General features: G+C 46.5%; 4 protein-coding genes and 1 pseudogene across 5 annotated transcripts; 3 read left to right on the top strand and 2 right to left on the bottom strand.

Annotated features, from left to right (window-relative positions):
• Nucleotides 1-2,071: 2,071 nt before the first annotated feature.
• LOC126528184 (ribonuclease 3-like) lies at nucleotides 2,072-23,459 on the bottom strand. Its single transcript, XM_050176060.3, has 6 exons — nucleotides 23,243-23,459; nucleotides 11,076-11,169; nucleotides 9,835-9,910; nucleotides 7,665-7,790; nucleotides 6,335-6,642; nucleotides 2,072-3,059 (listed from the first exon to the last, which is right to left on the bottom strand). Exons 2-6 carry the CDS (start codon nucleotides 11,148-11,150, stop codon nucleotides 2,880-2,882), a joined length of 765 nt encoding a protein of 254 aa, XP_050032017.1. The 5' UTR covers nucleotides 11,151-11,169; nucleotides 23,243-23,459; the 3' UTR covers nucleotides 2,072-2,879.
• On the top strand, nucleotides 22,356-22,534 carry LOC126528665 (U2 spliceosomal RNA; annotated as a pseudogene).
• An 11,204-nt stretch (nucleotides 23,460-34,663) lies between the features above and the next one.
• Nucleotides 34,664-41,526, top strand: LOC126528179 (T-cell immunomodulatory protein). Its single transcript, XM_050176057.3, has 3 exons — nucleotides 34,664-36,300; nucleotides 37,010-37,267; nucleotides 40,068-41,526. The coding sequence occupies exons 1-3, from the start codon at nucleotides 34,888-34,890 to the stop codon at nucleotides 40,206-40,208; spliced, it is 1,812 nt and encodes a 603-aa protein (XP_050032014.1). The 5' UTR covers nucleotides 34,664-34,887; the 3' UTR covers nucleotides 40,209-41,526.
• Nucleotides 41,527-41,631: 105 nt separating this feature from the next.
• bug (thioredoxin domain-containing protein bug) lies at nucleotides 41,632-43,033 on the bottom strand. Its single transcript, XM_050176059.3, has one exon. The coding sequence runs from the start codon at nucleotides 43,001-43,003 to the stop codon at nucleotides 42,143-42,145; it is 861 nt and encodes a 286-aa protein (XP_050032016.1). The 5' UTR covers nucleotides 43,004-43,033; the 3' UTR covers nucleotides 41,632-42,142.
• An 870-nt stretch (nucleotides 43,034-43,903) lies between these two features.
• On the top strand, nucleotides 43,904-103,962 carry Atg17 (autophagy-related 17). 2 transcript variants are annotated; one of them, XM_050176051.3, is made up of 28 exons: nucleotides 43,904-45,038; nucleotides 45,310-45,410; nucleotides 46,059-46,267; nucleotides 52,832-52,917; nucleotides 53,884-53,999; nucleotides 55,949-56,035; nucleotides 56,355-56,469; nucleotides 57,009-57,065; nucleotides 58,161-58,331; nucleotides 58,828-59,012; nucleotides 61,670-61,856; nucleotides 64,764-64,904; nucleotides 68,107-68,388; nucleotides 70,176-70,367; nucleotides 73,597-73,698; nucleotides 75,954-76,163; nucleotides 77,764-77,988; nucleotides 80,232-80,432; nucleotides 82,262-82,402; nucleotides 85,978-86,165; nucleotides 87,787-87,883; nucleotides 89,733-89,833; nucleotides 91,273-91,330; nucleotides 91,713-91,760; nucleotides 96,340-96,407; nucleotides 96,700-96,827; nucleotides 98,235-98,305; nucleotides 99,044-103,962. In XM_050176051.3, exons 2-28 carry the CDS (start codon nucleotides 45,343-45,345, stop codon nucleotides 99,278-99,280), a joined length of 3,771 nt encoding a protein of 1,256 aa, XP_050032008.1. In that variant the 5' UTR covers nucleotides 43,904-45,038; nucleotides 45,310-45,342; the 3' UTR covers nucleotides 99,281-103,962. The 2 variants fall into 2 exon arrangements, with proteins under 2 accessions (XP_050032008.1, XP_050032009.1); XM_050176052.3 differs by lacking the exon at nucleotides 73,597-73,698 and having other exon boundaries at nucleotides 43,905-45,038.
• Nucleotides 103,963-144,179: the final 40,217 nt, after the last annotated feature.

The following is a 144,179-nucleotide window of genomic DNA, read 5'->3' on the forward strand; positions in this document are numbered from 1 at the left end:
CATTACATGACCTGCCCAGCTCCATTATTTCTCTTGATGCCAATTAGAATATCGTCTATACCCTTTTGCTCTCTGATCCAAACCGCTCTCTTTCTGTCTCTTAACGCTATGCCTAGCAATCTTCGTTCCATCGCTCTTTGCGCGGTCCTACTTTTTTTTTTACATATTCCATACTTTTTTTTAACAGATTCCACGCAAACTTTATGTTCCAGTTTGCATTCCATTCGAAGGTCGTTTTTAACGAAATTCTTGTGTAATTTGGTTCGAAAATGTCCCTGTTTGAACGCCCCTTTGTAACAAGGATCCCCGAGTTCAAGCACCAAGTCGCGCGGCACGCTGCTCACGTTTTCGCTCACTGATCGCTTAAAACACGACAAGACGTCAATTTAGATAAGAAAGCAAACACAAGTGTGCGAACAGGCGTCTCTCTTTCGAGCCCAGCAGGGGCAAATTAGGTTCCATCCCGCGCGCTTGCCCCTCAACCTCACCACACGGAACGAGATTTACCCAGGACACACACACACACACACACACACACACACACACACACACACACACACACACACACACACACACACACACACACACACACACAGACGCACAAAGGATGATACAGGTTCAATGCCCCTTTCTTTGTGTGGTCTCGAGGGCACCCCTTCCAAAGCGTTTCGACGAGGATACGTGTTGTCGCCAACCCAAAACTTCTTCGTGACGTTTGGGAGCCAGCTCAGCTGCATCTTCAGGAGCGACGACCGACAGACTCCTTTTAACAGGTGTTAAGTGGGGGGGGTTGAGTTGCTAGCGGTGAGGGTGGCAAGTTTTTGTTACATGTTCTTTTGATGCCCATGACAGGTCGAAAGGGTGGTGGGTAGGCGGCAGCTGCGGCGGTCTCTTTTGCTTCTTGACGGGGACTGCAGTCCATTTAGGGGATTGTTTCGTTTCGGTTTCAAGGACCGAAACTGGTAGGCGTGCAAGAAAGAGTCGTCCTAGGTTTCGAGAAAAGTTCGTTTACCGTGAGAGAGAGGAAAGGCAGACGTTTGACCGGTTGACGACCCTGCAGAGTCTTCAATCCGTTCACCACGTGCGGGGCCCTCGGCTACGTTTACGTGAATCGGACAGTATCGTGTCGCATCAGTGTTTAGATGTGGCGCATCCGCCCCTCGCTTACAAATGCGAAACACATTTCAGGCGATTTGCATTCCGACAGCGATTGGTGGGGAGCACAGGGCGGCAGTCGTCTCTCCCTGAAAAGCAACACGCCAGCACGTAACATGCACCGCGCGAGACGACTTGGCCCTCTCTCCTGTCGCATCAATGCGATTCGCCATCCTACTGCTTCACCGCCGCTTACACGAATGCGATGCGCTAGAAAAGCGATGCAGTGCCCCGCTGCATCGCATTAATGTAAAACACAGAAGATTGTAACAGAAAGCTAGTGGAAACTTTCATGGTGTTGTGCGCCACCAAGTGACCTAGAAGTAGCACTTTTGTTTTATTAACTTTGTCCAGTGATATATTCGTACCTGTGAGATATTCGTGCCTGCTGCTATTCTCCAAATTCATACAGACGCGCTCGAAAAAAAAATGTTTTTTTTTTTTGTCTTTTAAATGGGATTTTACATGCATAGGAAAAGAGATAAGAAGAAGGCAGGGAGGTTAACCAGAATCATGTCCGGTTGGCTACTCTACACCGGGGGAAAGGGAAAGGGGGAAAACAAAGATAACAGGGAGAGACTCCGGAAGTTTGGACCACCTGGGGTTCTTTAACGCGCACCTAAATCTAAAAGTGCACGGGTGTTTTCGTACTTCGCCGCCCCCCCCCCCCCCTCGAGATGCCGCCGCCATGAGTGGGATTCGATCCCGCGGCGGGTGACAAGAAAAAAAGTTTCAAAAAAAGAAATTGCAGTGATCCACCTTTTACCGTTCTTGTTACAGGGTAAATGCGCTGGTAGCGACCTATTAGCCGCCATGGAAGCATTCTTGTACAATAGCTCATATCTTACCTTTATTTTAGAGGATATTCATATCTATCACAAAAGAGAATAAATGCAAGGCGACACTTCTGACTTAAAAAAAAAGGAGAACGCGAATGTCAGTTTTATTTTGTATCTGATACAAACGCAAGAAAGTCTTGAACGTGACATGCACACGCGCCAGACGGATGCATCACAGCTGAAATAGCTCCACCTTCGGTTAGCAGATCAAGCTCGTAGCCCACATTACGAGTAACAACGCCTGGTACTCTTTCACGTACAACCAGTGCTTAAAAAGTTAAAAATGCATATGTGAGAAGAACTTCAAGCACACACAACAGAATTCAAATGCAAGGAATACGGGTCGCTCCGGCGTCGCGTTAATACTTCAAGTTGCCGGAGTGTACTGGGACGAGGCCGTGCGTATTCCTAGCCAATCATTTTCGAAAGCAGTGATTTCTCTCCTCAAAATCAAAAGGCAAATGCAGACCGGAAGATCGAGTTGCGATGGAGCCCCGAAAGAACGTGCAGAAGGCGTCGACTAACGGTGGACCACATACACTGCATCAGCTACATCTGCCTGCTTTCCTTTTCACTACCTGTGGTCCCCCGGAAGCTGACTCGCTCAATGTGTTCCGATCTCCTTCAGGGTCAGTAAATCCAAAACTTCAAGGGTAATCAATAGCTGCAGCACTATTGAAATTAACCCCGCAGGGGTACTGCTACGATCGACCGGGAACGCGGGCCTGTATAGCACACCCCTTGGCCTTCTGTACACATAATCCGTCGACGACACGGCGTGCAGTGTGAGAGCGCCTGAAGAGGTAGCAAAAATGTGAGCGTGGCCTTCGAGATCCATTGGATCTCGGATGCCATGTTACAGGGAAAGACGATGACTAGGGCGCCTCAGTCTCCGAGCTCCATGTCGACCACTTCGTCGAGGAACGGCTTGAGCATGGGCAGGAACACGCGCTCGACGGCGCGCAAATCGTAGCCGCTGTCCACGTACACGGCACCGGCCACGGACTGGAAGAAGTTCTGGATGAAGCAGCGTCGCTTCTCCACGCTACTCAGCTGCTTCAGGGTCTGCGGGGGGAGGGCCCGGGGCGTGTGCACAGGAGAGACACATACGAGGAAGCGTTACCGCAGTGAACGTTTCATCCATTCGTGCGTTCATTCAATCGTACCACCTATTATTGCATGTAATTGGTAGCACAAATCAGTAACCATGCACACGTAAGCGAAGGTCAACTAAGGCCGGCAAACGTAGAACAAACTGAGCTGCGAGGTTCAAGGTGCGGGACCTTCACAGTTGGGGGCACGAGCGATGCCGCAGTGGAGGACTTCAGATTAATCGTCCCCGACCTGCTCGGGTTCCTCCCACGTGCACCCAATACGCGAGAGTCTCTCTCTGCATTCAGTTCCCACGGGAATCGGACCACCGAGGATGGGAAGCGATCCCTTGACCACGTGCCCTGCTGTGCAACGTCATCGACAACAGCAGCATAAACGGATATAAAGGAAAATAATATATAAACGGAAAAAAGGATATAAAGAAAGGGGAAAAAATAATAATAATAATAATAATAATAAAATAGGAAGGGGAGAAAAAGGCTAGGTGGCGCCAGCCGCCGCCCGTTACAAAGGGTATAGCCACCATCCATCCATCCATCCATCCATCCGCATAATGTCATTAGAGTGTTTTAAGATACGAGGACGCAAACGGCTTCCGCAGGCGAGCTGGTTAATGGGCCCAAGCGAGATCGCTTCTTGAGCGCAGAAATCTCTTTCGTTCTATTATCTAAGGCTCTCAATTAACCCTTTCAGGTGCCAATTCATTCCCTTCGTCGAAAATTGAGTTTCACCATATTTTTTGCATCGACAGGATGACGAAAAGAGTGTAAGAATATTTCTATTTTCAATTGAGCTTTGTCAAGTTTGCAGAATACGGACTCCCACGCGAGAATTACCCACAGGAACGTCAGATGCAAGATTAGCTATTTCCTGTCTAGCACGCACGGAAAGAACCGATCCCGCAACCTGACAAAATATGCCTGACGTAGAACATTGTCAACAACGAAAGAAGTGAACTCACTACATGAAAACATACTGACGCGGAGAATAGATACTCAACCGTCTACATTCCAATTTGTTTGAGTCGGACACCTTACACTCTTACACAAATTTACCCCCTTTAGGTCGTATCTTGTCACACAACGATAATTGTCACATATTTTGCCCGCATTTCCTTTCATTAACGCTGCGAGCCCGGTACTTCCAAGTCAAGAACGGCATGCGCGTTATCAGTATGACATGGCATTCTCGACAGGAAAGCAGCGAGCGCAGCGTTTTCAAGAAAGGAAACGCAGCAAGACAGACGACGATTAATGTTGTGTGGTTAATATACACCTCAAAGGGTGTACATACATTTGTTTAAGAGCGTACACATATCGTTCAAACTTGCAGAACAGGCGGTGTCAGAAGTGCTTAAAGATGTATACCACTAAATTACGTTCATCAATGCTGTTGATTTCGGTGTGCTATCTTAGTGTACACGATTGTGCACACAAGCCTAAATAAGTGAAGGTTCACAAAAGTGGACAAAAGTTCATAAAAAGTTCATTGGACAGCAGTGAGCATCTTCCAACGATGGAAAAGCGTAAATTTGTCTCTTTAAGAGCTGCGGCTTCAAAACTTGACCAGAGGGCCAGATTGGCGTTCAGTGACGATGTGGATGGGCCACACGACAAAGAATTAAATAAATATTAGCGAAAATAAACTCCTAAACGCTAATAACAGTACTGGGCGTAGACTAAAACATTATTCTAGTTACTCGACGTACTTTCTTCAGCTAAATTTTCATTTTAATTTGCTGCGTTGGCCTTCTAGCATAGTTGAGAAAATAAGCGAAATATATTTTTTAAGATTAGAATTTCGCTTTTACGACGAGGTCGATATCGATTTTAAAGAATATAAAACATCCCTGGAGGAAGCTTTGAGGGCTTTTTCTGCGCCAGAACGGACTAAAAAATAAAAAAGAATGGAAATCCGTTTTGTCAAGATGTTTTGCCGCAAACTTCAAGAAAGGAATGCTAGGCCTTAATTTTCCTTCACTATATAGTAAAAACCCTGTAGTAAAAAACGGGGTTCTGAAAGAACACCTTACTTGCCTTAAATATCCATGTTTAAGGGGAAAGTAAAAATACGCTGAATTAATCTAGACTAGTGAAGTTGAATACTTTAAAAAAAATTCCAATTTCCTTAATTTCTCCGAAATAATGCAAGCCAAACCTAAATTCGTTTTTTATTTGCGCACTGAAACACTATAACGTCGGTACGTCACCTTGGCGTCACGGATTTCAAAGTACTTTTTCGTATTTCAGCAGCTGCACCGCCGTAAACGTTCTCGAAACCGTCGGTGTTTCAACTTCTTTCGAATAAAATGTACGGCATCTTAAAAGAGGGGAAAAAAATTAGCGATGACCCCGTAGACATCCTGTCACGGTGAGCTCATGTGGGAACTGAATAAATTAAATTATGCGGTTCTACGGTGCCGCAACCACGATCCAGTTACGAGGCACGTCGTAGTTGGGGGACTACACGGATTTAATTTAGGTCGCCCGGGTATCTTTAACATGCACCTAACTCTAATATACACGACCTTTCTTTGCATTTCGCCCTCGTCGAAATACGGCCGGGAGCGAATCCGCCTCCTCAAGCTTCGGTAGCGCAACGCCATATTATAACCATGCACCGTGGCAAGCTATACCGCGGAGGGGTTATCTGTCAGTAAAATCCACGTGTTCGATATAAAGAAAATTTTGGAGGACGCTTAAGCTTCGCCTTTAACAGTGGAGCGCGAGAGCGTTCAAAGACCCCTTACTGCTTTTCATGCTTCTCGGCAACTGCAGCTTATGTAACCGTAACGTTTACCGGAAAACGCTGGTTGCGAACGCGATGAACGAAGGCGGGCTTTCTGGTAGTAGAAATCTTGCGTGGGTCGATATCCCGTTATTGTTTCGCACTTCTAATATTTCAGTCTGAAAAGAGCTAACACAAAGGGCATGCGCTAGCTGTCGGTGTTTTTCTCCCCACTACATTTGTTTGTGGGCTGTCGTTCTCAGAATTCGGAGGAATAACTTTGTAAAGAATGAAAGACAAGGTATGAGCAACTTTGGTGGTAGATAAGTGGTTGGGTATGCGTGGTTCGGAATTTTGGTTCGAAATTCTTTTTCCCGAAGCGACGTCCAACGCCGATGCGAGACGCCGACGCCGGATTTTTGTGGCACAGGCTCCTTAACGCTTTCGCGTTAATAATTCGTTTCACCCGGGTTCGGCTGTTATCAGGCGGTTAACCTCACCTGAACGTCTTTCACGTTCTTGATGTACTCGTTGAGGTGCTCCCAGTCCCGGCGGTCGTCGATGAACACGGCCTCGTGGAAACCGTTGCGCACCGCGAGCAACGCGTACACCTCCTGGCACTCCACCAGGGCGCGCCTCTGCGCCAGCTGTTCCTTGGCCTTGACGGCGCAGTGCTCGAGCAGGTACTGTGAGATGATGAACTTGAGCACGTAGTCGCCCACGTAGTCGAGCGGGTCGCAGAACGTCTTGTTGTTGGGACGCTTGCTCTGCTTGTACGTGCGGTGCAGCAGCGCCCGGAGCAACGTGCCTGCGGCGGAGGGGAGGAAGAAGAGCGACGTCACGGTGGCAAGAGGTATAACTCGGCCCGAAAACTTTTGCGTTCACATCGCATCACCGCGTCACTTTATTTTCCTCGAAAACCCCTTTTGGGGATGCTACACGAAGGGTGGGTGTTTACAAAATGCAGGCGTTTACAGCGGTCGAAAACGTCGTCGGGCATGTTGTGGCTAAGGGTTAACGAGGGTTCTTAGTACTTCTCGTTGGGCTAGTTGGTGAAACATGGACGAATGCAACCACCCGAGAGAAGTGGCCGAAAGGAGGATGGCCACGGTGGTAGCTTCATTTTTAAAGCCCGGCACGCGTAATTCGGGGAGGGTGTGGGCTCGGTCCCCATCTGTGGCATGCTAGCACTTCGTCCACTTTCCTTTCCCTTTCACTGCTTAATTCTACATTTAAATTAAACATAACTATTGATTTCCCCTTTGACCTCTCTAGCCTCACAGTATCGTTGTGACTAAAGGAAAATCGAGCGCCACCTCCTTACTCTCCTCGATCATAACTGTTCGACGAGAGGAGCAAATTGATGCACGCACGCAAAGACATTCTCTGTCCTTTGTGAAAACGTATCGATTCGCGCTCCTCTTCTGACGGAAGGAAGGCACTGCGACTGCGTGAGTGATGAAACTTCACAAAGAATTCAGCACTGTCACGCGTAGTCGCTCAGCTCAACCTCTGGCATTCCTCCCAATAAGTGTTACGTGGCATAAATCGCGCCACACACACACACACACACACACACACACACACACACACACACATGCACACACGCACGCGCGCGCGCGCTGTAAAAGTGTCATATATTGGGAGCGCGAAAGCGGGCACGGGACTCTTAAAAGAGGAGGACCACGTGGGACCACCGGTGTCCTGCATGGTTCTCTTTCTCTTCTCGTGTCACTTGTGCAGTAACGTACCCTGCATCACATATTAGGCGCTTTTAGCGGAGCGTTACCGTATACCGGCTGCTATACGACTGCGCATGCTCAACTCAACTCTTCGTCTTGAACTCGTAGCCTCCGAGCCTTTCCTTGACGAACTTGTCCGGGTACTCCATCTGCAGCTTCAGCACCAGCTCGGTCTTCAGCACGAAGTGCGGGTGGGTCGCCCCTTCGGTCGAACCTGACCAGAGAGAGGGAGAGAGTAGTGCAGAGTGCTGCTCAGAGAAAAGCATTAAGCACAGCCCAAAACAGCGATGGAACGAAGATTGCTAGGCATAACGTTAAGAGACAGAAAGAGGGCGGTTTGCATCAGAGAGCAAACGGGTATAGACGATATTCTAATTGTCATCAAGAAAAAAAAAATGGCGCTGAGGAGGTCATGTAATGCGCCGGCTAGATAGCTGTTGGAGCATTAGGGTTACAGAATGGGTACCAAGAGAAGGGAAACGCCGTCGAGGTCGGCAGAAGACTACGTGGAGCGATGAAATGAGGAACTTCGCGGGCGCTAGTTGGAATCGGTTGGCGCAGGACAGGGGTAATTGGAGATCGCAGGGAGAGGCCTTCGTCCTGCAGTGGACATATAACAGGCTGATGATGATGATGAAAACAGCGGTAATTTGTCCGATGCGGGTCGCTTGACGAAAACGGCGGCAAAGTCAAAGGTGCAACGATGACTATAAGGTCGACAAGGGCGACTACACGGTGATGATGACTAATAAGGACAACCATACAAAGGTGACGATAACGATGACAGCAAAGACGAAGATGACAATGCTGCAACGAGGGCGATACCAGACACGCCGCACAACTCTTGTACACGGAATTGAATCCCAAAGGAAAAGTATTTTTTTCTTCTTCTGGTGACCTGTGTCTGTTATGAGGATACACATAATGACGATACCATTGCGAGACGCGAAGAAAGTTGGCTACATGCAGCCACCGTAAGTTGGCTAAGGAGCCAGATCCTTTCCCAAGTACACGGGAACACCGATACCTCTTTGATTGGCATCCACCGGAGCAATTTTGATGACCTTTGTTGCTATCGAAAGAAATGAAAAAAATCTGGAAACTGTCGGAGACGGATTTTTCATTCAGGCCACCAGTTTGTCTGACAATACTTTAGGAAAATCGACCAACTTACAAAAAAAAAAAATGAGGTGTACTGTTTAGAAGCGTAAGAACAATGTCCCATTTATGCCGACTGCAGGTATTGGGGCATCTAAAGCGAACAAAATTGTAGTTAAATTTATTTTTTGATCATTTGTGTAGTTTCTTGTAGTTTTTGTAAGAAAAGTTGACGTCCTAAATCAAAATTCCGCTTCTCGCAATCGGGAGAAGTTCGCGTTTTTTTCTGTCAGATCTAACAAATTTATTTTGATCCGGTTCAACGGTCGTCTAACACAGGACCAGACTCTGCGTTTCACACATGTGTACTTAATAGGATACTCGGAGTTAAAGCTAAAATAAAGCTTTCTCTTAATATCGCCCGTAAAGAAACGATCCATGTGCCTCAACAACGAAGGGTTGATGATGATTCATTGACATTCCCTTTGAAGCGCGGCGGTGCCAAACAGTCGCCTAGCTTGCTTGATTTAATCAGGTATATTATATACTCCTTTCATTCTCGTATTTTTATGCGTATCGCCTTATTCTTTTTTCTCTACCTCAAACCTTCTCTATCTACCTTCTATACCGCTACTTATGCCTGTAACGGATACGGTCGTATCAATCTCTTCCCTGCTTTTTGTCTCCCCAACAACAGTCTAAACGTCTCTTGCTCATCTCGAATGCCCATCCGTTGTTGCTGTTTAAGGAACGACAAGTTTAGATAAGGACACCTTTTCCGTTTCAAGGAAGAAGTTTCCAGGAGGATGGATGCTTGATGTGACTTGATGTGACCAACAATGGCGGAACAAGAAATGTCGCTCCGCAACCGACGTTCCGACAATAGTCGCTGCCCTGACGGAAGACATGGTCCCCCTTATCGAAACATTGGCTACAGCTACATATTGGTTGCTGCTACGTATTCGGGCGCTTCTCAGACATCGGCTTTTAAGCAAATAAGCATGGTGATGGTATACACGCTACCAATTTGAAGCGTTCACGGACACTTTGCAAGCTTCGAGCAGACACGTTCGGAGTCGTAGTATACCGCATTTTATTGGATTTAAGCATCCCCCATTGCATTTCTTTACCTTTCTTAGTTGATCCTCACTCAAACTTACCGTTCTCAGACCGCCTACTCGCGGCTGATGAGCCAGTCGCTGCCTTCGGCGCTTCTTTCAAAGGAGCACTTGTAACCTGCGCGAAAAAAAAAAAAGAGGAAGGGGGACATCTATGAAGCATTATCTTTTCAACAGTTCAATTCGCGTGCTGCTAGCATTTCCCATGCTGTCATCCGTTATTAGTTACAATATGTGTTATTCACAACTGGCCTTCACCTTGTCCCCCAGTGCTGCATATATTTGGACTACACTACGACCATGTGTCTCAGTCCAAATGTTCGATACCGTCGCACTTGTGCGTGCACAATTTTAATGCGAAGACTTATTGAAACCGATACTCTTCGCTTGTCGGGAGGGTTAGTGCGATTTAACTTAGAACAATTAATTAGAGCCAGTGAGCGCACCTCTCTTCCGCTTCACAAAGCAATAAATCAGGACATAGAACCTGTACATATAACGTCGGCTTATAGCTATCTCTAAAGCACACAGAAGAGCGCGTGGAATTCAACTGCTTTGAGTTGCCAAAATTTCTTGCACTTGTGTCCCCCCCATCTCCCCCCCCCCTCATGGCGCATCCTCCCCAATTGGGCATGCGCCACTGTTACACAAAGGGTATAGAATGCTTAATTATATTTAGACATGTGTTCTCTGCGCGTACACCTTGTCACCATTCATATATCGCCTTATCACTCCCGACATCGCAGCGTCCACACCTCACGCTCTTGACGTTCGCATTTCAGCATATAGGCTGTGAACGGCGTACTGCATAAGCACAGCAAACTGGAATAGCAAAGCAATGCCCTCTTTCCTGTAAAGGAAGGCTAATATCTTGGATCAAAATCTGAAGAGGATGTGTGCAATTTATCACCCCCCCTCTGCACACAAACAAACACACACAGACACTGCTGCTCGGTGTAAGAAGCACAGGTTAAGAAACATGCGAGACATTATTTCTGTGAACGTGAAATGTATAAATGTGTTTTCCCCATAAACCTACTATGATACAAGATAAACGAAGAAATGGCGTCTAGTAAGACACTTGTTGTTTTCGTCGTCGAGCGCGGTCGTAATCGGCCGACAGTTCTGATCATAATGCGTCAAACTAGCTCAGAGGCTTGTATAACCTGTACTTGACAGAATTTAAAAAAAAAAAAAAGGGTGAGAGCTAAGTCCATGTGGACGGAGACCTGAGAGAGAGCGGCTTTGAAGGCAGATCTGTATCAAGAGCAAACAGGGCTCACCTTTTTGGTGGAGTCGTGTCCTTCCAATTCGTCTAGGATGTCCGCCATGTCGACAAATCCGTCGGCGTTCTCCATCGTGAGGAAAGTGTCTCGTCTAAGGAAAAAACATAGCACACGAATAAAAAAAAAGCTTCGAAAGCTGGGCAGACCTGCAGATCATGGCGCCATGTGCATTGGTTGGACTAAAGCGCGTCTAACCCTCAGTGAACGGGGTACAACAAAAATATGAATGTCGGTTAAGTAATAACACCGACAGCATTAATGAAAAGATAGGCCGGGAGGGAGGGGGAGGGCTGTCAGAATGATTTACAACAATCATCAAGCGTGGTCGTGAACGAGGTGAAGTTGTGAAGCGAGATCCGTAGGTGCTTAGCGAGTGCTTTAGCTATGTTCTAAAAGAAGTCTTTTAAAAAGTTTCAAGAGTTTTCATGAGCGGTTCAACGCGCTTCCCGTAATCAGGTCAGGCCTCCTAACGACGCACAATATATTAGGGAGCCATCGAAATCAGGGACCCAAAAGTCACACGAGAAGCTATTGGCCAAACGTGCCCAAAATAACGTGAAATGAGCACAAAAAGATCTCAAGCGAACTTTTTGGTAGCGCGCAAGCGGCAGTGCTGCTTAATTCAGCGCGCGAATAATGCACTCCAGCTACAGGCTCCATTCATCCGCAGCACAAAGCATACGCCTGGGGCATCGACGTACCGAGGCTCCTTTCTTCCTCGTGCTGTTGGGATATTGTTAGGGCTGCCGGCTGCATCGTTATTTCCGTACACTGCTCGATTCTCGTATCGCTCTCTCCTGCTCGCCGAGACGACCGACGTCTGCAACGCGATGACGTCACTGCTCGCGGACACACGGCTTTGGAAGCAGGGTGAACGAAACAGGCGCGACTGTATACACACCGGGGCGAGCGGTGTCTCCGCACCACCGGCCGAAAGCCGAGAACCACAACGTAACTGAATGCTACAGGAAATCGCGGAGAAGGAACGCACGTGCCACTCGAGAGCACCTGCGCGGTACGGCGAAAGCGGTCACAGCTTGGAGCTGTAACAGAAACCTGAAAGTGTTGTACTTTTTTGGGGGCGGCGCGGCTGTGCACTACCTCCGGGATCGGCGCACGCGAGAGGCCGCGTTTCTACCCGAAACCTCGCTTTCGTGTATAGCGTTCGCCGCCAGCGTTTCCCGGTAAACATTACGGTCACATAAGCTGCAGTTGCCCTCGAAGCGTGAGAAGCAGTCAGGGATCATTGAGTACTATCGCGTTCCACTCTTAAAAGGTGAAGCTTAAGCGTCCTCCAGTTTATTTTACTGCTGCTTAAGCCGGGTTCGGTTTCGGTACTGGGGAAGTGGAAGAGTCATGACGTACGTTGGCTAGCTCCATTCTCGCAGTAGGCGTTGTCAAAAACAAGGAGTCCACGGCGTGTTTCCGGCTCTGCGGTTGCTTCCGGGGCATGTAGTCAGCAAAAGCCTGGCCTTAGAGATTGGCTTTTGTTAATCGGTAGGGGCCGTCGCTGGAGGTGGATTTCGACGCCATATATATATGCTGCTGCTGGCACAGGCGACAGCTGCCAGTAACGCGGGTAGCATGCTTTGGTATTTTTTTTCTCTTTATGAGCAATGTCATCATACCTAGCTTTTATAACTTACGCGCTCAATGCTGTCAGCCGGCATGTCTTGAGGAGGGAGGAAAGGGGGGGGGGGGTTGGATCCGTCAAATATCACAGGTCGTCGATGATGAGGCCGTTGATGATGACGGAGGCCGTTGATGATGATAAGGATTTTATTTGTATCGGGGAGAGCACTGCCAGTGCGATAACAGGCTCTGAACTTTTGATGATTTATGTCTCACTATAATATGCTTCAGAAAGATGCAACTCAAGAACATACAGTAAAGCTAAGCTGGCGCAAACACGCGAATATAGCTAATTAGACAGCAGCACCCGCCATATTTCGTCCCCACGATGAGATTGCAACACACAACACAGTACTCGAGACCCACGATAGTGGCCTTTCAAAGCTATAAAGACGTTCTGTCATGAAGTGTAGATACGGTAATCACATAAATTTATTAGTGTTTGTTAAATGGCTATAAAATTAGAACATACACCACTGGTTATGTCGAACGCGTAGCAAACATTATGACATAAGAGAAGAAAACCTCGAGAGATAAATAAACCACGCCACACTAACCTACGTTATTAATATAAAAAGTTTATGTATTTGTCAAGGTTTCCAGGAAAATTCGTATGGCCACGTAATATACTTGCACGTGCTTTCGCCTCTAACTTCATCAGCGACCACAACGTCATCTTCAGCAATTAACTTAGTTGTGACGTCACTGCGCGATACGCAAAGTCACGCCTCAGTGAAGCGCTAGAAAACTTCGAGCATATTTGGTGTTCTGTACGGAAGGAATCGTATGGTTACAACCCGGAAGGTATACTCAGAATTTATTTTCTAAAATTCTGTGGCCGTAAACAGCCTCTGAAGACGTTTAGAGAGAGAGAGAGAGAGGCCGCATGCAACGCACGTATACATTACTCTATCTATAATAATGCACCACAGAGGTCGCTGAAAGGACTGACAAATTTCTATGTAGATAATGCCCAAAAAGAAAAAAAAATGCCATTGTACCTCGGGGAAAAGGATTGTAACAGAAATAAAATGAAATGAAACCGGTTCAGCTTTATTCGGACATAAACGTTAGAGCCGAAAAAATAAAATGCCAGGATTCAATCCATGGTTTAACACCTATAAATAGGTACGCCGAATTTCCTGAGAGCAAACGTTCGGCGAAAAAAAAAAAATGACATTACAGTTGGCGCTACAAAAAAAAAAAAAAAAAGAACAGCATAGAAAACGCGAAAATGATTTGTTTGGATAAATACCGGCCGACGTACGCAGAATCTTGCCGTTCCCAAAAAGAAAAAAAAAATAATAAACAAGAAAAAGAAAGAAAACGCTGAGCACTGCCAATGTACTGACGAGTAAGCCACGACAATCATGCTTTGAGTCGCGTTCCTGTTTCCGTGACGCTGTCAACTGATTGTCTGCGCGTAGCACCGTTGCCCGTGAACGACAGACGACGAGGCACGAAATGAATGAAATTAATTTTTACGCCAATTCACGCCGCGATATGTTTTCACTAATAAACGCCATTCTGTAGACGGACTGGGGACGTATTCTGGGACGAGCACTTTCGGCGATCACTGTCGCCTCGGACACCAGGCGCAAGCTGATTGGCTGCTTGAGCACTACGTCACGCGAATCGAGCACTGCGTCACGCGAAGGCAATAGTATCGCCGAAAGTGATCGACCGCGCATGCGTCCCCTGATGTCAATCCGTGCCGATTTTTCACTCCGTCAGATTCCCAAGGGAGTAAAGTCGCGTCTCCGTTTCTCTTCTTAAAAAAAAAAAAGGAAATCCAAGGTGGTGAAGTAAACATTGCGAGCTGTGTAGTTTTACAATGCAGTGTAGCCAACAAAACTCCTAGCTCGTTCTTGTTTAGCTTACGTCGCTTAGCACATAGTTTCGGTTTCGGATCAGAGTGGGGCGATTGCGTCCGCGAATAGCCTCAGCGACCTCGGCTGTGAGTCAGATCGCCAGCTGGCAGCGGCGAGCGACCCCGGAAAACGAAACCACGGCAGTGCGAGTCAGAGACCTTGAGCTGAAAGAGCAACGCAAAACTTTGCGCAACCGGTCGTCGCTGACAGGCGCTCGCCCTGCTTATACCACCCTCCGCAAAAATTAAAAAAAAGAACAGTCAGACGGCCTTGCATCGCGCGCATGCCGTTCGAAAACGAAACTATGAAGCACTCGCAGCACAGTTTTTTTTTTTAAATTATGAAGCCCTCTGTGCAGATGAAACCAACCGTACGTTGCTAGCAAGCTCCTGAAGAAGCCTCCAGTATTCTTGCATTTTCTAATTAACGAAGTGAGTAGAATTCACTAATTGACAAACTTTTTTAATTATTAGATTCACGGCTGCAATGTCAATACAGTTTCTGTAGAGCACATTTGAAAACATCACTTTCAATTCTTTGCGATGCGTTAAAGCTTTGCGCATGCTTTCTTTCTTTCTTTTTGCAATTCCATGATGCAAAGAAAGCCCGCGATCTCTTATATACGCGATTCAAAAAAATTACGCAAGATCTATCGCGTCGCATAGGCCACTGGTCATCTGTCCTACGCATTACATGACTTACCCAACTCCGTATTTTCCTCCTTATTTTAGAGTATCAGCTACACCCGGTTTTTATGTATATAACTTCAAGGTGAAGGTATCTATAGTACATGATATAAACGACATGGGGTGATGGCGTCGTTAATTCTTTAACTGGATATGCACCAGGATATGTGTGGAGAGACATGCGTGCATGACATGACATGGAATGGCATGCCCATTCATGCCTTGTCAATGTCATCTCATGCAATTCATGGCATTCATGTCATGTCAGAAGTTTGCAGGGACAACATGGCCACAATTAGTACATGAGCGGGGTAGTTAGAGAAGTATGGGAGAGGCCTTTGCCCTGCAGTGGGCGTAACCAAGCTGATGATGATGTCATGACATGCATGCCATTCATGTCAGGTCATGCACGCAGGTCGTCATTCATATCCAGATATATACCGAGTTAAACGAACGACCCCGACATCATCATGTCATTGATGCCAAGACACGCATGTCATTCATGTCATGACATTTAAGTCATCTCGTCCATGTCAGGTCATGCATACAATTAATTCATATTCTGACGTATATTGAGTTAAAGCAATGACCACGACGGCATCGTGTCATTCATACCATTTATGTCCCGATGTTGGATCATGCCATGACAAATATGTCATGTCGTTGATGGCATGAAATGCCATTCACGTTATGTCATTCACCATGCCTAATCTGATATATGTACAGTCGAAGAAGCGACCGCGACAGTACCACAAATTCTACCATATTGTCAAATTCTGCAATGGCGGCATTCAATTGGCAGCTGGCAATATGAAAAATTCGACAATATGGCGGCATTTGGCAACGCCCAGAATTGTAGCCCCCCGTCACTCATCTTTTGCGAACACGCCGAATGTGACGCTAGAGTGACGTCACGCCTCGCATATGCAAAAAAAAAAACGAACCCCCCCCCCCCCCCCCCGGAACATTGCCTCAGCCATAAAGGAAGGAAACAAACAAGGAGAGTCACGCATTTAGCCTCGGCAAGCGCTCCATTCTCCTCACCCCTTTCCTCGCAGTATTGGTTGCAACATGTGATCTCCGAGACTCGTCGCATTGGCCTGGAACGTTTGGTTCCCGGCAGCATTCAGTCGATGCGCACTTCATCGGCTGCGTTGCCGCGGCTCTACCTGCCGAGCGGGAGCACTAAAACCTACCGCGCGCTCTGACGCGACGACCATGTGCTGCGCCACTACCGTTTTTGGCTTCAGTCGTGTTGCGCGATGCTGTCTCCCAACTTTTTTTTCTCTTTCCTCCACGGCCTCGTCTTACTCACCCGTGGGACTGGACTCGCAAATGAAGTCGGCTAACGCTGACTAACGCTGACTCACCGAAAACGAAACTATGGCAGTCAATGACCGAACATGCGCTTTTTTTCGCCGTCGCACTGGTCGCACGGCGATTGAAATCACCGTTCGGAGCTCTCACTCAACCCACCCCATTTCCTGAGACGCAGACGCGCCAGCTAGATGCTTCAGTGAGTACGCTGAACCCCGACGGATGCCCGACGTGTCAGCCGACGCGTATCGGTATAGGAAACTGCGAGCCGACGCTCCGAAAGCTAATAAACGCTCAGCTGCTGCCTTGTCCTCTGTGTTGTTCCGACAAACGGTGCAGCTTGACGCAGTAAAAGCAGCTCTTTTTCACGTAGTCGCCGGAGTTAAAGTACGGTGTTTATCCGTAGCGAGTTAGTGCAGGCGCTTCGTCGATGTTCAAGCCATTTTTTTAAAGCAAATACCTTTCTTTGCCTCTTTGTTCTGTTTTAGTGATTGGTCGGTGTGCGTTGGGCGCATTCGGCAAGCAAAACGTTGGTTCGTTCGGTTACAATGACAATCGTCGACGCAGTTTCTGCACAATATATTTTTTTTTCGTCCCCGTGTTGCAGTGCTGAAAGCTACTATGAACCTTGCGTAACTATTTCGTTGGCAGAAGAATGAACACCGCGAAACTATAAACAACAGGGGAAACACACAGGGCAACTCCATCGCGTTTGTCCCCTTTTCGCCGTCGTCTAAATTCGCGCTGTTAATCACTTCGCCCATGTGAACCGGGTAGCCCAGCAACACGCAGCGTGTTGTTAGACTATATTGAGCTGCTTCAGTGCCTTCGCAGTCTGCTCAACCTTTGGTCCTAGTTACCCGCATCGTATCACCATAATGAATAGAGAAGAAGGAAACGCTTTTCCGTGTGCTTTTATCCTCGTATTCGCCTAAGTTCGCGCTTTTTATTCCTTCGAACGAACAAGCCGATAAACACTAACAAACAAATGCCTTCAAAGTTTCATTGACAGCACAAGTACAGCAGAGAGGACAACAGAGAACAGAGCGTTTACTTCCAACAGTTTATTTTCTTTTTGGAAAGCATCGCTTTATATAGAGTCACACAGAAGCACAACAGTCATGCGCAGAACGCAGCGATAGAGAGAAAGAAAGCCACACAGAAAAATTCAACGTAGTGATAGCTCGCAGTCTCTTGTCTCCTTGTCAGTGAGAGCGACAGAGGGGGTACTGACGCAGCCATCCTTTAAGCATAATTTTTTTTTCCGCTTCGATTATCTCGCGCGTGACACGATCTCCGTATTTTGCGATGATACTACACTCTGTGAACCTTGGGCTGCATCCACACCTGCTGCAGTGGGCAGAAAGCCATCCCTGCTTTGCGAGGTCTACATTGTACGTGTGTCTTTTAGCCTTTCGTTAACGCATCGGCCTGTCTGTCCGATGCAATAAGTACCACAGCTAGGACAGGGGAATCTGATGCTGGGGCGGACATTTTACACAGGTTGCCTAATTTTTCACCTTTTCACTGAATATAACCCATCTGTTTTTCTGGTTATCGGATTGTAACAAAACGTGCAGCATTTTAAAGTTCAAGTGTAGGAAATCGTCCCCCACCGTCTCTTATAAACAAGCATGTGAAGGAAAATTACCACACCTTCGCCGTAGGAGTGAAGCTATGAATGCGATAACAGTGCACTACAGTACCGTATAGACTCATTTTGACGATGCGCGCGTGCGGCGTCAGCGCACCAAACGCGATTGCTTCTTGGTACAAACTTTTTTTGTCTCAATGTTTTGGGCTGCCAAGTTGGAGGTTGGACACGGGTTTATACGGTACTACACGAAATAAGGATCGTAGCTTTCGGGGCAGTATGAATCGCAGTAAGCATAAGCACGTGACGAAACCCGTATGAACGGGGAGAACTCGATGACCACGATCGACGAGCCGAGAGAATGCTGGCGCTGCTGAGAAACGCGTGACGCGGTGCCACCACGTGCTTGTCCGAAAGCTTACGCGTTCCCACGTTCCACGTTGCCACTCCGCTCATCGTTGAGTGTGTGCCGTGCATCGGAAACATAGCAGGTCACATGACCAACGATCTCGGAGTACCTGCGATCCATCTATAGGGTTACCACTAGGCGCTCATCGAGACACCAAAGATTTATGGAGCGGGAAGGTGCAAGAATTGAAAGTTCAAACTGACAAGTGGGGCGGATGTGATTTCTCAATAGTCGCACGCGCGGCCATTTGCAGGATCTCCTTGATGTGCAAGCTATAGTATCTGCTGCAAGTCCTGAGCTGTTCCCGATTCAGTTTTAAGAAATTTCGTAAGAGTATTCGCCCTGTTTCTTCGGCAGTCCGAATATGAAAGTACATATTCATATTTATTGAATAGTACATTATTGAAAAGTACATTTATTGACATATAAATGTCAAGCACTCTTCGTCTTTGAGTTTCTTCAAGAAAACATTATTCACTTTTCTACTAGTAGCCAAAATAATCCACATATCTAGCTGTTCACTTCACTCCTGCTCATTTCCTTGCCGTTTTTTTTTTTCTTTTTCTTTAGTTTTTCATTTATAGCCTTCATAAGTATTTTGGTTTGTTCTGTTGCGAATGCCTTAAACTACTGTTTTAATTGTACGACTAGCTATTGACTTTATATTACTTTACAGTTTGTACATATACTTTGTATAATCTTCCTCATAGTGACTACTGTATTGCTGTTTTATGCCTTGTATTTCCTTTAATGTATATATTTTCTGACAGGAGGTCCCCTTTCAGCCACATGCTCTGGGACCTCCTTCTGTATACTTGTGTAAACATGTATGACTCCTCCTTATTAAAGAAATAAATAAACTGAAAAAAAAGCGGAAGCAACCTGTTTCGCAAGTTAGGTCAGGGAAGCCTGCCGCTACCGAACTTGTTAACTTGTTAACAACTTAAAGCGACTGGTTTCTACATTTTCGTTCCTGCGAGGCGCAACGAACCCTTTCTTGCGAGCAATTATTCAATTCCGATTGAGCAATGCCTTATCTTACTTTGTTGTCTCGATGAGAGAATACGGGTGCTACGCAGCGAATAAACTTTTACCTGAAGTGGCAATGCCAGTATGTTTTATCAACCACAATTTTTCCATCGATTATATTAGTCTGCTGAGACATATAAGCGGATAAGCTCGGATTTATTAGACGTGATGTTCCCAGAACAACTGTATCGGTTAATTTACTGTGAAGGGAAAGGTGAACTAAAACGTCTGAAACGAATGATGCTAGCAGAGGTAGTGAAAACTTTACTTTTTAAACTACTTGCTAATACCTTTCCGGTCAAAGCTTGACCAGAAGAAAAAGTGGAATATTTACCGTGAGGAACTAACTGTTTACTCTGCAAAAAACCAGAATCTATAGAACACGTATTTGTGGATTGTTGGTGGGCGGTCTTCCATTGGGATATTAATGCAAAGGACTGTTGCCAAGCAACTGACGAAAACGCCGTTAGTCACTGCAAATAGCCAAGTGGACGCACAGAAGTTTCAAACGGTCAACTGTAACGGATGTGCGTACTAGCCTGACATGATCACATCAATCGAGAACGTGACTGAAATCGCAAACCGCCGTTCTAGGTATAAAGCTAACGATGTTACAGGACAAAATAACCTAGCGGCCATTGTTCTTTAAGTTGTTATCGTTTAGTGAAAACAAAAAAAGCAGACAGAAAGTAAATTTTCTTCACTAAGCCTTTTCACTTCGATGTGTTCGTTAGTTTTTCTGCTCCAACAAATTCTCAATGAGAAAGCATGTCGCTAAGCGTTTGCTGTCTCTTAAATTCCTCTAGAGTGACCGTATCACTGCGAACATAGCCATAGCGGCTACTTATCTTTCGGCTAAGACGTATGTAAATACACGAGTGCAGATACGATCCTCTGCGACTAGGGGTCAGCGTTTATTATCGTGGTGGTCCAGTGTGCCTGCATATTTAACAATACCGTCGGGTACAACAGGTTGATAACGCGGAACCTCCGGCAACAATACAATTACGGTCGGGTACTTGATTTATTTTATTTGTCCGAAGCGCGAGCTGAGTTCGCGCATGCGTATACGAACGACGAATACGTCCGAGAAATTTGAGACTGACGTCAATCCACGAGGTCACTTATGTAGCGATTTTGGTTCATATCCAATACGCTATTGGATCACTGTGATCTCCATTTATGTAACATGAGATGGACACGCAGTAACATTTCAGAAGTGGAAGCGTTTAGGCTGCATTTGCCCGCATACCGGTCTGACTCGCGCTGATGCAAAAGAAGGCTGTATTATTTTCAAAATGTTCAAAGTCAAAACTCGCACAACCTCCGACGCCTCTTTCACGATACGGACCCGGGGCTTCTTCGGTGTTGTCTCGAGCGCTCGCAATTAAGCGCATCGCTTGCTGCCTTCTTTAACACATCTAACGCGAGGAGTAAACGAAGAGGCCTCGGATGCTTTTGGACTTATAAGGCCGGTACCGCGGTAAGTCCTTTTTGCTCTCTCGTTGCAGTCTGCTTCCTACGCTTGACACGCTTTGAAGGGTAACTCGAGCAGCTCCGAAATATCGTCGCACCTGTGCCGCATCTGCAGGACGTGTTCGACCGGGTTCTGCTGGCTAGCTACAACGGCCGCCGTGCCGAGCAGTCCACGTCTTGGTGGGAAAAGCAGTATAAAAGTGCTTTTCGCTGACGTGATCCACTGGTTGAAGTTATGGCCTTCCTCCGCAGTTTTTAGCTTCTCGTACCTATTGGTATTCTTGCTGGGGGAATATCTTGGCATTCCATTGCGATGTGCTGAGTAGTTTGCGGAATTTCGCTGCAGCAGACGACACATGCCTTAATCCCGTTGCGAATATCTGCTGCGGTGCGTTTTTTTGTCCTCGGGCAGGCAACACGAACCTCAAATAGCAAGGCGCTGCCCTTTGTGTTATCGTACAGATTTTCTCTCCGAATTTCTTTCATGCCGTATACTCGCAAATCGCCACGGTCTCTCTTTGTTTGCGTCCTTTGCATGCAATTTATCGTCTATATTTCTCTCACTTTCATTTCGATGACTTCTGGTCGTCTATTTGTACCTTCATTTACCCTGTAGTTTGTTGTCAGCCTTCTTGACTTCTGCTTCCATTCCGTGTCCATCCATGGGTCTGAGCTGCAGATATTTGTGCAGTTAGGCCGTCCATTTTATTTCATCCACGTTCCCGAGTCTTTCTTCACAACTAATTTTACGCTGCGCTGCTCTGACTTCAAAAGAGGCCCAACCAAGGTCACTCTGCACTGCCTGATTTGTGGTTTTACTGTGGGCCCCCAACGCCAATCGCCCCTGCCAACCTTTGGTAAATCTCTATGCCCGACAAGATCTGTGATGTTAAGCAAATAATTGAATTTGCGAACGTTAACTTGCTCCGAAACGAGCAGAAAAACTTGCACCGACTCCGCCATTGGAATTCAACATTAGACTTAAGGGTCGCATGAAGATGCGTGATAGTGATACGAATGGCAAACTTTATAAAAAGAACAAAAAGAATGCAAGGACAACATTTCGAGTAAACAGTCCACTAATGTTACACATGTCCACTTTCCGTCGCCGTGCCATCTAAAGGAATTCACGAGAACGAAACAAAAACTATACACGCGTGACGTTTCGACGGGACTGCCGCCACGGGAAAGTGACAGGAAAGTAGATACGCATGCGCTTGGAACGCCTACAAAGAAAGGGTGGTGCGAGCGTAGACATTGTAGATACATCCGACTCGGGTCAAAGTGTATCTGTTCTGATCAGCTTAGTACTTGATACGGATCCCATTTCGACCCAAGATGTCAAACTTATTTTTGCAAGCTGCCGGAGTGCTTGGAGCCTGCTTCACCTCCGCCGCGGGTTGGCCCGGTATCGTACTATCTTCGGGATTGGCCCACAATATTTGCACACGCACGCGAAAGAAGCACGGAAGCATAGCCATGAACAGCTTCGCTGTAAAATCCTGTAGGCGCCACTTTTCAAGTTTTACACAATTTTAAATGAAGTAAAATAACTATTGCGTAATACATGGCACCAAATATCACATCCACGTCATATTATACAACCCGCGATCAACTTCCCGCCTCACATTGTTGTAAACGATAATGGCGGAAGAACTGATTTAGCAACAGCAGGAAACGGACGCGTTCGAACGTTGTCTGCGCAGCAGGCTTTTTGAAGCATAGATAAGGCCACTGGTTTGAGGCACCCCTTCCTTCGGCTTCCTCGCTCCGTCCGTTAATTCCCTTCTCTCGACCGGACTGTACGGCGGGAAAAGCGGATGTCATAAAAGCTAACGTAATTTGGAGTCTTCGATGTTTGTCTGAGCCACTCGATTTAGAAAGCGAACGGGCATTAGAGACCAAGCTGGACGAAACACGCGACCGGCGCGAATACGACTCAATGCCAACTTGTTGCTATCGCGCAAAACCCGGCTTCTTTAACTTGTCCGGCATCCGTCGCACGCGCACAGATAACGCACGCTGAACGCGGAGCGCTCACAGAGTGCCCAACGCTCTCGCGCGACAGCGAGCAACACAAAACAAAGGCTGGGACACTGGCGGGAGCCGCAAGCAAAAAAACCCGATAGAAAGCGTGAGACAATACTCACCTGCGGTTTGAGACAGCGAGGCTTATGACGGCCTATGACGTGTATAGGGATCGGGTGACAAAATCTGCAGCGGGTCCCCGACTGTGTTGCTGTTGTCACGGCTGCTGCCGGCGCTAGCTGTGCAGACGACGCCGTGAAAGCGATTGAGCCGCTGCTGGGGCTGCGGTACGCTGCCGCTGCCGCCGGCTCGACAGCCCCAAGCGACCTCTACAACTCGCGCACGAAGGAGGAGAGAACGCAGGGCTGATGAGAGAGGCGAGAGCTTGCGAGGAGGATTTGGCGGCGGCTTCCGCAGGAGATATTCAATAGCTGGGACAGACGAGGCAAGCGGGTTTGGGAGGAGGATATTGCTACGCTTGCGCGAGAGAGCCAGTGCTCGTTTAAACACGTTACTTTTTTCACGGCGTCCGGTTGTGTGTGTGTCGCGGAATCAAAAAATTGAGAAATAGTGTACATTAAGGGGCGCTAGGAGAGCGTGTCTAGACGAGCCCCTCGCCGGCGTTGGCCGGTTGCCCTCTCACGCTCTATCTCTCTTCCACTCTCGGTCATTTTACATTCTTGATGCTTACGGCCACCGCCAGCTGCTTCGTTATCTTTTGTCACACACGCTTTCGGGACTAGGCTTCCCAGTTGCTTTCTTTATGCTTTCAGAGCTTCGCTCGTGGCTTTATAAGAGAGTTTTATATCAGGGGACGAAATTGCGGATTCCGAAACTAAGAATGCCAAACTCTGCTTGTGTATTGATGGCACCCAGGCGACTCTCGTATGCGAGCGGAAAGCAAGCCTCTTGCGTCCGCCGATCCATAACTTTCGAATATATACCTCAAGTGTTGTTGGAAAAATTTTTAAGTAGGCCTAACTGCGTGGAATGTGGATACGCATTGAATTGTAGCTCAGCTGCCGATGGTTTGCATTGTTAGTATATGTGAACAGCACCACCGGATGGAGAAAAACGGTCCACAAGAAAGCGTAGAGAGGTCAGAATGTTTATCGATGTGAGAGCTCGTTGGCATTTCCTGCGTTGGTGTCTGCAGCCTTTTGGAAAGGTTGTTTAAAGCGACACGAAAGAGAAAATTGATTTCTTCTGTATCAGTAAATTGGCCTTTTATAATATCTAAAACACCACTCTTACCACGATAAGACGTTCGGTAAGCTAGAAAAAGTGCATTAACAAAAGACGGGTGGCGACGCCTCCATGAAGTTCCCACGCTCCCTCGCTGTGACGTCACTGATTTTGAGAGTATCTTCTAGGGTCTAGTAAATACTATAGCGGTAAAGATAGACTACACTCTTCTAAAGGAGCCACAGATTGAACATGGCGGGCTTGGGAAACCTTTGCTGTGCTAACGCGGCCTAAATACAAAGAAAAAGAAATACTTTGAAATTTGTGAAGTCACAGTGACTTACCAGCGTTGGATTCTCGGCGCAAAATTCAAGACCTGAAATTTTGACAACGGGGCTCTAGGGTGACAATATCTGGAGTTCCAATACGTCAAGGCCGTTGCCACGCATCCTTTCCAGTGCAACGAGTCTCTTGTCTCACAAACAAGAAAGACACACTCCCCGGCAGAAAACACTTTCCCGCACCGTTGGGGCATCTGGCCCGTTTGCGGAATGTCTCGGCATGGTGAGGTTCAGCGGCGAGGGGTTGACTGCAAAGCCATGGCACTGCTTCTGCGACCCGACCGGCGGAAGCCCTGGCTCACGGTCTACTCGCTTGCGCGCTCTTCGTAAACCGCGGCTCCCCCACCCCCGATGGCTATAACTCTCCGCCGCCGTCTTGGTGTCGAACCACGACTCTCTTCGGGCCACCCCGCGTGACCCTTACATGTAGCCACCCGCAAAAACAACGCTGAACTCCACTGCTTTAGTGTCCCTTTAAGGGAAAGGTTTAGCTCGGGGGTCCCTATCTAAACACATGCAAATGGACAAATCGTTTTTCTCGGCAGCCACTGCACTAAATTTGGTGAAGTTTGTTGTATATAAAAGAAAGCGGTGAAACCTACTTTAGAATTTAGGATGTCAATCTATTAATAAAAATTGTCGAAAATGACAAATTTTCAGAAAACGAAACTATCGAGTTTACAATTCTAACTCAGCAATGAGAACTTGTATCACAATTCGGTAGAACTCCATGTAATAGCACTTCTCAAATGGACAAAACTGATGTGTTATATACCCTCCTTATGCGAGTATGATTGTTGCAACGCCCTTGTAAACATTGTAACAAATTCATGTAAGCTGTAAATTTATGTATCGAGTTTGTCCCTTTAGATGCTATAACGGATGTAATTTTTAGAACGGCAGTATCTGTTGTTGATGCACAAAGAAAAAATATTAAAAAAAAAAAACCATTGGGCTTCTACTTTTCTTACTTACAATTCTTTTAAATTCTTGTAAAAAATCTGGGGCCTTAAATGAAAATTCCGCTCCCGACAGTCACTAAAATTTATCTTTTGCTCTAAAATGCAACAGATGGGATTAAAATCGGCCCATGGGTTATCTCATAATGCATTTCTGCGTTTTACATGTACTCGAATCGGCGACATCGGAGTTGGGCTCGAGATAAAGCCTCGTATTGGGTGGTTATGTAAACTTATGCAGTGCCAGAGAAGAATTTAGGGAATGAGTTCACTTGGGCATACCGTACAGATGCATTTGTGTGTGTTCTCAGATTTTTTTTTATTTTTTTATTGTCGATGTACCACATAGTGCGATTCGGCCTGTTCAGGTATATTCCTGAAGAATCAGACCTCACTCGCCCGACAAATCGCAATGTTCACTTACATGGTTTACAAACTTCCTGTAATATTGTTTTTTATTGCTTCACTTTACGGCACATATTGAAATTGCCAAATTGAGCCCGATCGGAAGCGAAGTCATATCTGCGTAGCAAAAATGTCGAGAAAGCACCAGTTTTTAGCTTTTCGTTTCAACTTTGTCACAAATTAACATAGGCGCTGCAGTTAAGTTTTCCCAATAGCCCTCACCACCTATTACAGGAGTGTGTTAATTGCAAGTGAATGCATTTTTTTAGCAAATAGAAGGAGCAGATATCTCAGAAATGGTTCTAGTCCAGAAACTCCTGCTCAGTGGATTTGACAAGTGGCTTCGTTGCATTTTAGCATATAGTGGGAGCAGATATCTCAAAAGTGGTTCTACTCTGTAAATTCCTGTTCATTAAGTCTTGACACGTATCATTTATGCATTTTAGCGTACAGTGGTTCTAGTCCAGAAATTCCTGCTTAATAAGTTCGACATGGAACGTCAATGCATTTTAGGAGTTAATGGGAGCAGATATCTGAAAAGTGGTTCTAGTTTAGACTTTCCTGTCTCCATAGATTTGACATTTAACGTGAATGCATTTCAGCAGATAGTGGGAGCAAATATCTCAGAAATGGTCCTAGTCTAGAAATGTCTACTGAATGCATTTGGCATGTAACGTCGATGCACTTTAGCGGATTGTGGGAGTAGATATCTAAGAAATGGTTGTAGTCTAGTTCTGTCTACTGAGATTTGGCATGTAAAGTCAATGCACTTTAGCGGATTGTGGGAGCAGATATCTCAGAAATGGTTCTAGTCTAGAACCGTCTACTGAATGGATTTGTCATGTAACGTCGATGCATTTTAGCAGCTAGATAGTGGGAGACATCTCGGAAATGGTTCTAGTCTGGAAATGTCTACTGAATGGATTTGGCACGTAGCCTCAATGCATTTTAGCGAATAGTGGGAGAAGATATCTCAAGTGGTTTTAGTCTGGCAATTTCTGCTCAGTAGATTTGACTTCATTACTACTCAGCTTCCTTTATCTTTGCAACATCTGCCCTAATGTGAAAGATTAATATGGTTACTTTTTACTCCAGCTTTCTAAGTTGCTCCTTGGATATTGTGATTTATCACGCGAGTAATATTCCCGTCTTCCACTAATCCAACTTCTAGCGGTGAAACAGCGCTCTCAGCGAGATTACTATTTAGAAATATGGTTTCAACAAAAAAATCGTGAACGCATTTTAGCGTTTCCGTGCATTATGAGACGTGTCCAGCGCATGTTTACTGTGGCTAGACAGATGACCAAGGCGAATCCTACTGTGATGTTTCAATCGAGAAATACACTTGGGTGGCTCTGTGAGGCAAGCACTAATTGCTGCATCATGTATAATACAGCATGCGGTTATAGGTTGTTTTGTGGATGACACTAGAGATTTGTTTTCTCGCGAGAACAAATTTGGCGGAAAAATTTACTGTATGCACGAACTACAACTTTTATTACCACTATTATTAGAGCAGAATAGATAAGAAAGCCAAAATGCATGCAGTTCTTGCGATGATGATAGCGTGAGGCCTGCCACGTTCCAGGGGCTAATAACAACAGAGGCAACAAATAACTCTCGGAAGAATAGGAATAAGATTAACTTTCGGATTGCGTCAGACTGCTAAAGACTATGGAAAGCAAAAATTAGCATAACACGAAGGTCCACAAATAATCCAGTTGAAACATTGAAAGTGTCAACAAGTCAATCAAGGATGACGTAATTAAATTTTAATGGAGCTTGTACTAGCTGTAGCTGTGAGAAATATGCTCCATATCATCAAGCAATGTGGCAAGTTCTTTCAATGGTTGTCATATTTTTTGTAAATGTTCTGCAATTGAAATCTTCTTTAATGGCAAAAAATATACCCGTAACTGCATGGTGTATAATTTATGATACGCGACAAATTTTACTCATAAATTTGCAACCTAGCGTTGCTTTAGAAATGTTAACTTGATTTAGGCATTTCTGACCTCAACAAAGGCTCGTCTAACTTTTTCACAACAAAATAAATATTCAAGCGGCAAGGGGGATAACATCGAACAAATGCAGGAGGATAAGCATGTAGTTTGCAAATCTTCCAAGAAAGAAAGAAAACAGCTCGCATTGCAAATTCCATTGGTCATTTGGGACACGTTCTTTTCTGCTCCAAGGATGTGAGTGGACGGTTGTTTGGAGGGTCAAAGTGTGCATATATATGGGAGGCTATGGTTTTGCATACACGCAACATCTCGTGGTTCATCAGTATATTTGGCAAAATTTAGTTTGAACTTAATTGTAAGATGTTGGATGTTAAGTATATATAACGTTCAAACGGGCAATCCATATAGCGGGGAGAAGATACACGCGCACACATCCTCACTTACTCTCTCTCTCTCACCCACTCACTCACGCTCGCACACACACGTGATATATAATCAAGATACATCTTACGTAAACAAGCACGCATCACTTGTTCGTTTGTTCTCCATTTTTTTTTTCGGTCCTCTTCCCTCTCCCTCAGTGTAGGTTTATCATTTTCACCTCACATAACGAATGCGTATGGTAGCAAACCATGTACGACCTGGCCTTTCAGTTTCTCTCTCTCTCTCACTTTTACTGTTTGAAGAACGCCCAAAAGTAAGGTCGAGTTCCCGCAACTAATCAAACGACGCTCTATTGTTTCAGACTTATCACAAGGAGGACAGCTAACGAACAAGACACACAGGTCCCAGGTAAGAAGGGCTCCGGGATGCAACTTGGGAAGCGTGCAAGATGGACTTTCTTGTTTTCTTTTTGTCGCACTCGCGCAAGCGCATTATTACCAGGCGAACAACAGAATATGAAACGGTACAACGAGACGACGGAGCCAGAAGAGATATGTTTTTACAGAGAAGGCTGTAAAACATGGTACCTACAAGCGCTCAGAAGTGTTACATGCCTGTTTTTATGGTTTTCTGAAAGAAAAAAGAAAGCTAACCGCTCATGAAGTTTATACCTTTAGGAAATGTGGGCTATGTTAGGGGCAATATACGAAAGGTATACAAAGTTTTGCCACTTCCAGGGGGGACCAAGAACGGCAGGGATTTCATATTTAGAGGAAACAGGAACCACTCTACGGGTGACGTGTACCGAAAGTTTGAGGGGTATGATTTAACCCGTGCCCTGGATGAGCTGAGTTGGCACACGTGTTTCTGATAAAAACGGCCAAGGACGAGTTTAGCTCGTCGACAGTACTTCATATTTTCTAGCAATGAGCCATCCACGAGCTGAGACTGTAGCGTATTTTGCAAGGTCACCGGGCGAGACACATGTCTTTGCAGATGCCGAAGCGTGGTGGGCGTGCGCGTATATACCGTTCGAACTTTCTTCTCAACATCAGTCCTTTTTCTTCCCCTCACACTTCCCCGGTGCAGAGTATAGTTGGTCAGCGAAAGCTGTGGGTATAGTTTCAGGCCAATCCCTCTGCCTTTCTGTAAATAATTTATATTTTCTCCTATGACACTGAATACGGAGAAAACCGAGCCTTAAACCAACGACTAATCACGAAATTCGGGCGACACTGCTCAGAGCGTAGGCTACATTTATTTGCGGAAGTGTTCGTGTTAATGGGTGAGAACAGTTCCTCGCAAGAAAGTTGCAACATATATGGACACCATCTGCGATGGTGCGCATAAAAACTTCTGTTAAGCCAACAATTCTGAGGATTTACTTAGGAGCGACACTGTGGAGAGCTCCTGATGAGTTTCGATCACCTGGAATCATTTCACATGCGCCATATAAACTGCAATGCACGATCGTTTTTTTTTTTTTTTAATTCCGCCTTTATCAGAATGCGGGCGCCGCTACCGAATCGAACCCTCGAGCTTGTGCTCAGCATCAGGATGACATAGCCATTGAACCACCGTGCCAAGATTATGTAAACAGTGTATGTGCCGACTGTATGTTTCTATTTCTTTTTTTTTTTCGGCTCATTTAGTCTAACATATGGAGATCGGAGGGAATCGGTATATTCCATTCTCGCGCATATGGTCAAAATGGAAGCTCTCTCTCTCTCTCTCTCTCTCTCTCTCTCTGTACATGGAGGAAGTATACGACTGGCAGGGTCAATTAGAGTGGCAGAATAATTCGTAAATTGCTTTTTTTCTTTGCGCCGTGCTGGGAAACTCGGTTGTGCCGTTGTGCTATAGGGCTTAATTATCATTGTCACTGTCTCGCGAAGCACGAGGGCCAAAATGTGAATTAAAGAAACAAAAAGAGCGCCGCGGAGTTCACTCCAGCTGTGGGAGAAGCGACTTATCTCTTTCCAGCAGTCCCTCGGAACTTTGCTCATTTGACCACCGCCGTTAAGCGTCCCGCGCACCTGCGTTTGTGTACACGTACAGAAGACTATATATAGACTGCGAAGGACAACGAAGCTCGTACACGTCCTCACTCCTGTTTTTCTTTTTGTTTCTTTTGCGAAATATGCTGGCTCTCCGATCCGGGCGTTAATCCGAAGTCCACTTAATCACACGCTATTTGAAACACTGCAGAACCACAGCCGCAGTCTTGTCATTAGAGAGTTTTAGGTTAGGGGTAGCAAGCGGTTTGCGTATACGCAAGAACTAAGGGCCACGGTACTGCGCATGCGCAGACCCCTACGTCTGAGTCTGCAGCATGCACAGTACAATCGCCTGTAGTTCTTACGTACACAAGCAGCTTGCGTCCCCTAATCTAACACTCTCTATTAGAGAGCTTTAGGTTAGGGGGCACAAGCCGCACCCATGCGTTGGGGGAACGCAAACCGCCGAGCGTATACGAAAGAAGCCAAAGCGATCACAACAGAGCGCGAAGGGACCATAGCCAGTCTTGCGTCCTCTAGCCTAAACCTCTCTGTTGAACACGAGGTCGCGGGTTCGTCTGCGTTTTCTCGCACTAGATCGTTGCTCGCAGCGATGCGCGAATTTTCCACCCGCGCGCGCTAGTCGCCAGTTGTGGCCCACTTCTGAGCGTCTCATGACGTATATATACACACGATGACGTTTCAGTAGCCATTCATGGCCGCTTAGTCAGTAGAACTCCAAGCATGGCCATTCGGCGGTGTCAAGCTGAAGCACGCTGAACCCAAACAACGCAAAACATCCCGTGGATGTCCCGGAGAGATCCGAACGTCCTCGCTTTTTATGGGACCCACTGAGGACGTCCACAGCAACATGCCCACGAAGAATTTTAAACACATCTACTGCGGCACTTATCGTGAACCTAACTTGACATATATCCGGGCAACATCCTTGGCAAGACATTCTCGGGACACTGCTTTCAGGTGTGTTTATATGGGAGCTTCATGCTTGAGTATAACCAAAAACGAAATACGAATGTTACACTGCAAAAAAATAAGCTAAATAAAATTAATGTTTATTTATAGACTATTTTGTTTTAAATATTATTAGTATTATTACTATTATTATTATGTTAGTATTATTGGTCGTGGCGTCCAATGTGCACCTTTCACCGACGGTTCTCTTGAAGTAACAGAAGCAGATCTCGATGGCCATGCTATTAAGAGCATAGGTGGTGCTGCACCTGAGTTAGTTCGTTTTGATTCCGAACTACTTTTTAATAATGGTTGCAAGAATCAAAGAAAAAACGTTTATTAGATTTCAGTGCACATGAAAGCGCGCACAAATACCAAAACGGAGCCCTGCAATATGGGTTCTCGTATCCAAGCTGTGCACGCATATTATATTAGCTATGCATATTACATCAAACCAAGTTGTAAATAGTGAATTGTCCTCTAATTACAGTCAAACAGTAGTGTCTTGGAACACGTCCTGACACCATCTTAAAAAAACTTGGAGGACGCTTAAGCATTACGGGCGAAACGCGATAGCAAAGATCCCCAAGTGCTTCTCACGCTTCCCGGCACCTGCAGCTTATGTAACTGTAATGTTTGTAACTTATGTAGCTTATGTAACTGTAATAGGAAACGCTGCCAGCGATCGCTATGCACGAAGGCGAGCTTTCTGGTAGAAACGCGGCCTCTTGCGTCGGCTGATCCCGGAGGTAGTGCACAAAAAAAAACATAATTTCACGCTTTCTGCTGTTGTTTCGCGCTTTTAATATTTAAGTCTGAGAAAATTTAACAAAAGGTATGCGCTGTCGGTGTTTTGTTTCGTGACGTGTTTGTTGGTTGTAACTTTTGGAATGCCGGGGAATAACTTTATCAAGAATGCAAGACAAGGTTGAGCAAATTTAGTGATAGAATGGTGTGGCAATATAACTCGCACATACTGCATGTCATAAATATATACGAAAATTTTCGCTCACGGACAACTCCGCCGACGCCGTATTTTCTGCCACACAGGGTACTTAACGCTATCGCGTTAAAATGGTCCTTCAATTATCTACCTGTCGTGTTCTCAGTATCAATTTAAGACGGATAAATGGACTTGATCAGGAGCCTTTTAGGATTAGGGCAGGACATTCTCAGGATGTTCGAGTGCGCTGATGCCGACATCCCGGATGTCCTTGCGTTGTCTGGGAAGTTCGTAAAACAATAACTGCATTGTGAAGACGTGGCGTCAGTTGTATGCAAATCAGATGAAAACGTTTGGTGATCATACGTCCGTACTTCATTAGCAATCTTGTGCAGCCCATTGGTGCGCAGCTACTGGGATGGAGCGCCTTTTACACATCTGCCGCTGTGCCGTGTATGCCCAGTTAAACTTGTGGCAGAAAAATGATGTTTACCGCCTCTTAAAGCAAATTTATTGATACAGCATTATGACATTATACTGGGTTGCATTTTTCTGCTTTCCGTGTGAGTTGAGAACGCGAGATTTTTTTTTTAAGTGATACCGACCTTCTTCTAGGGCCTTTCTTCTCCTTCGTACCATTCCATGTAGAGTAGCATGTAGGCGGAAATACGCTGGATAAACACTCTGAATTATTAATAAAGAGCTTTCTCTCTCTCCCTCTCAAGTGACGTACAGAGGCCCTCGTACACTAATCCTGAGTCAGAAAACAATATTGGAGGATGCTTAAGCTTCGGTTTTAAGAGTGGAACGCGATAGCATTTAACGATCTCTGACTGCTTCTCACGCTTCCTGGCAACTGGAGCATGTGTAACAGTGAGATTTACTGGGAAACGCTGCCCGCGAACGCTGAGCACGAAGGCGAGCTTTCCGGTAGAAACGCGGCCTCTTGCGCGAGCCGCGATGCGGTGGAAGCGAGCGCCATCTGGAGGTATTGCAAGGAACCGAGCGTGCTGCTCCGTGACCCCCAAGATCCTCGGGTGCCGGCGCGCGCGAATGGCAGACGCCTTGGCCGCTCTATGAATGATAGAAACGCTGGAAAAGGGGCTTATTTGAGTTTTCGCGTAACAGAATTACGTTTTCTCGTATATTCAAATTACATTCCGAGCGCTATCACGTCTGGGTTATGTGCAAGTCGTACTTTACGATTTTTATGCGTATTTTAGCTCAAGGAATACAATTAGTTCAGTAACTTCCTTGCGCCACATGGAGGGCCTGGCCATGGGTGGTACGAATATATCTCTTTGCCGTAATGACGTCCGGCGCTGAACGCCGACCCCACCGGATTTTCTGCACCAACATAATATATGTTGGTGCGTGGTGACTCGGACGTTACTTACGTTGAAAACGTGCTGTGTTTCGTTTCTTACATGTTATCGTCCCGGTGGAATTGTGCCGTGATTATGACTCAGTGTTCGTATCGTCTCTTGTCGAAATAAACTTTTTCAAATACACAGATCAACTAGCCCAACAGAAGTATATTCTAGTACATTGGGCCCTTCTTTCTGTGTGTTTTCTCCCTCTTCACTCCCCGAGGTTTAGCGCTCGTCCGCGTCTGTGGTGTCTTCTTTATGCGTATGTGCATTTATTGCGCTGTATTTGGAATTTGCAAGACGTTCAATATATGTGCTTATGCCTAGCGTGAATACATGGTGTCTGCGTTGTCTTGTGGCGTCCAAGCAGTCAAAGTTTACGCCTTATAAGGTGGCGCCCTCTGGAGTTGAAATGCGGTCTAAAATGTTATGCTTTTGCTGGTTGAAGACACCAGACGCGATTTTAGGTGCCGAAAACACGTCATATAGACGTCTTGTTTTCGGACGCCACTTACTTACAATAAGCTTCCAGCCCACTGTCATTTCTGTTTCTTTTTTTCTGTACTTTTCTGAATAGGTGTCCAAATCAACGTCCCAAACCCTCTGAAGTTAAAATGCAGATCTTAGAGGCTATGCTTTTCTGGTTGAATGCAAGCTCCAGAATCACGTAGGTTTTTGAACACTACCTATAGACGTGTTTCTGGCTCCTGCAAGTGCTTCCGCCGCACACAACCAGCCAATACATAGCCTGTAAGATCTGCGTTTTTAATTTAGAGGACGTTACATTCATAGAGGTAGCATAACCAATGGTTACATTAGTGTGTTGTGGTCATATCCACGTCTCACTATAGACTTAAAATACGGATTTTAAAGGCAATGTTATTGCTGTTTGAATGTGGCGAAAGCAATTTGGAAAGCCGGAAATACCTCGTAGACCTCAAGTTTTGAACACCACCTATTTTACAAAGGCTGGTGGCGCCATCTATGATAAACTTTTCATAGTATTCTGAAGTGTTGACTCTAGGATGCATCGGAAACGGAAACGGGATACGCTGTATTGGTTCCGTGGGTTCCGCGTTAGCTTGCGCGATTTTTGGTAAATATGGTAATTTAATTCTAGTAAGTTATATTCGCCGCGACAATACGACAAAAGACTGCTACCAGTGCTCACGCCACAGCTCGCGTCGCCGTTTCTCATCCCTGTCTGCAGAAATTATGTCGCTCGAAGCGATCGACGCAGAGCTACAATGGTGATGGAAGTCGTGACAGCCGCCAGCGCGATCGCCGTCCTGCTCTCGGCCGTGTTTCTCAAAGAAGCTTCGAGCTTCCGCGACATCACGGCTGAAGTATTCGGCAGCGCCCAACCGAGCGTTCTCGGCGCCTTCGGCGACTTCAACTCGGACAAGCTCACCGATCTCTTCCTCACGTCGAACGATTCCCACAAGCTGGAGATATGGGCCGCCACGGGCGTGAAGCCGTCGTTCGAGAAGTCCGAGGTGCAGTGCACCGTTCCGGGCGTCATCACGGGCATCATGCCGGGCGACTTCGACGGTGATTCCATCATGGACGTGCTGGTAACGTCCAAGGACAGCGGCGACAAGTCCGACGCCCTCGACGTTCGAATCTTCTGGGGTCGCTTGCGAATGGGCGTGGACTGCGAGAACAGCACGCACGTAGCGGGCGTAGGCTGGCAGCCGCTGCTGTTGGACTACAACGGTGACCGGATCGTCGACCTACTGTCCGCGCGAGTGGAAGACCCCAACACGAGGACCGTGTGGATGTTCGGTCCGAGCAGGATTCCGGCGACCGTGGCGCTCGGTGTGGGTGCGAGCGCGCTCTCGAAGCCGCACTCGAATTCCTTCGTGGACCTGAATGACGACATGACCGCCGATCTTATGCTGACCTCCGAGTCCTCCATGGAGGTCTGGTACTGGGTCGGCAACAGTTCGTTCAGCGGTCCGAACAGGCGCGACTACCCGCCTGACGCCGCAGTGAAAGGTCAGTCCCTCTTTGTCGACGTCGACGCAGACGGCGACATGGAGCACGTAATGCCCGTCTGCCTCGGAAGCTCAGACTGTAAGCACTCGGCGATAATGGTGCTCAATGGTAGTAGCCACTGGGTCACCTGGTTCGAGTCATTTCAAGACGCCGCCAACTACACTTGGAAATTCCATGTTGATGAGGGCCAACCGTCCGATGTCGCGATTCCAGTCGCCTTACGTACAGGGGACGTTGACATGGACGGTTACCCCGACTTCTTGGCGATATTGGAAGGCAAGCCGCCGGGCCAGAAGAAGATAGTCACCCGGGTCACACTCCTGCTCAACGTCCGCTGCTCGCACTGCCCGTTCGGGCGAAACTTGGTCCCTTACTGGAATTACGGAGCCCTGGCGAACTTTGACTCCGCCAAGCTGGCAGCGTTCTTCGACATCGACGAAGACGGGCACATGGACATCCTGCTGACTAACGGAACCAGCCAGAATGGCTTTCACACGTACGCGCTTCGCAACCAGTTTAGCGACGATGCGTGCTTCATCAAGGTTTTGGCGGTGAGCGGCCTCTGCTACACCGACTGCCCACAGGGTCACCTGGCCTACGGCACGAATCAACCGGGCCCCCTGGTGCGGTACCGGATCATAACGTCCAGTGGCCACCCGCAGGTGTGTACCTTTTCCGTTGGCCGGAATGCCAACTTGTGCGATGTGATGTATGTTTGGCAAAGAAAGTGTGCTCACATTGTTTGAAGTGTAAATTTGTACAAAACATTTGTTGTCTGAATTATCACCGCTCCTGGCACAATGTGAAATGTGTGCCAAGTTCTCAGGAGTAATTTATTATTTAGTATTAACAATAGGTACAACATGCATCAGAAATGTTATGAAGCAGATCAGCGATGCTTGTAGGAGAGTGCGCTGCTCCCACAGGATAAAAAGGGATTCAACGAATCGAGGCTTACGCTGGCACTGACATAGTTAACTTGCTGCGACTGTGTTTTTTTTTAAAAGAGAAGAGGGATCAACCCAGACAGCCACTTACAGTAACTATGCTTGATATTTATGCTGTTTCACTGGCCATTTGCATGCAGTAAAGTTTTTCATGTTAAACAGCTACATGGAGAAAGAAGTGACACAGAAGTGTAAAAAAAGATATTCAGATGAGAAGAGAGATGAGGGCCTGCTATGAATTGTGATCATTCTTATTGTCCCTTTTTATTTCTTTGCATTGTTTTGTACCACTGAGTTCATGTGGTGGCACATTCATGTAAATGCCAGAATATTTACCGATATCTCCAGTGTTTTAGCATAGTTGTGTTCTGGTTTTTAACTTGTATATCTATCTGCCTTTCTTTTTCCTTCTTGCATGCTGTAGGAAAGTTGCAGCAGCCAGCTATATCAGTCTGCACACTACGCGCTGCAGCTGCCTTATTCGGTGTTTGGCCTTGGCCAGTCGCCGAACTTTGTGGACGTTCTGACTGTCGCCTTAGCTAACAACGAGAGCACCGAGCATCCCAGCGTGCACCACCAGTGGACCCAAATCATCCCAAACTCGCAGATGGTGGTCATCCCATATCCGGCAAATGACCCGTCACGCTGGGTCAACAAGCTTTTCGTCACTCCGGGACGACAGGTACAGTTTCCTGGGATGAGTGCACATTCCTTCCAGCTTTCCCCCTCCCATCTCCCGAATTTGAAATGGCATGTCAGAAGTGTGGAGAAATGTCGATAAGATGTGGCTTTACCATTGCTATGAAGAATTGGAGAAACTCTTCAGGCAGATTACAGTGAAGTTAAGATGTAGATTGCACTGCACCTGAGCGGTGGTGCCATCTGTGACCACTACTGTTTCGTTGTAGTGGCGACAGATGGTGCCACCACTATATTACACTATATTACACACTATATTACATTGATAGTGTGTGTGAATGCATGTGTGACTGTGCTTATGTGTGCATGTACCTGATATGTGTTGCCTACCAAGGCCAGGGCACTGCTACTTTTTCGCGGCGATGCCCACCCGTTACAAAGGGGGAGGTCACCAAATCCAATTCGATCCCATCCAATCTGCATATTTTTTTTAGCGGTATTGCTGCAGACGTGGCATTAAAATGGACCCACTGTGAAATGCTATATCTGTGCAAAATTTCAGCACGAACAGGCAAGTGGTTTAGTTCAAGGAGTCATTTATACTTGGCACTCCTATTTAAGTAACACTTCGTAAAATGCTGGAGAAGATTAAAGTTTGGGTACTATGTATGCTTAATGTTGCTGATCATAATTTCGAGTTTGCTAAACTATAGATTTTCCCACAAAAATTGCTATAGGGAAATCTGGCATTAATGTCTGGTAGTTGCAATTATGGTGGTTCATTCAACATGGGTATGATGGTTAGTATATGGATATGGCTAAACTCCATCCTTCTAGCTTCAGACGACCTTGCATTTTTGAAAATTTTTCATTTTCAACAAAATATCTTTTGAATGCAACAGTCCACTGTGACTATTCATGTGTGCAGAGACTTGTTACGTTCAAGTCTCTAACGAAACAAGATTGCATGGAGATCTAGAAAAATTAACCTTAACAAATAATGCAGCAAGAATGTCTGCAGCCACAGAGATGAAAATAATTTCATGTGCTACCATTCATTCTCATAGTAACTGAACATTCAAAGCACTAGAGTTTTAGCATCATGAGCACATCATGAAATCAATCGTGAGCACATCAGAGGAGATTGCAGTCATAATGGGATACGTTGGCCAAGACAATGCAGAAGATATAGATGATTATGCAGGACATAAGCTTAAGCTTTGAAAACATTTTTGAAGAGTACTGACTCAAAAATGTTGTGTCCCACTTTCTTATGCCGTTATAGGTAGCTGTAGGCTCCGTAATTGTGATACAGAGCAGCGATTTCATAATTAATTACACCACCATTTATGTGAGCAGATCCATAAGCACATGTAGTGCAGCACTGCTTCGGACGTGTAGGAGACTGTTCACACCATCGAAAGGTGGAGGGAGTAGTTACATTGCGTCGTACACAACTTGATAGCGTGCCTGTCAGCCCGTTGTGGTGGTTGAAGACCATACAATGACCATCCCGCTGAAAGCTGCCAGTAATGGCCTTCCAATTGTGCGCTTCTCTAGAGGGGATCTCGCTCTCTCTCCTCTTGTCCTGTCGAGTGCCGAGTAGACTTGGCTTTATGCAGTGTGCGTTTACACACATCAGTGGTGTCTGGTACCACGAGATTGCCGCATCATGCTTTGGCGACACGAACAGCTTCTCTTTTCATGTCTAAAGCAGTGCTGCAGTTCTCATGCCTGTTTAACTGGTTGCGTTAAATGGTAACGTAATTAATTATTTCTTGCATTCTCGAGGAATTGAGCTGCCATAGCGTAGTTATCGGGTGAACAGCTTTCCGATAAAGAAAAAAAAGCAAGATAGTTCTTTTCTGTCAGTGCTCTTCCTCTGCAATGGTGCATTTGATTATTTACTTGTGTACCTGAAAGGGACGCTAAACGAAAAAATTCAGTCTAGCTAGGTCAACAGATAGTTTGTCTAGAAGTCTATCATTGTTTTCTGTGTGCTAATACAGGAGATTTCCGTTAATTCGACTCCGGTTAATGTGATCCATTATTGTGATCCATTAACAGTAATGTTAATGTGATATGGTGACCCCAATAGCGACCCATTTGGTGCCAGTGTCTGACTTGGTGGAGTCGTTGAGCACATGTCATATCTTGTCGAAAATGCCTACTTTCGGCCTGGCCTTATAAGGTTTTCAAGCAATATCCATAGCTCACAATGTTTTATAACGGTATTTACCCTATTCTATCGCGCGCCTCATTCTTTTTCTAAAAACATAATTGGGCCAAGAATTGACAGCGGGGTGTAGTCGGACACAAAACCACTCTTGCAACGTTTGCATGCTTTGCCGCATAACACAAATGTACGGCGGCGAAGCTAACTGCAGGGGTTCGGCCACCATTGTGCAATAATGTTATTGTTAAAGAATCGGGTGCGCGTTAGATTTCTAATTTGTTTAGGAGCTTTAATGTCATTTATGCGTTAGTTTACTGCTTTGGACACGTCGAAAATGGGCGCGCGTTTCATTCGAGGGCATGCTAGAATTGCACAAATACTGCCAATTTTTATTGGCAGTGTGCTTTGGCGTTGTTTCTTCATCTTGTTTACTTCAACCCGCCGGATAATTCGATAGATTCAGTCGGTCCCGTTAGGGTCGAATTAACGGAAGTCGACTGTGTATAACTGTATAGAAAGTTGCCAATAAAGGTCCCATTGCTGCTTCTCAAAAGCCTTGTCTTTCAGTCTAGCTTGACCTAATATTTTCTTTAACTGTCCCTTTAAGTTTGCCCTCACCAGCATTAAATTGTCTGTGTACTAAAATCTGTGGTCATGCATATTTCAGGTGTTGCTGACATTTGTTGCCCTGGCTGGAACATGTGTCTTCATTGTGCTGATCATCGGGGCCTTGCACTGGCTGGAGAAACGAGAGGACCGCCGTATGAAGCTCCAAGAGGCGCAACAATTCCACTTTGATGCCATGTAGTGCGATCTTTATGACATGTTGTCACGCCAAGTGTTCTCATTGTAAATGAACCTGTGGTGCACCGTGTTCAGCAATAAGACTGCCTTATCTGGCCGCCATTCCGTGCAGCAGCGAAGAAGCGTTTGTGATGTAGCTTTGAAGACAGTTTGGTGAATGCTACAGGGCTCAATAGGGCGGGGCCTGTAAACCTTGGAAGTCCTGTGCTTCGCTGGGATAATTGGTGTGTGCCTTCCAATAGGAAGCCCGATTCTTCGCGCTTCATGAAGCAGTTGAACTTTAGCAGAGGGATAGTGTGGACTCTGCCTTTTCAGGGATAATTATGAAGTCTATTTGCGTCATTGCGCTTGAGTGCTGGTAAACATCAGGTACTTCAGCAATTCACAGGTCTTGTTCATGGCTGTTAGCCTACTTTTTGTGTCACCATGATTGTAGGACTACTGGCACTTGGTCTCCATAAGTTTTCACAGAATTGAAGCCTTGCTACGATTTTTCTTCCAATTACACTTTCTAATGAGAGTTAGATGTTTTATGCACTGGGGTTTTGAGATGTCCAGAATTTTGTTGTCACCTTGTGAAGTTGATATGAAGCACCGAGTAAAGAATGTGTGCAATTGAGTGAGAATTATTTTAAGCACCCTGGTGACCAAGCAAAGTGTATTGTTTTTCTTATGTCTTTTCACTGGCATTCACTTTAAACAAGTCTTTGCATGCTTGATGCCTTATTATCTTCAAGCAATTATTGTTTTTTGGAATCACTACATATTTGCTAGGAACATCTTAGCATGTGTGAAGCCCAGAAGAGGCCTGTCATCCCAGTGCTCTCATGCTCAGCGTATTTGCTTTTTCGTCTCTTAACTGTGTTTTGTTTACAAGGACATTGATTGGGTGCAGAGCAAACCCTTTGAATAATGTGCATCTGTATGTAACATGAATATGGTAGGAACCTATTTCAATACAACTGTTAAAAGCAGGTGATTATGTGCCTTCATAGGCAGTGCTTAAATGCAATGCAAGTTTTGAGACTTACTTTTATATTTATGCAGCACTTTCATATTTATTGCATTAGAGACTTGTGTTACTTCATTCCTAGTCGAACTGTTATCAGAAACTTGCTGTTGGATAAATTTATCGGAACAGCTAATGGCGATCTGTTTTCTTGCTTTGTTGGTTATAAAAGCATTTGTTTGCCCCCCTAAAGTGTTTTCTTTTATTGCATAGAGACTTTCATTTTATTGAACAGAACAGCAAAGCGTATAAACATATAGTCAATTATTTCATCACTAGAGATAACAATAAAGCCTGGTTCGGTACTGTGGAAGGTGTCAAGCAAAATGCATACATACAGGCACAGTGCTGCTGCATTTATCTAGGTCTGTAACCAAAACACCTCATACTTAGCACACAACTGTTTCTGAAGACTTCATATGGTACATCACAGTCCATGGTTTATTTACACATCACACAATGCGCCAACTCTCGCCACACATTTCAGCGGCATCCTCGACAAACGGCCACCTGTGAGCCAATGCGCTAATGATAAGCATTTTCACGTAGGCCTAAATCTTGTCATCGGCAAGATCAGGTACAAATATGCACCGTTTCCTTTACAAATGCACTTTACGGGCAACCATCTTCTAACCGCATAATGGTCAACCAGCACAGAGTTCTATGGTTGGTCTGTACAGCTCGACCTGTAGCATCACCACGTATGGCGTGTCATGGCTGGCAAAATCAGCTTTGCAAGTAAATGGGTGTGGGCTTCCTGTGACAGCAGACGTGCAAGAAAACGGTGCAAATCTTGCCCGTTTCTGAGATCCTCGTCTGACACAAGCTACGTTGATGTCGCACGGGGCAGAAACTTTACGAGTTACTATCTGACCAAAACAATCTTGCAAAACTTTGGCTGCGGGCGCACTTCTTACAACGTCGCATTCTCAGTCTTGATGCTGGTGTTGCGCTTCCCGCCAAGCGTTCTGGACACTGGCCACCATTCTCTTGCAGAGGCTCGACCGCAGAAAGGCGCCCACGGCACAGACGATGGTGAACAGCCACGCCGAAACGAGCACCCAGTCTGTGTATTCTAGCGGTTTATCAGCCAGCGGACCATTGTAGTCTGGGTCTAGCGGCCGACTGGCTTGCATTCCCGTGTGCCTGGTAACGAACGCCATCAAACCTTGCATAGTCACGAACGTGTCGTTAAACTTGGCCACGGCGCGGCCGTTGTGGAAGAGAAGTATACTGGGGACGGCGACGAGGCCGTAGCGCATGTTTATGTGGCTCGACTTGACGACGTCCACGGCGTAGAACTCGAGATCGGGAAAGCCGGCGGGCAGAGCGTTGACGTAGGGCGCAGCGCTGGCGCAAAAATTGCAGTAGGGCGAGTAGAACGTGACGACAATGCAACGGCCGCTGGTCGAGTTCGTCTTGTTTGGCGCAGGCGAGAGCTCCTGAAGAAGGGCCGTGCCGTTGATCAGCTGCAACGCGTTGAATTCGTCGCTTTCGTTCCTCGACGCGTTACTGGGAAGGCATCGGATCGGATTGGACGTCGACGACGCGTTGCGGGCGCCAGCCGTTTCCGTGGAGTTGTTGGTGTCGTCGGCAGTGCTGTTCGTTTCCGCGTCCCCTTCGGCGGCGTCGACAGGTAGTACACTCTGGGCACCTGGGACTTCTGGTTCATTGACGACCGTGTCTTCGGTGTTTTCACGAGACGTTACGACAATTTCATCAACCTGCTCGCCTTGGCAAGAAAATAACGAAACGACGAACACGCAGCACAAAAACGACACAGGAGCCATGTTGCTGATGCCAGTGCCGATTGCACTGTTGCCGTGATATCGTAACGAAAGTGTACTTGTAGAATAATCGTAACGCGACAACAGAAGCATAAAGTGGACACATGTTGTGACAATGTTAATTTTCTGGATAATTGCTTGTTATCGTTACAAGATATTCATTTATAATTTTAATTACGGGCGTCTAATAGAAATATCGCGGAAACTGACATTTTATCGCGTGTATTTTTTATCGTATCCATGGAACACTCTTTAAAATAGAGTGTGCATCCTTTGAAGCTTATCTTGTCCTACAACTACAATCGTCATCTGCCTTGCTTGCGTTTGCGTTTCCTTTCTTGAAAAGTCGGCGCTTGATACTTTCCTGTCGAGAATGTTAAGACACGCTGATAACGAGCAAGCCGTTCGAGACTTATGATGACTTTATATGGAAAAGAAATGCGGGCAAGACCAACGTTTATAGATACTTGGCAAGACCGATGACGATTATCATTGTGGGACACGATTAGCCCCAAAGGGTGTTTTAAGAGTGAAGCATGTATAGAGTTTCATGCCTCCTGGCTTCTTCCGACACCGAGCACGGTGGATGCTGGTTCGACTCCCGACCGGCATGGTTAAGAGACAATACGCGATTTCCACTGCGAGCAACCCATATATGTACTACACTCTTAAAAAAGCTTACACCATTTGGCCTATCTTTCCCACAACGATAATCGTCATCTATCTGAATGGCATAAGTACCCGCGGTACTTCCTAGGTCACGAATGACATGTGTAACATATGTGCCTTATCAGCATGACATAGCATTCTCGACGGGAAAGTAGCGAGCGCAGAGTTTTCAAGAAAGGAAACGCAAGCTAGGCAGATGATGATCACCGTTGTTGAACAAGATAAGCGCCAGGGGTGCAAATGTTCTTTTTTAGAGTGATATAGCCAATATAGCTTTGAAGCGTGTACAGCTTAGCAATTCAACTGATCTACCAAGCGGCGGTTAATTGTTAATTTTATTATGAATGGCGATCGGTCATTAACCCTCCTCTGTATAAATAAGAACGCATAATAGCAGAATTAAGTTAGTGTCGTGGTACTTGATAACACATTGGAGTTAGGTTAGCTGGAGCGACTATGATTACGTCTTCAAAAGAAGCGCCAGGACCAATTTCTTTCAATAACGGAAAACCAAAGGGAAAACTACGAAGTTCAGAGCAATTCAGAGACGCTGCTTCGGTAGCCGCTTGGGCCTAAAGAAGCGGTGAGCCTAAAGAATCGCCCTTCGCAGAACCGATGCCGCTTACCTAGTGTCGTAAGAAAAAAAAAAAAAAAAGGCAAAAAGTATGGCGCAGCGCACGTGCAAAGAGAGCGCGCGTAGCGCTCTGACCTTGAGTCGCGAGACCCATGAAACTCCGATGTCGAAACACCGTCGCTGTTTCTAAGCGAGCGAACTGCGCGGTTTCTTTCCGTTTTGCTATGCGTTTAGTGAATAAAAAATGACGAAAAGAGACTTGGTCTAACTCGCCAAGATAACGTTATCGTCCACGTTACATGATAAGCTACCGATCCATCGTTGGACTTTCGAAATGCTCTTTTATTTCGCGCTACGATCGCCCTCTTCACTACTTGCGTTGCTGCTGCTGCAGTTGGCAGCGTTTCCCAGATGGGACCGTCGAGAGTTGGCAACACTAACAATAACATGGCGGTCAGCTGTTGGAAGTCGAAGAGCAGTGGGTGATTGGAGTAGCGAAAAAACCCGTCCGCGTATCCGCCTAGAAATTGCCGATAAACTTATCCCACTGCGCTAGATGTTGTTCGAAGGACGTGACCGTCCGATACGTCGGGATTCGCATGCTACCGGAGCGTCTGCGACTGACAGTCTACGACGAAGCTTGTGCCTGGTGCGAGCATGATACTACGGATACCGTGCTTTGTCGATACGGCGCTTCGGGTGATCTCCTCTCAATTGGCTCCCGCGAAAAGGTTTTTCGCACTCTACGCACCCGACTCCAACGGAGCGGTCATCTACCTGCGACATTTTTCTTAGGTAACGTCGTACTCTGTTTTACCGTGAGCAGTTGCGCCTTCGCGTTTTTTCCGTGCAGCTTTGTAGGGCAAACCTCGAACCCCGCCGCGTTTTCTCCAGAAATGCTAAAAACCTACTCCGACTTGGAACCGTCGTAAGTGTGTAGGGAGTCTGTTGCCATTCGAGTACTCGCGTGCTTTCGGGCGCGATAAATGTTCCAAGACGTGCGCGCCAGATGAAGCGTTGAAGGCTGTTCGGTAACACCTGCCCCCTTCATCCGCGGCGTTTGCAGGTCACTGTGCAGTCTATCGACGAGACAGGCAAGATGTTGTACGTGTTCCTCGTCGATACAGGCAAGATGGTGACCTTTGATATGAACCACGCCGTCGAAAGGTGAGTGTACCAGTTTGCATGAGTCAAGGCACATTTGGTTTGCGCGTAACCATAGCAACACAGTGAAATCCTTTGTTCCACGCCTGACAGCGTACGCGAACATGTTATCGCGTGCAGCGTTTGTTTGTGCATGCCCAAGACATGCTTAGCTTGGGAGGCGTTCTTCTTGGGAGGCGCCCATCAATGTTGTTCTCTGTCCGCGCTGTCCGTTGCCTTTTCCTCAATAAACGCTTTCTTCAGGCCTCGGCGCGTCTCAACAGCGTCGATTGAACGTGCGCGCCGCGTTTCAAAACAACGTGTCACCGGCAAATGCATGCTAAACCCGCGTGATTTCCCTGACTGGTCGTTGTTGCAGTCAAAAAGCCGTTTATTAACCTTGGGTGTGAGCATAATCGCTTTTCTTACAAGACCCTACTGTTCTTAGTTCTTGTTCATCTCTCGCCAAACATATTTTTTTTCATTAATCGTCCATGTTGATGGTTTAGCTTTAACTTCGCACATCTGTACACACTACAAGCCTGTTGTGTCCACTGGAGCAGTCAGTAGTACTTTGCTCACTTAATGCTTGTGACTGGTAAAGGCTCGGCAAATGTGGCAGATTTGCTGCACTGTTCTGCTTTCACGACGTCGAACTGTGCGTTTTTGCAGTGTGGAACATCTCAAAGCAGTGATTTCTCAACGGTTCAATGTGCCGCCTGAAAAACAAGTGCTGCTTATCAGTGGAGGCGAAAGCCTGCAGCCAGCAGCTTCTGTGGGCAGCTATAGTGCAGGCACGGACACCAGCCCGATCTTCTTCTTCAATAAGGTTTCCATTGAATCGGACTCTCTTGTCAGGTCCAGCGAAATGGTTTCATCAGGTAAGCATTTTTAAAGCGAAGCTTTTTTTGCCTCTTCCTTTGACTTTCCCACTGCTGCTGCTGCTGTGGGCTGCTGTGACTGCTGCTGTTGTGCACACCACATCGGGGAGGTGGTTCAGAGTGGATGACAGACATGAGTAAGAGAGGAAAAAGATGGGAGGAACTCGTTTTCACCCCACCTCATTAACAGCTGTAGTTATCCGTGACTCCCCTCAGAAGCATTTCAGAAACTTCCCTTTCTACTAATCTGCGAGGCCAGAGGGGACGCAGATAGAACTGGAGGGAGGAGGAGGAGAGGGAGAAGAGGCAGCTTCCACATAAGAGAGGTGACGTGAGAAGGCAAGGAAACCAAGGCAAGGTGCAGTACGTTGCTGCTATTACTGAAAAATAAATGCCATGCAAATATGTCACGCGGGCAACCTATGCAGGGCGTGTAGAAGCAGAGCCGCATTAATTAAAGCGCACTGCAGGGTCCAGGGGACAATACCAAAGCAGTCGACCGTCAAATCAACACTTCTATGCCCGCCGCATTAGCTTTGCAGCTATGGCATTGCTGCAGGTCGTGGATTTGATCCCACTTGCAGCAGCCGCATTTCGACAGGGGCAAAATAGAAAATGCACGTGCACTTAGATTTTGGGACACATTAAAGAACATCACGGTGTCAAAATTAATCCGGAGTCCGCCACTGCGGCGCACCTCATAATTCGAGTGTGGTTTTGGCACCTACAGCCCCATAATCCCATTCAAGTTTAATACTTCTGCCACAATGCGATGTGCCACGTGAGAAAATGACAACGCTCAACCCTCTCAGAGGTTATAAAATATGGCACACAACAATGCCTCAAGAAAACACCTCTCCCTGTGTGTTCTGTGTACTATTCAGACAGACAGCAGTGGTGCATGCAAGGTAATGTTTAACATCAACTCACCCACCGTGGTTGCTCAGTGGCTATGGTGTTAGGCTGCTGAACACGAGGTCGCAGGATCGAATCCCGGCCACGGCGGCCACATTTCGATGGGGGCAAAATGCGAAAACACCCGTGTACTTAGATTTAGGTGCACGTTAAAGAACCCCAGGTGGTCGAAATTTCCGGAGTCCTCCATTACGGCGTGCCTCATAATCAGAAAGTGGTTTTGGCATGTAAAACCCCATAATTTTTTTTAACATCAACTTGCCACTCTCGTGTTGCCTAAGCGTTGAAGAAATTAAGCCTTGGTCATAAACATCACTGCTAATTATCATCAATCAAAGCATCCAACACGGAAAGCTTCGCTTACATCAATTCTCACAGTGCATGGGATCTGCATACTTTTTCTCTCCTTGGAAAAAGTAGACTAGAAAAGACATTAAATGAGTACCTCTTCACAGGGTGCACTCTGTTGATTGCATTTCTCATTCACAAGTTGATTATAGGCCCTATGCGCCACCACCCTACCACATGGGTTTGCTTGCTCAAACTGGTTTGTGCCTTATAAGTGTGCTAAAATATCTGCGTGCTTGTCAATGTTGGGCAGAAGTTTTCTAATGTGTTGTTGCCTGTTTCTGACAGATGGCTGGGCAACAAGTTCCATATTTTATTAACTTCCTTTTTCTTTGCAATTTTGTACGTTAAAGGAAGCCAGGATGGTGGTTATGATGTTGAAGGATATAAATGGTGTCAGTCGCATCCTTTACTAGATTTACTTGATAATTTGTTTTCCCATTTGAGCAGTGGTTCCGGTAGCACAAGGGTGCCATGAAGAAATGGTTCTCAAAGCCAACCCTATGTCCGCCATGCTTAAATAAAGTTTTTCTTCTAAAGGAACATTTTGCTTCAAGCTACAGTTTTATTTCTTCAATGGAGATTTGCCTGAAGAGTATCACGCAGGGCGTTAACGTGAACCTGACAGAAGTGTGTTGAGCTTGCTTGGTAGTTGGAGTCAGCCTGTCGAGTTCGTGTAAACGCTAGCTGGTCGGGCTGAGGTAGCCTGACTGCAGGGGTAGGTTACCCAGCCTGACCCGTTCGCAGCTTGCATTTGAATGCGGACTTGTAGGGCCAGCCAATGCCGGGACTTGAGTGTGACCACTGATAAGCCGAAGTTTTATGCGCTAGCAGTGGCATTGGTGTGGAAACAAGGCAAAGAGAAGCACTGTGTAGTGCAACCTTGTAACGATAAGAGGCATGAAATAGAGCTATTTGCAGACAGCTATGGGAACCAGAAACCCTCTTTGAACCCGCCGTGGTTGCTCAGTGGCTGTGGTGTTTGGCTGCTGAGCACGAGGTTGCGGAATCGAATCCCGGCCACGGCGGCCACATTTTGATGGGGGCGAAATGCGACAACACCCGTGTATTTAGATTTAGGTGCATGTTAAAGAACCTCAGGTGGTCGAAATTTCCGGAGTCCTTCACTACGGTGTGCCTCATAATCAAAGTGGTTTTGGCACGTAAAACCCCATAATTTAAGCCTTCTTCGAATGCGTTTGTGTCTCAGCTCGACGCTGCATGCTGCTGTTGTCCAGACCCGTCAGAAGCAAGTACCTGTAAATGGGGTCATGTCAGGTTGGGTTCATGTAAATATAGCCATGCACACACATTTTAAGCAGCTAGATATCATCAGCCTCTTGTGCCTTGCCACTACCGTGATGTTAGCAGATACAGCAGCAATCCTGGAGAAAACGGCACATGGTGTAATTTACAAGTGCATACCTGCAATTTTCCCAAATTTTATGTGAAGTTTATGAATTTGGGCTCATTCTACAATTTTATTAATGGTGTCATTTTATGTGAAAAGTAAAATTCTTTTTGCAAAACAGTTTTAAAGGGCCCCTCACCAGGTCTGGCCATTGTGAGCTGACAAGCGCAGAGCATACATTGCGATATAATGATCGTATCTGCAAATTACATCGCTACGCGCTGCAGAAAGACCTGAAATTTCAAACTGAATGCAGTTGTTCCTTCTCCTTGCGGCCGCTGCACTCCAAGCCGGAGGGTGTCGTACACTAAAGCCCCTCCATACACGTCTCCGCCGACCAGGTTAAGTACCGCCAACCTGCCCTCCTCCTCCACGCTCCTCTCCCACTCACTCCCTTAGCTTCCGGCGTCAAACGGAACTTACGTAGCTGCAGCTTCCTCTTCCCAGTGGAAGTGACAGTTTGTTTTTTAGCGTTGTTTACTTTCGCGCCGCTGGAGAGGCTTTAATTGCACGAGCTGCGGTTGAAACTGTGAATGCGATTCCATCCAAGAACCACCGCCTACTGTAACCAGCGATCTGCCCGTGTTCGCTGCTTCGCGTCAACCTGCGGCGGGTTGTGGCACGAGCGACAACGTACAGTGGAATGTAGTGCCTAGGCACTTGGAGACCACTGCAGTTTTTCGTGCATTTGGACAACAGCGACCGCGAACTCAGCGGATTACAACAGCTTGTCCCCTTCGGATTCTTCTTATGATGACTGCCACAGCTCTGCTAAGCACGCGCGGGTGTCTCACCATCGTCTAACAGCAGCCAAAGCGGAAAATCCCGCAGCGCAACTCCAGGAAGCGGAAACGCCGGAACCGGAAATTTTTAAACCGGAAATGCCGGAACTGGATTTGGTGTGAGGGGAAAAGGTGGCGCACAACAAAGGTTGTCGCTACTTAAGAAAGTGGCGGTGGCGCGTAGATGCAGGGGCTTTATCGTACACATGCTAGTGCGCCTACATACATGTGCTTGCACTGTGACGTCGCTCGCGGTGACACGTGACCTAGAGAATTATTTAAGGCAACATCTGTTATTTCTGTAATATGTTGCTTGAATAGACGAGAGAAATATTAAAACGCACAAACCGAATATCTGCATGTTCTTGTTTTACTTCGCACCGTAGCAAGAGAGATCTACTTCCATTTCGTCTGCTTGTGTCCACATCGTGCAGTCGCGTGTGCAGACACCGAAACTGTCATTTTCTGCCATGTTCCAGCGCGGGATCATGCTCTGTGATCCGCTTGTGTCTGCCTCAGTATTTGTGTAGCACTGACTTATACCGCTGGTCAGGTGTCCTCGTGCACAGCACGCAAAATTGTGCGTTGCGCTTAACGAGACAATCGCAACAGCTTGTGCACGATACCATCAGTGGAAGTGTGCCGTGCCGCAAAAAAGAGAGGAGAAAAAAACGAAGGCGCGGCTTGTGATATATGCGTCGCGCGATCCTCGAGGTCCAGTATGGGAGAATGCGGGGAAGGGATTTTGCTTGCGGAGGCCGATGGGGAAGTGGAGAGAGTGTTTCGCTTGGCAGTGGAGCTCGCCGCCTGAAATCGTAGTTTCACGGCACTGAAATATTTCTATCTCTGCTATTAATGAACTGATTTGAAAAATTTATGCGGCAGAACGCTCCATAGAGGGCATGTAACAACTTTCAGCATATAACCAAAATTTGCTATGGGACCTGGTGAGGGGCCTTTTGAAGACATTAAATAATGTGACGAGACAGAATTGCAAAAAAAAAAGATCATGCAATAAAGAAATTGTGATGGTACTTGCACCACCTTCTTGTGACAGCGAAGGATGCCATGTACCATAGAAGTACAGTGAAACCTCGTTAAACCGTAGTTGGCCGGAGCTCTGAAAAAGTACGTACTAAACGGTAGCACTGTTCAACCTAATAGCACGAGATCGCCCACTTACCTGTCGAAAACGGCACTCGGAGAGAGTGCGATGAAAGGGGAAAGAAACATGCAATATTTATTCACTTTGCGCGACAAAAATGTTATTTTCGTTTGATGCCGCGGCGGCCTAGCACGACGACGACAGCGGCCTCAAACTTACTGAAGCTGCGTGCCAGCTTTTCAGCCAGCCCCTTCTTCTCGGCAAACACTTGCATGGCAGATTCTTCGTTGGCGTCGCATATTCTCCGTGCACGTGCGCAGTACTGCAGAAGTCCCGGCGGCGCCTTTTTCATTTTTCAAAGTTTGGAATAGAGTTACACTATTGCGCCCCTGTTCTCGTCGCAATGATTGCATTCACGAGGCTGACTTAACGCGCAGCTTATGCCACTGTTAGGTGTGAATCACCCGTGCTGTCGCTTTCCATGTCGTCCTCATCAATGTCGCAGTCGACACTTCGGCAACAACACAGGCAACGATGGCGAAAAGTCCAACCTCGTAGCCGACATGTCTTCGCGGTCGCAGCAGCGCTGCCGAGCAACTTTTTCGCATTCCAAATGCCACACACTGTAGTCAACAGCAGATCCCTGTTGCGTGCCAACGCCAACTTCTTCGTATCACGTTCGATAGCATGGACAATGTCTAATTTTTCTTCTATGCTGAGCACCCGGCGTCTTTTTTATCCGAGCTTCGGAATGACGCGAGTCCTCTTTGCACGACGGCATAACGCTCTTTAGCACGGCGTCGAAATTATGTTGATGTGGCTTCATGCGCAAGCGCACAGGGCGCTTGGAGGCCGTTGTTCCGATCTCTGAGGCTTGTTCTGCCGGGCCGCCCGATGGAGACAGCGCACCGCCGTGTGTGCGCGATGAAAAGTTGAAGTGCTACGTTTTAACCGATCCGTATGCAATAAGCTGGTACGGTTTATGCGGATACAAAACTCATTATGTTCAATGGCCGCTGAGTCGGTGATTTGACTTTACTACTTTTAAAACGAAACTACTTTTTAAGCGGGTACAGTTTAACGAGGTTTTACTGTACTTGCTTCGAATTTCGAGTTTGATACTTTCAAGTTTATCCGCTCTAGCTCCTCAAGCACGCAAGATCTGCAGCAGCAAAGTCGCTGAAAAGGTTGCTGTGATCTAAGGAGAGTGTTTGGCTTGTCAGTGACGACTGTTCTAAGCTTGTTGCTACTTAGGTGCTGTAGCTTAAGTTACATAATTGCTAATATGTGTGTATGTGTGCTACGAAAGGTTAATGTTTAGGACATAATCTTTAAAATGCGTGCTTTCTCTCTATCTGTGAAATTTTTACTAATTTCAAAGTTCACAGATTGACAGGTATGCAAATGTTTACCGCAGTCCGTGCGCGTAGATGACACTGGTAGAGAGGAGCAAAAGGAGAGAGGCCTTGGAACCAGGCTCTTGGCTTATGAGGCAGGCTTAGGGAAGGTTTAAGTAGGGAGGTTGAGGGAAGTATTGATGTACAGTAAAGGTTGTAGTAATGTCAGTTTATTAACCTGCAGTATAGTGGTAGGTACCTGCTCCGTGTGGTAAGGAATGCTGCCAAGTTGCACTCCGTGTGCTGTGAACAAAAGTGACAGAGTGGAATAGCCAGGTGTATAGCCAGGTGTGTTTATATATAGGGTAGTTCTTGAAATGTGATTTGGTTAAACTTGCTGCTGATAAGAATAGTGACACAAAGGGCTGTGTCACTTGTGCTCATTGACAGGCATGCAGGGAAAGCTAACATTTTATCTAGTATCAGGCTGCACTAGATAGCACTAAGGCAGAAAAGTGCAGCCAGTTGATGCAATCACGAGTGAATGCACTTGCTCAAGCTATGGCCTGTAACCTTCTGTACGCATTTACATGAAGGCGCTCGCAGATTTCGTTTGGTCGTACGTGGCGTAATCATTGGTGGCATTCCTTGTGCTCTTTTTTCCAGACCAGGACATGTCACTTGAGCTGGAAGCAGTGGTTGACATGCCGCCTTCATTCAACACCGTGGTTACAAGGACACAGCTTGCTCAGGTGACATGGCGCTGCCACTTACAGCACCCATGCTTATCCATATTTTGGCACGGATGTTTTCGCTTTACTTTGTTGTATCGTTTTTATGTTTTATAGCATGAGTTCCTTATCACCTGCGCACATCGGTGTGATTGGTGTGTCCTTGAAACTGTGCTGTTGTCATGTCTGAGGTTGTTTTCTAACTCTAGGCTTCCAGCTCGTGCACATTCCTTCACAAACGTTTACTTGACTATGCGCAGGTCATTAGGAAGTTTCTGCGTCATGCACACAGCACCGCCTTTATAAACAGGAACACATGAGTGCGTGGCCTGTGTTCCCTATTGGTTTCTTATGGCGCTGCTAGCAGGCAACTAAAGGGGCCCTCAAACACTTTTCTAGCGACCGTGTTTCGGGTTACATAGATTGACGGTTGGAGAGATAAATGCAACGAGAATGGCAGTGTAGGGGTGTGCAGCAAGAACACGAAAACACGACCAACCAAATTTTTTTTTTTACTTCTTTAGAATTGTGAAATGTTGTATCCGTGCTCGTTATATAGAGTTTTGACTGTACTAATGATATAACATCTAGGAACATGCAGTTCATAGTGGAATGCATTATGCAACCGCGCAAACGACGACAAGGAAGCACACAGGATAAGTGCTTGTCCTGTGTTTCCTTCTTCGTCCGTTGTTGTTTGCGCAGTTACACAATGCATTCCATTATCGACCACCAACTAGTCCGCCTCTCCCTGTTAAATAAATGCAGTTCATAGGCATGCAGTACATAGGCAACTTAGGGAGAACGATCGTCAAACTGCTATTCACATTGAATCCCTCATTAGTACTGATTGCACTTCACGTGCTTCGGTTTTATGTCAGAGTACTGCAAGAAATTTTTTTTTATTTTAGAGGCATGTTTGGAAAAGTATGGCTAGATTTATCTTAGTGCCGCAACATGCTTTTTTTTTTTTTTTTTGCCCCGCAGGAATTTTGTGAACGTGCTCGGATGGAAGTGAGAACCTCCGAACTTCTTGTCCACGAACAGCACCTGCAGCAGCAGGGCTGGGCTGCTGTGGTTGCCAACCTTGAAGACATGACGGCGTGAGTCAAGTCTTGGAGCTTGCTACAAATTAAACTTCTATTTAACAAAGTCAGCAGAGTCGGTATTTGACGTAGTAGTTCTGCAGAAACCCGCAAGGTGGAGTGAAGTAATGAATAAAGGGAAAATCAGACATCCACCCGTTCATAGCAATTGCTACAAAGGAAACCCATACGGGTTCCTCGAAAGAGAAGCCTCATAGTTGAAGAAAAATTCGTCCTGGTCCGGGACTCAAACCCGGGACCACCGCCATTCCGGGGCAGCCGCTCTACCATCTGAGCTAACCAGGCGGCTAGCAGATGCCAGGGCGAAGCTGAATTTGTCGACAACACGAAGCAAACCTTGCGGGTTTCCGCAGAACTACTACGTCAAACACTTGCCTTTGCTTCGTGTTGTCGACAAATTCGACTTCGCCCTGGCATCTGCTAGCCGCCTGGTTAGCTCATATGGTAGAGCGGCTGCCCCGGAAAGGCGGTGGTCCCGGGTTTGAGTCCCGGATCAGGACGAATTTTTCTTCAACTGTGAGGCTTTTCTTTCGAGGAACCCGTATGGGTTTCCTTTGCAGCAATTGCTACGAACGAGTGGATGTGTGATTTTCCCTTTATTCAGTCGGTATTTCACTACATCGAAGTTTCGTTATGTTGAAATTAGACCTTCTATGCCAGTAAGTACAGTCGCTGATGCATTTTGCTTGCTTTCAAGAGTCCACAAGATTTCCTGGATGATCAAGCAATTGGAAAAAGCAAATTTGAATTGAAAAATAAAAGTCATTTTGTTAAATTTGAGAGCTAGTCGCAAAAGATTCGGTTTCATGCTGTCTCGACGATGTCTTCACATTGGTGGTACAAAGCGAGGCCTATGATGCTTTCGCGGCAACTCCGCCCCCGCGGCTGATAGTGTTGCCTGCAGTGGAACAACGCTATCGCAAAGAAGCTCGGGCAAAGATGAGCGAATGCGTCCTCTTCCTCTCGCTTTAGCGCGTCTCCAAAACATTGAGCATGTGGAATCCGCAGCACTAAACACGCGGTAGGACGGAGCACACAAAGCCACGGCCATCTCGGTTCACCCAGCATTTGCACCCGCGGCAGATTACCTCCAGAATAGAGGGTGCACAGTCTGCGTATGCACTGAACCGCGCTGACAGCCGTGCACAGCCAACCCCCCCGAGCTAAAGGAAGAGACACGCGTGCCAACTTGCCCTTCTCTCCCCCCCCCCCACCCCCACTTTCCCAGCATGTGCTTGATCACCTTGCGACACACTAAAGAAAGGCGCTAGACGCGTGCGCTCGGGAAGAGTAGCTGCCCGTTGGTCTCGGGTGAAATGCCGGTGGCACTCGGTTTCCTATTGTGGCACCAGGAAATCTCTTTCCAGGTTTTCACGCATTCACAGCTGTCGCCACCAACCCTACTGCGATAAACATCTTCATCTATCTGTTTCGCAGTGTGTAGGGCATAGTGTCATTGGAAGCAATCTGCACGCTTTTCGTAGGCGATAACCCAAATGTGCCACCGTTCCCTGCTGTAAGCGGTGAAAAGTGTCATGTTTTGCTCTGGTGCCACTGTATTTCGGCATCGCCTGCCAGCTTGATTTGGTTTCCCGTTGCCGTCTTAAAACATTATTCAATAGGAAAGTGACTATGTGCATCTCGGGTCACTGGCGAAATTTGGTAACAACATTAAAGAAATTTCAGGTACAGTAAAATGCACCTTGCTCCAAATGGGACCCTGAAAACAGTGATAACCTGATGAAATATAGTCACCTGGACCAAATAGTCCTGCCTGGACCAAAGCATGACAGAAACAGAATGAACACATTATGCAAAGCTTCCACCATGGGCAAATGGTTCTTGTTTGGTAGACATTGTCTTAAAAATTTGCATTTGCATTGATTTTAGTTGAAGCAGTAATGTCAAGGATGTTTTCTTTTTTTTCTCACTACTTTGTTCTTCAGGAGTCTGAGGAACAATGCAGGAGTCATTGAACAGGAGTTGACAGAGTTCCTTCGAAGTCACCAGCAGCACGCGGAGCTGCTTGAGAGGTAATTCTCATTTTTTTATCATTTTTTTTTGTTTGGCGAATCCTCCATTGAAACAAGTCATACTTTCAGGGTTATCGCTGACCCTTAGAAACCCTTCAAAACTCCTGGGCATTGAAATGTTCTCTTTCAGTACCTTGGAAACCCTAAAATTTCGTTAGAGCTTAAAAATACTTTCTAAAATAATGTGCAGCAAACCATAAAAAATTGACCCTACCCCTCAATTAAACACAAGTAGAACACAATGCAAACAAGGGAGATTAATATTGAGTGCAGAAAGTTATCTATATTCACATTGCTGTTTGGTTTCTCTTCTGTGCAGTTTGGACGAAGATATTGTACTCCTGGGAAAGATTCCTGTTCTTCCGGCACTGCTGTCTTCCGTGCATCCGGATGAACAGAAGGGCATGATGTTGCTAGACTGGATCAACTCCACGGTGAGGAAATTTGGTCTTGGGAGTAAGCAGTGGCCGTTGGCAGACGTGGCGTCACACCTAATTTCTCACTGCGTGACCTCCTGACTTCTTGACATTGGCATAACTTGAAAGGACTAAAGGGCAACAGAGAAGACAGGAGGCAGGGGCACTGCTCACTCCAGCTTGTAAGTCATGGCAGCATTGCGTGACGGCGTCATATTTTGAAGCGCTGTTACAGCTCTTTCCAAACTAGACGTGCAGAACATGTGTAATGCCAAAGTGCGCCAACAGAAGTTTAAACACTGGCAGCCATTTTGTTTTTGATACATGACTGCTGACAGTTGTGCGCTCTCCACAAATGCTGTTTAAGCTGCCATAGCTGGTATTTGTGCTACCACACACGCACAACACACACACACGCACAGCACACACACGCACAGCACACACACGCACAGCACACACACGCACAACACACACACGCACAACACACGCACAACACACGCACAAGCACGCACACGCACGCACGCACAAACTTTTGCTCTTTCATTTCGTTGTTACAGGACAGCAAAAGCAGTCTGAAGGATATGGCCGACCAGTGCAAGGCATGCCTGAAGCAGGTGGGTGTTATATCAGAATACAATATGTTAGCAAGCATGTTAACTTGTAGAATGTGCTTGGTGCAGCCTTTTCTAAGGCGTGAGAGAGAGATTTCTTTTTGGTTGGTTCTGTTTGCTTTTGCTAATATTAACCATTCGGTTGCTGGTTTTTTTTTTCATAGTTCAAGAAAATCAGTTTAAATAATACATCAGCAGGCTTTAAGTTCAAATGGTATTTATTGGTGAGATGTTTGTGATCTCAATTATTATATCTGAAATCTAAGCAAAAGTTTAACTTCTGCTAATTATATGTTTGAATGAAAATAATTACTGTTCCTCGGGCAACATGACCTCTTTGCAGCTGTCATTGTCAGTATCGAAGTCCACTGAAGCAGAATTGAAAAGGAAGTTTTTCAACATTTTTTTACACCATTGAGAAAAAAACTTATCTTTTTTGTTGCTGATCTGCTGTGTCAGAAAGCGATAGATGGGAGCAACGAGAGATGTGTTGACGGTTATTATGGCACTAGCAGGACATGTGGCCATGTGCTTCGAGCATGTTGAGATCAATATGTTTATGTATGGACGGCAAATCTTTCACATTGGCCACATGCTTTTCGTCACCAGCGCCAGGAATGGAGATTTGAAACTACGAATACAATCAGTCAAGCAAAAATTATGCAGCTCTGTTTCGTGCAGGATCGGAGTAGGTGAGCGGGGAGGCCTTGACGGGCAGCAGGGGTGACCATGCAAGGAAGCAGACTAAGCAGGCTGCCTCAATGTAGTTCTGTAATTGTGGGTCAGCGCACATTTCAGCACCGCCTTCGGGCTGATCCAAAAGCCTGTGGCCACACCTTCCAACTCGCCTTCATATTAGGTTCAAGCCTGGCCTGGACCAGTAGGCTTTTGCGCTGGATGGCGTGGCTGTATACAAAGCCTGACTTTCCAGTCTGACAGTGATGTTGTGCAGTGAAGTTGTGCGCCACAGCAGATGTTTACTTCGAGTGACAGTACACGAGCCATGGCTATTTGCACCACACATAGTACCACACTATCTATTGCTGCAGCTACTTCACTTGTTGGGCTGAAACTGGAAAAATTTTTATGTGCATGCAGCTTGTTGCGGAAGGCCTGGAGAAATGCCGCACGGAGGTGCAGAAGGTGATGGAGATGGTGAGCAACCCGCGCATGCTGGAAATTCGCGGTGTCGAGGAGTGGCTGTACAACCTCGACGAGCTCATGGCCAGAGCGCGCAAGCTCGAGCAGGACCAACAGGAGCACCTGCAGGTTGGTGAAGTTTCACTCTTCTCCCCTAAGGGAGCGTACAAAGAAGCTTGTTCTAGTCCTTTCCCCCCCTCTTACATCCTTTCCCTCCACTGGAGGGAGGGGACGCCTGTAATGGGCCTAGCGCTGCATCTACTTCTTAATGCATATAAAACTCCGCTTTAAAGGGCGCATATGATGAGCTGACAGTGGCTGAATCAGCGTGGTGGTCTCGCAACCCGGAGGTCGGTGGTTTGAATCCACAGCCCAACAAGCAATTTTTGTTTTCGTGCTGCTTGACTTTTTTCATATGGAAACACCGCCACCGCCACGAGTGAGGCAATATAAGCCTCACTTGAAAAGTAGCTCTTTAAGGACAAATAGGGGGAGGGGTTCATTATGCAAATGGCTATGGTATTTGAAATAACCCGTTTTGCTCTCATCAGATTTTGTTTAACCTGTGTGCTAAACTTTGCAATACTTTTTGTCCACCCCCCCCCCCCCCCCCCCCACTGCACAGTCCTTTGTGCAAAACCAGTCGAGCTTCTCCCGCCTCAAGGATCCCAGCGTCCTGCCTGACTTGAGTGAGAGCCACGTGAAGCAGCTCAAAATTATGCTGCAAAACCATGAGGGTCTGCGCGACATTCGGCGCCGCTGCGTCTCGGCGAAAGATCACCTCTCGAAAAACCTCAAGGAACGGCTGCGGTAAGGGCTTGAACCTTCCTTTTCTTCGTGTGCTTGAAGGGAAAACTGAGGCACTAAACTTGCCTCGCTCAAGAGTAAATGGCAATTAAATGAAGAATGCAAACAAGGAGGACGTAATCACTGACTTGATTTTTCGGACAGGGGCAGAGCAAATACATTATACGGATTTATGGAAAATGTGCAGGTATTATAGGGCAGTTCGAAAAAATGAAAATGAAGTATTTGGATTGGATATTAAGATCAGGCTCATTCTTTTTTTCTGCCACACCTTCACTAGAGTAAATTCACGTAATAAAGTTTGTCTATTTTGTGCTTTTTTGAAATAATGAAATTTTGTGTTGGTCAAGGCTCTGGGTACGGGGTACGTCTTGCGCTTGCGGCCTTGATCCCGCGATCCTGTCAGTCTAGGCTGTATTGTGCAAATTCACTGGGTGCTTTGTACCCAGGTGAGCTTAAGCCATTCTATCCAGTAAGTGGACACAAAACTATAAAACTTCTAACGTTTGTGGTGCTTGTCGGATGATGGCCCACAGACCCAAGCTTCCTTTCATATATACAGACCCGCCGTGGTTGCTCAGTGGCTAGGTGTTAGGCTGCTGAGCACGAGGTCACGGGATCGAATCCCGGCCACGGCGGCCGCATTTCGATGGGGGTGAAATGCGAAAACACCCGTGTACTTGGATTTAGGTGCACGTTAAAGAACCCCAGGTGGTCGAAATTTCTGTAGTCCCCCACTACGGCGTGCCTCATAATCAAAAAGTGGTTTTGACACGTAAAACCTCATAATATATATATATATATTTTTTCATATATACAGCAGTCAGTCTAATGCATGCACGCCCAGTTTCCAAATTTGTTTATGGGCACATCCTGCCCACCGGTCGTAACCACAGCTGCTTCATCAAGTGTCAGCAACTGAAATGGCTGTTTTGTGCCGCGTTGACGAAATGCAGCACTGTATAGCACTTGGAAAGACAAGGAATTGCCTCAACAACGAAAATGGGGCACTGGCTTGCACTGGCTTACACGGGCGACACCTTAAGATTGCAGCCATTTAGTTTGCGGCTGCCATGTTTGTGACATCGGACACATGGATCAGTCCGAAAAATTAAGTGACGTGCACTGTGCTGTCCAAAGTTTCAGTCGCCATTGTACATTGGTTCTATGGAGTAAGTATAAGTTGAACTTTGAGGAAGTTCAACTTATAGAGCAGGTCCAAAAAATTGGTTGGCGATTGTTTAGGTACCTCAGCACACGTCTGTTGTTTATTTTTGTTGTCTTTGTTTACACGCTTGTTTGGAAGTCTAGAATTAGGTTGTATCAACTTACCCAAAGCCACACACTGTATCACAGACAGTGCAAGCCAAGTGGTACTTGTGGAACATTTAGCCACCGTGGACCTCTTAAAGTGCACGCAAGCCATTCAGGAACCTCTCTTGAGAACATTTCTGTTGAACCGAAAGGCCACATGTCAAAAGAGGTTTCAAAACCAGTCGGAACACCTGTAAAGAGGCACTAAAAGCAACATTAAATCAGTTTGGACTGTTGAACTACGCCTTCGGAAATCTACTTGCATATATCTTGTGGAAAGGGTTGATTACTAGTGCAGGTAGAAGATATGCAAGCTCCCCTTTCTTTTAATTTTGTGGTGAAACTTTTGTGCCGTGTGTCAGTGGGACATCGGCATGGATTTCAAGTTTTCTTGTACTTGGGTTGTCTTTGCACAGAAATAGTTCTTAAAACTTGGCGGGTTGAGTTTTCGGTCCCAGGGGGTGCATCATGTCCTTCTTTTATCAATAAACGATTAACCCGTCCCGAGCACGCACTATCAAAATTGAAATTGTCTCAGAAGCTAGTGGCTTAGAGTTGGCTTACAGTCGAGGAATGAGGGCCAAGAGAATGGAAGCACAGTTAAAGACTGCAGAGAACTAAGTGGTGTGATGCACAAGATGGGTTCAGCTAGTTGGCCCAAGACGGAGGTAAATGGAGAACACTGAGAGAGACATTTATCTTGCATTGGACATAAACAGGCTGATGAGGGTGAACTTGGCTTTGTTTAGTGTCCCTATTTTGAGTCTCTCTAATGCCACATTTATATGTGTACATGTACGTGAAATGTGGGTTCCGTGAAAAAGTGTAATGCTAGCCCAACTTTATCTTGCAGCCATTAGAACAGTACGACACCTTCTTTGTCATTTACACTAGTACACATAACACACTTGAAATCCAGGGTGCGTACCCAGGCTCAAGAACTATTCCTCTTTTTCTTGGATCTCGCATTGTCTGACTGTTCACCGAAAGGTCACAGGGTAGACATTAGAAAAAGGAGAGAGGGGGTGGTGCTTTCCTGAAGATTTTGTGATTAAGCTATATCGCATGGTATGTTGAAGCTCCTTGCTCTTGCATGCTGGAATATTTGCACAATCAATGTGTTACTGCCGTATTCAGAAATTCACCCTAACTTCAAGCCCATCCTTGACTTGGTTGAAATAACACCTGGCATGAATGCGCCGAAGGAAAAATGCAATGAGCATCTCGGACACGCTTACAACAGGTGTTATTTAGGTCAAGTCTGTCTGTCATGAACTTCAAGTTAAGGTGCATTTCTGAATGCAGGGGTTGAGCCTCCCTTCATGGAACCATTTCCTCTGATGCAGGTGGATAATTTACGTAGAGAAGGTCATCTCAGAGGCGCAGCTGCGCTTCATGTTTACCACGCTGGCCACCAGGCAGCTGCGCAGGCAGCTCGAGATTTGCCGCCAGATCCACATGGCGCCACACACTTACCTTCGTGCTGTCACCGAGGTCATCCGACGGCGTCACTTCTCCCACAACTTCTTGCAGGTGGGCAGGTCTTGGCCTTCCTTTGGAGCGTGTCCTCACATCAGCTGGGTTAATCTTTAGCTTATCCCTACTCGTCACAAAACAATATGAATTAAGAACAGGACATTCTTTCCTGTCTCTTACTTTATATTGTCTTGCGTCCTCTTGCACCACAATTGTTTAGCTAGCCGGTTCCTGGCTTTGATGGCTGGGGGGAGTCAGTACAAAGCACAAAAAAGAAACGAGACATTGCAAGCCTTGTAAATGGAGTTTCAGCATTGTCTGCATGGTTACAAGAGCAGTGGCTGTCAAAAAAATATGACTTTGACACCAAAACTAGTGGTGAAGAGCTATAGCTGTAGGAGGAGGAGCTATGGTTTACATAGAGCATGCAAACAAGCTCACATACAACTTCCATCATTGTTTGTGGGTGTAGTGGTATTGCTCTGGAGTTGAGACGTCATCGCTTCACTGTGCCTCTCCCGAAAGCATTGTACAAACGGACCAGATGCCCCAACGAGCGTGGGAGTGTTCCTTCAAAAACTGTATCTCGTGAGGGGCTGGGAAAGGCGGGCCCTCTGCGTAGCGAGGTTTTAGCTGTGCGACCTGTGCGAACAGTGCTGCCCTGGAGCCCTGTTTTATGTACTGTAAAAACCCGCGTATGATACGAACCTGCATATAGTACGAGGTGAAATTTTCGAGACGCGAAATGGAAAAAACCACTTTTACCCCCATATAATAAGAGTTAGAAAAACTCGAGGAAGACGTTTATTTAAATTGCACTCCGCACTTCAATCATTGTCTTCCTCAGCTGCACTCTCTTCGAATAGTTCTTTGTCGGACATCTCTTCCCAGAGGTACTCATCCTCTGTGCCATCGAGTGCGTTCGAGATGCTGCACTTCTTGAATGCACGACGCACAAGGTCCTTTAGTATGCTGGCCATGTGTCCACAGTCCACTTGCATAGCGTGGCTGGCGAAGCCCGTTTCAGCCGCCCGGTCGGCATCGCTGCAGGCTCACCTGAGCGCATCCAATCTGCGTAACACCGCTTGACTGCGTCCTTGAACTGCTTGTTCGCGCAAACATCTAAAGGCTGCATCTGGGACGTCATCCCACCCGGGATAACGAGTTCACTGCCGGATTCACGCAACAGCCTCTTCACTGAGTTGGCCAAATGGCAACGAAATGCGTCCAGTGGCACTATAATGTAAAACTATTCCAAACTTTTCTTTTCCAATTCTGCAATCAGCCCTCCGCGATTGGTGAAAAACTTTTTTGAACCAGCCCCACTTTACCTGTCTGTCATGCGACGTCACGAAAACCGCGATAGCTCCCCACCTGATATGACGTGTACACACTGATTATGCATGATTTGACCGAACAAAAGAAAAAGTTATTTCTGATTCGACGCCTTTTTACCATTAACCCTCGGCTATTGGTCAGAAGTTTTCAGGCTGCACTGACTTCACCTGCCTGTTATGTGACGTCACAAAACCGCAAAAACTCACCGTGTCAAAGTGACGTGTACGCGTTAAAGATGCATTAATATGCTGAACAAAACTGGATTTTTTTCTGAAAGGAAAAGCCCGTTTTTCTGAAAAGCCCATGGCGAAAGGAATAAAAGATGACTGCCACCGATCGCTCAGGCACTGGCTACTTGCACCTGCCGGAGAGCATGGGTTTATTTTCATGTAATAAAACTTTTTGTGTGGCCGTGTAACGTTTTCGAACACTTTCGGCATGCTTACGACCTCGTTCTGCCAACTCTTCTTTGCTGAGGATCCATTTTAGCGTCATTCTTAAGCTTCCGTTGCATGCCGCCACGGTTTTCGACGAGCCACCGTAAGCTAAGTTAGGGAAAGCAGACCAATAACAGACGCTGGCACCACCCTCTTCATCCAGTTATCGATTTTCAATGCAGTGGCTCGGCTCCATCGAATCCCTATCCACTTGAGCTTGATCCTCGCCTCTTGTGAGCCAATTAGATAAGACAAGCCACTCAGTGTAAGCAATGTTATTCGTTTTTCAAGCAAACAAAAGTGACCTCCTATGAACGAGGAGAGCGTTTGATTGGTCTGTCTAGAGAACCCCTTGGGACACCGCTCGATGCTTGTGTCGGCAGTTACGCAAATTTGATGTCAGAAGATTGGAATAAAAACATATTGGAATAGTTTTACGTTATAGGGCCCCTGCACGAGGATGGACTGGGCAACGACAACAGTGCGCCGGGCCGCCTACACCAGACTTTATCCAGTCGAGCAAAAGATTCTCGTTCATGCTCCGAGGTGCTTGGTGCACTCGCACTGGTCCAGCATGGCACAAATGTGGAAGGTTCCGACTTCAGCTGCTCCGACTCTTTAGACAATGTGCAGGAATGCTGTTGCAGGAATGCTGTTGCAGGCATTGTTGTTGCCCAAGCGGAAGAAAATACTCTTAGGACTGTTTCATGCAAAACTAAGCTAGTTTCATCAATAAAGTGCTTTTATAAATGGTATGTGCTTTTATGACGTCCACTTCTTTAGCAGGCTTATATTGAATGATGCCCTGTATCGAACTAATAGGCGTTTTCTTGTGAGTTCGATATAACTGGGTTCAACTGTAAACATTTAACCCCTTGCAGTCAGTGCCACCATCTTGCCTACTGTACTGTGGCCTTGTGACATCCATGACACCCTCAACCTTTCCTCGCCGACATTGAGGCAAAAACCAATCGCGTCATTTATAAGTGAATTTAGTTTAGAACACCTTGTGCAAATTTGCACTGGAACTTCTGTCATTTATGTTATGCAATGCATTCTATTTAGGTTGGTTCATTAAGATTATTTTGTGATGTCTGCAGGACTGCTGTGAGGAGCGCAGCTTTTGCATTCGCTCAGTTTGATGGCTGTATTGGTTGATCTTTCTTTCTTTTTTTTATGTCGCGTGCAGTGGGCAGGCACGTTGTCATCACAGTGCCAGCAACTGCACCAGCACGAAGTGCAGGCCCGGAGGGACTTCAACAGCCAGTTCTCCAAGCACTTCCTGCACGCCCTCTTTCCCGGCATGGACGACCTGCCTCCACCATTTGCAGTAAGTGTCCCACTCGCAGAAAACGACAGGCTCGGCGCATTCGTTTGTTTGCCAGACGAACCTAGTTCATTATACAGTTGAAATTCGCGATAAGGAAACCCCGTGACAACGAAATTCTTGCGACAACAAAATATTTCTGTATCCCCTGCAAACGGCCATAGGATTTGATGCATTTAGTACATTTCGACAATGAAATGTTTCTGTACTACGATCCCGCATCAACAAAATTTGCCGGAACCCGGTAAATTTTCTACTCGCGCGAGGCTAGCAGGCTCCAAAATGTGCACAAATGCGATTGCTTTGCACTAAAATTGCGTAAAATACCACCACATTACACTTGCGTGGGCGCCACCATTTTTGTTTACAAGAACAACCAAGTGCCGGCAGCAATCATGTGCACCAGATGGATGGATGGAAGACTTCATTCATCGGCAGACGGTTGGGAGATGGTGGGTTGGTGGTCGCACTAGGTGGTCGGGCGCCCCTGGCTATCGGCGACCTCTTTGGCCCACTCGACGGCCCGGAGTTATACTGCCGGATCCGAGTTGAGCAGCACAACCTCCCACTGCTTGGAAGTAAGGAGCTGACCCACTTCCAGAGGAGGCGGGTTCTCCGGGCATTTCCAAAGTATGTGATCTAATGTGGCTCTGTTGCCATAATGAATGCAGGAGGGAGAGTACTGACCAGGATATATGTGAGAGTATGCTGCTGGGTAGGGGAAGGAATAGGTCTAATCGGCACCAGATGATTTTCATGTGCGCCAGAAACGCATCATGGCTGCGATATTGTTTGACGATTGCCCATTCGAAGCGGCACGCATGTTGCTGCGGCCATATGACAACGGTTTTTGCACACCTAGTGCAATGCTTGTATTGGACGCCTCGGTGAGCAAAGATGCAGCAAAAACAAGGATATCCACATCTCACAAACATGGAATTGTTAATGGCGCGCATTGGGTCATGATTAAGGGATTGTCCGGGAATATGCTTCCCTTGCTTCAAGAACGCTGGTTTCGGTGCCACCCTACAGGCATCGCGTGTGGATTTGGCACCGGACGCAGATTTGCACGAAGGGATCCTAATTTCGATCGACTGCCTTCGGATATTGAGGCGCGATCACTTTCACGCTCGGCCCCGAATGCATCAGCGTCTGCAGGTGACAACGTGCGCTGGAGAAATACTGCTGTTGTGCGGAGCCCTGTTGCTCTGCATCCGGTGCCATGTTACACAAAATCTCGCAGAAGTGATCGTATCTCCGAAAGCAATTGACCGAGAATACTGCTCCACGGCAGTGTTGCCACTGCTGATTGATGTGTGCGGCGCACTTTGTACTGTTGGAAATACGGACCTATATCCTCGAGCAAAGCTTGCCTAGGCTAACGGAAGTTTGATAATAAAGTTTCATTCTGTGAAGCAGTACCTATCTGTGCTGTCTCACTTCGCAACAACAAAATTCTCTCGAAAGCTGATTTTGTTACGTTCCCCACGGATTTCGTTATTGTGAAGTTGAACTGTATATCTATTGGCAGTAGAAATTTACTTCGTTACAATGAGGATTTAAAGACATGAATGTTCAAGTATTTCAAGGGAACTGCATTTAACCTATTTACTCTCATTATGAACACACTTGTGTAATGATCGCACCCCGAACTTGCTGCCGTGAAGTAGAAGACACGCTATGATGTGGCAGCCAATGTGCTGGGATGGCAGCCGGATCCAAGGCGTTTTGGCCTATTGGACACCTGGTTGGCAACAAAAGTAGGAGACATGGTACAAGTCAGCATCCGATAGGGTGTCTGACAAGCGGGAACGATGGATCCGAGGCATTTTCCTGTGCCGTAGCGATGCATCAGATATCTGCGTAATACCGTATTTACTCGCATAATGATTGCACTCGCGTAATGATCGCACCCCTGAATTTTGTCGTCAAAATTCGATTTTTAAAATTTCCCATGTAATGATCGCACCCCGAACTCGCCGCAGCGATATGTCGTGTGCCAATTCTTGCTAATAATGATCGCGCTTACCATTTGTCGAATGCTTCGCGAACGACTCAAGACAAACAAAGCGGTCTGCACGCACCAAACATTCTTAAGCAGATGCCCCATTTCATTCCTTTCATCACTTTCTGCACTTCCATGACAAAAAAAAAAGCCAATACCAAACTTGCCTTTATTATTTGTAGGCTTTATAAAGATTGTGGTCAACAACTACAACAAAAAGAAGTGCCTTTCGATTCTTCTTGTCTGCACTCGTGGACACGCAACAAATTGGGAGTGGCAACGATAGCAGCCACGTTTACACTGATACGTTAGAAGTGTCCCCTATTCACACGCCGATGCTTGTAACACAGCTAAGCTATTCATTTGCCCATCCTTAGCGGAAACGTGCCGTATTAGGATAGTAGTGAATACAAATACCGCAGTTTCCGCAGCATGCCCGCCATATGTTTCTATGTCACTGGCAGCTAAACGCGCCCATCAGTTTCTGTCCCCTTAAAGTGGACATGGCTGCATTATTGCAGCAAACTTGCCGATATTAACGATGTTATTCATTACTGATACTGAAGAACCTGTTTCAATGCACGTAATGTACTCGGGAGAGGAAAAAAAAGAAATCACATTCGGCGCAAATGCGGGACGAAAAAATTTTTTTTCTTTTCGCGGGAAATTTAACCCGCGTAATGATCGCACCCCTGATTTTGCGTCAATTTTTCTGACAAAAAAGTGCAATCATTATGCGAGTAAATACGAAATGTACTTTTTTTTAATGTACGGTATTTTTGAAATTCGTAGTTCTGAAATATTTTTATGTTGAAAGTACAGGAACTCATGTGGGGATTGAAAAATATTCGTAAATATAAAAATTCATTAATGTATTCGTTAATGTGGTGTTTGTAGCAATATGTAACTTTATTAGTCTTGAGGCGTTGTGAGCCTCACCTAAATCTGAAAATCTGAAATTGTGTAGACTTTCTGTAAATTGAAACAACCTAAAAATGCTTTCTATTTCAGTGTAGTTGACTGATAAGGCACGTGACTAAGTTTCTAGGGATCGCACACTCGCTGCTCTTATTGCACGCACGAAATTGTCTATGGTGTTCCAGGCAATCAAAAAATATCCAGAGCCCTTTCCCCTCTGCTACGCCGTGCCCAATAACCCAGATCCTGATTTGATCTTTTTTTTTCCTTCCCTATGCGCAGACTCGGAATCCCAAGCCGTTTGATGACAATCTGCCTCCTCTGGCTCCCGAAGACTTGGAGTTCCTTCGGAAAGCACTTCCCGAGATGTCGGAACTGCTTCACGCTCCTGACACGGTCATGTTGCCGACCATCGTGCTGCAGCAATCGGGTGCCACGCAGTCCTGCCAAGATGCCGCATCACAGCCAGACGGGGAGGCTTCATCATCTTGCATTCCACCGCATGCTTCTTGTCAGCAGCTGCAGCCGGAGGCGACCGATTGCGAAACTGACGAGGCGCTGCTGGTAATTGAGGTTCCCATGTCTTTTTCATTATAGAGGTTCTGAACCAACCCTTGGGCTTGGTGAAAAAAAAAAAAGCATTCTGCGGTTAGCACATGCTGCTGCGTACATCCCAGCCAAATTTTGCAGTCGTGCATGGTGCGTTCACAAGTTTTGAAACTGCCAGTGAATTTCGTACAGTAAACTCCAATTAAGACGACCTTGGTTAGGCCTCATTCTCGGATATACCGAACAATGTGGGAACATTTGGTTGGTTTTCCATGGACTAACTGGAAAAAGAAATCCGCTTATTATGAACCACTTCGCATATACCCTTCGGTTAAAGATAAAATTACGCAGTGACTGCCAACATTGGAGATTCTGTACATCAGGGATAGCAGTCCTGGCGGAGCACCTGTGGGACACCAAAGAAAAAACAAAAAATGATAAATCAAGCGCTTCCTGGCAGCAGTGCAAAGCGCATCCCCTCCGCAGAGGAAGGGAGCAAGAGAAGTGAGAAGGAACATAAAAAAAGTGCATCTCAACGAGCTCTCAATCGAGCAGAAATAGCGGCATGTTCATTTTTATACATCGCCCACATAGCCACTAAGCTGTAAAGGCTGCAATTGCATCATTCATGGAGGAAGGAAAATGGTGCCATTTGTTGTGCGAGTTCCGTTCACTCTTATTGTTCACTGTTCATGGTCGCCTGACCTTGTTGACAACATGGGCAGAGTGTCGCTCTGACCGCTGATGAAGCGTTAAAAGGAATAGCATAAAAGGCATTGCCAAGAAGTGGCCATAGACCAATTTCGCAGCCACAGCCAAACTTCTGATAGGACAAAAGTTTTCACCTTGCCTTCGAGTTCGTCTTAAGGTGGGATGCAGCTTTCGCATTGCGAAAAATGGCCAAGAAGTCCATGTTTTATATATCACATTTTCAGTTTCTGTAACCCTTTTTCTATATGATTCCGAAATATAATCACTGAAAACCAGGTAGAAATTGTCTAAAAAATTTTGTATCAAGGAGGCTCCGTTCAAAACAAAAATGGCGTTCAGCAATTCGAACCATGCACCGGTCAGAGTCGGTGCATGGTGCTCTCGATCGAGTTGGCTCAAGGAGTGTCCGAAAAAACAGACGAGAGGTTGCAAGGTGTCCGAACTTTCGGCAGTTGTTATACAATATGGTCTATGGGGGGGATAGGCGGTGCCGCGAAGCTGACCAAATAATCGAGCACGTCCGAATTTTCGGAGTCCGGAAAATCAGTTGGCAACAGTATATTGAAATGCATACAAATGGACTTTGTTATGTTGTGGTTCCAAATACATGGTGTTCTGTGGACAAGAGGTAATGAAAAGTTAAATACTTTGTTATATTGAGAAGTTCATTATATCGAGGTTTTACTGCATATTTGTGCCCATACAGAGTTCTTCACCTCACTTGGTCTGAAACCCAAACACCATGCTCTCTGTAGAGCAGCAGTAAAGAATGGCTTACAAAGAAAGGGGGGGAACGAAGGTGCACCACACAAGAGGCCACATGTCCAAGGAGCCCCACATCACAAAGCACACCACGGACTACAAATGTGGTGCCTTCGGACAGTTCATTTACAATCTTTCAAAGGTAGCACATAAATTGGAGTAAATGTTACAGTCAATGATATTTAATTTCTGATCTCTGGCTGTGAAACTTGGGTGCATTTCACAATCTAGGGTGCGTTAAAGCCGGCTAAATACAGGAAATCGTATTATTGGAGCTAGAGGAATAGCGGAACTATGGTGAACTTTTTCTGCGTTGTCTTTTGCCACAGAGTGCCTCCGAGAAGGACTGCCACGATGGTACCTGTCCTGAAGATCGCGAGCGCACCCCGAAGCTGGCAGTGTCTGATGACGAGTTTGAAGAGGTCACCGACGAACCGACTACGGGCCTCGATGCTGCCACTGTTGACATCCTGGGCATGCCAGCTCCTCAAGACACGATCCTCTGCTCCCCGGACTCTTTGGTATGGCACTTCCAACACTGGCTACATTGCGCGTCATATCTTTTTACAGCATCTTTAGCAGTGTGGGGCCTCTGTGTGCTTGACCACCTGACCTGCCGTTCAGGTCGCTGGCCACTTCATCCACATCGTGGTTCCACCATAGAATAAAGAACCAACGCGTCAGCCCCGCAAACTTAGCATGGCCTAGGCCAGTCACGCGTCGCGAAACTGAACATGCACTATGAACAGCAATCTCCGATTGTGCCCCACCTCCTCCTCGCAGCCGCTTCCAGCTGTCTGCCGTCATCGCAAGCATAACATTGAAGCACGCACCTGTTATGACAAGCACGCTCTGTGCCTCTCTTTCTTCGACCGTCCTGCTTATCAGCATGTTGGTGTCTGATCAGCGTTTCTGTTTTGTGAGCAGATAAACTCTGTGTCCCATAGCAGGCGTATAACTCGACTTAAGGCCCATCACACACATCTAAACCCAAGGCAGGCAGAGAAGTGAGCCACAGGCACGCGAATTCAACACTAGGCCCAACTATGACCACTATGTCGATAAAGTGCCGGTCACTCCTTACTCTCCCCTGCACGCGCTCTCCTATTAAGTCAGCGTAAAGTATGTAAACTGCGTATGTTGCTGAGAGTCAGTTGCGTTTTTTTCTCTCTCGAAACTGCCAGGTGCGTTTGTGCCGGCACTGGCAGAAAGGATGCGTTAAGCATCAAGTGTGCTTGCTTTAAACACATGTGCGAGAGTCAGATTGCAGTCTCTCCGAAAAACTGCAGCACGGCCGTTCAATCGTGGAACTATACAGTAGCAGAGTTGTAGGTGCATTCGTTACGCGAGTAAACACGGTAGTCATTCTGGCTTAAATATCCTGTTTTTAGTAATGTGAGACAGTCATTGCTGAAACCTCTCGTAAGCTGGCATGTCTTTGTACCAGTGACTGAGTGTGCTATTGTGTATACTGACTTTTACATGAAGTTTATGTGCTAGACATCAATCATTCATTGGTCACTGACAGTAATGAAGAGGTGTGCAGTAAGGCTCTGTAGATTTTTGGTTTTACAGCAAAGGGATATTGAAGAGTTTTACGTGTTTTTTCGTGCGGGGGTTTTGTCAGCATTGAATTTCAGATGGAGAAAAGACAGCAGCACAACCTGTGGCCATTTGACCACAGTATTGGAACGCATAACTGGACGCCGGCATTGGCAGAGCAGGCACAGTTTGCATAAGTATGCATAGGATTTAGCTGAGTATAGATATAGTAAGTAGGGGTGTGCCAATACAGTTGACGACCGTTGATTCGGACTCCATGGGGGACGCAAATAAGTCCGAACTATTGAATGTCAGAAAAAACGAATGTACCCAAAAAACGTTTATTTTATTTACGTATTAAAGCCCCTGTGCAAGGAAAAAGTGGTCGATTCATTTCCAACCACATTTCCGCTTACGTGCAACCAAGTCCACTTGTATTTCTGCCAGTTTTGTGTTTTCTCTGTACGCCAATGCAAGGTCTGCAAAGGTTTGAGTGAGATCCACATGTGAAGGCTCCAGAGCATACAGCACATCATCATCATCCGAGTTAGAGTCACTGTTTGATTGTGGGAGAACTTGCTCAATTGTTTCGTCTGCAAAGTCTTCAAATGTAATGGAAGCAGGATAGGCACACCACAGCCTAGCAGGTCACCAATGATGTCCGCATTCGAGTTCATTGTGGTAGGCGGCAGTTCAGGCTCTTTAGTTTCGGAGTCGGGCTCATTCGGACTGTTACTCAAGACTCGTTCGGAGTTACACTGCGAGGGCACCGATGGCGCCATTTGACGCATTAGTCTGTCGATAACTTCGCAGACGATGGGCAAAACGAGAACAAGGTGAAAATGGGAGCCTGCTTTTACCTTGTTCTCGTTTTGCTCGTCGTCTTGAATTTCCATTTCCCGCCTTCCCCGTGTTTTCCCTAGATAACTTCACAGGAAAGACTTCTCGAAGCCAGCAGAGCGCTGTCTGGAACGCATACTAAACAAACAAGCACTGAATGGTGGAACGCTGTCCGGAAGACAAATTCAACAAACAAGAATGGGCCATGCACAATAGTGCTGGAATGGATCTGATGATCGCAGTGTTGATGTAACCTAACAATTCAGGCAAAACCTCCAAGATTGGCATTTGCAATTAAATGCAGTGCTGTGACTAATGAAAGGCCTCAGAGACTGCCATTTAGTCTGTAATCTCTGAGGCTATATGTGATGGCTTGTCAAGGTTGCCAGAGGAGATAATGGGGGCAGAGTCGGCATACGCTACAGCCACGGACGGAGTCTGGATAATCAAATGTGGAGCTCGTGGCTGTCCGAAATATTGGTCGTCTTTACACATTACGTCTATGGAGCCATTGGAGGCGTCGCGAAGCTGTCCGAATTACCGAGCATGTCCGGATTATCGGTGTCTTAGTTATCAGTCGGCGACTGTACTTGAATGTTACTGAATTGAATCAAATAGCAAACAGTCAAATAATTTTAATCGTAAGCTTAATATCTGCTATTCATGTTTTCTTTAATATTCGGTATGTTTGGTGTAAAGCTCCATGCAATGTCGTATGTTGCGTACGCCACGGAGCTCCTTGTGCTTGATGCTGGGCACTTGAATGCCTCACTTCGTTGTTTTCGGAAAAAAAAAAAAACACCGAGCATGAATAGGCCATGGTCCTTCCGATTTCGGAACCTTTGTGAGATGTCGAATGACGATGAACCTGAGAATGAAAATGTGCCTGCTCTTTGCTGTTGGCGCCGACTACAGTTGACCCGCACTGCACCAACAATGCCTATTTGTGGAGAGGGGATTGAGTCACATGATGTGTGGTCTGCCTTTTCGTCTGTGGCACAGATTGGCCCCACGATAACCCAGATGCTGTAAAAATAGGAAAGCCCTTCTGTATTTTGGAGGAAAACTGGAAAGTCAAACTTTTTATGCAGTGTGTGTCGCAGAACTTTTTATGCAATTTATGTGTTGCTCGGATCGGCATACGCCCATAAAATATTTTTTTTGTGGTTCCCTTGTTGGTCATTTCTCTGCACTGCAAGATGCTTGTTTTGACAACTACAGAAAATAGTTTTGAGATCACTTCTGGAAGCAGAAGGTCTGAATGTTGTTACCTGCGACCTTAACGCAGATATTTCATTTTGGAGTCCGTTTTGTAGAATAGTGCAATAGTGCATTTGAGTTTTGATAATTCTTTGGTTTGTCTGGTAGAAAACAAAAACTGCGGGGGTCTGTCAACCTGGCAAACAAAGAAGCAAGTTTGGCCAACTGAGTGGGCTGATTTTGTCATCTACCCTGAAGAAAATGAAACAGGTAATGCAAAAAAAAAAATGAAAAAAGAAATCACAGCTATTTCATTTCTAAACTGAAACTGGTGAACTGTGGTTCACATGAATATGACAGAAGTGTATCGTATTAACTTTCAAGCATCCACTTTAATTTCCATTAATTTGTCGTTTCTTTATTTCATTTATTAAGCACAAGTAATTTCCCCTATGTTGTCCTCGGTGTCAGTGTTTGTTGGCTTCTTATGATATGACTAATAAAGATCAGGCCCTTCGGTTAACCCCCTCTCTTCTCATTATTACACGACGAGGGTCTTAAATCCGGCAACATTGATGCCTTCATGTAGCATGTATGGGTTTATTGACTGGTTGCCTTCACCCAAAAAGATCACATTCTCGTGATGCCTGTGGCAGAAAGGACGTTCCACGTCCGCCGCCTAAGTCTGTGAGTGGTGGCACTGGCTAACACTCCCAGGGTTCTACTAGTACACATAAATACCCAAGAAAGTGGATGGGGAAACGACACCGTGGTAGCTCAATTGGTAAAGCATCGCACGTGAAATGCGAAGGTTGTGGGATCGTTCCCCATCTGCGGCAAGTTGTTTTTTCGTCCACTTTCATTTCCATCAATTTATCGTTTCTTTATTTCATTTATTAAGCACAAGTGATTTCCCCTGTGTTGTCCTTGGTGTCAGTGTTTATTGGCTTCTTATGATATGACTAATAAAAATCTGTCCCCTCAGTTAGCCCCCTTTCTTCTCGTTTAAGCATATCGCACCTCATGTAAACAAGATAATTATCTAGGAAGGCTTATTGCATCAAATGAGCCAAACAGGGGTAGTTTGGGATGGAAAATGTGCATTTCATCAGCTCTATGAACGGAAGCATATTGTATCATGAATTATGGGGACATTTTTGCTGCAATATTACGACCGGCCTAACAGCCGCCGCACTGCAGGAGAACAAAACAAAAATGGCGGCTTAAGGAGCAGGCCACTAGCGATTTCTTTTCATTTGTGAGTACGTTATATGCATCTAAACAGTCTTCTTCATCAATAATAAATGAGATTACTATTGGTGAGTTAATTCATTTGTGGCATTAACGTAGTCGAGTCCACGTTGAGGAGATGGAAGCAGAGACGGCCGTGCCTGGCTAACACCGGACATGACAACATGCAGGAAATTTTAATATCCCGATACAATTTGATATATTCCTGCAATACAAATGTCGCATAAATTTGTCCATGCAAGCAAATGAAGGACAACCTGACGGAATGTAGTCAACAGCCTGCAGCTACTTTCGGTGCATTTCACAACAAGACAGTAAAAGCACGCTTACAGAAGTGAGAGCGCTAACTTTCAATATGACTCTAGATGGCATTAGCTGGCTCGACGAGAAAATGCACATTCGTGTATGCGGTGGCATTTTGGTATATGCGATACGGTAAATTCATGCGATACGCCTCTACCATATCCATGTAAACGAGGCTTCAGAGTCTCTCATGTTCCCTATATAAATTCTACATCTGCTGTTCAATTCTTCTTGTGCTGTATTCTTTGAAATTCAAAATTTACAGGTTAGGTAAGTTATCAAAAAATCTTTCAGTTATTGCGAGGTTGCAGTGAAGTCCTGCCGTTTTTTCACAGCAGGCACATGGAACACCTTTGCATAATTATGTGGGTGCCTACCATGGAAAATACCATATTTTCATGCATGAAACACATTCGTGAATACAACAATGTTGAATTGCTGGAACGGTTAATAAAATACAACGTGCCAGTTGGTATAACAGTATTATGTTGATGTCAGATGAGCACTTTAGATTACGGTCAAGCCTTATAAGAATTGCATTTTTCAACTGCAGTCCACAGTAATCGCTGCCTCATGGTCCAACAGTCCAAATTGTGTGTTAATTGTGCACCCTTGTGTTCTAATATTGGACAGTGTTGTGTTTGAGAGCGTAAGGTGTGGCCACTGGTTGCCCAGACGTGTCATTCTGCTTGTTCACTGGTAAATGGCTTCAAATCTGTGGCACCTTCCATGTAATAGGGTAATGTCATATTTTGCGACATTAAAAGCATGAGATTTTACATTGAATTACATGACATGCATCTGTATCTTTCATATGTGACACATAATTTTTTGGTTGCGAACATGAGCAGAGTAAAAAGTTCCTCTCGACTGCCATGTGTGAACGAGGGCATAGGTGCTGTGCCTTTTCTTTGTACTTGTTTGGCTTCCAGTTCTGACTCCCAGCTGTTGGACCTTTCTTGTCATTTCAGGGCCACACCTCGCAAGATTTCCAGACAGCAGACTTCTACATCGACGAGTCAATGCCTTCGTCGATATCGGACAGCAATGGAGTCGTGCCTGCTGCACCAGGTGTTGTTGCACCATCGTCTGCTGCGACACCACCCGTCCAGCAAGCTCACGTGGCTGCCGAGCTTCAGCGGCAGCTAGAAGAGAAAAGTGCGGTGCTGCTAGCCACTCAGGTGAACATGCCGCCTTCCGCAGGATAGCACTGAACAAAATTTTAGTTAAGAAAATTATTTGGGTTCTCTCCCTGTGCCTTCTCATGATCTTGTGCTATCTTCTTGTGCAAATGACTCGCAGCCTCGATAACCCTAAAAAAAGATAGGGAAGGGGTGTGGCAATCCACACTATTACCTCGTGCTAATAACTGCATGCAACTAAAACATTCCAACCTTCATTAAGAACAACCTGGCACAATAGATGACATGCAAAAAGTCTGTAAGCAGGGTTCCCCACAGAGCTGAGTTTCTCTAACCGAGATTGCCGCATTTCTGCTAGTAGCCGTGTTAAAGCTGAGAAAGGTGTTTTGAAACCTTGGACGCTGTTTGGAATGGGTAGTGGCAGGAATGACGTCGCCAACCCAGGTGGTATGTTGATACTACTTCAATTGCAATTCTAGCTCAAGGTCATTCACCTTGGTTGCATCAGAGGAGGTGAATGGAGAAGTGCACTGGCAGGTTTTGCATATCGTGTGTTATCGCCTCAAAGCAAGGCTCCAGAAATAAATTTTGTTTTGCCCATTCAGTCATCGCAACTCTTCCATTGCTACTCTCCCTCAAAGGATAGCGCAGCCTGACGTCATTACGTTGTGCAGTTGAACCCAAAATTCTTGTCTAATCAGATTTTTACATTCAGCTTTACTATGTATTGTTGCACATACACTTCTATTCAGTTTTTTGTTGCTTGCATGCATGAAAATATGCTGGTTTCTGTTGGTGATATATGGGGAGTGTGAAAGCTTACCTAGGCTGCTGGAGGGTCTGCTGGCCCAAGACAGAAGCTTCTATGTGCAGTCTGTCAGTTTTTGTTGATGCAGGCTGATCTCAAAAATAATACTAAGTTCAATTCATTAATGCTCAAACAATTACGAATTGTTCAGCCAATTGTTGAGCTCTGACTGATGGCCATGCAAGCTGAATTAGCCAACTACGCCTTCCAAAAGTTCTGTGTGCACTTGCTCGGGGACAGCCTTTAGCAACTTACCTTTGCAGCATGTTTGTCCTTCAGATGTCTAAAGGTCCAAATGGTTGAAACATTTGAGCTCTAAACTGTACAGCGTAAATTTCTTCAATGTGATTTTGTGTGTTTTTTTCTTTTTCTGAGCGGTGGTCAGTGGCTCGATGCACCACTTGGTTGACCTACTAATTGATGAAAAACCGGACGCTAACCCCACATAGCCCGACGTGTCACTTTTGTTATGCGCAATTTGACACATTCAAACTATGATTAAATTAGGTGCAGCAGTGTTAATGCAAAGCCCATGGGAGTGCATTTTAATATCTTGGAGCAAGCTTGCAGTTGTAGGTAGTTCAAGAAAGCAATTACAAATAATTATTATATTGACTCTTTTCCTTGGAGCAGTAGTTAATTGTTTTTTTTTTTTTTTTTTTGTACGAATGCACTCTGGATGGCCAGAAATAACAGTGAAAAAGTGAATTTTCTTTTATGTGGGATGGTGTTTGTGCTTTCTGGGTTCAACTGAGCTAAACGGCTTTCATTGGTCGGCACCTGGTTCTTGCTGGTCTTCAATATGCAACACTGCTTTGGGTGATTCTGCAGAAGGAGCTCGAGAGGGAGCGCGTGGAGAGGCAAGAGCTGAGGCATGGCCTGACGAGCCTGTGCGAAGCAGCTGCGGCAGTGTGCTCGGACTCTCGCTCGGACGCTGCGTCGCTGCGCAAGGACCTGGCAGCCGCACGCCAGATGCTGAGCCAGGAGGCGTCGCTCATTGGGGCTGCCATGGACACTGCCCTTCAGGCCCTGCTAGCCAGGCTCGAGAACGAAAAGGTGTGTGTTTCTGTATGTAGCAATGGGCCCTGCCCTCGCCAAGTCTTGTTGTTGCAATGTAAAGGCACACCGGTTTGAGGGGATGCCATACTCCTGTAAAGCCACGGGACTACAGCTGACGTGGCTTGCCATCATACGTACATTTATTTGAAATATGTGAGTGGAGCAGTGGCTTTGACATTCCAGCTCGGTGGTGCTGTGTGTGGGGTTCTCACACCCATGCTCTTGGGACAAAGGAACGACAGTACAGTAGTGCAAACGATCACAAGGGCATTTATTGCACCTTTCATAGATCAATGCCAGCTAGCCAAGTTGCTATCCACAAAACATGCCGATGGGCGCGCGACAAATCTAGAAGTCCGACTCACCACGACCGGATAGCGAGTGAATATGTTCGCCCCATGCTGGATTCCAACGCCTGGTCGTTCGCGCTTACGGTCACGCTAACGGTGGCGCGCTCGAAGGCGGCCATGCGAGACGGTCTCGCAGATGCATGGATCGGCGCACGCGCGGGACGTCCGCCGCGTTTGCCGGCCCGCCGCCCATGCCAGCGAGCCTTCCTTTCCCGCACCCAAGTAGCCCCGCCTGTAGGCGGTGTCAGCAGCGCAACACTCGCGCCATCTCTCGTACGGCACTTCAACCACTCCGACCGCCGCGGGCGCCAGGCCACGCGGCGAAGCCGCCCTGCAGGAGACGAGCTATGCGGGAAAACTAGATCTCAAGGGACGCATGAGAGTCACGCATCCCCACACGTGATAGCAGTCGCATACCTGCCTAGTCTCCCAAGTTTCCCGTAAGCTTCGAAAATTTGGGCTTGTTTTATGATTTCATAAATGTTGCATCAAGCTTTATGGAAAATAGGTTCTGTATGCGAAAAAGTTGCGCTCTTTGCCTCCTAACCATCCATTGGAAGTCTTCTGATGGTGAAAGACTGCAAGAGGGGTGTTTGCTTCGATCAAGTTTGTACAGACAAGTTCCTGAAGCAAGCAAAATTGGCAGCAGGAAAGTTGATGAAAAAGTCACTCTGATATAAAAAAAAAAGTGTTGCTTATTAGTTTCTGCTGTTCATAGTTCTCTGCTGTTCCTAGTTAATTAATTAGTTAATCTAAATTAATCTAAAGCTAAAGCAAAGTGCGTTTGTATCCCACAAAAGGCGTGTGCTTAGGGAAAGCTAAAAAATTTGCCCAATTCTCCACTTTTGACTGATTCTCTTGCAGACAGTGAGTGAACACTAAATGGCCTTGAACTACTGTAATGTTATTGTGAAGTTTGCACTCATATAAGGGTTCAAGGCCACTGTTTGGCAGTGGTACACACAATAGGAGGCAGCATATCCAACTCACACAGGCAAATTTTGTGACACTTTGAGCAAACGAACTTCGTAGTGGCAGGTCTCACTTTGGCGGCACATTACATGGAAAATGAAGATGTCAACTGTAATCGATGGCAGTGTCGATGGGTAAATCAATAGGCACCTTGTATACTTTTTATTTAAGGTAATGTTTGCGAAATAACATCGATCATCATCAGCAATGACAAAATGGCATTGCACCCAACACCACAATTGATGCACTGTGAATTTCAAAGTGGAGTGCTGAAAGTGGTGTAGAGTCAGTAGTTTTTGTCGATGCTTTTCACTGCAAATGGTATGTGTGTGCTATAACATTTCAAATTTCAAAATAAATGGTTTCACAATTAGTACCAGTTCTGGATTGAGTAATGTTTGATTTGAAGCACTGTTACCAAAGTTACACACTTCGATGCACTGAATAGTTTGACGAATGCATTTGCTGGCAAGAGCCCTAAATTTACCCGTCTCACATGGGTATCAGACTTTCATCTGTTGCTTGCTTGTTTATGATTCTGTAGGGAAATCTAGTGTTCTCTATTAGCTATAGGCAAGTCTGCACTTTATGCAATGTGAGTATAACGGTTGAACCTAAAGCCAACACGAACGCGAGCTGCATAACACTGCTGGCTCACTCCTCTGTTCTCATTTACCACGGTGTCTCAGTGACTGTGGTGTTCTACTGCTAAGCATGACATCACAGTTTCAATTCATGGCTGCTACAGCTGCATTTTAGTGGGGAAAAAAATGCCAATCTACCGTGCTTTCGACGCACGTTGAAAAAACACCAGCTGGTGAAAATTAACCCAAAGCTTTCCACTACGGTGTCAGTCATAGCCCACTGTGCTGTTTTGGGACATTAAACCCCACAATTTAAAGTCTGCATTCTCCACAGGCTGCGTCCATAGCAGCCGAGGTGGACAGGGTGCAACGCGAGTTTGAGTCAGCGGAGGAAGACCACCGGCACCACCTGGAGGTGGAGCGCCTGAAACTGGAAGACGCCCACCGGGAGGTACGCCTGTACCAGCAGCAGCTCCAGCAGCTGTCACAGCTCACCGACAGCCTGCGGAATGACTCAACCCTCGCCCTTGCCACGGTAGGCCACACCGCCTCTGTCTCAAAGTGGGACAATCTAAACTCGCTGACAACTTTCCGAGTCAATGAGGGAAGAAGAGAAAAGCGACAGGGCAGAGCTTTTGTGCGCATGGCACTGCGACAAGTATTCCCACAACATTTTGCAGTACTTTCGATTTCATGGAGCACATACCGAGCCAGAGCAGCTTCCATGTGGGACAGTTTTGCATTTACTGGAATGCGGAACAAAAATGCAGAAAAATAGTTTAACACTCAGTGGTTTATTTTGTCTTATTTTGCTGTAGTAAAGAAGACGTTGGACTAAATGTGCGACTAAACCCGCCACCACGGATAGCCCGTGCCCCCAATTGCAATAGCCAGAGAAAGAAACAAAACATCCTTGTATATAATGCACCGAAATAATTCCATACAAGAACGCTCAAATCTTTGCAAAAACAGTCTGCATTTCGTGGATGCAAGATTCGTTCAAATTTTGTCTTTGACCAACAGCTCGGTACCCCTGCCTTGGCCATGCGGACAACGCTAGATTCGCATAACGGTCGTGATTGCAGATGAATCAGTCAAGTGACATGTGACATTAATTGTATCACTTCGCAGCTAGCATTCACATGACAGAGGATGACAGCGCAGACAGAGCAACCTTTGCATGGGCAATGGCGATGAAGCAAACACGACTGAACTGAAAACCCCCAACAATAATTTGGCTCTCCACCACATCGCGGAGCACTTTGCATGGACCAAGGGAGCACTGCGGGAACGGCTGATGTGTTAGTTCGTCGGTGCAACGTGCGCCGTTAGCCAAACTAGTAAATGCAAAATGGTGACCCGTAAGGAGGAGGAGAATGGGCCACCATGAAGGAGGGTAGAACAGAGCAACACGCAGGTGGGGAGAAAGGGTGGGGTTCCCTAGGAGCTGACGTAACTTTGAATGGTGGAGAACCTTGCCTTGAAGTGTGGCTTCACGGCAGTGTGCACCATGCTGCCATCTAACTTGCATTCTGACTTTACTGTCAAATTTAAAAAAATTTTGGTGCTGGTCATATGCGCAAAAATGTGGTATTTTTGGGAGCATTCTTACTTGCGCACTTTGCTGATGTAGCTTTTCCTTCATTACCACAGAAAGTTGTTTGTGAGGTTTCATGAGTTATGGTAGTGCAACAGGCATGGATGGAAGGAATGGAACAACACGAGTGCTCGCACACCGCTAAACAAGTATTTGAAAGGAACAGTACTTGCGGTGCAAGTGGAATATCGCTCGACAGCTTCCAAGCCAGTCTATGGGGCAGCAGTTTGGCTCGAAAAGAATAAACAAATAAAAGTAGGACCAAAAGCGAAATAACTGAGCAGGAGTGCCTTCTTTGGCATGACTCCAAAGCATTAACCTCACTGCCTGTTATCATTACAAGGTATATACCATGATGCACTCATCTCCAGCCTTTTGTTAAACACTTTCATCGGTTCTCATGACAGTTTATTTTTTGTGCATTAGTGCTCCACTGCACAACTTTACGCAAATAGGTATGTTATTAGTATCATCGTTCAGTTTTCCTATCGGGCCCCTAGTGGTGCGCTACATAAGGATTGGGGATCATCAGCAATAAACAGGGGGCATTTTACGAGCATAAAGATCTAATAGACATAATACGAAGAGCACAGTTAGAGCAATCACACAGCATGGTGATGCACCAAGTACAACAATTGCAAAAAACATAGTATGAGGTTGTCCTTCAAACTAATCCTTCTTTTCATGCTTAGGCTGTTCACACAAGTTCATTCGTGCAACCGGTCCTATATAATTGTTTCCCCTTGCCTCCCAATGCCCATCCGCAGTTGAAGAGCAGCTTGCAACAGGAGCAAGAGTCTGCACTCGCCAAAGCCACACTCGAGCACGAGCTGGAACAGGAGGCCCTGCAGGAACGACTGCGCGCCTTCGAAAGGAGCCATGAGGAGGAAGTGCAGGACCTCAACGAGGTAGGCTGAATCGTCTCGTGCGTATTTACAGCGCGGCTGTTAAGGGAGGCACGATGCACTTAAGATAACTTTCTAATTTTTAAAAACAAATTTGGGTGAAATTGCACTGTTAACTCTTTCGTTACTGCGCCTGTATGAGTGGATTGATTTGATTGACAGTTTCTCCACACGTTGCTAAACATTTCAGCAGCCAGAATAAGAAACTGAGTGTGCGTTGGCGTTTTCTTACGGGACAAGCAGGAGAGTATTACGGGGAAGCTGATCTGTTGGGCAGCTACTGTTCTCGATTGCGCACGCCTCCTGCCTTTTCTTCTTTACATGGGTTACATAGCTGTGAATGTGACGTGCGATGACCCGGGAGGTGATTTGCTGGTGCCGGAATGAGAAATTGAGTGTGCGCCGGCATTTTCACTCTATATGGGCACGGTGAGTATTGCAGTGAAGCTGTCACGGCAGGCGGCTAATGTTATTGATCGTGCATGCCTCGCCCATTTTGTTCTTTACATCGGATCATTGGCCGGAAAATGTATCGTACAACCAGTTTGGTGATGTACTGAACATTGGTACTGAAATATTGAGTTTTTCAGGAACGTCAAGTAAAATAAAAATAGTAAAAATGGTAAGCAGTAAAATATAAGCGTAACTTCATTGGGTCATTTGTGTTCTTGAGTGCGAACTTTGGCGCCGGGAAATGACATGTAATGGTATTGTATCTATGACATTCTACTGTATTGCTGCTATAGACTGTTTTATTGGGGGTGCCGCCATTTTGCTATCACAGCGCCGTCTATCGTCCGGCGCCATGCTGGTATGTCGGATCGCGCTAGAAAGTGCACGGCAAACGTGCTGTTGACGACGATTGACAAGTTATTGTGTTTTCCCGAGAAGTGTCAGCAAGTTGCTTGGATTGGGAAACTTCATAGCATGTTTTCACTAAGCTTTAACTTTGATATAGCCGCAATATCGAACGGCGACAGGCCTAGAGGCATTCCCGCAGCTCTGCCCACGATCGAAATAGGAGGAAAGTCTGAACATTGTCGACACGTAACGTATACATGTAACATGTTAATATTGTATGTCTAGCCTTGAACTCTATTAAGGTATCACTCGGGTGACAACAATCGGAGGTGTTTCTTGTGTGTCATGAGGTGTGCCGCGCCAGCGTACATCCCAATCCAGGTAACTGCGAAGCTCTGAAGAAGCACGTTTTGCTAGCTTTCGTGGTCCTATAATTTTCGCGGTACGAGTTTCTAAACATTGTTTATCTGGCACTCTGACATCAAGCTTTACAAAATAAAGAATCATAAAATAACTCGATCGAAAGGGCTTTCAACATGTATAAAATTAGCTGATGACAGTGGCTGCAAATATGCCACGATCAACCAGACATTCACGATGCGTTGAAAGATTATGTGCATTCTTAGGTCTCAAATGGTGCCCGTGTGTGCAAGAGCACCTCGCCTACTCGAGAGAGCTGAAAAACGAGTAATTACTCTTTGCAACAGCAACTTTATCTTCTGCAGTAATACAGCACCGCAATGGGCGGCGTCGACAGCTTGCCAGCGAGATTGGGAAGCACGGGAGAGCCCATGTGAACTAGAGCCGGCTGGCACATGGAAGGCATTGCTTTGTATACAGAATGGAAAAGAACACGTTCATTTCTTAGTCGGCACATACTGTTTTCATAATACGACCGTGGTCAACTTCCACCAGAACGTTGGTTGCCAAATATGATACTCTTAGAGCACGTTTGAATAGAACAACTTTAATGTATGTGCAAGAAGAAATAGTTCATCCATTCGCAATAGTTGATCGACTCGGAATACATACCTTTCTTTCACATCCTAGTTTGATCATGGGTGCCGAGTTCCGAGTTCATCACTGTGCGCTAGCTGGTAACAAGACCGTGCGTACACGCACGCGATGGCATCAAGTCCTTTCTGTTTATGCTGGCAGTACAAAGTGGACGGTTCTCTGCTATCGCAGCAGCGGTGTCCACGAAGTTGATATGACTGAAGATGCACTTCACGCTTGCTTCCAAAAGTTACTTTTGCAGCCAAATATGGCAGAGAAGAAATCCCAGACAGAACACGTTAGAATTGCACTAATTCACAATTAAACCACGTTTCTAAGCTGCCGCTGGGAGAAAACGTAATCTGCATGTACCAGTGCGAGAAGGAGAGCGACACGGCCTGCTGGTTCAAAGCTGCGTTCCTCCTCATCAATAAAACAGTCTATTCATCCATTTGAAACACCAGTGATCAGGCTGTAATTTTCTTTTTGCACTATACGTTGCGACTACTATATCTTGAGATAAGATGTGGAAATATAAAAGCACCGAAAATAAGTACATTTATAGCAGTAATGAAAAAGTTATTGTATTCTTTAGGGGTGTGTGAATACTGAATAGTATTTCAGTAACATTTGCTGGGCAAGTTGGTTCATATTAGTGAATGAAAGAAACCAGCGGGAAAACACGAAGACAAAGGACTACACAAGACAAGCGCCAGACTTACAGTTGAAAATATAATGAAAATGGTAGTTCCGACATCGAACCAGCAGCGCATGTGTCAGCTTCGGCAATCTAACCTAGAACAAAGCAAACAAGCAGGCATAGCTAGCCAGTCGAGCATTTCAATGATTAGGACAATGTGCACCAGCAATCTGAAAATGCGACCTATTTATCTACGAGTAGTACTGAAGCATCACTCATGCATGAGCTTTTGTTGTGTTTCTTGATTTCAAGCGCTTAAAAAATTTCCCATTCATTCTTATTCTTTTGTTTTTGCAATAATGCTTACTGATTTGAAATCTGGCAGGTAGCCATAGTTGCCTACAGGCACTAGTGGCAACTTACCTTTTCACTGGAAGACCTGTGGCTGCATGCAATTAAACTTGCTCGAAGAGCTTTGAGCAAGTTTAATTCGGACAAGTTCCTGAAGCAGGCGAAATAGGCAACGTCATCATCGCTGAAAAAGAGTCGCTGTGATCTTAGAAACAATGTGTTGCTTTTCAGTCTCTGCTGTTCCTAGATTGCTGCTGCTTGTGTGCTGCATTTAAAGGTAAGTCGTCGTAAATAATAAGCATACATGTCCTACAAAAGCCACCCAGACGTTGTTCATTTACCGGTACTTCCGAAACTCATTGCTCCTTCTGCTGCAAATGGCGACTCCTTTCCATGAGTGGCCTTTCTGGCTACAAGGCCACTTGTGGCGGTGGGCCCAAATTATTAAATACGGTCCTGCTATGCCGCAGCACTGCAAAGCCTCTCTACTGCACCATACAAGCTTTGTTTGGGACTTCATTGTAGAGCTCCTCGAAATTTAGATGCAAGCTCACCTCGACTTCCTCGACTTTAGGCTATGCCACGACCTATTTCACGTGCTCCTGATTTTCATCGCTTCCAAAACCTTTTCATGACAGAGATGTACTGTTTTTTTGCTGGAATGTTGGCAAAGGCAGGATGAACAAATTAAAGCATCGGGACAAGGCTAGGTTGCAGAGCAGAGCCAACCCTACGCGAGCATAAGGTCGTTCCCCTCCACTCAATCCGTCTCTCTCTTGTGTTGGCGCAGTGCATCTGCGAGAAGGACCGGCAGATCCAGATGCTGTTCCAGGAGAGGCAGGGCCTGGAGGAGCAGCTGCACAGCCACTTTGCAATGGAGAAAGAGGAGCTACTTGCACAGTGCCGCCAGGAGTGCGCCCAGAGGGAGCAGGCCATCAGGGAGGAACTGGTTGCCCTCCACGAGCAGCAACTCAACCGGTGAGCACGTGCTTTCAACCTGGTTGGGCTGGAGACTTGAAAATGCTGGAGGGGACACAGACCGACCTCGTATTTTGACGGGCACACCCGTATTCAAGAGCGGGGCCCATACTCTACTCGCAGCTCTCTCTCGTCTTTGCAAGATCGACAAGACGGTGGTGCCGTTTGATTGAAGTGGGCACTGCTCATTGATAATGCTGCTCCTTAGTGACTCGAGCGGCGAGGGGTTGTTTTAGAAGTGCCCTTCCTAATGGTAGGGTATTATGTTCCAGCACTAAGACTGGATAAGCAAACAGACAAGACAAGGCAGACAGCTGATGTTTGTTCTGTCTCTGCTTTGTTTTGTTTTGCAGACAGAGCTAGACAGTGCTACGTCTCGTATAGTTTACTTGGCTGTCCCATCCTCGTGTTGAAAAATAGCACTATGTCAAACCAAACTAGCCCAGCAGTATGTGCCTCCAGACAAGCAACTTTGAACATACGTCAATAGTGAACAGATCTGAATTGTAATGTGGAAATGACCTGGGAGTACAGTAATACCTCGTTCACTCGAACTCTCATACCTAGAAGAATTGGCTAAGTTGAAATTTTCCGTGGCACCGAACCATTTTTCATACGTGCCATGTATTTATTGCCCTTTATCTCAAAATATTTTTGGGCCAGATAGTGAATACCTCGAAATGTTAACTGGGGGTGAAACGCAAACCCCATCGCCGGACTGTTTAACAAGCTTTGCGCAAGGCTGCCACGCCTGTCACAAAGTGGACACTTTCCCCGAATGTGAAGTCGGGAACCTAACAGCATGACAACTTTGTCAAGCAACCGTGTCGCACGTCATGTGATGGGAGAGACGGGCACAAAGGCAGGCTCCGCAAAATAGCAAGCTTGACGCAGTTCATTTAGTTTGCTTTATGTAATTCAGTCATTTATCATCAGACGTGCGATTTCCATTTAAATTTTACTCCAAGCAACGCGCCTGGCACAGACTGACCGGGAACAATGCCACATAAAGGGACGTGAGCTTTCACGAGTACGCACTATGCGAGCAGGATGCACCAGTGACAGGTGAATTTACTGACGCCAAAATCGCTGGGATGGCTACAAACGTAGGCTGAACACAATGGCAACGACGACGACGAAGAACCTCGAAAGGTGCCAACCTGAAACATTGTTTGCTTGCTGCGTAATAAAGCTGGGTGTCTAAGTGCTACCGCGAAGCAGACCAGCCTTGCGCAGTTTTTCCGTGCTGAATAAAATGGCAGTGCCACAAAACAGAGCTGGTTCATACCTCTGGTATGTTGTTGTTTTTAATTTGAAATCTTCACAAAGACCCAGTTTAGAAGCTCTTTTTGAAAAGTTGGCGAGTAGTGGTGGATTTTTTAGGAAGAACTCGACTTTTCAATGCAATTTCCGCAACTTTGCTTATCTCGAAAATCCACTTCTAAATTTTTTCTGGATTTTACTACATGGGTTAACAATGTATTACTGCAGTTTTACTGTAACACAATGAAAACACCAATGTTCCACCACCAAAGCGATCAAGCTGCAGGGTTGAACGGAGGGACATTAACATGGTTTAACAGTGTTAACATTGTTTAACATTGCGTTCTCTGGACTGCAGGATTCAACACTGCCACGAAGAAGCGATACAAAAGGCCAAAGAACAGACGAGGCTAGAGCTTCAGCAGGAGTGGGAAAGTAGGATGCCAGATTTCAAGGTGAGCCTTTTAGAACAGCACAACAATGATCGTTTCTGGGGCTTGTGCGCTGCAAGTTGCAGACCATTTATGAGGATTGCACTACAGTTTGCTTCACTTATTGCTATTTTTTTTGTACTGGGTTTCTTGCTTCACTTCTTCACCCGAGCGGAACCCTACACCACAACTTAAATTGTAAACTGCAGATCGGGATCTGCTGCCTTGTACAGTCAAACATAGATGTAACAAAGCTAACACTAGACGTGTGGGAGCACATTCCACATCAAAGCACCAACTGTCTAGACTCCAGCTTTGCACTTGTCGCAGATTACCTCCAAGATACGGTGCATGGCCTGCATGTGAGGAGATGCCTCTATTAGGGTGAGAGGGAAAATAGGGGTTCCTTCCTGCCCCCCCCCCCCCATCCCCCCCCCCCCCCCCCCCCCGCTTGTGCCTGATCACATTACTGTGCGGTCACTCCCTCTCCAGCACCCTTGCGCAGAAGGAATCTTCAGCTCGCGTTTTTTCGAGCACTGCGAGCTGCCGCGTGCCCTGCGGTCTCTGCAAGTTGTTTGTCATCGTGACAAATAATGCAGCAGTGTTTCGTCCCTACCGTGTCTTGGTGCGCATGCTTTGACGGCTTTTTTGCCGCTGAAACTTTTCATGCAGAAAGAGACTTGAACAAACTATTGCCTCAGCTAACCTTTATAAAGTTTTTTGCTAGATTGGCCGAAAACTTCATTAAATCAAAAGCATGAATGAAATTTCTTTGTTGAATCATGAAAACAAAAATATACACAGTTTTCAATGTGACTAAGATTGGGAAATGAAAATAGTTTGTTACCTAAAAAGTTACATTAAATCATGGTTTGTTATATTGAGGTTTGATTGTATTGCATTCTTCGCTTTTACACTTGTTGTTACTTTGTTGTCTGCAACAAGTTACGCTGTTATTTTCTTTTATTTTATCCCCTCTACATTAGGCCTCGCTAGGTCTTTAAAGTAACTTCATAAAAGAAAGTCAACTTGATTTTAGTGGGACATAGGTCACTGCTTAAAGTAGTATAGAATTTGAACTGAAGGGTACATTTGAAGCTGGCTTGAAATTAAATGTTTACCTACTGGAAATGTCTCGTCATAACAGCCTCTGCTTGTGATTACAAGTGGCCTTTGGTACGAAAAAGCTTGCTAGACTAACATGTTCGTGTAGGCCACATTGGCATTGTCTCTGTGCGTAGTCACCTGTTTGGTAAACAGAGTTCATCGTGTATTTCAGCTGCAGTCAATTGTAGATCCTGACCTCTATGGTTACGTCAACTGGAATCTTCCAATTTCAGATGGCTGTAGCAAATAAATCCAAAATGATTATGTAAGATGACAACATAATGGCTAAGTTGCAAGAATAATTGCACTGTTAGTGTGAGCAGGTTACCGGCACCGACATAATCTCAGTGAGCTTAATTGTCTCCCACAGCCATTAAAGCATTGCTTAAGTGCTTGGAGAGAGCCACTCAAAGGTGTTATTGTCTGGAAGCCCTGCTCGTGTTTTGGCATGAGTGCAATGTGCACTTGAATAGTTATTTGTCGACAGAAGCTTTCACACGATGTTTGCATGTTTAGAAGTAACAGGGCTTTTATTTTCGGTTGCATAATTACGTTGAATCACTGTATTGGAGAAAGCATTTTGGCTCCAAGTTTTGGTGAACTTGTCAGATGCATTTGTTCACAGCCATGAATTGAATGTGACGAGAAGTTTCTGTACAGCCACCCACAGATTACCTTGATGCCAAATGACAGGTGTGCAGCACGACTCGAAATTTTCCCATTTGAAACTGGTGCGAACCTCGTGTGCCATGTTATTGCCATGCAGCTGTTGCAGAGGAGGGAGTCCATTGAAGACTTGGACACCGCTGCAGGAGACTCCTGCTCTCTCGAGGAGGCGAAACCTGACCCGTGCGGAGAGAGTATGATGTGAGTGCACTAGAGACCATCATCATTACCAGCCTGTTTTACATTCACTGCAAGATTAAGGCCTCTCCCAGTCATCTCCAATTGCCCCTCTGCCGCAGCAGCTGGCACCATCTTGTGTTGTGGAAATTTTGTTATTTCATCGTACCATCTACTTCTCTGCCACATGTGCTTCCCTTCTCTTGATACTAATTCTGAAACTAATTGACGAACGGTTATTTGTTTTATGCATTACATAGCCCATTTCATCTCAGCTAAACTGTTGGCTACCCCTGTTACCTCTCTAATCCACGCCGCTTTCATCCTGTCTTTAACCGCCCAGCCTGACTTGTTCTGTCGCTTGCCACGTGGTCCTCAACTTCCCCTCAAGCTTTCTTTAGCCTCGAAGTTTCCACCCAAGAGATTAGTACCCGTAGAATTCAATTATTGTATGCTTTTCATTTCAAAGAAAGCATTGTAAGCTGCTGGTCGTAACTTGGTAATAACTGCTACACGTGCCCCAGTCGGCATAGCACGGGGAAATATTTGGTGCTAATAAAAACTTTCTAGCATTGTGCACAGCACTCTTCAGAGACTCGCAGGCCAACGAGCTCACATTCTCTGTGCATAGGTTTCAGTCGTGCATTCCCAATTTCTTCATTTTTTTGTACCATATGCATGTAAAAATTAATAAAGAATATATTAGGTGAGAAGAACCAAGGCATTTTATGGAGGTATCACTCCCAAGTGAGCTTTATTTGTGCAGCCGTGACCGTGCTTTAGGCCAAGTAACTTTCAAGGTAAACAGTACATGTCTTGGCATGTCACATTGCGTCACAAAAAGAAGTGACCGTGGCACCAGCTTTCACATCAGGCCTTCACTTTCGTGTGAACGTTTGTATTGTACGAATGCAGTGACCTGCACTTTTATTCGAACAACTTTGAAAGATTTTGTACTTGCTAATGCGTTATTTCACTGAAAACTTCACAGCAAGATCGCACTATTCGGTCTGCATTGCTAATTAAGACACTTACCATCTTTTCGTTGCTTGCCTGGTACTTCTAGAAATTGAAAAACCACCACCAGGCCTTGCCAATGGAGAAGCAAGTTTCTGCCGAGATGTAAACTCGTTTTCCTGCCTGTTGGCAAGTGCAATTGCAGACAAAGTGGGCAAACACTTATGCCAAGTGTTTGGTTGTACAATAAGGACTGAAGAATTCAATCCTGTTGGAAATGAAGTTAGAATAAAAAAAGTAGGGTGCCGTGAAAGTCTGGTTACACGGCTCGGAGTTCATTCTTGTGACATGCTTTAACAGCCAGTTTCCTTGCTTGTTTCTTGCTGCAAGAACTGCTTGAGCTGCTCCACGAACTTTTTGTTCTTGCTTCCTGCATTTCTCATGACTGAAATGGTTAAATTAATTGACTGATTTCACTTTCTTTTTTCTTTCTCACTTCAATTCAGGGAGTCCACTGTGAAACTTCCCCACTCGGCTGACCCCATGCTGCTGGAGTTAAGGAGTGTAAGTTCATTTATTTATTTCACAGTACTGCAGGCCTGTATGGCTCAAGCAGGAGTGGAGTTAATACAATGATAAATGAGTTCTGTCTCACTTAGACTCCTGCGTTATTTGCCTGTGTCAAAAGAAAACAAACGTTTGGGTATTTTCCTTGCTATTTCTGTGTAGAGTTTTGGCCTTAGATTGTTGGTCAGCATTGGGACAAAAAAGAAGAAAAAATTATCCCAATGTTGCTACAAAGCCATGGGGCACGTGGTTTTAATATTGCCCCGAACTGACTTAGGGAGAATCTTGTTGCACTGTGGTGCCTTTATCATACAACATGTCGGAAGCTTGCGTATTAATGCAAATTCTAATCAGATTATCCCTTTTCATCTCGTTGCAGCAATTGCTTGAGAAGCAAAATGAAGTCAATAGACTGCAGCAACAAGTTGTAAGTTGACGCTTTGTGTTTGACTAGTACTAAGACACCCTTCCAGTGGCAACTATTAAATGAATGAGCTCATTGGCCTAACGAGAACAGGGTTTAGGGAAGGGGATCACTATGTTCCGTTTTCTACTTGGCAAGTGACACTGCAGAAGCTTCGAAGTAGTCCTGTCATAGGAGTCTCAACTCCATGCACTTTTCTGTACAGTTGTGTGCCATCTGCGGAGTAACTACCATACTTTATATACCCGAACTACGGTTGGGTAGCAACTGCAAGCGGTGCACTTGGCTGGTGGTTACAGGAACCTGCCACTTGTTCAGTGGTAAATGGGTTCAGATGTGCTTATCACAGAACTGATAATTCTAAAAATTCTTACCCAGTTTCTTCACGCATCTTATGATGCACCTCACCCATTTTCTCAGCCCTGAGAAGAAGGCTGAGGTCTCCATTTGATTTGTTGGTCTCCTCAGAATCCTTGTCCGGACCAGGACTTTCGCTGAGGATACCCAATTTTTGAAATAAATTATACCATGTGTTTGGTGCATGATAGCCTGAGTTGCTTATGCGCCATAAAACCCAATACAATACAATACAATACAAATGCTTCACCTTCAGTGTAATAGACATGGCAAACTTGGGGCACTAGTGCGAAACATAAGGTTACACAGAATTATATACTATGCGTATCTGGATCTTTTGTTTTATATACCGTAAAAACCGGAATATAGGTCGAACTTTTTTTCAAAAACCCATCGCGAAAAGTCGACCCTCGACTTATATACCGGACATTGGCGGAAAAACTACGGAAGTCTTGCAACAATGGGCGGATAAAGTAAACAGCCGCCTTCGCCATCGCCATCAGCAGCATGGCGGCGTGGCGACGCTGTGGCACACCGGCATTTTGCGTTTCCATTGTCGCAAAGTTATATTAATTAAAGGCTGCACTTTCATTTTGTTTCAAAATGAGCGGGAGCGGAAGCCGACGTCAATTCACCGTCGCCTTTAAGAAAAAGGCGATTGAGTACGCGGAAGCCCACGGCAACCTGGCGGCACAGCGCGAACTTGAAGTATCCGAAAAGAGCATTCGGTAGTGGCGGAGGCAAAAGCAACGTATTACAACTTGCAGCAACCAAAAGAAAACGTCATTTCGTGCCGGATCGCAGCGGACTGCAGAACTGGAAGGCAAGGTTGCGGAGTCCGTCCGCGAGCTGCGTGTAAGATCGCTGCCTGTGACTGCCGAATGCATCCGTTTGAAAGCGGTAGAGATCGCACGCGCCTATGGACTGGGCAGCGAGAAGCACTCGTCATCCGACTCTGATCAAAGGCGTTGCTCTGATTCGGAGTAGCGCTTGCGCACTTCGTGCCCTTCTGTGTACTGTACACCCGACGAACTTTTAACAGTATCGCGCGACCATCGACCCGCGTGTTTGTCAGCATCTTATCATCACGGCACGGAGCGGCGAAATAGCGAAAGTAAGGGCATGTGTACACATGCGCGTATCTCGTTTGTTTCGCTGCTCAGCGCCATTAATAAGGTGTTGACAAGCACGCGTGTCGATGATCGCGCGAAACCGCTAAAAACTTGGCCGGGTGCACATGCGAGCAGCATTTAAATAAATACTGTCACCATTGTGCAACCCCCCGAGTCGCATTTGTTTCAAGGTAAGGGTGTCATGTCTTTCGGTACTTTTGCCATTGAAAAGGATATTTTTTTTTTTCATTTTGAGGATTCGTTAGTTGGGGGATCGACCTATATTCCGGTCCGACCTATAGTCCGGTTTTTACGGTATGTTATTTTTTGGTCATAAATGCAAGCAGTGAGAGAGTGTTTATAGTAGTGGTGAGTGAATATTGGAAGTTTTGAATGTGAGTCAAATATTACACACTAACTACAGTGAAATCCCAATACTTCAAAATCTCTAATTCTGATTGACAGATAATTCCAACTGGTTTCTTGGTCCCGGCAAGGTCCTATGTACATGAATAGAGAAAAACACTCGCGAATTTGAGCTCCAAAGACCACGCAGTGGTTTAGAACAAAATTTCTCACTCCTATGGAACGCTTTTCGCATGCAGCCTGAGCCAAAAATGAAGGCGTTCTACTCGTGGCTAGCTACCGTAACATCGCGTGCCGTAAAAATGACGAGCGAAGAGAAGCTGAGGTCGAACCAGAGCAAGCAGAGTGGCATATGCCCCCCCTCCCACCCCCCCTAGTGTGCTCTTGATCACATTACCGTGCTCACCAATGCTCCTCTCCTAGGGCGAGCTTGATCATGTGATCTCCAACATCGGGCACGTGGGAGGACGGCATCAAGCCACCATCCTTCTCAGCTCACCCTCGCACATTTTTTCTCGCGCCCACAGCAAATAGCGTGAGAGGCGCGATCTTATCACGCTTGGACTTTATACTGAACCTAGGCTTCTTCCAGAACGACTAGCGAGGCGTTGATGTAGGAAAGATAAAAACTATTTTTGCATGCTGAACCACACAATTGATGGGGTGCTACATTTAAAGAGGCTCTCTTAGTTCAGGCTGCTTTTTCTCGAATGAATTTCCGGTCTCCTTGGAGTTTGAATTAACGAGATCATACTTTATTAATTTTCGTATGTGAAAGTGAACCACAGTCAAAGACCGATTTTTGGGGTGATGCCCGATTTTTCGAACAGGCCCAATATTTCGGACGCCTTCGCGGCATTGCCACACGCGCCCTAGAGTCTGTCTGCAAAAATGTCCGAAATTTCAGATGCAAAAACCCTTCACCAACTGATTTTTCAGACTTTTTGCCGTGACCACAGGTCTTCAACGGCATTAACCGAAGCCGCCGCCGCCTCGAACCGGCGCTCTTGAGCACAGATCCGTGGCAGCCGTAGCCTGCACTGCGGCAGTGCTAGGCAGAGCTGTTTCGACATTCGTTACCAAGCTCTTTTTGCCATCTTTTTCATTGAAAGAATTCACCACTGTCAGCAATGACGCCGATTCTACCTTTGTAAACCTAGCCAATGGCTTCGAAGCTTGGAAAGCACGGCACATTGCATAATACCGGTTTGCGAAAATCAGCTTCGCCTCAATACAGCAGTGTTGCGCGGCGAAGCATACACGAAGTATTGTGGTGAAGCATACCAGGAATGGGATAGGGCAATTGCCACGGAACACCGTCTGTGTGACTTGATTATACACGCATGCACCCACCATCTCCTGTCCCAGCATGCGCACCGGTACGCCTAATAGGTGTACCAGCAGGCCTTCAGAGCTACTTCAGACATGCCTGTGGCGACTTGAGCTCTTGGGGGCAGTAAAAAGCATGCATTCATTTCTTCGGACTGCCCAGTTTTTCGGATGTTTTCGTGGCCCCTAGGGAGTCCGACAAATCAGATTTTGACTGTATTCAGTATTTTAGAACATTTGAAAATAACCAAATATTTTGCAACAACTGACTGTTAAAGTCTGGTTAGTGTTAATCTGCTAAGCAAAGTATTGCAAAAGGTATTGCAAATTATCAGAAGTGAAACAAAAGTGAAAGTTTTCAAAGCAATGCAGAAGAAAAATGGGTAATGCAAGCCATTTCCGATTTCGTGGAGGAAGCCCACATGACAACCTGTTACTTTTGCTTGCAGTCATTTAGTGTTTTTGGCAGTCTAGTCATGTAGCAGTTCTATCTTTTGCACTACAGCCAGCAATGTTTACCTTGCAAGGACCCATTGTACATGTCACAGAATTTAACACAAGTCCGGTGCACCCCTTTATCTCCATGAAATGGAACATGCAACTCATGCGTTCACTCTGTCATTGGAACACACTTGCCTCAATGACATGAATTTAGATTTTTATTGGTGAACATGTATTAAATTGTATTCTAAAAGAACTAAAGACTGAAGTAGCAAGATTTAAAAAGAAGTTACTGCACTACAGCACCCAAATAGGAGAAAATATTTTGAAACTCGTGACGAGAAATTCAGGAAATGGAAATTTGGGTTTGATTTTTCTCTTAATTTAGTCATGTCTTACCACAAAATGAACAAAAAAATGGATGTAAAAAAAAAACCACACTTGACAGTTCTAATTTAGGGTCTTTCTCTGGAAGCTGCTTCCCACCTGGCTTAGTAGTCATAGCGACAAGCTTGTCTACAGCAATAATCACCACTTGTCCTGCTTTATCATGCTTGCTGTGATGGCATTCTGTTTCTTTTTTTTTTTTTTTTTCAAATCGATATACAAGATAATCTGCTGGTTGATTGTATGCTATTTATTCATGCATTCAATACACCCATGGTGCCCTTGAATTTGTCAGTGGCGGTGTGGAACGGTGTGTGGGCAGTCTTATGGTCAGCTGTGTCTTACGATTAGGAAGGTATTACAGAGAAAGAACAAGTGCTGGAGCATAATGAACATTTATGTTCATTTTGCAATGCCAGTTCAATGTTTGGGCTTATAAGCAGTATGAAATGAAGGTCATGGGCAGCCAAGGTTCAGGCAGGATGAGCGTTCGTACAAACAGAACTAATGATGGCAATGCCATAATTATAATCTAGGCTACTGGTCGGTCTTGTCGTATTCATTGCCTGCTTCTGCTGTGAAATGTGCAGATGGCCATGTCCGACAACTTTGGCACACAGCTTCCACCGTCCTCCGTTGACAAGGTCTCCATCCTCACGTATGTCATTGTTTAGCTTTTTCTTTAAAATTGGACCTTAGTAGAGGGTTTAATTACACAGCTGCCAACTTTTAAGATTTTGTCATGATATGTACAATTTTATAGCTTTATTTATGATTTTCGTATAGACACCAGCCAATTTAAGATCTTTCATTTGCATCTCGTTTAGGGCATGCAGTACCACTTTAAACTGATTTAGTGTCTGCCTCTTTAGTGTCCTTTTAAGTTTGTCATAAGATTTGTCTTTTGCCATTAATTTGTGGCTCTGTTTATGCCCTTCTCCTCTTGACAGATGCCAGCCTGGTGACATTGTGCTTCTATGCTACGATGAAGGTCACCAGAATTATGTCCTCTTTGTGTTGGGCCCGAACTTGCACTTTCTGCACACGGACTGCCTCGACACCCTCGGCCTCAAGACAGGTGGGTCGGCGTAACTTGTATGTTTCTCCGTTTGTGTGGTTCTCTGCAGCTTCGCTGTCACAAGAGCTGATGCAAGAAGCCATTGTAGAGTTTCTAACAGGTAAAGTGGTACTCACACGGGGAAGCAATCCCTCGCTTTGCAGCAGGGAGTGCGCATCACGTGACTGTCTTGCCTTTGTGGGACCAAGGGGCTGTTGTTAGCACATTGCTGGGGAATCGCACACACGTTGCTGCGTCAGTATAAAGCATCCCCTTTTTGGCGGAGGAAAGAGCGGGGATCTTGACTGACCGTAGTCTAGCTATTTATCACACTGTACTGACTAAGTATAGACGTACGATCGAAATCACCATTGCCTTCGTGGGTGCTTGGCGGTCTTGTTCGCTTCACAGTGAGCTTTTTCTTTCTTCAGTGACACAAACATCTGCTGATGTGTCAGAGTTCAGTGATGGAGCGACTCTTGTTTTTGTTGCAGTAGCAGGTGTACGGACACTCCAAGCAAATTTCTTGCGTCGGCGTTGCCGTGAGATTCCATATGTACATTTAGGTTATATACAGGGTGTCCCAGCTAACTTTAGCCAAAGTTAAAAAATATGCAAATGCCACATGGCTGGATAGAACCAAAGTAATGTTGTTTGCCGTCGCTTGGAGATACTCTGATTATTTTTTTTTCATTCAGCCTAATTAGATAATTAGTCTGACATCCGTCAATCTCTGCACAATCAGTTTGAGCAGGAGAGCAGCAGCGCAAGGCTGTGTCGTGGCTCATGTCATGCTCTCCTCCGGCTCCCTCATGTTAACACTACCACTTAACGCTCAGATAAGCTCCTACATTTTCACTTTTTTGTTCTGAGCATATCCAAGGGTGTTTTTTGTAGCTGAGTTTACACATAACATTACATTTTTCTCGGCTTTCTCATTGTTGCATTTATAATGTGCAGACCGAATCTTGTGTTAATACAGGTACGAGTGTATAATATGAATAAAGTAGTGTCTATTGGTGTCAGGCTCAAGAAGCCAAGAACCAATTTTTTGTCGTACCTGTTTATTTTTTTTGAGTACCATGGAAAGCATACTGGTTACAGTGTGTGCTCTTGCAGTCTTAACGTGGAAAATGCATTGAAATATTTTTTATTTGAATTATTCTATCTGCAGTCACAATCGTGATCGCGAAGTCGTACACTGGTATAATGTGGGCATATTTGACCAGCTGTGCTAAGAAAAACAGTGAATGTAAGAACACAAAACGGGCATCACAGGTGTCTGTGTTTGTATTGCCCATTTTGTGTTCTTGTGCTCTAGCTTTCATTTTTTTTTTTTGGTTGCTGCCGAGATTGTGGACCCTAGTAGACCAGTGACAAGAGCCGTCTCTAATGTCCATGTCTTTGTCCTTCCGTTCTTGTCACCAGCACCTGGCACAGTTCGCAAAGGTTGGGTCCTGGCTGAGGTGGTCGAGAAAGAATTCTGTCAAGCTCGCAAGGTGAGAGGATGCTTTAATTAATTAAAGTTCTGAGGTATTACATGCCAAAGTCACAGTCTGATTATGAGGCATGCTTTAGTGGGGGGCTCTGGATTAATTTTGACCGCCTGGGGCTGTTTAACATGTGCCTAAATCGTAAGTACCTGAACACTTTTCATTTCACCCCCATCAAAATGTTGCCGCCGCAGCTGTGGTCAAATCCGCGACCTTGAGCTCGGCAGCGCTATGTCATAGCCGCTAAGCTACAGTGGTGGGTGAGAGGATGCTTCACTACCTACTTGTTCCTCATTTCTTAGTTGGTTCAAGGGAGACAGGCTAACTTAGATTTTAGCTCTTCTGCAGTTGAGAAGCACTCTGAGCTGTACAAGAGCTGAAATCAAGGCTAGTTGGCATAAGCTTAACTACAACCATGAATTTACCTTAAGTTTCGCACAGGCTAAGCTTTTTGCAGTTCTAATGCTATGCTTATGAGCATTACTAGCTTGTTCACAATAAAGCCGACGTGCTCATCGTCTGCAGCATTGTCATTGAAACTTTCAGCGCAACAAAGCAGTTGAGCCATCTATCACTGCCATGTTGGAATGCACCTCCACTGCGGCAAAAGTGACATTTTTCTATTTAGATCTATGTTTAGTGTTTTCAGGGGAAGTGGGGAGGGGGTAGAGGCTGGTTCACAAGATGGAAGTTCCAGCCACTTCACACGGATCACTCTTGACCTTTTGAATCTGCTACACGCAGCCACAGAACAGATATCGAGTGCCCGCTGGAACCCGCTTCTACCGGGTCAAGGCAAAGCCATGGGACAAGGAGGCTGCTGTGCGCCGTGAGCAGCAGCGGCGGTCGTCGCTCCGCAGTCTCACTCAGTCATCGCTCATCACTGCCAGCTCTGCCGTCGAGGAAGTGGCCCCGCCCCCTCCTGCCCAATCGGAGGGTGCCTCCGCCGGAGAGCCCTATCCGCAGCCTGTCGATTCCTAAGTTGTCCACCCTCTTAAAAGACACACTTCAAGGACCTCTGTTGTTGCTTTTGCAGTGTGCCCATGTGGTGCCCATTCTTGTTTTCATTTTTTTTTTCTCAGTTCACTGCTCTTCCCCCATTGTGGCCACCCCAACTGGCTAATGGCTGGCCATTTTTTTCATCGCAAAATTCTTTCGTCCCTTGCTGTGCATCCACCACTCCCTGTTTTTAGTGCGACCCAGACCTGAAAGTGATGCTGGCTTCCCAGTTTTTAAGAGTGCTCGGCACAAGATAGCTGCATGCAGCACTCCTTGGCAGTTTTTCTTGCTGTGGGCACTCCTTACACTAACTGGCTGACTTCATAATAGCCATAGCAGTTCATTAATTAATCTTGGATCTTGTGTATTGACACATCGATTTGTCTACAGGATAGGGTTTGGACGAATTGCTGTGATCTGAGCGCTCATGACTCTCCTCCTAGAAAAAGTGTTCATCAGCCTCTCTATTTTCCTCTTTTTTTATTGTACCTGCCCTGTAGGCATTTTATTTACAAAGCCTCGTTGTAGTTTGTTCAGAGCACAAGGTGGGTTTGCGACAACCACTACTAACCTGTCTCCACAGATGGCCCTTCTTTTTTTATGACGATGGCTTGCTTCAAAGGCATGGGCCTTATCTTCCTGCTTTAGCAATCTTCAATTTGCTTCACAAGCAGCATTCTCTGCTGTACTCCCATGGCATAGCTTGTGCCAGATATAAGCTCAGCTGTGTGAGAAATATGGACATCTAATAGACACCCAATAGCCATAAAAAAATGTCTAGAAGTAGACATCTCGGTGATGTCTTTTAGATGAATCTCGCTGCTCGTGTTACAACCTGCACCTGATTCAGAAGAGTGATGAGCATGACCAAATCGTCTCGGAGGTGGCAGAGGTGTCCCAAGGCTGCCATAATGAGGAATTTGTGAACTAGGGACTATTAGAAGTGCTGTACAGTTTGGAACACAGATTGCAGCCTTCATAAGGAATGAGAAAAAAAAATAAGAACAGGTGAAGAAGTCATTTCATGCTCTAGCTTATACCGAAACGTTGCTTCATGAAGCCACATTTCGGTTTGCATGGTACACGAAGGCAAGCGAAATATTTTTCGCCTAGGGTGCAAATGCGAGCCCTTTTTCAACCAGCAAAGTTGGTTTGTTGAACGTAGATTCTGTTGCATTAATTATAGTTTATGTAGTTTTATTTCAATGCGATAGCACAAAACAAGGTATAACGCGCGGGACCTTGCAGATGTAATGTTTAATTGTTCTTGTTTTGTCGGAGTATATAATATTTTTGCGTTAATTCTTTTACTGCGTTGTTCTAACTTTGTCGAGAAAATCTGATTACTTAGCGTGCATTTATAAAAGGCTCATCTGACAATGGTTGTGAATCGCGACATAAATTTTGTCTAAGTATGCAATCTAAAATAAGTGTTTAGAGATGCTAAGTTTTATTCCACATAAGCAAGTAGCTTCTGGTGTAAGCTGAAGCATTGGCTTGTGATGTGAATTTCGATAATTGATTGTCTCTAAAAAGAATTCTTGAAATGTGAAAACATGGACCTATGAAAAACTTGCGTTCTCTGAACATTGTAAACACAGTGCGTTGAGAGTGTGACATTCTTTAGCCCATGAGATTCACACATGACAATATTGGGAGGGGCAAAAAAAATCAATTACTATGGCAAGTTGTGCGGGCATTGATAGTATGCTGCTGATGTGGAAAAATGTACTCTTTTTGCACACTTCTGCAAGTGGAACCTATGGCGGAGCTTCATTTTGCTCTATGCACCAATGTCTTGCTTCAAGCTCTGGTGTCCTTTTTTTTTTCTTGTATGACCATAGCTCTGTCTCGGAAATGGTACAAAGCTCGAAGCACGCACAACGGTACATGGGTGGCCATGTTTTACTTGTTTTGAAGAGACCTTATGGTTGTACCGTGGTGATGCCACTCCAAGCTGCATGCATTTTCCACCCTTGATAAATTTCTCTAGCCTGCTCTCCCTATAGGCAGTAATCCGTTTTTTGCTGAAGTCGCCAAAGAAAGAATCGTAACACGTATAATGACACCCACTCTCTGGGAGATCCATCTGGACTACAAACTTCTTTCTTTCCAGAACATGTTAGAAAAGAACCTGCTGTACAAAGGTAGAGTGTAGTTTGAAGAGAAGTGTCAGTCTATGGTTCCTCTCCCGTAACCCCTATTCATTCTCCAAAGTGGCAAGTGCGAGGAACAGATTTCCGACTTATTTTTGGTGTGGCATTGCACGGTGTCGCAGTGCCAATATTTTACGCTGCGAGATAACCAGACTAACATCGGCTGAAGTGCATTTCGCATGGTTGGTGCGACTGTAAGGAAAACCGTATGCCATAGACACCTATGTTGTCTGTAAAATTGCGTGATTGTTGCGAAGTACGGGCCAGCGGCCCATGTTGCCATGCTGAGGTACGCCGTAAATATCTTCCATGTAGTAGCTGCTTTATTCCTTTGCGGCTAGGTAGCGCTTTTCTTGCAAAGGAACTGGAAAATGCTCTTAGCACTATCGCTCATCTCTTAAGATATCTGTCTCTCTCTTCTTCTAAGGGTGCAGGGGGCAGTTGGTGTTCTCTATCAGTCCAGCTACTAATTCCACAACATAGTCGAGCCTCTACAGGTGCATAGCAAGAAGCCTCGGCTGAACGTGCACAGTGTTGTTTCACGCACATGTGCTTAATCATTTCCTGTTCACAACTTTTCAGGTGTGCTGTAGAACGGGAGGAATGTGTAGGTGTTAGCTGTTTGACGTGCCCAAAATCTCTCGTCATCAGTCTTTCTCTTTTTTTAAGAATGCGGTGCAGCACAAAGAGGTTTCGCAGCTGCCGAAAGTAAGCGTTGTGCACAGCAGTACTTATATATACCGGGTGCTTTATTCTAATGTTGACAAAATTTTTAATGTAAGTATGGTACTAATCTTAAGAGCTGCAATTACTCTTAAGAGGCCCAACATTAATTCCCTGAGAAACTGAAATGCATCTTGCAGGCTAAGCAACTGTGGCATTCTGCCAAGCATGAGGCAGGTCATGGCTTTTAGTCCCTGCTGCAGCAGCAGCAGCATTTGGATTGCTTAGGAAGGATTTAATCCACGAATTGCAGCATCTGCCCTAAGTAATTAGTGGTGATTAGTAATTTCTTATGACATTTGGAACATAAATATGATAGACCGAATGTAAACTGTTTCCTTGTGAATATTAACACTTAAGAAATTTACGCTTACAGCAAAGTTATTTTTGTGTTAAGTGCAGTTTCGTTATAACAAGATCGGACTGCATTTGAATATGCATCTTGCTTTTTCATGCAAGTGATGTTTGCCTACGTATGTAGTGATTCTCCTCAAGGGGTAGGAGTATGCTATCTTGCACAGGCGATGCTTTAAAAATTTTGTTAACATTAAAATCAAATGCCCCATATAAATAGTTTCCCTTACACAGTTACCTGAGAATGTGCACACTAATGATGCACGTTAACTGCAACACCGCCCCTTTGCAAGCAGCACGCAAGTTGTCCATAGAAGTGTGTGGTTTCTAGGCTCTTAGCTTCTGAGACGTGCTTTTTGCATGGTATTTATTAATGGGCCAATATATGTGTGGTTTGGGTGCGTGATGTTTCATGACATGTCGCAAACTGTGCCGGTAACTGTTTGGGCTTTGCCTCAGAAACTCCGTAAATATGTGCTCTTGCTCTGAGCGAAGTTGACCTTGAAGTGCATGTTCCTGCATGTAAGGTATCTATATATGTGTAATCGGTATAGGCGGCCTTGGTAATGGAGGGTATTCCTTGGGTTTACATCGATCGGTTTCCTGAATACCTGCGATTCGGCGGTTACCAAATGTGCGCGTATGATGTATAGGTATTGCTGGCATGTCCTTTAACGTTAGGTCATTTGAGATGATCATGTTTTCTCACTTTTTAAATTTTGTGAAGCAGTGTCTTAACAGCTGCAGAAAAATAGTCATTGACAACAGGTGTCAGACAAATGAAAATGGACAGCATGAACTGATGGTCATGGTGGCATTTGTCTTAGAATTGTTAAAAAATGTTTATTTTAACTGACACTTTCAAAATATTTTTATTAATTTTAGTTATTTAGTTTGCAGGTTTAAAGTTGCTTGAACGTAATATTTTATCAACCTGCAAGATCTAATGAAATCTTTAAAAAATTCTTTTTGACTACCCACTAATATAATCCCATATGCATTGTCACACGGCCATGTATTTTCCATGCGTATAACGCGAGGAAGTTGCAGAACTGTGACAATGTGTTTATATCTTTTATAAGGAAAATGCAGTTGCACCATCGCTGCATGAAAGACGTGTTGTGTGGTGTGTTACAACAGAACAAAAGTTAAAACAGCATAGAGTATATATGTACCAGGGTTTTCCTTTTAAACTATGAGGGTTTTGAATAGTGTCTCAAGATGCAATTCTTAAGGGCTCTGTGTGGAACTGGAACAGCTAAAAAAACATGGGAACAGGTTAGGGGAGGGCCCACTTTTTCTGTACATACGCGAGGCATGGTGAGAAGCACCAATCTCACCTTTGTTTTTATCGACTGCTATTGTATAGGCGAGGCACTGATGAGGTATTTGTACAGCAAATGTAAACAAATAAATGTATTTGATAATTATTGTGCATGCGTTCTTACTGCGTCTCCAGCAAAAAGGGCAACACACCTGCAGCATAAGTCAATGTGGTTTGCCGAGTAGAGTGTGAGGAAGAAGAAATTTCTTTGTACACCAAAAAACAAGAGGGGAAAAAAAATGTTTTGGGATGCTTTTTCACGAGTCCAGTTAGGATTTGGCGCCTTAAATTTATGTGAATTTATGTGCTCATGCTTAACCCCTTCAGGTGCAGTGTGCACAATGGTGCACGTCAAGGAGTGCATAGATAACAAAAGCACCGTTAAAATGTGTTGCATACATCTCTGCGCTAACCCTGGCATCATACAAGATGTGGACGTGCTCGGCAAGGTGCGCTGCAGTGACCACAGGATGGTGAGAACTCGAATTGGCCTAGACCTGAGGAGGGAACGGAAGCAGCTGGTACACAAGAAGTCGGTCAATGAGTTAGTGGTAAGAGGGAAAATAGAGGAATTCCAGATCAAGCTACAGAACAGGTATTCGGCTTTAAGTCACGAAGAGGATCTTAGTGTTGAAGCAATGAATGACAATCTTGTGGGCATCATTAATGAGTGTGCAATAGAAGTCGGTGGTAACTCTGTTAGACAGGATACCACTAAGCTATCGCAGGAGACGAAAGATCTGATCAAGAAACGCCAATGTATGAAAGCCTCTAACCCTACAGCTAGAATAGAACTGGCAGAACTTTCCAAGTTAATCGACAAGCGCAAGACAGCTGACATAAGGAAGTATAATATGGATAGAATTGAACATGCTCTCGGCAACGGAGGAAGCCTAAAAGCAGTGAAGAAGAAACTAGGAATTGGCAAGAATCAGATGTATGCGTTAAGAGACAAAGCCGGCAATATCATTACTAATATGGATGAGATAGTTCAAGTGGCTGAGGAGTTCTATAGAGATTTATACAGTACCAGTGGCACCCACGACGATAATGGACGAGAGAATAGTCTAGAGGAATCCGATATCCCACAGGTAACACCGGAAGTAGTAAAGGAAGCCTTGGCAGCTATGCAAAGGGGGAAGGCAGCTGGGGAGGATCAGGTAATAGCAGATTTGTTGAAGGATGGTGGGCAGATTGTTCTAGAGAAACTGGCGACCCTGTATATGCAATGCCTCAGGACTACGAGCGTACCGGAATCTTGGAAAAACTCTAATATAATCCTAATCCATAAGAAAGGGGATGCCAAAGACTTAAAAAATTATAGAACGATCAGTTTACTGTCCGTTGCCTACAAAGTATTTACTAAGGTAATTGCAAATAGAATCGGGAACACCTTAGACTTCCGTCAACCAAAGGACCAGGCAGGATTCCGTAAAGGCTACTCAACAATAGACCATATTCACACTATCAATCAGGTGATAGAAAAATGTGTGGAATATAACCAACCATTATATATAGCTTTCACTGATTACGAGAAAGCGTTCGATTCAGTCGAAACCTCAGCAGTCATGGAGGCATTGCGGAATCTGGGTGTAGACGAGCCGTATGTAAAAATACTGAAAGAGATCTATAGCGGCTCCACAGCCACCGTAGTCCTCCATAAAGAAAGCAACAAAATCCCAATAAAGAAAGGCGTCAGGCAGGGAGATACGATCTCTCCGATGCTATTCACAGCGTGTTTACAGGAGGTATTCAGAGACCTGGATTGGGAAGAATTGGGGATAAGAGTTAATGGAGAATACCTTAGTAACTTGCGATTCGCTGATGATATTGCCTTGCTTAGTAACTCAGGGGACCAACTGCTATGCATGCTCACTGACCTGGAGAGGCAAAGCCGAAGGGTGGGTCTAAAAATTAATCTGCAGAAAACTAAAGTAATGTTTAACAGTCTCGGAAGGGAACAGCAGTTTACAATAGGTAGTGAGGCACTGGAAGTGGTAAGGGAATACATCTACTTGGGACAGGTAGTGACTGCGGATCCGGATCATGAGACTGAAATAATCAGAAGAATAAGAATGGGCTGGGGTGCGTTTGGCAGGCATTCTCAGATCATGAACAGCAGGTTGCCATTATCCCTCAAGAGAAAAGTTTATAACAGCTGTGTCTTACCAGTACTCACGTACGGGGCAGAAACCTGGAGGATTACGAAAAGAGTTCTACTTAAATTGAGGACGACGCAACGAGCTATGGAAAGAAGAATGATAGGTGTAACGTTAAGGGATAAGAAAAAAGCAGATTGGGTGAGGGAACAAACGCGAGTCAGTGATATCTTAGTTGAAATCAAGAAAAAGAAATGGGCATGGGCAGGATACGTAATGAGGAGGGAAGATAACCGATGGTCATTTAAGAGTTACGGAATGAATTCCAAGGGAAGGAAAGTGTAGCAGAGGGCGACAGAAAGTTAGGTGGGCGGATGAGATTAAGAAGTTTGCAGGGACAACATGGCCACAATTAGTGCATGACCGGGGTAGTTGCAGAAGTATGGGAGAGGCCTTTGCCCTGCAGTGGGCATAACCGGGCTGATGATGATGATGATGACATCTTCGAAAAAGTTCGTATTGAGATGATACTGCAAGTTGGAATAATATGTGTGAAATGGTTATATCAACGCGAGTTGAAGGGTGTAAGGCCGACTTAAATTTTTGCCGTCAGTATGTCATGCCGTGAGCATGCCTCCTTCATTGTTTTTTTGCAACAATGCTTTTCATGAGGCATATTTTTCAAGTGGCTGGATAGGTTCTTCCGAAGTGTGTGAGACACGAAATAGGTATGTTCTTCGATGCGACATTCATGTCGATGCGACGTTCATGCATGGAGTCCACATTCTGAAAACTTCTAAAATTTCACTGGAGAATAGAAAATTATACATACATTTCGCTGCTGCTTTTTACAGTTCTGAGCATGCAAGAAAAGTACTGAAATTAGATTTTAACGCCGTACTGTTACGGGCCCTGTGCCGCAGAAAATCTGGTGTCGGTGGCGAAGTTGCCCGTGTGGGAAAAGTCATGCCGAACCATGCATCCCAATCTGCGCAGGCCCTCCACATGGCGTATAGGCATTGCTGAACTAATTTAATTTCTCAAAGTAAAATGCATTGGAAAATTCGTAAAGTAGAAGTTGCACACAACCTCGAGACATGATAGCGTCCTACTGTAATTTGAGCATATCAGAAAACATACTTCTGTTACGCGGACACTCAAAACGGCAGCTGGAAAAGGGGCGCATTCATACTTTGTTGAAGGGATACAGTGAGAATACACAAAAATAATTAGAATGAAAGAATATTCAGTCAAAACTCTTAATTTTGTGGTAGAAGATTGATTACCAAGAAGGATGTCCAAGCTTACATTTCTCGAACTTCAGTATGTTTGTGTGACGTCACAGAGTTAAAATTATTTAGCATTTGGGCCGTTGTGATGTGGTAAATGTTCCAGAAACTTGCGGGGTTTAAATTTGGCTCCTTTGATTGTTATACAGTGTAGTCCATCTATGCCGATATGAGCAAACTAGGCCTGAACAGATGCTGTTAAAATCATTGGCGTGACAGAGAGCTGATGCTTGAAGCAGTGTCGGCATCGGTATTTTTTTCGTCTTTGCTGGCTTCGTAGGCTTGGAAAGCACGTGCTTGGAAGCACGTGCAAACAGCACTTTGCTTCGTTATATCGAAATTTCGTTGTATTGAAATTCGACCTTTTGTGCAAGTACGTATAGTCGATTGATTTTTCTTGCGCGGAAAGGGGCCGCAGAATTTTCCGGATTATCGGGCAATCGAAGAAAGCAAATGAGAAAACGATTCATTTCGATGAATTTGGGAGTCGAATGATGCGGTTTCATGTCATACCGACGATATCTTCACATCGACGGTACAAATTAAGCGATGCCAGCGACGCTTGCGCGTGCACTCCGCCCCCGCGGCTGATGGCGTCGCCCGCACCTGGGACGACGCTATCACGAAAAGCGCCGGCAGCGGGGACCGAATGCTTCGTCTGCCTCTCGCTCCAAGTGGTCACCGAAACACGAGATTACGCAACCTTCAACACTAAACGCGCGGGAAGATAGCTTACATAATGGCACGCCGTCGCAGCACGCTCATTCTGTGCACACGCAGCAAATTGCTTCTAAAGCAGTGGGCGCGGATGCGCAGCCGCGGCCGAGACGCGCGCCAGCATTCGCGACGCGCACCGACTTAACGCCCCTTCCCCGCCCCTCGCACGTGCTTGATCGCGTTACCGCGAGTGAGCTCCCCTCCCCCTCTTTCTTTTTGTCCACGCGGTGAGGCAGCACTCGTGAAGCCACCATATTTTTCCCCCTCACACTTTCACTCGCACCTAAAGCGCAAAGTGCGTGGGGCCGATAGGATCTTATCGCACTTGGACTTCATACGGAACATTATGCGGCTGCACTTCGGCGGTCGCTCTTGTCACGTCGCGCGCGATTCGAGAGGCGCGTTTGCAAGCAGCCGCTTGTAATTCAATCATTTGACCATCTCCGTTCGCGGAAGTTTCCGTTTATTGCCTCGGCGTACTTTTGCTGCGGAAGCGAAATTTCGTTATATTGAAATCGCATACACACACTTCGCTATATTGTGGTTCTAAATTATGTGTGGACACGAGGTTATGAAAATTTAGATACTTCGTTATATAGAGAATTTTGTTATATTGAAGTTCGTTATATCGAGGTTTAACTGCGCAGCGCAACGTATCTTGGAGAGCAGCTCTTAGGCGCCCGTTGCTACGTCGAGCGTCGGCGTTCCCGGCGTAACCGGGCGAACGGATGAAAGCGAACGCGGAGCGCAGCGGTGGATGAAAAAAGCGGAGAGTGAGGGTGAAAGCGGAAAATAATCTCGCTTTACTGATCTGGACGCCAGGCCATGCAGGGGTAATTGAGAACAATGCTGCGCACGACGCTGCCCGAGCAAGTATCAACCGGGAGAGTCATTTGCGTCGCCCATCTCTCTCTGGACAACAAATCCTAGAAAAGACCCTAGCAGATCTACGCCCCCCAGAACCACATAAAAAAATGTTTCCCAATACAAACAAACGGGAGCTCGAAAGACTACTTAAGGAGAAATCCTCGAATACTATAGAAATTCTCGCTACAAATACCCTCCTCCTGACAAATCGTTAAACATCGAGCAACTGCATAGAGACTTCTACAAACAAGCACCTTCCTTACACCACTACTCGTGCTCCGGATACACCCAGAAGCATACTCATCGCACAAATACATGCGATGCACCACATTATATGGGCGTGCCCATCAGCTCCAAACAATATCGCACAACATAAACCATAAAATAAAAATCACTCGGCACTAGGAGGCTATACTGCTCGGCGACTGCTCAGGAGACCAGCTCTGGGCTGTCCGGTTGGCGGAGGACGCCGCTACGGTCCAAGGCCTGGGCTGCTTCTTACAACGGAAGTGACGCAACGCGCCAAGAAAGACGGGCGAAAGGAAAAGGCCTCTACCTGGCCTGCGTCTGACGGAAAGGGGAGCTTTGGAACCCAGCAGGGACTTTTCAATAAAGATGTTTTGTCTCTCTGCTCTCTCTCTTTCTCTGTCCTAGCCCCGAGAGGAGTAAAAGGCTACGCTTATAGAAAAGTTCGCACCATTTCGAGGTTATGCCCCCTAACAATAGTCATCTCCCTTGCGTGTCCTCCTTTAACGCTATGCGTCTGGTACTTCGGGGCCACGAACGGCATGCACGTTATCAGCGTGACATATCGTTCTTGTCAGGAAAATAGGGGGCGCAGAGCTTTAATGAAAGGAAACGCAAGCTAGAGAGATGATTGTTTGAGGATGCGCCTAAAAGGGTGTAATATTTTTTTAAGAGTGCAAGTTCTGCAAGTCTCGCCGTGAAACTTGTGGTGAATCAATTACAACTAGGTCGACTCGCAGTGATGCCCGTAAGTTTCTATTTATGGAAAGGTGACGCTCCTGGCCGCCGATACAATGAGGCAGCCTCCGAATATCCATCTCTCGTAAGTGCAGGAAACACGAGAGACGATAAAGGTTACGTACAACACAAGCGCTTGTGTCGGAGTATCAACTTCGTTTTTACGAGAATGCAATGCCAGCTAGTGGCGCACCGAGCACGTGACCCCCCCCCCCCCCCCCCAAAAAAGAAAAAAAAAAATTCATGTTAGTACGCAGCTTCCCCTCCTTCCTCAGCCGTTATGTCTCCGGTCAAGTGGGTACTTCTCGAAAAAGATTTCTGGCTACGCCACTGCCAACTAGCCCACTTATTGTGTACTGATGGCGTGCTTCTCCAATACCAGCCCGGTTACCCCATGATCTCCTGCAGCATTCCTCCACTAAGAGTTCGGGAGGGAGTTGTCTTGCACAAGGGCTGTTTGCTCCTCCTCAAACCGAAGATCGAATGTGGGCATAGCGCCAGAATACTCCACGGGCAGGGTAGAACGACTCCCCCGCCCATAGACCCGACGAACCAACGTTTATAGAACCGAGGTTGGTTCTGTAAACATTGCGACGAACGACGAACTGACCTACGAACGATATGATGTCAGCCTGCCCCCCCCCCCCCCCCCTCAATCTCTGGACATGCATGAATTTCTAGTCATTATCTCCTGTTGCCTTTGGATCCGCGGGTGCTGCGCTGAGCAGCATTCCTTGCATTTCTTGGCTGCGAAGGACACCTACCTCTCCGCCCAAGTAATAGGTTCCTGCAGGCGCCTAAGTTTACCGTAGCGCGATTGAAAGACAGGACAAAAGAAGACAAGGACACGCATGGTGCTATGGTAAACTACTAATCTTTTAATCGTACTGCGTTCTATTAGTGCACGCGGTTCGTGGTATTTTTATTAGTATTTAAATGCAGTACACTTTTTTTTTTCTACGTGTTGGTTTGATGCAGACGAATTTATAGGACCTCGCGTGGCGTTGCAAGTATGCTCGCGTAAAGGGGAAGTGTCTGTTATGGTTCACTGCAGATAAATCAATTAATTTCCACGGGGTGCGGTTGGTTGCGTGGACGTTGCGGTGTGCACCCGCTCGCGCGTTTCCCAAGTATATGCTGCTCGTGAAAAAGTATTGCTCACGCTTAATAAGTTTTGACTAACTTGCAATGTGCAAATCGGCCTTCGTTTGTAGGGAGTAGAACGGCGCTCACGGCGCGTTCCTGACGCATTTTCTATGCCGATCCCAGACGCAACAGTCCCCGGCTGGTGGCGCCGCGGCGTGCTTTCGATGCACGCGACAGGCCGCACCTTCTTTTTTTACAGCGGAGCTGCTAAGGGCCAGTTCCCCCAGGATGATGTCCGTGTGTAGACACAGAACTATCATCATCAGGACTCGCTGCAGCGTCGTCGTCGTCTTCCACAGCTGGCTCGTTGGCGCCACTTCTCCCGCGTTTGTCGACGGCGTTAATTAAGAAACACGATGACGTAACTAATTTTACAGCGAAGCTGTTAAGAGATGCATCGTGTCCGTGTGTAGACGCACAGCTCCCCATACCTCCATGGGCCGATCCCGAAGATAGTGCGATACCGGGCCGACATCCGCGGTGGAGGTGAAGCAGGCGTTAAGCACTCCATACGTGCGCCGATCCCGAAGATAGTGAAATGCCCGGCGGATCCGCGGGGGACGTGCACATACGCAGCTTCGCTGGTCATCTTTCTTCACATGCAACATGCAGAGTCGAAGGGCAGTGAGATTTTATCGTGTGTGCGAAGTGACCTTAAAGAGAATGGAAGAGGTAAGTGCAGTGCCGTAACTGTCTCTCACAGGAGGACACCTCAACAGCACTGCATTGGGAAAGGCTTGCGGAGAGAAAAAGATGGAGAGGAAAGAAGGCGGCAAAAAAAAAAAAAGAGAGAGAAAACAAGCAAATGCCAGCGGTCGTGTTTGTACTATGTGTCAGTGGTTTCCTTGTCGGTTTAAGGGGCCAAGGAAACCAGACATAGACGCCAGAAAGCCACAACTAGGAACAACAGGTAACGGAAATCATTTTCCTAAGTTGACTCTTAATTTGTTGCCAAATAAATCTTGAACACAAAAATTCACCGACGATTACGATATTCCCTAATGCGAAATTTGAGCGCATGCTCTATGCGTGTTTTCATTGCACAATATTAGTGCTGGCGCCTAGGAGGTCAATTTTTTTCCTTTGGAACCTCCTTGGCTGGCGCGGACAATCTGTCTCGTGCGGCACGTTGCAAACAGAGCGAAGTGCGGCGCGACTGCCTCGCTAATCTGGAGATCCCGAGAGCCAGCGCGTGGGTGACGTGTGGGCGCTATTCACAGCAGCCGCCGCCGATGGGCGCCTCAGAGCACGCGCGCTCTCTGGCGCCATCTCGCAGCCATTGTATCCGCACTACGCCTTCCTTCTCACCTTTTCACTACACCCCCTCCTCCGCTTTCCTCCTCGCGTCTTTCATCCCCCGCTGAGCTCCGCGTTCACTTTCATCTTTCGTTGTTGTGCTCGTTCGCTCGGTTACGGCGACGCTCGCCGCTGGAACGGTAAAAGCGCTGCACTCTAAAATGCCTGTCGCGTTTCGACTGGCTGCTCAAAAGAGCGTTCAACTTCGTCGCAAACTCGACTTTCAAATTCACAAAAGACTTGCCGCTAGACCACGGTACCAGAAACCAGCGACTTCAGCAGCACGTCCAAGCGAGCCCAGAGCCCTCTCCATGCATTAGTCAGCAAAGTGTGGTGGTGCAAGTCTTGACCTTTCAGGTCCAGACTGTTGTAAGATAGAAAAGTGTGCAACCTTCCCGAAGCATTGCGATTACTGGAAAAATAAAAGCAGCGAGTATGATCCACAAACCAATCGGTGAAATCGCTCAGAAGCTAAAAGAGCCGATCGATCGGTTTACCTTCGATTACAATGAAACTAAATGTGGGCGTAAACGCCCACATTGGCGAAAGGCAGAGTGTTCTAGTTGGCATAGGAAAATAACACACATCTCGCATGTATCGTGAGGCTTGTCGTATAGGGGGGCAGTCGCCACAAACCACAGAACTCGTTACGACATGTCTCCGCGCGAGCGACGCGGTTTCTTCACCGCTTTCGCATTCCCCCTTATCGAAACGTCGTACGAGGAAGTCCAGCTACATACATTACATAGGGGTCGTGCAAGAGTCCTCCACCACACATACCTCGCACGATTTATCGCCGAGCCTTCTGGAGATCCGGGTATGTTTATCTCTTTCCGACCTCCTCTTGGAACCTTAAGTCACCGAGCAAAGAGGAACAACACATAACGTGGCCGACACATGCTCTAGTGCAAAGGACAAATAGATATTTATGATGGCGGTGCGCGCTCGGTTGAGGAGCGAAAGTATATATATATATATATATATATATATATATATATATATATATATATATATATATATATATATATATATATATGTGTGTGTGTGTGTGTGTGTGTGTGTGTGTGTGTGTGTGTGTGTGTGTGTGTGTGTGTGTGAATTCAGTGTCCCTTTAGGCACCGATAAGACTACTTCGTCGGCACATCGATAGGTGGCTGGTGCCCTTTCCCTAGGCGAAAGCCGATTGTGGGGCGAGGTATACCGGGTGAACGGAGTATGGGCTCAGTCCTTCAGTCAGGAGGCGACCTGGAATGCCTCCTACTGGCTTACTAACCCCACTAATGACCGCCCATTTGGCGCGCCGCGTGGTTCCCATTTGAATGGTCAGCCTCTGGTCGGTTGCTGGGCATGCTGCGTCATTGGCCATGCGTTTGTGCTGGTCGCCTACTCAGCCGAGCACGCCCTGGGCTCGAACGAAGACGGATGTCCCCTCCGACGTCAAAGACCACCATTAGCAGAAGCTACGTTGTGTTAGAGTTGGGGTCGGGCATGTCAAAAAAAAAAAAAAAGGCTAGCTGACCCATGCCGTCGTCCGACTCATCGACGCTAAGGACGTTGTCGAAGGGAGGAACATGTTCTCATCGAGAACGAGGAGTACTGGGCTTATTTACAATGTCTGCATTGAGAGTGGGGAACGTTACGTCTCATCAGTCTAGCATGATTGAATTGAAACACACAGATGAGCCAAAAAAAGTCTGCTTAAAGCCCCCTCTATCCTCCCCTAGATCCCTAGGCTATAGGCAAATCTGCCGCCTGCCCCTCTGTCCACTCGGGGAGTCCGAAGTAGTCTAAGGACCCATGTTGGGGGCGAGGGTTCACACACTCGCTCCCGTACCTTTGTTCATTGAACACGCAGAAAGGAAGGGAGCTTCGTAGACAGGGATTGTCACGCATGACTCAAGCTGGCGCGTCTTGGTTCCCGGGATGACACAACAATTTGCCCCAGTGTCTGTCAAACGGACGTGGCGGTTACCGGACTCCTGCTCCCTACTTTTCATTTGTGTTCACTTTATGTTTGTTTGTCTTTCTACAATTGGCTTTTTCTCAAATTACCATTTGGGTTTTTACCCCTCTTCATTTATTTTCGATTGGCTTAAACCTGCTATACCTTGGTGGTGTGGGTTTCCCTCATTTTTATTTAGGTTGTTTTTGTAACTTGAGGGGCTCAACGATACAACACAGAACGTACGTTTCCAGGAGTTGTTTGCTCCCATGGTCTGTGACGGTCCACCAAATATGTCTCGCCTTGCTGGCACCGCAGGTCTCTCTGAGGAGGACGCATTATTAGCTTCATGAAGCGATTCGTCGCAGTGGTGCAAGAGAGGCTAGGAGGTCACTACCCCCGCTGGCCGATCCTAACAGACGACAGCCACAACAACCGCTGCTGTCGGTGTCAGAAATCACTCCGTTGCGAGCCATCTGGCTGCTCCATGAGCCGTACCTTGCGAAACTGGTCCGTTAGCGTCGGCGCTGACATGGCTAACCTTTGGTTGCGGGGGTCTGGCCATGGCTGTGGCTCTGAAGAATATCGCGGCTGAGCCGCCCTTTGCCGTCGGAAGCACAAGCCGTGAGCCTATTTTGGCCCGCCGAAGTGTTTAGGTCGCCGACCGGACAAAGGAGGAGGTTGGCCCTCTTTTGTGACCGACTGGGCCCTGACTGCGGTTGTGCTCCACACTTTGCTGACTAATGCATGGAGAGGACTCTGGGCTCGCTTGGACGTGCTGCTGAGGAGGTCGCCGATGGCGTCGCTGGTTTCTGGTACCGTGGTCGGAGCATTTCTGTTGGTCATTCGGGTGCCTGCTGGCATCTTGTGGCGTCACCTATGCGGGAAAGATAAATCTTCGAAGAACGTTCTAGATGGGGAGGCCAGAGTTTCGACGATCATCTTGGAAGAAGATGATCGTACTGATTCTCCAAAACGGACCCTAAAAGGGCATAGACAGAACCAGCCGTTAGCCCCTCTCGCCCCCCCCCCCTCCACCTCGCTGCCGCTTTTCGGTCCGCCAGTGATGTTAGATTATTTGGTACCCGATAAACTGGTGTACGTAGCATGGTCTACACAGAAGTTGTATTAGCGCTTGCTGCACAAGACTTTTGCTTTGCTCAGTCGGTGCTTCTTGTTTGCATAACAAGTGTTCAGAATCAGAACGTACTTGTAGAGAAGCTTTGGGAACATAGGTTACCTGCGTATACTGAATGCCATCCACCTTATTACTACTGCCTTCAACAAAGTGAATAGTTGTAAAAAACAAAGGTGAGAGAGAGTCAAGTTAGCAGCCAAATAATGTGCTATTACATACATTGCATTAAAAAATATAAATCTTAATAGATGCCGCCATACATCCAAAAAGGAGAGTGATCTTCCAGCTCGTGCAAGATCTGAAATGCAAAGAAGATTGTTACTACAACAGCGCCTACTTCATCAAACAACCAATTTCCGTAGTGAGGATTGTTGCTGCTTTTGCGACTGGCAGTCCGAATATGAGGAATGTGCTTTGCTCGTGGATGAGTAAGGGAAAGTGGGGCTGGTCCCGATATCCAGGACGTCTTACAAACAAGTTCACATTTACATAATTACAAGAAAATTCAAAGCGGCACAAAAAAAGTTCCATGAAGAAGTTGTAGCAGCCGATCACTCCCGCCGTCCGTTGCTCTTTTTATGCCCTGCATGGTCATTGTTCAGTCACTTCCCCCAATCCGGCGTCAGAAGACCGATGACATCAGGTCCCACCAATCGGGAGGTCCGTTGCCCTTTCCCTCCGAAGGGAGCTTTGTCGGAAACACACGCACATCACTGGGCACAAACAGGGGAAGGGGAAGCGCGCACCGACTCCGTCCCCGGCGTGGACTTGCCAATTTGGGCTGCTGACAGGTAATGTACCGTATCCTTGCACCATTTGCCTAAACCTCTCCTGACCGAGGTACTCCCGTGCTGGCCATAAATCATCCGTTTTGAGAACCATTTTGACGAGGCCGCCGGCCCGTTCCCCATAATCACGCTAACCGTGACAGGAGGTTGTCTCGGGGTGAACCACCGATCACAACACCGAACACAGGCGCTATTCCGTATACACTGCTCGTCCCCGTGTCTTTTGGTCGCCTTACAACTGGATGTCACTGTCAAGAGTGCTGTTCTGGGCTAGTTGGCTTGAACAAACCGCGCAGGGGGACAGGACTGACGACTCGGCGGTCGTGCTGTCTTCACGCAGTCATGCCCATCTGCGCTGTTTGTTTAATATGCCACTGCGACATTGCGTTGAAGCCACTCGAGTGATTTTACCGACATGCTGACTCAAATTTCTCAACTTTCCACATTTCTTTCCGCCGGTCGCTAAACTACTGAGCCAACACAAGTGGGGAGCCTCGGTAAAAAGTTCACCTAAAACCGACAGACAGGCCAAATATATATAATAGGAACCCCGAGTCATCGCTCGTCGGCGAGGTTGACTGATTCATCGAGGGAGTTTATTGTTTCAAAGCAGCATGAGAGATGTTGCAGCGGAGAGCTCTGGATTAGTTTTGACCAGCTGGTGCTGTTCAGTGTGAAACGAATGCTCGGTACATGAGCTGTTTTGATTTCTGTTAACCGGAACACAGCTGTCGTGGTTAGGAATCGAACCTATGACTTTAGCTCCGCAGCAGAAAGTCATAGCCACTGACCTACCGCGGCAGGTTCAGTCGCTCCCCCTTTTCTCGCAGTAGATCGATTTGACAAGGTGCCCCAATACATCATGGATAACAGTGCCATAGCTGATTAATGAACATTAGAGAACAGCTTGCAGCAAACATTCATGGAATAATTACGCTTCGTGTTATTTTTTTCGTTTTTTTGCAAAAGCCAGGAACACTTAAGGTAAACGCACAACACTGGCAAGTGCTTATGAAGCACATTGACTAGGGGTATCGCTAGGTAAGTTAAGCTCGGTTAAAGAACTTCGGCTAATTACACTGCTCGTCTGTTCCATGCATTTCTAATGAGTGGAACGATCTTCCCGATGAAATTGTATCTATTACTAGCAACAATAATTTTCGCGTAGTTTTGATTGGTATTCTATAACAACACTGACATTTTTGTATTTTGCATTTACTGACGATTTTATTGTTTGCTTTTCAGCTAACATTGTATACATAGGAGCAAGCATTTGTGTACCTACGTTTTTCGCATTGTCTGCTTCAGTTCTCTTTCTGCCCAGTCCCCTCTGCAATTCCTGCGTGACCCTTATGGTAAAATAAATAAATAAATAAATAAATAAATAAATAAATAAATAAATAAATAAATAAATAAATGAACACGGTGACTGGTTGGTAGTTAATGCGAAGGGGTGTGGGGCATTGCAGTTCATCAGTGCGGTAATTGACTTCAGGTGGCAGCTTGCGCGATTTTTCTGGCAAATTATGCCTGCTGACGGTTCGGGAACCGACTCGGAACCAAACAGTACCTATGTATGTACAGTCAACCACAAAATTTTACCGAACCCGGGATCCGAGATCAAACCTGACTACCTGCGCAGCCTCAAAACGCAGCCTATATAGTATTCGAATTTGCAGCCTCTAGCAGTATATGTGAACAGCATTGTGATGTTCGGTTTTACTGATTACTGTTACAGGCTGCTTGAGGATTGCGCGGTTTATGAGATCCCGAGCTACGTAAAAACTAGTATTTGACAGTCCGTCTCTTGGCAGTGGTTTTAAACCAGCTTCTTACCTGAAGTTTCTGGTTTTACAAAAGTTGAAAAAAAAAAAAACGTGCTCGCTCCCTCCCTCACACAGGTAAGGGAGAGAGTAATATCAAAATATCATATACAGAACTAAGTACGCGAAAAACTTGGTGCGTTTCAACAAAGAACATTAAAGTAACGGATATCAAATACGTACAAACAAGAACGTGCGCATAAAAAAATGTATAACCACCGCTAACGTGCTTGTTCTCAAATGCCTCATTAAACCGGCACATACTCATTCCAAAGCCTTTTAGTGAAACCCAAATTTAACCATTAGCAGTGACAGTCCGAACATTCATTGATAAAATTTGGCCACAGGTGCAGCTTGGTCACAAATTACACAAATGACGCGAAAAAGGTGGGAAGAGGAAGAGTGGAAGTTATTTGGACAAACAGCGCGTGTTTGCCTGTAGAAAACTCACAAAGCAGGTGCTTAATGCTAACGTCACAGGAACCTGGCAGGAAAAGCACACAAAATACTATGACTTCTGCGCATCTGTAGGGGAACATTTGTTAGTGAACACAAAAAAGTGAGCACAGCTTACATTTGCTGTTAGAATGTTATCGAAAATTAACTAGGCACTGCTATTCCATCCATGGACCTCACCCTCCATCTCACGTTCCGACTTCTTTTTAACAAGAATGGGCGGCATGCACCCTCTGGAGATGATTGGCGAGGTTAATGCGATTAGCACTCTTTCTTATGATCGCTATGTAATTGGTAATGGTGCATTTTATATAATCTGATGGTTATTATGATGATTATTGTATGGCGTTTCCACACGCTGTCAGGATTAGGGGCTCAATCCCATCGCTCGTGATCCGTCGTCAAGATTGGAGTCGGGCATGAATTAGAAGGTAGCTGGCCCATGCCGTCGTCCAACTTATCCACGCTGAGGACGTATGAAGAGAAGCACTGCTTCTCATCGAGAACGAGGAATATGGGTTTACTTACAGTATTTATATCAGTCTAACCTGACTGTTTGAGAAAGTACATCAGTCTAACACGACTGCTTGAGAGAGGGTCTCAGTCCAACATGACTGCTTAAGAGAAGTGTGTCGAGCATCCGCACAACAGCAGTTTTTAAACACTCGGTCCTCCCGCGATACAAGGTGATGCGAACGTTCGTTTAGTCATCGCAAACTATCCGCCTCTCCGCAGGATAGTTTACACACACACATGCACACACACACGTGTTTACGGTCCGAAACCGACACCACGCGAATTTCATAGAACTCGGAGCCGTTCCGGGTAGCGCGTTGTCTTGCGTCTTGGTTGGGGCGTGGGAAGGAGTGCAAAACGGCGTTCCCGCGGCAACTCGCGCACCCGTAGCAGATCAGGTCCGCGTTGGGGAGTTTGGTAACAATAGTTGGCCCGCCGAACTCATTCCGTCACAACGGCTCCTAGCTGAACCGACGGAGAGGGGAGGATGCGCGTATTGATATCGACACAAAGTCGACTTCGCCACGCCGTGGCTAGAGGTTGGCGGCGATGCTCCCGAGATGTTGCTTCCACAGTCGCAACTGGTTGGCAAAACTTGCACTGCAGCTGGCCGTTCTTAACAACGCCCATGCTATCCGTGAATTATGAAACCTTGTGGGCAGATCACTAGACACACGAAGTGGTCATCTCGCTGCCAACCACAATGTCAAATGATACCACGACACAGTATATCTTGTCGCAATCACTCCACCCCATTTGAAACTCCGTAGAGACCCCCACTATCCTTAGTATCCTCGCTATAACTTCGTCGCAATGGCTATCCATCAAGGAGGCCGCGCTAGGCGCGAAGGTGTCTAGGCAGCATACCCGTTGGGTCAACTTGGAACATAATAAATACCGAATGATAAATACCGATATCACGCATGCAGTGCGAAAGTTTTCCGTTCGGGCACATACCGAGGCGTCCATGTTGCTTGCTCGGCAAGGCAGCAAGGACCTAACACATGCCTAGTGGCCCATGCTAGTGTACAACTTGGGTCACTGGGTGTGTGAATGCGGTTAGATACATACCGCATATCCTCCATATCTAAAATATCCATAAGTATCCCATAAACACGTCTCGATCACATGAAATTATATGAAATGGAGACACTGGACCTCTTTTATTGCGACAGGAATTGTATGGGCACTCGAGGCGCATTCTTGTCATCGCCGTCGCCGTCGCCGTGATGTGCCGCATGGGCACCGGGCGGCCGTCGTAAAGCGCCAGCGACGCGTCAGTGACGTGCTGGCGAACAGCGCCGCAAACGGCAGAAGTCTGAGCATGTGAAGCAGACGACGGGACGAAGGCGCTCACAGTGCTTCCGGCGATTTCGTACTGCAGGTTTTAAGGCCTGACATACCGGAAAACGCATTCTTGTCATGTGTGTGTTTTTGAGAATGGTCACCACTTGCAAGAGGCAGGCAACGTTCATAGCACCAGGTACTATATAAAGTAGAAAACTAGCGCAAATTTCCAAGCACATGCACCCCGCCAACAGAGCTCGGCGCGGTAAGCTATAGACGTGAGGCTCCAGCATTTAAATTCCAGATATTGTTTTGCTGTGCATGTTAACAGTGTCACGTCTTAATCATGTAAATAGGGGAAGTGGATGGGAAAACGGCGCCGCGGTAGCTCAATTGGTAGAGTATCGCACGCGTAATGAGAGGACGCGGCATCGTTCCCCACCGGCGGTAGGTTGTTCTTTCAATCACTTTGATTGCCATTAATTTAAGCTTTCTTTAATTCAATTAGTAAGTACAAGTAATTTCCCTTATGTCATCCTTGATGTCATTGTTTGCTGGCTTCTTATGACTAATGAAAGTCGGGTTCCTCGTCTAACCGCCTTTCTTCTCGTTTATGCCATTGGGTATGTATCATGAGGCCGCTGAGTGTGTGCACTAGGGGCCAACGGTCACCTAGTGGCATTAGGGGCCAGTCTACACTGAACCTTACAGCGAAGCTGTATACCTCTACCGTCCAAAAAAATTTTCGTGTCGTTGTGGTAAGTAAAAAAAAACTCCCCATACGTGGGCCGATCCCGAAGTTAGTGAAATACCGGGCTGATACCGGGCTGAGCTGAAGCAGGCGTTAAGCACTCGCCATACGTGGACCGATCTTGAAGATAGTGCAATGCGGGCCGACACGCAGAGGAGGTGAAGCTGGCGTTAAGCACTCCCCATACGTGGGCCGATCCCGAATATTGGGGGCGAGCTCCACCACTGGAAAAGCTGGCGCCACCGTCGGCGTGACGTGGCATGAGGCATCACGTGGACACAGCGACTGCGTCGGCTGCTTCGGAAGCGCCGAAGCGAGCTGAAAATGAAAGCTTAAAGTCCCACCTGCGCTGCGGTTCTGATTAAGTGGTGAGGCTTTACCGCCTTGGGTGCTTGTTTGACAACATTTGAAAGTACTGTAATAGGTAGTGGCTGCCTTTCGAGGCGTGCAGCATGGTAGGCTACTGCTCGGTGCCGCAGTGCCGGACGTACGCAGCAGAGCCAGGTATCAGCCTTATTCACAGGCAGCCGCAGGACAAGGAGCAGCGTGAAACTTGGCTCGCGAAATTTAGAACCGGCAAACAGCCATCGGCTACAACTCGGGTATGCAGCAAGAACAGACGCGTGGAAGATTTCTCTTACGTCGCCGGGACTACGATGTTCGGTGAATAGCAGAAAACGCGCACTGAGATGCTGGCCCATGCCAGCTGCCCTGCTGATGTCATGACGGTTTGGTCTATCGACTTGTTGATACTAGCCGCGTTTACATGAATGCGACAGTGTCGCATCGCATCCCATTTCTAGCGCATCACATTCATGTAAACAGCGGTAATGCGCTAGGAAGGCGCATCGCATTAATGCGCCAGGCGGGGGTAGATTTACGGGCGCGAGTCGACTCTCGCGGAGCATGTAAACCACGTGTAAACGCAGGATCGTCGCATTAGGAATTATGGGAAGGAATTAGCCACCAACATGGCGGCGGTCCCGGCTGCCCGCTTCGAATTGAATTTGGCGTTTCTTTTGTAAAATGCGCTTCGTTCGCAGCAAATGATTGTGCAAACGGCTTTCGCTTAGTCTCAGGCCGCTTCGACGACAGAGTATTATGGATAAACTTGTGGTGTTTTCGAGATCGCTTCTCGTTTCGAACGAGTTGAAGCCTAACGAAAGAAACGTTCGAGATGTCAGCGCTACCTATCGTTAGAGTTGAGAAATAGCCCCAAAGGCGGCATATGGCCTCTGAGATCCGAAGATCTCGCTGGCCAACTAAAACTAAAAAACGTGCGCTGCTTAGCGTACGTTATACTATAGCGTATAGCGCACGGTATAAGTTGCGGACGCTCAACTAAAGCTGTCTATTTCTCGGCACTCAGCCACCAACGTGCACTCGGCCCACCACCGGAAACCAGTTACACCGGAAGTCGACTGCACTTCCCTTAAACGACACCACGTGGCGCTAGTTCTCCCGAGAGTTGATGCTCTACATGTAAACGGCGTCGCATCGCCTTTCTCAAATGCGCTTGGAAATGCGATGCGCCACTGTCGCATTCATGTAAACGGGGCTCCTGGCCAGTTCACTGGAACGGAAAGGGAGCGGTAAACGCACATTACAAAAAGGCATGGCATATGGTCATGTTTGTGTTATGAATTAATGCACTGGATTACGAAAAAGAAGCAGAGGGAAATTGCACGCTGAAAAGACCGATAAACATACAGTGTCACGTAACTTGAGAAATAATATTGAACTGTCCAAGTATTTAGAAGACAAAAGAAGCTTGAATCGTCGCGACGGCACATCACAGTCGCCGTAGGCGTCGAAGTCTCTATAACGAAATTATTTTTGAACAGTTCCGATAGCGTCCACGCAACAATGGTTGCTAATGTGCTGTAAAATGCACGTATGCTGCTGCTATAAAGCTCACGGCACGGTGCGAAAACACGTTGGCAGCGAAAGCAAAAAATTGTGCGCGGACATGCATGCAGCCGCGTAGTCGGTCACCGCGAACCCGTGCGATCGCTGCATTGAGGCTTCATTCTGTTATGCTCCATTTGGTAATACAGACAGCCCACTATAAGAACACATTTCACATAGTTTGCTCTCAGCGTTTGCCAACCTTTCACGCGAGAAGCCGGCTCGGGAGACTCCATCGCGGCGACCGCGCGCAGTGGCATTCACTCTACATATTCGGTAAAGAGACAGCGTCTGTAAACGATTCTGCGCTTTCAGTTTGCCCATAATAATTATTTTGACAGTAAGAAACGTACCTCGTTTTGAGAGTACCTACATAAATGTCCAGGAGGGCTGCCGCATGCTGTTTTTATTGAGCGCCGTAAGCGAAACTTATGAGGAGCGCGCCGCGTGATCCCTCATACTACGCAAAGGAGGCGCTTCCGACAGGTGGCGACTCCGTCGTAAGTCCTCGCCCCCAGTAGTACAATACCGGGATGATGCGCGGCGGATGTGAAGAAGGCGTTAAGCACTCCCCATTCGTGGGCCGATCCCGAATATAGTGCAATGCCTAGCCGACCCGCGGCAAAGGTGAAGCACGCGTTAGGCATTTCCCATACGTGGGCCGATCCCGGAGATAGTGCAATGCCGGGCCGACCGGTGGCGGAGGTGAAGCAGGTGTTAAGCACTCCCCGTACGTAGGCCGATCCCACGGCGGAGGTGCAGTTCGCCATTAAGGGACTCACATACACAGCTTCGCTGGTCATACTTCTTCACAGAGTGGAAGGGCACTGAGTTTTTTGACGTCAGCTTGGGTCACAGCAACATATCACACCTACATGGTTACGTTCACGTCACGCCATTTTTCTTGCGAATGAGGGTCGGCGTGGACGTTGTGGCTTTCTTCCCCCAGGGGCGCGATCGAAGATCTTTGTTCGATACGCGTTCTGTTCGGTTGCTGCAACGTCACAGAGTGGCCCAATATGCAAAATTTCTGATAACGGTGCGGAGAGAGCAGCCAATCGGCAAGCGGTGAACTCTCCGGAAGTTTACTTCCCACGTTTGTCGTCTGCTTGCAGACAGTATACTACAAATCGAAATGTTTCTCCTCTTCCAACGAATCAAATCTTTATCTAAAAAAATTTGTTTTTTTTTTCTGCTCAAGCTCAAACACGTTTTCAATTAGTAGTACGTGTGATTACTGCAATTTATAACAATTAGTTTTTCTGCGTCCTTCCTAGGTGGTGTCGCGCACAGCGAGGTGAAAAAAGCAAAAAAGAAACGACGGGAAGGGCGGCGCACTTTTCAAGAGGCAGCCAAAACTTTCCAGTGTCTCGCTGGCACCAATGATGGGGCCGATTTCGTTGTACAACCAACGCACTATTTGTTTCGAGAAACAAAAGCGACGCCGGAATTCGCTTTCTGCCATTTCTTCAAGCTATTTTTGCACCGCCACCCGCTCTCCTTCCTCCTCGAGCAACACCAGCGCAACTACCTAATGGCGTTTTTCACTGGTCGATCTGGAGCGGCCGCCGAAATCCTCGAGCGATCGCTCGGGTTTCACAAATCCGAATCGGCCAGCGGAGCGCAAAAACGCTCCGCGGTGGATCACACAGGAAGTCTGCGTACACGTCGCACGAACCGGTTCCGAAAACCATGCCCGACTTCCGTTCTGTACGTTTCCACGGCAACCAAATTGGATTGGATTGGATTGGAGAAACTTTATTTATGCCTGCAGTTGGGCGCTCGCGCGCCCCAACGAGGGCCTACGTCATCCTCGAAGTTGCCGTTACTCGGCGCGGGTCTCCGCTCGCCGTTGCCGGCTCGCTGGGTCCGTGCCTATCGAGCGCCTCAAGGACCTGCTGGACGGCCCAGAGCTGATCGTCTCGGTCGTAGCTCTTTGCGGCTGCCTCGAGCCGCGGTGGGAGTGTTCTTGATTTAGCGTCTTCTGGATATTTAATGCAGTCCCACAAGATGTGCGTGTAGTCTGCGGTCTCCCTCCGGCAGACTCTGCACATATCTGTCGGATATGTCTCGGGGTACATGCGATTCATCAGTTTCGGGCTCGGTAGCGATCCGGTCTGGAGCTGTCTCAGTACTACCGCCTCCGCTCGACTCAGTCTCGGGTGCGGGGGTGGAAGAGTCCTGCGAGCCAAGCGGTAGGCCTTCGCGATTTCATTGTAATCCGTCATGCGGTCCTTAGTTCCGAACCACGTCGGACGGTCTGTCGCCAGGGCGCGGTTGGTTAGCACTCGCGCCGCGGCGTGTGCCGTCTCATTATGGTTCTCAATGCGTTCCGACGCGTCGCCCGCGTGCGCCGGGAACCACTTGAGTCGTACTTTTCGTTCGTCTAGTTTTACCGCTCGCAGTACGCGCTCAGCCTCCCTGCAGATTTGCCCTTTGGCGAAGTTTCGCACCGCCTGTCTTGAGTCACTCAGCACCGTGTGGCAGTCTGCGTCGGCGATGGCCAGGGCGATGGCTACCTCCTCCGCTTGTTCCGCTTCGGTGCTTCTCACGCTCGCTGCCGTCCTCGTGGCGCCGGTTGACGCCTCTATGACGACCGCTGCGAAGGCGTTCCGTTGGTATTCGGCCGCGTCCACGTACCGCGCGTGTTCGTCGTTGGCATGCTGGTCTATGAGAGCCTTGGCCCTCGCCGCTCTTCTTTCCTTGTTGAACTCGGTATTCATGTTCTTCGGTATGGGGTCGATTCTGGTCTGGCGTCGGACCTCTTCGGGGACGGGGAGCTTCATCTCCACCTCGTTCGAGCGTCTTATTCCCAGATCGTCCAGTATCTTCCTCCCGGCTTTGGTCATGGACAGCCGCTCCAGTTGAGAGGTCCGTTGCGCTTCGGCTATTTCTTCGAGCGTATTGTGTAGCCCGAGTTGTAACAAGCGGGTCGTGCTTGTGGACTCGAACAGGCCCAGCGCCGTCTTGTACGCTCTTCTGATGAGCACGTTGATCTTGTTTCGTTCGTGTTGCAGCCATCTGTGGTAGGCTGCAACGTACGCGACGTGGCTGATGACGAAAGATTGGACGAGCCTAATTAGGCTCTCCTCTCTCATGCCAGCCTTTCGGGAAGTGACTCGTTTGAGGAGTCGAATCGCGTTGGCTGCTTTTGCCTTGAGACGGGTGATGGTTTCGCCGTTCCTTCCGTGCTTTTCCATGACCATGCCTAGGATCCTAATTTTGCCGACCTCGGGGATCACGTTGCCGGATTTGGTCACGATTATGATTTTTTCGCTTTCGCGTTGTCTGGTCTTGCCTCTGCTGTATTTGGTAGGTGGGAGTATGAGAAGCTCCGATTTGCTCGGCGAACATCTCAGTCCGGTGCCTTCCAGCTGGTCTTCTATTGCGTCGACGGCGGCTTGCAGCGCGCCCTCGATGTGGGCGTCGCTGCCACCGGTCACCCATATCGTGATATCGTCCGCGTAGATGGTGTGCCTGACGTCTTCGATGCGCCCGAGCTTTTCGGCCACTCCGATCATTACCAGGTTGAACAGCATCGGCGAAATGACCGATCCCTGCGGTGTTCCGGTGCTCCCGAGCTTCTTCTCTTGCGTCTGTAGGTCGCCTGCTCGTAGCTCGACGGTCCTGTCCGTGAGGAAGTCCTTGACGTAGTTGTAGGATCTTTCCCCCATGTTGAGCTTGGAGACTTGGGACAGAATCGCCGAGTGTTTCACCTTATCGAAGGCGCTCTGCAGGTCGAGCCCTAGGATGGCTTTGTTGTCGCGGGCGCTGCCACCATCATCGATGATTTGGTGTTTGAGTTGCAGCATCGCGTCCTGCGTGCTGAGATGCTGTCTGAAGCCTATCAAAGTGGCCGGGTACAGCCCTTCTCGTTCCAGGTAGTCTTGCCACCTGTTGAGCAGGACGTGCTCCAGCACCTTGCCCACGCAGGACGTGAGCGAGATGGGCCGGAGGTTATCCGTGTCCGGCGGCTTCCCCGGCTTGGGGATCAGGATGGACTTGGCTGTCTTCCACAGCTTTGGCAGCGTGCCCGCTCTCCAGAACTTGTTGTAGTATTTTGCGAGCTTTTCAATCGAGCCGTCATCGAGGTTCTTGAGCGCCTTGTTCGTGACGAGGTCCGGGCCGGCTGCCGACCGGCTGTTGAGGTCGTGCAGGGCCGCGCGTACCTCCTCGACGTCGATGTCACGATCGAGCTTCGCGTTAGGCAGGCCGCTGTACGGCGCGTGTTGTTCGGTAGGTGTAGTCGGCAGGTATTTGTCGTTAATGCGCCTGGTGACTTCATCGACGCCGTGTGCTGAGACCGCCCGATGTATGAGCCTGGCGAGTCTGTCCCTTTGGTGCGACTTGGTCTTCGTTTCGTCGAGCAGGTGCCGCAGTAGGTTCCACGTTTTCCCGCTATGCATCTGCCCGTCTGCCGCGTTGCAACCAAACTCGCCGTCCCCCGTGTGTAATTTGACCGTGGCAGTCGCATAGTCCGTCATTTTCATGTCGCGCCCGCAAGGATTGTGCATGGACAACGTGCATAGAAGGCTTCGTACAGCAGCTGCGTCACTTCGTAATCGCTGTCGTCCGAGCTCTCATCGCTAAACGCGAGCGCTGCAGCAGCACCGAACGCAGCCATTTTGCGAAGCAACACAATGTTGTCCAAGCAACACAATGTTGTCAAAAGAGCAGATTGGGTGAGGGAACAAACGCGCGTTAATGACATCTTAGTTGAGATCAAGAAAAAGAAATGGGCATGGGCAGGACATGTAATGAGGAGGGAAGATAACCGATGGTCATTAAGGGTTACGGACTGGATTCCGAGGGAAGGGAAGCGTAGCAGGGGGCGACAGAAAGTTAGGTGGGCAGATGAGATTAGGAAGTTTGGAGGGTCAACATGGCCACAATTAGTACATGACCGGGGTAGTTGGAGAAGTATGGGAGAGGCCTTTGCCCTGCAGTGGGCGTAATCAGGCTGATGATGATGATGATGATGATGATGATGATGATGTTGTTGTGCGTACCAACCGGGTACCGATTTCGCTTGAAGACGAAAGTGACGCGAGCTATTTCCGCCCGAATCCGCGCCTCGGCGGCGGAGCAAGTGAGAGCGATCCGGCGCATAGCGAGTTGATCCGAAACGACCAGTGGAACGCGCGAACCCGATCCAGATCGACCAGTGAAATTCGGATTCGTTGCCGCGGAGCAAGAAATCCTGCTCCGAATCGACCAGTGAAAAACGCCATAAGTTCCCAGCAAGTTCCCAACGCAAGCGCCATTTTTCTCGAATTAAACTATGGATTGGATCCAAACGTGCTATTCAGCTGCCGAAGCTGCCATTTGGATCCGATCCAATCCACCAGACACGCCATGAGAAGCCGGTCTCCTAACGAGCGATGATCGCTCCAAACTTCCCAACTCCCGTCGCGTTCGGCGCCTAGTAGACGACGTGCTCGACATAACCAAAAACGTGGCCGCACCCCGCGGCTGGCGACATCGAACGCGCCGAACAACGATCTCCGATCGCACCCCACTCGCTCAAAAAGCGCATTCTTGCCAAATATGACCTTCAACATCGCGTTTGTGCTCTTTAAGGGATTTGCATGGTAGATATTCAGCTAAGAGGCTTTTGCTGCTACTGAAGTGGTGCACGAAGATTATTCTGATTTTCTGGATAATCATACAATGACGAAGTTTTCGTCAGAAGACTACTATTGTTACCAGAGTGAACACGGTGGTTATCAGCGATAAGGTATTGGCTGGTGCGTGTAATCCTTGGTTTCATAAGCATTCTGCCGCAGCAGTCGTAGGAACACCCTGATGCAACGAACACACCTGCGCAATCCATAGAAGCCGCACGCATTACAGTGCAGCACCGCTTTATTTGAAGCACAAGGAATGAAAATATACCTTAACAGGAAGACTTATGCATGGATACGACGGTAAAATGGCGACTATGCAAATCTGACTGTTCCCCTTCGTAGCCCAAGCTCCGGAGGCAAAGACAGGCAATTCCCTGCGTGTGAACAGCTCCTTTATTATTGCTAAAACGACTAGACGATGGCAAAACAGCGTCGGAAATGTAGAATTCTCAGCGATTGAAACGAAATATTCTGAGCGCGCAGCTTTCACCTTCTTTTCTTTTTTTTCCCCTCGAAGGTGAGCTCTAGGTGATCGCCTTGGGACAAAATGCAGTCGCAGTGTGTCACAAAAGCTCTGATACAGAGCTTTTGTGACACCACGATGATACCACGATGAATCAGCTCGGTGTCCGCAGCGCCTGCAGTCGGTGCAAAAAGCGCCGGCGACCACGTGCTTCGAATATCACGTCTGAATTACTGAGCGCTGTACGTGTTGTTGCCTACAGAATGCGCGAATCAGTCTTACCGCCATTCCACCTGCTCGAATATTGCCGTGGTTCAACGTGGTTAAACCGTTTTGTCTAGCGATATCACGGTTTTGCTTGCTTTGGGGAAGAACGCAGACGCTGCTCGGCGCCGTCAGCAACTACGGCATCTACAACTGCACCGCAAGGCAATACGCAGCCAACAAGTGCGTACTTTGCACGGCTGCGCAAAGGTCACTTCGCTCGCTGCTGCTGCCGCGTTTGCTCACGCCAGCGTCCAGCGTTCTGCAGCGAGTGTCTGCGCTGATCGAGTGTGATGTGTTCACGTTACCTTGTGCACGCTGACACCGTGCTTGTTATTTCAATTAGTAAGCGAATGTTTACAGCTTTATACGGCCGATAAAACTATATACTATGCTTACTTCGTAAAGCTGTGTACTAATTTGCTATCGCAATCGATGCTTCGCCTTTTGGGCGAGACTGCAACTTTTTGATGGGGCTATGCATTGAAAAAAATTTTTATCACCGCTTTTGATGAATTAGAATTCTTTGAGTACTTCACGCACTTTCCGAGGGATATCTACCCATCCACGTATCTCTGTATTATATATGTATGCATGTTTGTATCTGTGTATATAGGTGTGTTGCAGCGAGTGTCTGCGCTGATTGAGTGTGATGTGTTCACGTTATCTTGTGCGCGCTGACACCGTGCTTGTTAATTCAGTTAGTAAGCGAATGTTTACAGCTTTATACGGCCGATAAAACTATATACTATGCTTACTTCGTATAGCTGTGTACTAATTTGCTATGGCAATCGATGCTTCGCCTTTCGGGCGAGACTGCAACTTTTTGATGGGGCTATGCATTGAAAGAAATTTATATCACCGCTTTTGATGAGTTAGAATTCTTTGAGTACTTCACGCACTTTCCGAGGGATATATCTACCCATCCACGTATCTCTGTATTATATATGTATGCATGTTTGTATCTGTTTATATAGGTGTGTTGCATGTAACCGTTTTCCCGCCTTCCTGGGTCACTGTGTAGTTCGTGGTAGAATGGTTCGGGGTATCAGGCCGCTATGCTGACGTAACAGAGTTTGAAACAAAACATGGAACCAACTTGGGTCACTGACCATATGCCAATATTTGCATACGTGCCGCTGTTGAACCTTTTTCACGTCGAGCTGGATCCCTGTAGATGCGTGACTAGTAGGCACCGCTGTTCCAAGAAACTCTTCGACGCAGTCTTGGAGCACTGGATGTGGGCCTCTCAGTTTGTGCTGGTCTTCAATGAACCTCTTTGATCCAAACTTGGGTCACTGCGTTCGTGCCAGTGTAGGATTGGGCCTGTCATGCGTAAAGACTTATGTGCGCGTGTCTGGTGCGGCAGATGGCCAGTGACTCTAAGATAAGAAAGACATCTGGCGTGATTCGGCGCGAGCTCGCAGGCCGCGGCATCGCCGCCAACAGCCAATCACGAATAGGCATGGGTTCTCGAAGGGGGAGCAGAAGAAGAGAAGGAAGAGAGGCAAGACTTTTTTGTTCTGGGGAATTCTTAACAATATTTTTCTAATCTCTAAACCACAATTCTTTATAACCCACGCTCTGCTAATAACATCTAGTTTTCTTTTAATTTCAAACAAACGTGAAGCAGCCTTCTTCTTGGCCAATCCTCCGTGCAGCATGCAGTAATCATCGACCCGGGGCTTGCGCCTAATTTACAGGCACCAAAAGACAATATGTTTTGTGTTGTAACCAAGATTACCAGTTGGAAATATGAGGAACATTCTGCGGACGGAGGAGAAGCAGCGGCAAGAAAGAAAGAAATGGTCAATGGTTCCTGGGTCATTAGAAAAAGAGCGGAGCTTAGTTGAATTGAATATGATGGTCTTGAAGGTGACCTTCAAGTATGCACGCAGAAAGAAGTTTTGCGTGTTTTGGAAAAATATCATCGAAAATCAGTTTCACTTTCAACGAATTAGAATTTCGAAAAATCAGGCTCGATAGACTAATCTGAAGTTTTGCTAACCGCCCTTGAACAAAAACACCTTGTGGCTCTCGATAACGCCGCCAACCTGTTCTGAAAAATAAATCGGGAGAATTGATGAAAACCGGTTGCAAAAGGGATGCATCGTATAGCTTCAAGAAAGTCACGACTGTAAGTTGCTTAAACCTGCATTCAAGCGGAGTAATTCCACACTCCAGATAAAGCACATTATTAGCCACAAAACTCGGCAGTCCAAGGCAAAGACGTAGCGCTTGCCTTTCTGTTAGTATTAAAGGTCTTAGCTTGTGTGCTGCACATCCTGAAAAAAGAAGACAGCCAAATTCGAGAATGGGGCGAATGTGAAGTCGCATGCCTGTGTTTTTATTACTGAACCAGCGCAACAATCCAATTGCACTTTCTCATTTCCTACCATTTGCTTCGATTTGCTGTTGCTCACCATCATAAGTTATCACCAAATAATTCAAAGCTTTAACTTACGGTATCGTCTCGTTTCCATAATGAAGAGAAATGAAAAGGGGATTTGACAATGAACACAAGTAACGAGAATTTCTTGACGTTAAGGGAAAAAGACAGTCCGTCCAGCCAGGACTTGAGTTCACACAAATATGGTTATCAAATTTCGCATAATATATTGATATCCCGTGACGAGAATAAAAGTGCAATGCCAGCAGCCTAGAGATAAATTATCATATCCTGATGGGCTGGGACAGAAGATAACAAAATATTAAACAAAAATGGTAAAAGAACTTATCCCCGTGCTATGTCTCTCGTCTGTTTATATGTACCTGATTTCATCCCATCCTTGAAACAAAATAATTATCTATCAGAAAGGAACTCTTGTATCCAGGCTACTAAATATTTTGGAACAACACAGCTTGCTAATATAGGAATTAAAATTCCGTGTTCGACACTGTTACATGCTTTTGCAATATCTAAAGTTACCAATGCTCATATATCTCTGGATAGTCCTGCGAGTCGAATGCAGCTTTCTAAATCAAAGTGAGCCGATAATATAGAGCACTGAGGCCTAAATCATATTTGTCTCGAGCACAGAATACCCCGAGAAGAAGTAAATCCATTAAGCTCGACATGGATTACTTTTTCTGCAATTTTGACTAGACTTGTCCACGCTGCTTTTCTTCGCCTATAATCCCACGTGCACGCTTCATTCCAGCAAGATGAGATTGACGGGGAGCTGCCAGACATAACTATAACCTCAGCCTGAATAGTAGAATTTAAAAGGCATACCACTGAGTCAGCCCTCCGTTGTTCATCACAAGTGTTCAACGCTGATAACCGTGAATGTATAGTTGATTTATAAGTTTTATAATTAATGAGCCGTCTCTGCCGTACAATAGGGGCCTGGCGTGAAAGCATAATTTGAAATGTAATGGGTAAGTGATCGCCACTTGTTTCATTGTCAAAGGTGTCCCGAGATGAAATAGAAGTATGAGCAGAAGAGAAAGTCGGGTCTAATGCACATGAGAATCAATCACGCAGAAAAGTATTTCGAGCGGAACTGTGACATTGAAAATTGTTACCATGCACCTAATTCCACAACCTCTTTCCCCAAACGTCCGTTTTCTTTTCCCAAGAAGCACGATGAGAATTAAAATCTCCTATCAGGAGAATTGCATTTGAACAATTCGGCACAGCGAGTACAGGTGATCCGTGCACTTGACTCTGTTCGGGAAGCATGCATTAACCACTGTAAGCGCAGTGCAACTAAGCAGTAAAATATAGAATCCTAAAATTTTGCAGTCTGAATAGACATGTTCAAAAGAGACAGTTATTTTGCGATAAATATTTGAATAAACTAATGCTAGCAGCCCACTGCCTCTACCTGGGCGATCTAAACAAAATGTTCCAAAATTATTAATAGTAAATCTTTGATGTGACGAACGCACATACCACTGCGCGAACGCTCCGTCACGTGGCTTATTTCGTATTCTGCGGGCTTTCTTTGCAACCCGGAAAAAACGTGAGACGCATCGTAAAGGAAACAACTCGATCAGTGGTCTCTTAAGGTGCTCTACAAATCTGCGTGAGGTCATCAGGCAATAAATAAAAAGTTGGGTAATTATACCTAATTAGTGAGTTATGGGTAAAACAAACAAATGTCTGAATTACTATTAGACTATTGCGAATAGTATGCTTTCGGTTCAATTCACTTCCGACGCGCCTTTCATTTTTAAATTCTTGGCTCAAGTTATCTGTGGTGTAAAGTTTGTAAACAGGGATAAGGTGCCTCAGAAAGGCTGGTCAACGTTTCGATAGGAGGACCTATCTTCGTCAAAGGCGGCCTAGTCATCCTCGGCATGTTAGTTTTAAAGGGTTAGTGCAGTGACGTCACGTGCAGGTGTTGTCACTGGCGGCTGGTTTTAAAGGGAGATACTTCAGAGGTAACGAGCGCTGTCGTGCGACATCTGTGAGCTTCGTTCCCAAGACGAGGGGACAAGAGCGGGAGAGTGGGAAAGCGGGGAGAAAAGAAAAGAAAGAAAAGCAGAAAAAAAGAACAAGAAAGAGAGAAAAAAAAATTAAGAAAGACGGGGGCCAGGGGGCGCGTTGGGGAGGCGAGAGGTTAGGAAGCATTCAGGGGTGTCGTTGGCGGCATGTTCTTGTGGCACTAGAAGAGCCGGTCAGGCGGTCAGTGCACGAGTAACACTAAAGAAAAAAAAAGGAATAAAAAAACATGATTTGGAAGTTATGTAGGGCACCCTGTATATATGCTCTTCTACCGCTACCTCAAAGCACAAAAGCAACAGAGAGAGAGAGAGAGAGAGAGAGAGAGAGAGAGGTATTTATTATAAGAGAAAAGCTGGGAGGTCGGCCTGAATCAATGTTGACCTGCTACTCGACGTTTGGGGAAGGGGAAAGGGTGTACACTGAAAGAATAGAGAAGACGTTGATTATGAGGATGAAGATGGCGGTGAAAATTTTGCACGCTCCAAGTCGCTTCAAAGTAGTCTCTTGTCCAGTCCGCTCTCATACTAAAATTTGTTGCGAGCCTTCAGACTATCAGGCTGATGACGAGAATCAGGTAAAGGTCCCAACAGAACCTTTTAAGTTAATGGTCCAACGACAAATTTTCACAAGATGCCTGTCAGTGATTTTCTCTGTACACCAAATCTCGGACAGATGCACACGAGGTGTTCTGTCGTCTAAGGAATACTCCATTCCTCACAATTCGAACTGTCCGCTCAGCCTTTATTTTTTTTTTCTCTTTTTCCTTTATCTTTGCCCCACTTTAACGTATGTCCGCTCAGCCGACGAGATTTAGGTAGCGCCGGGTGAAGGCCTAGCTGTAGTCCGCGCAGCAAACTTGCATTACACCTTCTCAGGTTCGGTGATATGCGTATTTTCATCTCCGTCGAGTTCGTTAAGGCGGTGATGACGACGACCTAGCGAGGCCCAATATACTGCAGTATTATCACGCATAAGTCTGTACACCAGGGCATTAGTGTCTAGTCGTGAAAATGGGATGGACACTGGCGTGGCATTAATGCGGGCCATGTTTTCCTCCGCGTCGGCGAGCTCATTTCCATGCAATTCACAGTGTCCCGGAATCCACTGAAACCTTATGCAATGGCCAGCTCTTCGGGTGACATCGTGTGATTCGATCACCTCTTCAGCAAGGACATAGTAAGGTCGTCGTCTAAGGGCAGTATTGATCACCTGATGTGCTGGCTTGTAATCGTAAAATATAGTCCAAGTCTGATGCGTCTCCATCGATATATAATGAATTGCCTCCAGAGTGGCAGCAATCTCTGCGGCCGTTGAGGTAGTTTGGTGGTCGAGATGGAAGCGCTTCCTGACAGTCATATTCGATATTACGAATGCCGCGGTTGAAGTGGTTGTTGACACCGACCCGTCAGTAAATATATGTATGGAAGCGGCACATTCTTCAGATATAAGGGGTAAAAGGAGTTGTTTAAGTCCACAGGAATGTATACGTGATTTTCTCCTGACTCCGGGAATGGATAGATTCACCACAGGTCTTGACAAAGACCACGCTGGTACGGCCGCTATTTTTGCCGTAGTAAAACCTGAGGGAAGGACGCTCTCTTGACGCGAAAGAGATTCCAAGGAAGTGCTGTCTGGACGTGGAATGCGAATGGTCGATAGAGGGTGACGTTCACGGCGGGTCAATAGTCGAAGATATGCCCTTAAAAGTTCGCATGAGAGATAAGTGTCTATAGAAGGTACACGTGCTACCGCAATCACGCCCTTTGTCGACGTGCAGCGTGGCAGACCAAGACGTGTTCTCAGTGCCTGAGCTTCTAAGCTCTCCAGTGTACGTAGGCAGGTGGGGCGAATGCTTGTAATGATCGGTAAACTGTATCGTAAGTAGCCTATACGAAAAGTGATTCATATAGCCGGAGCAATGATCTCTCTGACGCGTGCCCCACTTCATGCCTGCTATATATTTAGGCATGTGTATGAAGCTGCTTAATTTGGACTCGAGCATCGACACTTGCTTAGACCAGGACTAGGTTCGGTCAATCGTCGCTCCTAGAAATCTGTGGTGCGTTGCGTACGGTATGGCTGCGCCGTTAATTGTAATCTGGTAGCGGTGCATCGCCTTGCGGGTAAAAGCAATGGCCGCACGCTTCGCAGGTGCAACAGAAATTCAGCGTGCGCAGGGGCAATAAATGCTGAACACGGAATTTCTCTTGTTTTTGTGCTTTCAGATAGCGGTAGAAGAGTATATATATATATGCTGACTGAAAGAATAAAGCCACTTGTTTGTTAGACAGCGCTGTGGTCTGTGTCCCTCTCTTCGCCCTGTTTAGCGCTGTTTGCTGCTCGCGTAATCGTGAACCAACCAGCCCAAATGTGTACTCTTCTACTTCTTCGTTATACAGGTCATTTTATTTATTTATTTATTCTTTTTTTTAAATTTATTTATTTTACTCTCAGGGTTTGAACATTACCGAGGGGGGGCATATTACAGACCAAAATGGGGAAAAAACAGTTGATACAAAACAAGTTCCTCAAACTATACCTAAATTGAGCCTTCGGCTTCTTTAGAATACAATGAAGTGCTTTGTGTTATTGACAAACGATTAACTAAATGGGCAGGGGCGGTATTCTGTAAGAGTCTACCTAGTGGACATGTAAACTTCGTCTGCTGCTGAAGTTATGATTGGCTGGACTGGGGCATCCGTGAGAAGGAGGCAGGCACTCCACCCAGTCAACACTTCAGCAGCAGACGAAATGGACACGTTCATTAGGTAGACTTTTACAGAATACCCTCCCTCGGCTCTAGCAGACATTGTCAAAAAATCCATGACGTCACGGCGATATAGTTCGGGAACATCAGGGTAGCGTCGTCACCTGTCTTTTGATCTTGCGTCGTTTCTGACTTACCAGGTCCTCTCTCCCACGATGAGGTACAGCGTAATTTACTGATACTTAACCCGCATTCTCAAACGATCCCTGACCCGAAGCACTGTCTCTTCGGCAACGCTCGTCCAGCAGCATGTATTTGCACCGTCATATGATAAGAGCCGCATGCCCAGATACCTACATCAAGCATAACGCCCTGTCGCGGGCCGGTCTCGCTGCAGCCGACCTTGTTCATCCATCGCACGCTTGAGAGCAGCACAATAACAGTGCGCAATCGCCCCGTCACGTGGTATTTTGCATAATTCGCGGGCTTTCTTTTTAACGCGGAAAAAAGGACCACGTGAGATATGAGTGAGTGCGGGAAGAAACTTTATTGCAGGTCCGGCGAGCACGCGATCTCGTCGCGCACCCGGCTAGTCCCACGTCGTTACCAGCAAGTCTAGTCCATCGGCCCGGTCGCGGGCACGCCGGACAGCCAGGATTTGCTTGTCTATATATATATATAGAGCGGGGCTACGCAGAAGCGAGTCCCACTCCTCCTTGATGAACTTGGGGTGTGTCGACCCACACTCCCAGAGCATGTGCGCTATAGAGTGGACGTCTGCCCGCAGGACGGGCAGTTGTGACGTCATCGCGATACACGTCGGGGTAAGCTTCGTGGAGAACGGACAGACACGGATATGTGCTGGCCCGTAGAAGTCTAAGCGAAACGGCTTGCGCCCAATTCACCTTGGGGTAAGGGGGTGGAAAGACCCTTCTAGACATGTAGAATAATTTAATAACCTCCTTGTGAGTATTGGAAACAATTTATTGAGAGGTTTCTCAAGGGGCTCTACAACTTTGCTTATCACGCTTCGAGGCTGCAGCGAATACTTAAAAAGTTGGTTAAAACACATAACTAATCCGTTAGTTAAAGGGAAAATAAAGAAATAGCCTGAGTAACTCTAGGCCAGTGCCAACATTATGCATTCCGTTCTCCGGAGTGCCCTTCATTTTTAAAATTTTGGCTCAAGTTATGTGGGACAATATATATATATTAAATACGTTTTCAAAACGTAGTCGCGAGCTCTACCTATGGACTTGGTGTGCAGAAAGTCGAGCTGACGTCGAAAACTGGCTAAGTACTTGCCGTTTTATAACAGGATAATTTCGATGAGCAGCAATGTACGTCACTACTTTTTTTCTATAGACGGTTGATGAAGTAATGGAGAGCTGCGGTCCCGCAGATTGTAAATCCGCTTAGTTACTCACGATCGACGATCGTCTTAATCGCATATACATCTTAGTTTTATAAGGAAGCCAGTTTTATGCGGCAGCACTTAGAGAAGATAAGGGGAGAGGGGGCGCACAGATTATACCCGTACTACTCGCTGGCAGCCACTTCTGATGACATTAGATTGCAGTGCTGATATTGCCTTTCTTGAAAGTGCTTCATGTTCAAAATTATCTTTAATACTATGAGTAACAAAGATCATAGCTTCTGTAATAGCTACATAGCTGGCCATGGTGATGCAGTCTGTATAGTTCGCGTTCTTCTGTCTAGTGGCACCACACCACTCGAAGCGGCCTGAAAACGTCATTATATGCTTGATTTTCCTTCAGAGCTTAGGCGAGGCCATGTTTTATTCCGACAAACTTATATGTCATATCTGCCACTTCCGATGTTCTATCTCGATGCATGCAGTTTGCACAACTGCAATATCTGTCTTCTGTGAGCAGTTGCAGAATTGTAAGCTTTACAAATGAGTTTTCTTTTTCTTTAGCGTGTCAATTTTCAAATTTCTTTTAAATAAATATAAGATCATACATCGTAGTTGTGAAAGTCAGTAGAATTAAGCTTTCTGTCTTAAGTGCTGCAAATAGCATTCAAATTGATTTAGCAATTGTCTAAGATAATTTCTGCGTTTCTCAAGTGGTTGGATTAGGGAAATGGGAGTCGAAACCGAAGGAATGTCTCCTCCTAAGTAGTAACCTTAGTTTGTTGGAAGGGCTTGCCCTTTCACTAAAGTCGCTTATCCATTCAAGTGCATGTAAGCTCGCGCAACGAGGCTATCAATGTCAAAACGTTTGCGTTCGGTCACATGAGCAGCTGCTGGATGGGGAAGCCGAGATATACAGGACCGCTTGCTTACAACATTTCGCACTAGGCAAGTGTAAAACTTTAGCGCTTCTCTATCGAACTTCAGTGCCCTGTGGCATGCTGAAGAGCACCGAAGACACTTCTCGCCTCGTTAGGACGCGGCAGGTAACCCTTACCACTACAGTAACGACGCATTTCATTGGCAGAGCAGTAGAGGCAAAGAGCAGACAGGAAGAGAGCAGCACAGCTCAGCGAGAGTGCGAGTGATTGCTCTCTCATCGAAACGTTCCACGCTCTCCGAGAGGAGGTACGAGGGCGAAGGTGTGTCACGTGACCAGGTTGTTTACCTTCCCCCGCTGGTTGTCACGCGAACTTCGCTGCTCAGCCGCCATATTGCTGCCGCCCACTCGATCAAAACAGCGGAATGAATGAATGAATGAATGAATGAATGAATGAATGAATGAATGAATGAATGAATGAATGACAAACTTTTATTTACACCGAAAAGGGGCTGTCTGAGCCCGGCCCCGACCCGCAGGCACAAGAGGGATCAGGGACTGCCCCGCAGACCAAGGACTAGTGAAGCTGCTTCTTCACGGCCTCAGCCGCCAGGCGATTGGCTTGCCGCTGGACGTTGGGGTCTTCGCTCCGCAGCCAGGCCTCCCAGGCTTCTCTACTGTCTATATATTTTGGCTGGTCACTGGGGAAGCGGCACATTACGAGATTATGTGGTCTAGCGTGCCTCCCTCGCCGCAATCTTTGCATTTGGCGTCATTTTCCTCCCCTGTCTGCGTAAGATAGACCCGAAATGGGCAGATGTAATTACCGGCTTGCAATCGCCTCGTTGTACGCGCGCCTCGTTGTAGGAGAGCGGCCGATCCGGAGGTGGGAGGTTTCTCCTTTCAAGCTTGTAATGTTCAGTGATTTCATGATATGTGATTACACTATCCTTAATTCCCCCGCCTTCGGGCCGCCCGGTGGTAGGGAGCTCGGGCCAGCTCGTGTGCACCCTCATTGTCTGGGACAGATTCGTGCGCGGGTATCCATATACTGGATATTTTTCTATTAATTGGGTTACCGAGGAGTATGCGTCTAGCTTCCTCCGATATTCTTCCTTTACAAAAATTCCAAATAGGTTTTTTACTATCGCTAATGATTACGTTCGCCTGTGTACCAGTGCAAGCGAGCGCTGTTGCGACTTCTTCAGCTGTACTCGCATCTCTAGTGCGTGACGAGGCCGTGATTTTGGGTATTCCATCACCGTCTACGACAGCCGAGACTGCAGCCCCATGTCTACGGCACGCTCTGTCGACGTATGCTATACCTCATCAGCTCTTTTATCTTTCATTTTTCTTATTATGGTTTTAGCTCTGTGCTCCCTGCGTTCTTTGTTATGTGTGGGATGCATATTTCTGGGTAATGGCGCAATCAATAAACGTTTCCTTCTGTCGGAAGGAATGTCTGTTCTTTCACGCTGGCCTCTGTCAGTCTGGAGGCCAATCCATCCAAGGATGGTCCTCCCGGTCTCTGACTGGCTGAGTCGTTCTAGCCTGCGCTATTCGGACTGCATGCCTATGTTAATTCTTGCCATGTGTTGTGCATGTGGGTCCCATTCTTTGTAGCACCTCCGTTGAGGTGGTTATGGGAAGCCTTAGTGCCCGTTTGGTGCATTTTCCAATTATAATCCCGAGTTTGTCACGCTCCGCTTTCTTGATGTTGAGAAAGGGGGTTGGATAACAGATGCGGCTGATGATATAGGCTTGTGTCATCTTTAGGAGGCTCTTCTCATTGAGGCAGTGGCTTTTGAGGGACACCTTTCTAAAGACCCTGTTAGCAGTGCGGCATAAGTGTCTAGCTCCTTGATGCATAGCAAAACAAGGAGGCTAACCAGAGGTAGTTCCGGTTGGCTACCCTGCACGGGGGAAGGGTTAAAGGGGACAAAAAGAGAGAGTGGAAGGGGGAGATAGAGAGAAAAAGAGACGAGCCCGAACAAACCGCGTACACTGCAGAGCGGTAGGGAGCGGCGTTCTTAAAGTCTATCCTGAAGCCCTGTAGACCGCAGGAAACTTAATAACGCGAGTAAGGCCTTCAGCGCGGATACTCCTTGGAAGCATTGACCTCAAGCTTTGAGTTTTCATAGTGGACGATTGTCCAACTGGTTCAGTGCTCTGCACACCACGGGTCTCTGGCAACGCCAAAAGTTTGCGTACCGCATTATCTGACAAAGCGTCTTGCTTCCAAGCAGTTCCCCGGGCCCGCAATGGTATGCCCATACAGTTTCTTACTATATTACCTAGAGGGAATTCTGGCGCTGCTGCGCTGTGGTATGCATGGGAATGCCGGTATATTGTCACTTCGAATTGGCATCGTTCTCGGAGAGCCAGGCAAGCACCGTTCCGTCTGTCACAATGATTAATTTTCCATTGATGAAACAGCGCGTAAAGAGCTGTTTTAGCGTTATTATTACACAAAAACATGTTTTGTTTAACCATGAGAGCTTGTTATTGCATGTACAATTTTATGGAACGTAAAAAGTATTAGCGGTTCGCTAAAGTTGGAGGGCAGACGACAAGATTCGTGCTCGCTTTGGAACAGTTTGTCGTCTGTTCTTGCTTTTCTTCGCTTGGTTATGCAATGTGGGTGAGCTATAAGCTTCACTGGAAGATGTAATATGCGTGAATGGAAACATTTTATGAAGATTTTACTATAAGAACACGTTGTTTGTGTATCCATATCCACGTTTTAGATGAAGCCTCTTACAACACCAGCCAACACAAGCCTCGCAAACATATACCGTCATTCCCATGCATGACGGCACAGCGCCCCTTAGGAAACTCCCATAGACGGTGGCGCCAGATTTCCCTCTAGGTGTTACAGGGAGAAACTCTATGTGTATGCCAAACCATGCAACGTCGTGTTGTTCGCGCATGCTACTACAGGCTGGAAATAGGAATGCCAGCCTGCAGAAATATTCATCTTTTTCTCGGTATCTACAGTGCGTAAACTTTTGACGCCGACTGTATACGTCCCGAGCAGAGTTGCGAAGCAGCGACGAATTTTAGCTTTCTCGTTACTTCCACCCTCCGAAAACTTGTGCGACGGGGTGTATTCGCGTCAGGGCAGAATCTTTTTTGAGTTGTCAGCGACGGAAAGTTGGAGACGCAGGAAATGGTGAGTCGCAGTGGTTGAGTTAACCCACTTGGACAGACGCGATTTTTCCATGACAAAAATACTTTGTTCCTCCTCTTCGTGTCCCGCTAAACAAAGTGTGCTTCGACAGTCCTGCGGGGTCTTCTTGAATACATCAAGCCAATTAATTTGTATATTCTTGCGAACTCCAGGTATATAGAATATATATAGAATATATATATATATATATATATATAGAGAGAGAGAGAGAGAGAGAGAGAGAGAAGATAAAGAAGGCAGTGGTGATGTTGACCAGTCAAGAGGCAGGTGGCTACCTTACGCTGGGGGAAGGGAGAAGGGGAGAGAAAGGATATAGAGACGTGCACGGACAGTACTTGAGTCAAAGCCGCTCGTGCAAACCAGACGTTCTGAGAGAGCACAAAAGTTTATGGTGCCAGGAAAACTATATAGAGCATGTCATTCGTGGGTCACGCGTATAATAGTGTTTGCATAGTACCGTGAACATGAACTCTTCATACTTAAAGCGGTTAATTATGAAGGTCGCTTCTCCACTCTTTTAGGTTTTTTTTTCTCTTGTTCACATTTGCGTATTTTTCTTTGTAGACTAATGTATGTGTGTGTTTGTAGCATGCGTGCGCGTAATTATGAGCAAACGTGTATTTTCAGTTTATTACCTGCGTACCGGGAGAGCCGGCTCCAATACATTCCCATTGTCCTGCAGCTATTAAACAACAGCAACGAGTTGATCGACTTCAACGGCTCCTTATATCAGGTGCTTCCGAACCGAATACGAGCCCGCAATTGTGACACCCTCACGAATACGAATCGGATCGTTTTTCGCGTGGTTTTTCAAATGATCGGCAAACGATGCGCGTCGTTTAAACTGGCCTATATTTACGCTGGCTGATCTTTTACTTCACGAAAGAGAAAATATTCCGTCAATTCAACGCTATGACAAAGCCAAGAAGGGGAACCCATATGGTTTTTCTCGGAAAGAAAGCTTCGTAGTTGAAGAATTTGCCCTTGCCCGGGGAACGAACCCGAGACCAACGTTTTATGGGTGCGGTCGCTCTACCATCTCAGCCATACCAACTATTGAGGCGAGCAGATCTCGGAGCAACCCGTATTAGGTTTCTTTCTGGGGTCGTGCTATAGCTAGACGACAATTTTTCGTTTTCATCAAAATTTCCTCCACGTTGTGGATATCCTCAGGACTGATTTAGCCTGGTCTCAAAATTCTGGTGTAAATGCCGACTCGCGATTAGGCATTGTGATGAATCCTATTTGTTTTGGCAAACCCATTTGTCAGTGTCTCTCACTTCACTGCGGATATTTGAATGATCGCCAGCGACAGACTGAACTATGGACGCTTGTACGTGCGACTGCGTGCGCAGTGTGATTTTTTGTTCGCCATTTTTCATCGCACACGCCCCTTTCCCCAGTGCAGTGTAGCCAACAGGGCTCAGCCTGATTAACATCCACACCTTTCCTTCATGGCTCCTCTATTTCCCTTTCTGGGTTATACTGAAAGTTTTCGAAACTACAATTCGAACTCAAAAAACAGCTATTTGATTCTAGCACCGAATCGAATACCAGTCGAAAGCGTTGTTGGGGTTAGTGGTGATGATGGTCACTACAAGGAAAAGGAGAAAGAAGAGCGGTTGATGGTGAATTCTGTGGAAGAGTGAAACAACACTATAGTGCAAGCGAATGCATTCTGACTAGCCTGACATTTTTGTAAAAAATCTGAGCGTACACACGTTGTGACATTATTGCGATAGCAATTATATGGCCACTCCTGGCGAAGTTCCATCGTCACCATCGGCGGGATGTACCGTTTAAAGTCCAAGTGCGAAAACACCGTGGCCGCGCGCCATATGCTGTGTGTGCGAGGGAAAGCGCGCGAGGGTGAACCGAGGGTGGTGGGTCGATCCAGCGAGCGCAGTGGGAGAAGGTGGGGGGAAAGCGCGCCGTCTTCCGTCGCGCGCAAAGCACCGGGAGGCGTTCTACTCCGGCGGCGGCTGTGTATGGCTCGGCTTAGTGTTCCTGCATATGCTCTCGCAGGGAGCAGAGTTGCGCATAACTTTTCCGGCGCCGCTCGCACCGCTATTCGCCGAGCGCTATCACGTGGCGCAAGATGACGTCAAACGTTCAGCTGCGCCGCTGCGAAGCCAACTTTACGGGCGTGCGCCGACTCGTTTCCGCCAGTGCCATCGAAATTGCAATCGGCGCACCGTAGAGCGTGCGTTGCACCCATCGGCTCCGCGTCGCAGGTGCGGTATTTGACGATATCGAGTTAATGACTATGATGAAGTGATACGAAACACATCATTTTGACACGTGTACTCCAGCTTGACGGGGGGCAGCGCACCGAAATGCACAAACTGCATGAAATGT

This window comes from Dermacentor andersoni, chromosome 9, assembly GCF_023375885.2.
Source record: "Dermacentor andersoni chromosome 9, qqDerAnde1_hic_scaffold, whole genome shotgun sequence".
Taxonomy (NCBI): domain Eukaryota; kingdom Metazoa; phylum Arthropoda; class Arachnida; order Ixodida; family Ixodidae; genus Dermacentor; species Dermacentor andersoni.

Bases quoted from the DNA above. Each gene is read 5' to 3' on its own strand.
- LOC126528184 (XM_050176060.3), bottom strand. From the start codon at position 11,150: ATGGAGAACGCCGACGGATTTGTCGACATGGCGGACATCCTAGACGAA. The intron at 9,911-11,075 runs GTGAGCCCTGTT...TTTTTCGCGCAG, and splicing joins GACACGACTCCACCAAAAAG to GTTACAAGTGCTCCTTTGAA. The intron at 3,060-6,334 runs GTGAGGTTAACC...CTCCCCCCGCAG, and splicing joins AGAACGTGAAAGACGTTCAG to ACCCTGAAGCAGCTGAGTAG.
- LOC126528179 (XM_050176057.3), top strand. From the start codon at position 34,888: ATGGTGATGGAAGTCGTGACAGCCGCCAGCGCGATCGCCGTCCTGCTC. The intron at 36,301-37,009 runs GTGTGTACCTTT...TGCATGCTGTAG, and splicing joins CGTCCAGTGGCCACCCGCAG to GAAAGTTGCAGCAGCCAGCT. The intron at 37,268-40,067 runs GTACAGTTTCCT...TGCATATTTCAG, and splicing joins TCGTCACTCCGGGACGACAG to GTGTTGCTGACATTTGTTGC.
- bug (XM_050176059.3), bottom strand. From the start codon at position 43,003: ATGGCTCCTGTGTCGTTTTTGTGCTGCGTGTTCGTCGTTTCGTTATTT.
- Atg17 (XM_050176051.3), top strand. From the start codon at position 45,343: ATGTTGTACGTGTTCCTCGTCGATACAGGCAAGATGGTGACCTTTGAT. The intron at 64,905-68,106 runs GTAAGTGTCCCA...CCCTATGCGCAG, and splicing joins ACCTGCCTCCACCATTTGCA to ACTCGGAATCCCAAGCCGTT. The intron at 77,989-80,231 runs GTGTGTGTTTCT...CATTCTCCACAG, and splicing joins CCAGGCTCGAGAACGAAAAG to GCTGCGTCCATAGCAGCCGA.